Source organism: Chiroxiphia lanceolata, chromosome Z (assembly GCF_009829145.1).
Source record: "Chiroxiphia lanceolata isolate bChiLan1 chromosome Z, bChiLan1.pri, whole genome shotgun sequence".
NCBI lineage: Eukaryota > Metazoa > Chordata > Aves > Passeriformes > Pipridae > Chiroxiphia > Chiroxiphia lanceolata.
This window is the reverse complement of record NC_045671.1, coordinates 47,520,071-47,664,249: the sequence shown is the minus strand read 5'-3', so window position 1 is coordinate 47,664,249 and position 144,179 is coordinate 47,520,071.

Sequence of the window (144,179 nt, the reverse complement as noted above, 5' to 3'; positions counted from 1 at the left end):
TCTTGAATTTTTCTCTTAAAAAAAACCCAAAACCAAACCAAACAACAACAACAAAAAAAACCCAAAAAAAATACTCCCCCCCAAAAAAACCCAGCCAACCATACTGTTATGACCTGTCCCAGGAAAAGGGGAGGGGGATAACTCAGGTTTTTGTCAATAATTCCCTTGGGGTGGATTAAAGTGAAACAACACTAAATAATCGGTGTCTGAAAACAAAGTTTAACAATTTTGTATCAACAGGTATGCTAGCATTTTGGGTGTTGTCATACAACAACGCAACACAGAGATAACCTTTGGGCGAGGGAGAAACTGCTTAGGGGAGAGAAAAAACAGGATGAGAGTAAGGGAAAAGAGAAGTTGAGAGTACAAAAGAAATGGACATAGTCACTGCCCACTGGGTCCAGCGATGCTTGAGAGCGATGGTTACCCACAGGATCCAGCGATGCTTGAGAGCAATGGTCATGATTCGCAGGCGGTGGGGGAGAAGGAGAACTCCCAAATCCCAAAGTCACCAACCAGTTTATATACCCTCAGCATGCTTTTGCACCTCCCTGGGACGAGGAGTTGTTTGCCTTTTTAGGGCTTAGCACTGGAGGGAGGGATGGGCCCAACTGCCCACCTGAGGTATCTTCTTGCCTTTTTAGGGCTTAGCACTGGAGGGATGGGTCCAACTGCCCATCTGAGGTATAATGCAAAAGTCAAAGCCTGCAAACTCCTGGAATGCATAAATCATTAACCATTTCAGTCTCTGACACATACAAAATAAACAAAAAAACACTCCCTTGCAAAACCAACCAACAAAATAAACAAAACGCCCTCCACCTGACACGAGGAAAGAAGTTACTTAACAATATAAAATCAAATATCACAATAAGCCAAACATGTAGCTATACAAGTGTAATCCTTCTGCACTAAGAAGGAAATAATCAATCTGAGGTAGAATGAATCTGTGGTTGTTGTTGTTTGTTGAGGAAGCAGTAGAGTGTGATTGCCTTAAATGCTCTGACAAAACACATAAGCTTGCCAGGTAGGCTGTTGATACTGAATCACTGGTAATAATGTAAATAAAAATTTAATACAAATTTTAAATTATGTCACATAACCAGATGGGCTGGAATTGTATTTTAAAATATATTGTTCCTGCTGTTGGGTTCTGCAAAACCAATATGCCAAAGCGACACACCTTTTGGCACTTTTATACTTTCTTCAAGATTTGAAAAAAAACCCTAAAAAATCTGTGAATGAAAGAGCTTATTAAAAATACAAGTATGTAACATTTTCTCTGAGGTATACTCATTTCAAAGGAAACACCTTTCTATGGGCAGCAATGGAAATAAATATATAGCTAAAGAAAACCTAATGAAAACCTGTTGTAAGCTTGCCCTTATTAAAGATATTATCCAGTGTCATGTTCTTGTTATGTTGTTGTTTTAGAAAATTAGTGTAGCAATAAATAAAATCATATTTATCAATTCATAGACCTTTCAATGTCTCTAACACTTCTGTTTCAGTTTATATTCAATTTCCATTTCTATTCAGCTAGCTAATGATTGTCTTTTGCTAAGCAAGACTGTATTTTCAATCTGCACTCAGACAGACAGACTGTTTTTCATACATTTTAATTTGTCTGTAAAGCCATCTATGACTTCTGAACACACTTCTTGAAAGAAAATGAATGATAAGTACGTGTTGTATTTTTGACAGAAATGTTAGATGGCTGCATAATACTTGCTAGAGGAATTGGTAACAACTTCAGTACTGACCATGGAGTTGTCTGAACACCTAAAGTAATTTGCTTACCCATTACTTTTCCTACAGAATTTAGTTTTCCTGTTCAGAGACTTCATTTGACTATTTTCTGCTCAGGTTGTGGTCAAAAAGCATAAGAAGCAGCCTGTAATTATGCCAACAAGTCCAAGAAAGCCTTTATCACTTTTTCCTTCATCTCAGCTTACTCTTTTCTTTCTCTGTGCTTCCATATCACCTCCTTGAATTACTTGGCAAAACTGACAGCATCCAGAAAAGAACACTCAATCCTTGCACATTTTTCATCCCAACACTTACTTTAAATTATGGGTACAAATATCAGCATATTTAATATAAATAGAAGCTTTAGTGATCTACACATTTAGGTGAGACCCAACAAGACTTTTAGCCTCCAAGTATATCTGCCATTAAATATTTTCTGTACCTGTGTCGTTTTTAGAGTCTCTCTGCATGTATAGGCTGCTTTAACGCCTGATTTCTTGCCATCAAATGCAGTCAATACTGTGATTTTTGATTTGTACTGATGAGATTTCATATAGATTTTGTCTCAATATAATTTGAGTTTGAAAATGCTCTTATAAAAGCTCACTGATGTTATTAGATCTGAGAAGAATAGGACAAATCTACACAGGTGATGAAGTGTGAGTTGAAACAGATATAGGCTTTTTAGAAGATATATTCTTTTAAAGACCCATAATTTTTTTTCCATCTTCTTTTGGGCTTTTTATATTATCCTATATTCTATTCTAATGTTTTCAGACTAGAGGAAAGTTATGTTAATTCTATTCTTTTTTAACTGTATTGTAGGTGTGCAGAATTCAAATATGTTGAGGCATGGCATATCTGCAGCAGAAGTAATGTCTTGAACTCTTTGCTTTTAGAACTCTATTTGCTATATTTTCCTCCCTAAAAAAAATTATTTTCCTAATAGACATTTTTCTTTAACTCATATCTTGGTTAACAACAGGACAAAAAAAGGAGATGGATGGGCAAAAATAAAGGGTCCATTTGTGAGTTCATAGTGTACACCATGTTCCAAGCACCAGGAGCATTTCTACTAGGAGTCATCATCTCTGTGTTGCTTGGTTTAATGGTGTTTTGGGATTGAACATGCTCAGTCAAAACATAAGATACCATGAAAGAAGGTATCTAAAGTTTAATATAAGTAAGATGATTTGGTTGGGTTTTTTTTGTTTACTTGTTGTTTTGTTGGGCTTTTTCTCTGAACCAAGCACATAGAGGTGGACTTATCAAAAGAATAAAGAATTGCACCACTGCACTTTGTTAGTTTCAGATTTTCCTTTGAGATACAGAGCCATGAGTACTTTTAGAAGGTAAGTTCAGCATAACTGTTGATAAGGTAAAACAGTATACGCTGATCAAGCCTTTTTCTTTCATTCACTAAACTTTCTGTTAGAAAATCTCCATCCTTCTTTTGCTTAACAACATTTGAAACAAATGAAGGTGAGTCTCACAATGGAAAGCAGTGGACCTCCAGTTATTTGGAAGTAACACTACTTGTTATGCATAGAATATACTCACACAGCTTTTTTCTAGATTAAAATTTAAATGAAATTATGCGATTGTTTTACTTAGCAATTTAATCTCTAACTATATTTAGACAAGTTGTGAAGAAAAAGACCCTGAAATGATAATCACATCAAACAAATTTTGCTTAACAAAGAAATAAATTCTGCTACTCTTTATATAACCTTTGTTATATGTCAGTCCCAGAGAGCATATCAAGAAACTAAGTAATTGAATAAGTTTTGTTGTCTCTCCCTCTTGCTTAGATGATGGGCCACAGGTCAAGCTATCATACAATTTAAAAGCATCTCCAAAAATTAACCCCATATTCTTGATTACCATAATATCAATTTCTGCTATATGTTTGCTCTAGTGGCGATTAGCAAAATCAATGCCCTAAGAAAAAATTATTATTCCTTCCCACTCCTTTTCATAAATTCATAAACAATTAGATCTATGCCAGAGATTGCTCTCTCTAAGCACACAGTTTTAGTGGTAAATAAACAACTGCTGATGTTGTAGGCAGCATTAAATACAGATGAATTCCTAAAACTAATTTGCAAGCATAGGGTTACCTTTCTCCAAGTACTTACAATTCTGCTGATGCTTCTAGTAATTCATCAGTTAGACTTCAGAAGTGGGCTACTTGTCTGGGGATATTAAAAAGCTTCCTTGTCAGCAAGCATCAAAGCCTCACAGGAGAGAAATAACACAGGAGCTGGGAACAAATAAGCTTAAACTTGTTAAATTGGGACAATACCTTGAGTGGTTTATCTCCATTTTCCTACTCTGACAAATAGGAGGTGCTGTGGAAAAAAAATGGATTTTATTAGACTAGGTTCATGAATAGATTATGATATCTATATCAGGACTTATGCAGACCTGAAACACTTAACCATGGAGAGGGAATAGAGGGAATAGTTTATACATATATCCAGTAGGGATCAGGAAACCATTTCTTAAATTACTCTAATGGAATATAAACTCCTTACTGTATTTTTTAATAATATCATTTGCAATTTACATGAAAACATTCTCCAAGGAGATGGGAACCTTAGCCTAAATTCAACCCTCAGTTTGATCAGGTCAAAATTTCTCAGGAATAACGTTTTATCTATCAGACATCAAGTCAATGCTATCTCATCACATTATCTCCCTCTTTCATTCTCCCTGACTTATGAATGCTGAATTCCTTCCTGACAGCTGGAAATAATTATCCAGCATGATGAAGCACCAAACTGCCCAAGAGGACTGGTGGCTAAATCATTTTGCGGAGTAGACTTTAGACTTCTTAGGTAGAATTAGAACCTGAATTAAAACTTCCTACTATGCAGTCCTCTAACACATTTTATTCTTTAATAAATAAAAAAATAAATAAATAGAATATATAATAATATATAGTCATCAATATATTTCCTAAAGTGTTTTGTCTTACTTAGATATATTAGATTAGCTCTGAGTCAAGTGCAATGCCTAGCTTTTAGTTTCAGCCAGATCTAGCTAAAATAGTTGCTGGATTATTCAGACACACCTACAGCAGCACACACCGAGGCAGAGCTATAACTCCAAGAAATAAGAAAGAAAGAGATAAATGGAGAAAGACAGAAATAAAGGCAAAGAGGACAGAAAAAGAGCAAGAAAGGGCAGGAGGAAGGGGGGAGGGAGGGAAGGAGGAAGGCAGGCAGGCAGGAAGGTAGAGAGGGAGAGAGGGAGGGAGGAAGGAAGGAAGGAAGGAAGGAAGGAAGTACTTTTTATCTAAAGAACATTTCAGTGCTGTAGGTAAAGGGTGTTATAGGAGAACACTGCTCCTCCTCTTTTTATGCCTGAGTTTCTTTCAGTAGTAAGTCCAGAGTTAACCGGAGAATAGTACATCACCATGCACAGTGAATGACATCCTAGTTATCCATTGGATCACTCCCAACCATTAGCATAAACGCAACAGGGATTTTCAGGTTTAAAAATTAGATGTGGGTGCCTTTGAACTCTAAGATCTTATCTGGGTTGGTGTGTAAAATAGAATTGTTACTCAGTAACTATTAACGTCCAATAAAAGATTGACTTTTGAATTTTTAGGAAAGCCAAACCACATACGACACATTCCTTTTCTTTCTAACGCTATTAAATATTACTAAATGTAAAAGTTGTTGGAGGTTGTTGACTAACAAGGATAGTACCCCAAAATTTTAAGTTCAGAAATGATTTTTTGCTAAGTTTTTGAAGAAATTATTTCAGCTTAATAAGGCAAAAAAAAATTAATATTGGTCTCAGTAATGAATTTGCCTTCAAGGACAGATCAGGAAGGAGGGTTAGAGGTCTTGCCCTCTGTTTGAAAAAAGATTTGACTGCACAGAGCTGTCTTTGAAGAAGAGTGATGAATGGGTGGACAGTTTCTGGGTAAAATTTAGGGGCCAAGACAGCAAAGGAAATTTCATGGTTGATTCAGGCTACCTGAATAAGGAAGGCTGTTATTAGGAAGCATCATGATTTCATAGTCTGAGCTTGCTGAAAGTCTTCAATCAGCCTGACATCTGCTGGAAAAGAGGTACAGCAAGCTGTAAGGAGTCCAGGGGAATTCTGGAGTGTGCTGAGGATAATTTCCTAATCCAGATGATAGACCACCTGATCAGAAGAGAAAATTACTACACTTGTTTCTTACCAACACAGATGAACTAAGTAGAGAGGTCAAGACTAGTTGCAACCTTGGCTTAAGTGATCATGACCTAGTGGAATTGACACATTTGAGGTATACAGGCTAGGCCAAAACTGGTCAGGACACTGAATTTTCAAATGGCAAATTATCAGTTGTTTAAGGAATGGGAATCCCTGGGAAATTGCTCTCAAGGAAAGAAGAGCTGAAAAGAGCAAGCAGTTCTTTAAGAACTTTATTCTTAAAGCACAGGGCTCTCGATTCCCACATGTAAGAAATCAAGCAAGGATGGTAGGAGGCCAGCCTGTCCTCAGTAAGGGCCTCCTGGTTAAACTAAAATATAAGAATGTAAGAATAAAACACATAGGCAGAGGCAACAGGGACATGTGTCCTGGGAAGAGTACAGGGACGCTGCCTAAGTCTGTAGGGATGCTGCCTAAGTCTGTAGGGATGCTGCCCAAGTCTGTAGGGATGGGAATAGGAAAGATAAGATACAGCTGAAGTTACAAGCTGGCCAGGAACGCAAAGAATAACAAAGACTTTGGTCAGAAAATGAAGATTAAAGAAAATATAGCTGATGATTGAGATAGGAGAACTCATGACAATTGGCATGGAGAAGGCTGAAATACTCCACAATATTTTTTCCTCAGTTTTTATTGATTATACATCTTCCTGCATTTCAAGTTCCTTAACATCAAGGCAGGGATGGGGCAATGAAGTAAGATCAGATTGAGACCACATAAGTCTCCTGAACATGTGTAAGTCCATCCCAGAGTCTTGAGGAAGTTGTCGGACATAGTTGACAACCACACATTTGAAAAGTCATAACAATAAAGAGAAATCTTTTCTTTCTTGATAATAAGTAAAATGTTTAACCTCTAATACAGCCTCAGTTCTCTGTTAGTAAAATAGCTAGTTTCTCTGTTTCTGTCCTGAGCAGTACGGAAGAGAATAATGAATTTAGAGCCCAGGAAGGAATTTGTACTGTTCAGTGCTGGTTTGTATCCTTCTGAAGAGGCTTGCCTAAAGATTTATTACAATTGATTGGAAAAATAATTATATGCTTTTTAAAAGACACTAAAATCTCTCCATATCAAAATGTAATCTCTTTTAATTAAAAAAGGAAAAAGAAAAAAAGGAAAAAAAGGAGGAAACAGACAAAGTTAGGTACCCACTTCAAGTTGATCTAAATTGGAATATTCCATATATTCAAGTCAAGCTACTATGTTTGCTTTTGGGTTTGTCATACTCCATCTATGTTTCTCTCTGCTGACAAAATGCTTAATGGAACCAGTGTTTTATTTGTGTAACACTTTTCTTCTCTCCTGAGATGTAGTCATCCTGCAGCTGCTGTACAGCTACTGTGATACAGACTTCAGCACCCTGAACTACTGCAGGGTATTAGTGTATCCCAGAATTTATGGGTTGGCTGAAGAGTGTCAGTTATAAAGAAGAATGTGGTTTTGTGCACCCAAATGACAGACAGATCACACTTAACGCTGCAGCTCCACTGAACAGTAAATAAAGCCAGATCATTTTGGGATACAGCATTTTTTGGATACATTGAACAAGCTGAAAGAAAGCATTTTTATTTAAGGACTGTCTGTGTTTCCTCTTAGTGGACATAAATAAAGGTAAAAGCTTTGCACATCTTTGATGCCTTCAAATGTCGCTAGGATTTACACATTTTAGAAAGTATGTGAAAATTAATAATTGATAACTTTTCATTTCATATATGTCTAATTACAAACGTAATAATAAAAAAATATAATATGGTGGACTTTTAAACAAAAAAAAATTGTAGAACAAATAGGGAAAAAAACAGGTGACTAGTTATATTAAAATATGCGCTGTTTTGAATTTTTCCTGGAAAAAATGTATATACTTCAAACCATGTTGAGAAATTAAATTTTTTTAACAGGTCAACATATGCCAATAACAGAAATGATCTACTGAGAATTTTTCATCCATTCAGTCGAAGACAATCTTTTCTATTCTCTCAGTAACTCAGCTGTTGGAATACATGGATAAAATGAAGGCTGTCCTGCTTTAAGAAATAAGTTTCTGCAATGGATATAAGGTTATTGGAAATCATTAAAGTAAATGGGTCTGCTGATATAGTAAAACTTTAATTTTGTTTAGCAACTTCTTAAAATTACTCTCAATTACTTTGGATAGTTAAATAACAGATGTAGAAAACAAATAACAAAAAAGACATATAGGCAAAGAAAAATATGGAGCGAAAGAATTTGGGAGGGGGGATGGATATATATCTGCAGATAAACTACAGTAAATTAATATAAATGAAGGCTGTGAACAGATATAATGACACCTAGAAAGTGAAAACAAATAAACAAACAAAACAAACAAACAAAAACTAAACCAAAACCATAAAGAAGCAATAAAATAGGTGTATTAATTCTTCCCCAGATAACTGTACTTTAAACTGCTGACATAGACTTGATACATCTCTGGATATTCGTTTGGAATTAATAAATTATTTTACTTATTTATTTTAAACTGGGACAGATAATTCTCGGGAAAACAAACTTTTTATGCATACATAGTGTGTTTTCTTATGTTCCTTCAAGATTTTGGGAGGTTTTCTGCAGAAGACACTCCATGACTTATTTAAGACAAGACAACACTGGAAACCAGGGACATTTTCACTTTGATTTGACTGGGTTGGGATAGCTGTAGAAACAGGGTGACAAAACCATAATTTGATTGATGCTACTACAGCGTGCATGAAAATGCTGTAATTATGGCCTGATCAAACAGTAACAAGGGAACCGTTAATGCAAATTCATAAGTCACATCAATTACAGACACAGGAACCCTTAATTTAATACAAAACCCAGGAGTTACACATCCTATCAGTGTAAGTAAACAGACAAGCCATAAGATTCTAGTTTACTGCAGAGCCATCAGCCACAAAGGAGAGATCCAAAAGGTAATGGAATTGTGAAGTCATTTAAGTTGGAAAAGGCCATTAGAATCACAAGTCCAACCATGAACCCAGCAGTGACAGGTGTACCACTAAACCATGTCCTTAAGTGTCACCTGTACAGGTGTAGGGTTGCCCTCTGAATAACAAGATAGAAAGAGTGTGAAGACCTGTCTCTGAAGAAGAGCCATGAGAAGACTGAAAGCAATGGGTTGTCTCAGAGACCGAGGCAAAAAAGGAGCTTCATGGTTGGTGTCTACTACAGACCACCTGACCAAGGGGAGCCTGTTGACAATGCCTTCCTGCTCCAGTTGCAGGAGACATCATGTTCACTGGCTCTTGTCCTGCTGGGGGTCTTCAACCACACCAATATCTGCAGGAAAAGTAGCATAGAGAGCTGCAGGCAATCCAGGATACTCCTGGAATGCAGGGAGAATAAATCCTTAAGCCAGGTAAGAGACAACCTTACCAATCATGGTTCCAAGTTCTTCTCTGTTTTTTTCTTCCATTTTTTATTTCTATTTGGGTTTGGAGCTTCCGATTTTCTTCTCATTGTTTGTTCTCTAGTTGTCCCTGTGTTGGAATCACTATTAAACTTATGAGTAAGAAATAATGAGGTACTCTAGGATGTGTTGAAAAAATTGATTGACTTTAACAATTCCTAATTCTAAAATGTGAAAATTATGGCCAACAAAGAAGAAAAATTTAATGTAATAAATTTTTTAATGCTTTATCCAGTCAAATTTTAGTAATGTCTTACATTCTGCTTGGAAATATATTCAGTGGATTAATATATTCAACTATCAAAGAAGGGTTTCCTAATACTCCACTTAAATATTTTAATTTTCCAATTACTCAAAACTAATAATCTCCCTTTGGTGCTTACAATACACCTTGACTGCTATTAAGATTTGTAACTGTCTCTCCCTTATTCTCATAGCTAATTTATACGTATTTATGTTTCTTTAATTTGTCCTCTATGCTATTTTCTTTCTCCTGATGACAATTTTATACTGTTTGCTAACCTTCTTGGAGTTTAATTATCCCTCTCTTATAAATAGATGTCTAGGGTTGAAGACATTTCTAGTAGTCAAAACAGAGCTGTTGGAAAAAAAATTCTAACTGTATTTTTCTATGTTGTGATGTACTACTTGTGAAAATTACACACCAAAACTATGTAATGATTATATAAGAATCTGTCTAAAACATAAAAATTTTAAAAGCATCCTATCTTGCAAGAAAACCAAGGCAGGGGAAGTTTGAAAGAATCATATTTATTTTGAATAGTAAAGATGTGAAGGTCAAAACTGACTGGTTAATTTCAGCTACTGTTCTGTGTGTCTGCTACAGAGCACTTTCCATGAACTTATATTCACCACCCCAATTAAGGATTTAAGGTAGATAATTAAAGAGAGTGGTGTCTCCTCACCCCACATGTTTTCCTACCTAGAAACCCTAAGTAGCACACATGTGTTTGCACCCTATGACTGGAAGGCACTACTAAAAATAGTACTAACCACTACACAATTTAGTGTCTGGCTCACGGACTTTAGAGAAAGCTGTAAGGCTTATATTAATGACCAAACTAACTCACAAACTGGAATGACTTATGCTCAATTAGCGGGCGAGGGGGTACATTCGAAGCCCGGGTCCCAAATAACTACCCCAGAGAAATATATGAAGTAATTGTAAAGCTTGTATTGCGAACAGTGCAAAAACTCCCATGCACAGACAAAGACCATAACCTATCCTTTTCCAATGTTTTGCAAGGGTCCACTGAACCTTACCCCCAGTTTCCAGATAGACTGCAAGCTTCCTTAGAGAGGCAAATTGATAACGACGAGGCAAGAGAGATGCTCTTCAGGCAGCTCGCCTACAAAAATGCCAACTCTGACTGTCGACGGGCTCTGCAGTCGATCCCCAAGCACGACCCCAAGTGCACTTTAGCTGAAATGGTCCAAGCTTGCCAGGATGTCGGGCCAGTCAATCGCCACACAGACTCACTAGCCACGGTGTTAGCAGTCAAACTGTGGGTACCCGAAGGGGAAAAGGCAGCTGCTTCCAATGCAGAGCAACAGACCACATTAAAAGACACTGCCCTAAAAAAACCCCAGTATACTGCCCCAGATGTGAAAAGGGAGAACACTGGGTTAGCGAATGCAAGTTCCAGGGTGGTGAAAAAGGGGGGACTACACCACAGAGAAACAGGAAATGGGGCACGAAGCCACGCACCCTCACCAACCAAATACGGCTTCAAACAATGCACCAGCAATTTGCTTGCTGTCACCTCAGGCAGCACTGGGCTGGACCTGGCCTCCAGAGAACCAATAGTTTTAACATCTACTGTGGTGATTTTGATACCCACTGGAGTCTGGGGACCTCTGGAGGCGGGAATGCATGCCTTGCTAATTGGGCGCTCATCAGCTACCACGATGGTTATATTCATCTCACCCAGAGTAATTGATTCAGATTCCTATAATGAAATCCAAATCATGGCCTGGACACCTGTGCCACCTTGTTATATTCCAAAGGGGCAGCACTTAGCCCAATTAATTCCTTTCTATAGCACTTCTCCCACACAAAAGGGTAATAAGGGTACTGAGGCATTTGCAAGCACAAATCCCCCACAAATCCTCTGAGCCAGGTCAATCTCCACCTCCCAACCCATGATGACATGTCACATTGACATGCGTAAATTTAAAGGTTTAGTGGATACAGGCGCAGACGTGTCTATAATTAAAGGCACTGACTAGCCATCAGACTGGCCCACAGTGTTCCGCGCCTCGACCGTCTTGGGGGTGGGGGATATACAAAGACCTAGACAAGGCAAGCATCTGCGTACAGTATTGGGGCCTGAGGGACAGTCTTCCAGAATTGCACCCTTCATAGCTCCCATTCTGTGTACGTTTGGGGGGAAGGATGTCCTCAGTCAGTTTGGTACCACTATACAGATAGCAACAACAAATAATCAGGTTTTTCAGTAAGGGTCATTGGTCAGCTGTTCCATGGACTTATCAAACTAAAGTGGAAGACAGATAACCTGATATGGGTGGACCAATGGCCCCTAAAGAGGGAACGACTAGGTCATCTGCGAGACCTGGTACAGGAACAACTGAACGCTAGGCATATAGTATCAACTTCTAGCCCATGGAACACTCCAGTGTTTTGCATACCCAAGAAGAGTGGCAAATGGTGTTTACTACAAGACCCCAGAGCGATTAATACAGCCATTGAGTCAATGGGAATGCTGTAACCAGGACTTCCCTCCCCTGCCATGCTTCCTGCAGGGTGGCCACTAGTAGTAATAGACTTGAAAGACTGGTTTTTTACCACCTTTTTACATCCAGAAGATGCTCCTCGCTTTGCCTTCTCAGTTCCAGCCTACAATCATGTGGAACCCATACAAAGATACCACTGGACAGTACTGCCTCAGAGCATGAAAAAAAGCCCAATGATTTGTCATACAGTGGTAGCCAACATCATACACCCTGTTCAAAAACTCCACCCTTCAGCTATCATCTGTCATTATATACATGACATCCTAATAGCCACAAAACACGAGACTGAACTACAATCCACCTTGACTGCCTTAACTGATACCATCCAAAAAGGAGGTCTGCAGCTTGTCCCAAAAAAATTCAACACACCCAACCATGGACCTACCTCAGATGGAAGATCACTCAACAGGAGATCATGCCACAACCACTGACTTTCAAAGTAGTGGACACTATGACCCAGAATGATTTGCAACGGCTTTTGGGAGCCATTAACTGGCTGAGGCCTGTTTTAGGGATCACAACAGAGGAATTGCATCCCCTCTTCGAGCTACCAAAAGGTGACCCAATTCTCACATCTATTCAATCCCTCACCCCAGAAGCAAAACAGGCTCTGGAAGTATGCTCCCAGGCTGTCAAAAGCAGGCAAAGCAGGCGATGACACCCTGACCTGCACATTCACCTCGCCATAATATCCTGTAAATTCCAACCTTTTGCCATCTTTTTCCAATATCAGACAGAATCCCACCCCTTGAGGATTCTGGAATGGTTATTTCTGCCCCACTCTCCACCTAAGACTGTTTGGACTATTAATGACATGTTTGTTAAGTTTGTCATGAAAGATAGAGGACGTCTGCAGGAGATGGACGGAAGAGACCCTGAGATGATCTACATTCCAGCCACAAAAGGCAACTTAGACTGGCTTCTAGTGGAGGATGCTGGGTTTCAGACTGCATTAGCAGATTTCCACAGTAATATTTCCATTCACTTCCCGAAACACAAACTCTGGGCAGAAATAGGAAATCTACCCCTGATGGCTGTGTGTAGCTGCAAATCACGACCAGTAAATGGAGTTACCGTCTTCACTGATGCATCTGGATGATCGAGAAAAGCTGTCGTGACATGGAGGAACCCTGCCACAGGACAGTGGGACAGTAAGGTACAAATCTTGGACCAAGGTTCTGTTTGGAACTAGCAGCTATCCGCATGGCATTTGAATTGTTCCAGGATCAACCTATGAATGTTGTCACAGATTCACACTATGCAGCAGGGTTGGTCTCATGTCTCAAAGACTCCTTCCTTCAAGATGTCACTAATCCTCATTTATTCACTGAGATTCGTACCATATGGTTTCTTATTAACCACAGAAAATTTGATTTCTGTATAATGCACACTCGGTCACACACAGAACTTCCAGGACCCACAGCGGAGGACAATCAAAGAGCAGATGCAACTGCTATGGTAACTACAGTTCCCAAAATCCTAGAACAGGTTAAACTTTTGCACCAGTTCTTCCACTGAAATGTACATTCATTAAAGAGACAATTCCAAATTACAATAAACCAGGCCAGAGACATAATCATGTCATGCTCTGACTGCCAGCAAGTTGCCCTAGTGCCATTCCGGAGCCATAACAGCCAATGAAATCTGGCAGACAGACATTACACACATAGCTGAATTCAGTAAACTAAAATATGTCGATGTTACAGTAGACACACATTCCAAATATATTAATGCAACAGCACACACAGGAGAAAAAGCCAAAGGTGTTATCAGACACTGGTTTACTTGTTTTGCAATCCTAGGAATTCCAAAAACCATAAAAACCAACCATAGCCCTGAATATTGTTCTGAAAAAATCAAAACATTTCTCACAGATTGGGGCATATTCCATTCCACAGGCATACCGTACTCACCCACAGGACAAGCAATTGTATAAAGAGCACATAGCACACTAAAAGAAATGTTTCAAAGACAAAAAAGAGGAGAGTTGGTATATAGCCCCCAGGAACGCTTATGGAAAGCATCGTATGTTCTAAATTTCTTCAACTGTGATGATATAGACCATAGCAGGTATGAGCACCAACATAAAACTCAAATACTTTCATCTTCCAAACCACCAATTATGATCAAAGATCTAATATCTGGGTAATGGCCAGGACCAGTAGATCTCATAACATGGGGGAGGGGATATGCCTGTGTATCCAAGGGTACCAAATTACAATGGATCCCTTTTAGATGTGTCAGGGCTTATATTAGCCCTCCCCCACAACAGAAACAATCAACAGAAGAAATAAGTGAAGAAATTGAATTTGAAGAAACATGACCAACAATAGTAAAAGGAACACACCACACAGTGAAAAACATGCTATAAAAATACACAGAAAAGGGGGGAAAGAGATATGGATCTGGTCCCTATATGCGTAAATCTACATTAACACTTCTTCAAAACAGGAACAATAACAAAGAAGCAATAAATGATACAACAGAACCAAAAGAAACACACAAACAGTAACCAATACAAAACCAAAACTCCATGGTTTAAATAAAAACACAATAAAAGGTCTAAGTATGCATGTGTGAGGAGAGAATGAAACGGTGGCCACCGGAGTATGAATGAGAAAGTTGAGTGGAGATATGTATGTGTGTGTGAACACAAATACACTTTATGGCAAGACATCTTAAACACTACCTCAAACAACACTACCTCAAACACCACTACCTCAAACACAACATCTACAACTCAACATATTTCCCTTTCAAATAAAGATGATGCCATTACCCAATCACACAAAATCACCCTCAGATAAAAGGTTATACACATCTACAAACCCTGGGTAATTTAAGGTTGTTTGAATATTACACAAACCAATAAAGTTATAAACAGCTCAATAAAGGCCTTGTGATGATAGGCTCTGGTTTTTATAAATGGTTAAGAGAAGATTGATTGTGATAAGAATGTTTAAAAAATGTATTGTTTTACAATTTGCTAATTATATAGAGAGAGGGGAGATGTGGCACGAAGAATGTGACAAGGAATCATGGGAATTGTAGTCTTCCAGATTCTCACGCATTCTCAATCAATGCTTGATTGTCATTGGTTGGAAGATCATGTGACTTGTTTAAACACTGCTGCCTTGTTTATTAAAGTTAATTCTGCTCTGGCACTCATCCGTATCTGAGTGGGGTTCGTGCCTTACTCACCACCTCAAACTTACCTCCCTTCACGTTATAACCACACCTGCCACATAGGGAAGTTTCTGCAAAAGAGCAGAAGTCATTACTTCTATAAAGTTTGTGACTTCATTTTGAGAGTTCAGTTTCCAGATACTTTCTCTCTAAGTCAATACAAGATTGACAAGTAATAAAAATCATCTGATCCTGGAAAAATTATGCAATCATTTATTAAGTTCTAGCTGGAAAAATCATGCTTGTTATATAAATTATGCTGTCACAATCTTTCTCAACCATGGTTTCGCTGTCTCTCTTAATGATATAAATCTGCTTTCAGATGGAAACTAAAAAATGATTAAAAAAATATAAATGATGATGGTTACTAAAATCAAGTATGCCAGGCTCTGTGATTAAAGTCCAACGAAACTAGCTTTTGAATTGGTGATGAAAACATACTTCTGTTTAGATCAGGAGCTATAGCCTCAAACCTTTATTTCCAAATGATACTAAGAAATCTTTTTCTGCTTTTGTCTATGTGGAAATTTAGCTAAACACCTTTCAGAAAAAATATATTTTGGTATGAATATACAAAATATCATCTGTGTATGTAACATTTACCATCTGTGTGGATGAACTCATCTGTTTTTGTTTGCATTGTTACATCTTTACTAGCTCTATAGATTTGGGTAGGAGAAACATATCTACAGAAAGTAGGAAGACAAGTGAAAATAAATAAGAATAGAAAATAAGAATGAAAGTAATCACCACTGTCTGTATCAACCATATCTTTTAAAAATTATATTATTTTAAAATAATCTGAAGTAGGGTGGGGGTTATTTTTCTTATACAACTTTTATTGGAAGGTTCCTCTGAAAGTGTCATCTTTGTGCTGTAGAAAGTTTTATAGAGATATCTATCAAAGCAAACATCTTTCGGCTTTGGAGTTCTTGTTATTCTGCTTTCTCGTTCCTCTTATCTACATGTCATCAGCAAAGCACAGGTATGACCCATTTGTCTGATTTTAGTACAGGCCACAATTCATACGTTAATTTTTGTTTTTAAGAATGATCTTTATTTTCTCAGATCATCCTTGTTTAATTGAGTATATTACAATGCATTTAAAATATCCCAAATAAGCTTTATCAACATCATTCTTTCAGAATTCTTATTCTTAATATTATTATTCTGTTAAAAGAGAACTGATTATCTTGTGGCATTAGTCCTCATCAATAACACCTTTTATTTTTATAAAGTTTAGTTCAAGGTATACCAAATGCATAATTTTTCATTTTAGTGAATTCCATCATTCAGATTTGAATTTTGGGGACAAATCAGAACACAATATTTCTGCATATGAAAATAAAACAAAATTTCAATTAAAGTCTTTCAAGGCAGAAAATTAATTAATGAAATGTGTTACATTTCTTAATCATTAGGGCAAAATATGTTAATTAACCAGAATAACTAAAAAAAAAAAAAATTACATAGTTTTTAAGGTTGAATACTGCTTCATGTGGCCAACGATGCATGTGTGAGTCTTTTATTAGACATTTGATATAGCTGAAGCCTACTGTTCCATCTGATCATCACCACTTAAATAAAGGATGTTAATGTTAAGACATGACTACTTAATTAGCACTATCTGCTTCATGATCAGATGCCATCCTACCAGCAGCAAATGAGTTGTGAAGATGGTATTCAAATAAAACAATTAGGTTGTCTCATAAAGCTTTGAGGCTGGTACTTAGGCAGTTTCTCATGATCATAAAAAGCTCTAAATAGACTTAGGCAGAACACATACAATGTGATCTAGCCATGAGATGTGTACTTGAACCAAAAACTATTTTGGAAAACAAGTTCGGGAATTTTTATGATACACCTCAAGGTGAATTAAACACACATTTATGCTTAAATATAAAAAGAAAAATTTAATTAACATTATGTGGTTTGACATGGAATCTGTAAAGATGTGTCACAAGAAGTTGCCTTATAAACACTTCATAGAAACATAGAATGTCTTGTGTTGGAAGGGACCTTAAATATCATCTTGTTCCAGCCCCTCCGCCATGGACAGGGACATCTTCCACTACACCAGGTACCTGTCCTCGAACACTTCCAGGGCTGGGGCAGTGTGGTGGATTGACCTTGGCTGGCCACCCAGCTGCTCTATCACTCCCTTTCCCAGTCAGACATGTAAGGCAGAGAGAGAGTAAGGTGGAAAAACAACTTATGGGTTGAGATAAGGCAGTTTATTTAAAGTGAAAGCAAAGCAGAAGTTTGCACGTGCAAAAGCAAAGCAAAAGATAACAGGGTTTATTCTCTACTTCCCATCAGCAGCAATGGTCGTCCACGTCCAAGAAGCAGGGCTTCAGCACGTGCAACAGTTCCTCAGCAGGTAGCCATTGGAGACAACGAACATCTACCTTCCTGATCCTTGCCTTGGGTTTTATATCTGAGCTGATGTCATATAGTATGGAATATCCCTTTGGTCAGTTTGGGTCAGCTGGCCTACTTTTGTCCCCACCCAGGATCTTGCCCTCGATTGAGGAAGGAATGTTACAGTGCTGATGCTGTGCTCAGCAGTAGTGTATTAGGGAGGGTTCGGACCATACTGAATCTTGAAAACCATGACACCATTGCAAGCTCAACAAAACTGATATGTATTACCAAGAGGTGGTCAACAAAATGAACAAACCAAAAAGTGAGGAAGGAGGAGAGAAATAAGCCCCCAGCACAACCTCCCCAGTTACCCAGCTGTTGCCCATAAAGTTATCTTACCGACCTAGCATGCCTATAATTACCCATAGCAGAAGCTGCATCCTTGGAGAGTCAGTAAATTCACAAACTGGCAGGCGTCCCCGCCAAAAGGCAACATTGTCCTTGAGGTAAAGCTAGCTCTCTTCCAAGAAAGCACTATCTGCTTTTATACAATTAATTGAGTGACCTCAGCCTCTGCAGGTGTGGCCATCACTGCCCAGCCAGAGGCCCTCAGTCCCACCTCTCAGTTATGTAAGTGCATCGCCTCTGCGCATGTGTGAGAACTTCGGAAATCCCCTAACGCACGCGCAGTATGCTTTGGGGGTCTTTCTTAATTGAGTCAGGGGTCGAGCCTTCCTCCCCTCCTCTTCGATTTCTCCTTCAAATGCCCTTGGCAGACAATGAACCAATAGTAGAACACCAATTAAAATAGTTTATACAGAAGTTCTCCCTCCAAGGATGAATTCACTGTTTTATCAGTGAGTTTTGCAGGGAGAATATAAACTACTGCAGGTGGCTGGGGCCAAACACAGACCAAAAATATCAGCCTAAATTCACCCTGCTACAAGTTGCCAAAACACCAGTGTGTTTTCGACACCCTTCTAGCTATCAATGCAAAGCACAGCACTGTGAGGGCTACTGTGGGGAAATGAACTCCAGCTCAGCTCAGCTTCTCTGGGCAATTTGTTCCGATGCTTCACCAGCTTCATAGTAAAGAATTTCTCCCTAGAATCTAAGTATATCCTCTTTCAGCTTAAAGCCATTGCCTCTTGTCCTATCACTACATGCCCTTGTAAAAAGTCCTTCTTCAGCTCAACCCCCTTTAGATACTGGAAGGTGCTATAAGGACTCACCAGATCCTTCTCTTCCCTGGACTGAACAGACTCTCTCAGGCTGTGTTCATGACAGACATACTCCAGCCCCTCCTGATCGTCTCCCTGGCCCTCCTCCAGACTGGCTCTTCAGGTCTATATTCTTATTATGTTGAGGGCCCCAGAGCTGGGTGCAGCGCTCCAGGTAGGTTTTGACAAGAGCAGACCAGAGGGCAAGAATCACCTCCTTTGACCTGCTGCCCACATTTCTTCTGATGCAGCCCAAGGCATGGCTGGCTTTCTGGGCTGCAAGCTTGCACTGCTGAGTCATTACGAGTTTCTCATCAACCAAAATTCCCAAGTTCTTCTCCACAGGGCTGCTCTCTCAAATAAGTGAACCATCTGTCAAATCCATGTTTCCTCAGTTTTGAGATAAGAATGTCATACAAGCAGCACCAACCTTGAAAGCAGTTTTCTGGGTGACCTCAGCTCAGCTGTGGGTCCATTTCCCAGCCCTGTTTTGCTGCCTAAAAGTGGGCCTTGATCTTGGTTTCCTGAGTGCTCCTATTCCAGAATGACTACAAGACAATGGTGAAGATTTTTCTTATCTCAATACCACAGGAAACCTCTCTCCCTTCCAAGGAATCTGCCCTGTCTGTGACATTTCTGTTTCCAGTCAGTTTAACTCCTTCTTACATTATGGCCTTCTTACTGGCTGGGCCAGTTCATTTGTGTCAGGTCACGAATTCCCACTACTAAGCTGGTACAATTAGAATTTCCCCTTCAAACTTCTCAGACAGTGTGACAAATGTACATTATATTCTTCACAAAAGAAGAGTCTGACAAATCAGGAGCCCAGTATTTGATGATTTTTGAAGAGCTATGTGCATGATTCACAGAAGCTGAAGAATCTCAGGATAAATAGCTCTTAATAAAATGCTTATTTGACTTTGAAAAATACCTCAGTAGCATGAGCAGCTACTAACTTTTGGAAAAGATTTGTTTACCTAAAGCAAGGATGACAGAAAGAATCATCTTACTTTGCTACAGCATCATTCATCACAAATGGCAAAGGAATGTGCAGTGCTCTAGTAAAACTCAATGTAAACGAGGGATACCATGTTTGTGGTAGGACAGTTACCTGGCAGAAGAAATAGAAGCAATTCTGCATCACCAGTTTCTTCTGTATTAGAGATTCAAATTTAAATGATGGAAATTTTTCAAAATTGGAATTTGTCAAAATTAATATTGATGCAACCTATCTTCTTTTATTTCAAACCCTGAACTATTGATTCTTCGTTATAATTAAAAACATTTCAACCAAATAAAAACATAACCTAGGTATCACATTTTTTGAGCTAGTCTGAAGTGACTGTTTGCATTGAAACTTCTCAAGAAGCCGTGATGTCTTACATTGATGCCATGATGTCTTAGATTCCATCTCATATTCCTTTTTCCTCTGCATACCTAACATTAGTGAGAAAAAAATGCTACATTTAATGAAAAAAAGATCATAGATTATATGAAAAACAGTACACTGGCTCCACTGTGAGTGATCTTTCCTTTTTACAGTGCTTCAGTCAACTCCACCCAACCCAACCCCTTTCTATTCAGTGCAATTAAGCATAAAAGTTTGAATTAGAAAGCAGTAAAATATCTCACTCTACAATAAACCTTTGTTAACATTAAAATGCTATCCCAGGATATTTTTCTGACCCCTCAGAATCATTGGCAGCATATTTCAAAGCAATGTAAAAGTATTTTGAGGAAGTTTCCCATATAGGGCAAAATTTCCAAGGTAAGAGTGCAACTACTGGTTATGTGACCATTCCGAGAGAGTAGTAGGACATGAGAAGACTGAGGAATTCTTCTCTAAGTAGCCTTACAATTAGCAGCCCCCTTAATGTCCTTCACTTTAAAAAATTACATTTATGGATAGTATTACTGCTGTAGAATACTCTCTTTCAAAAATAGTCTAGAAGCAACATACAAGTGACATTGAGAAAATATTTAACTGTCTTTTTTTATTCATAATCCCCGCAATATAATTTTATTAGTAAATTTCTTCCATTTTTCATTTAGACATTCTCTAGTATTATGAAGTGTGACAGGTGCATTTGACCCCTTAACCAAACAAGGAGCAGTTTGGTACAGGTTCCAAAGGGGGTGAAGTCCTGAGCCACAGCTGCATGAAATACTTCTCTAGAAAAACCACAAAGTAGCAGAGTGGCACAGTGAGCATCAATGCCCATGAGCTTGAAACACTGTACATGCGATTAACACATGAATAGTTGGTGGCTTTTCCAAGACTCATTTGTCAAGGAACAAAGAAAGTTATGGGCACAAGGAGTCTCATGCATACTTTTCCCACTGTATGCAACTCGATTATGAGCCAACCACTTTATTCCACAAATACTAGAGACTAAGTGAGTCTTCTTGGAGTTCCCCATGTAAGACAGCATGGCTGCATAGCGGTGATCTCCCCTGGAGCTGAAATGCTACTCAAGGTTGCTCTTCAAAGTGGAGAGACTTTCTGACAATGACAGATTTTTGTATGAGTCCACTCTGAGTTCTCTCTAAATTACAACTGTAATACTTGCCAGGTGATTCTCCCCTTGAGCAGTGATGCCTTTCAAGGTAGGAGATTCCTTATTTGAGATTAAGAGATTCCTCCTTAACAAGACAGAGAGAACCCTTACTCACAACAGATCCTTGGCAAGTGACTGACAACATGCTGAATTCATGCTAAGAAGTCCATACTCAATATTAGCTGTTATAAACTTTGTATAGATAACCCATTAGATGTAAACCATTGTCCAAGTCTGAGACTGAGATTTTCTACATCTAAGCTTCATCAAGAATTTAGAAATCAAGGGGGTCCATCCTGAACCTTGTGACTTGATGAGAGAGTTTCCCTTACCCTTTTGTGTCTCTGGTCTCTGTGTAAATAATTCTAGCTAGATTCTAATTTGATTCATTTGTGTGTTTCTTCCACATTGTAAGTAATCAAGTGAACCTTATCGTCAAATTCTGTTAAGTCATAGTTTTACAACATCATATTAAAACCAGTTTTGCAACTACCTTTGAGGGTGAATTTTTTTAATATCTTAAATCACTCATCTGCAACATATATAATATATTCAGTATATAATAGTTGATTTGTTTACCCAAAAAAATGTATATATGACCTAGCACTTTTCTAACTGGCAACATATTAGAGAGTGGCAGGAGCAACGGAGACCACTGAGAATAAACTGAATGTTGTTTTCAGTTCTGGATAAACAAAGCTGTAGCACAATATCAAAAGAAAAACAAACAAAACTGAATAAGGCATAACTGTGTAAGCTAGTATAGTGTTACCTTCCAGTATTTATCTGTCTGATGAGAAAATAATTATGTGAATAGCAGCAGCTGTACTTGATGCTCTGCATGGAAGATAACTTGTTTCATATCCTGTCTCTACTACCAAATAACCTTCAGAGTCAAGAGCTTGGATGCCATTGACAAGACCGTGAATATTTATTTGTGATGAGGTAATGAAACAGCTTCCAAATGTGATACTTCAAAAAGAATTTTTTAGACACTGCATGCAGTACTGTTCTGGATTTCAGACTGTCTGTACTGCAGCGGTATTTTCTGATTCAATGTATTTAATATATTGTTGTATAAATAGATAGATAGATAGATAGATAGATAGATAGATAGATAGATAGACAGACAGACAGACAGACACTTGAGTTGAACATTCATGACCTTTTCAGAAATTTTCCACTTGAAAAAAACAGCATGAACTCTGCTTGAATAATATAATACTAGAGATTTCTGCTCTTTCAGTTTTCTGGCCTTGATTGCATGAATACTATCACATGTGCATTTACTAAGATACTCATCTATACATAAGTCTACACACTGGGGCCTAAAAACACTTTCCCAATTATTATTGTGTAGGTAAAACCTCACTTCAAAATTGTTTTATTGTGTGGTGCTGATTACTTTACATCTCTCCTGTTATAAGTTTCTGCAGACACATCTATTCTTTGTACTCTCTTTCAAAGCATTGGTCACTAAAACTGTATAATTGCAGCTACCCATTTAGGTAAAAATACCTCATGTCATCCAGTTTTCATGAGGATTTAAAAAAAAAAATTCAGTGAGTCTGAATTTTGTGTAGCCATTTACTTGAATAACTTCCACCTAGTTTAACTCCTGGAACTTAATTGATTCATTTATTAAAATTACCCTAGTAGTGGACAGCTTATTTTGCACTAGAGTTCTACAATGAATTCAAAGTAATAATCAGCCCAGATTGCTCCTGAATGCTTTGCTCTGTGACCAGAGATCTGCAAGGTAAACAGTGACTATATGTTAACGTAGGTTTAAGCTGGACATTTGATACCTAGAGAAAAATAAACAGGAAGGTGAATGAAGCAGTGGATACATTTCTGAGGAATGAAGTCAGTAGATTGCAAGTGACAGGTTCAATTACTGGTCTGTGGACCAGTGACATATCTGCCTTAAACTCTGAGAAATGGACAGTAGAAAAGGGATGAATAACTCTTAAGATCTGGAGAAAATATGTAACCATTCAGGCAGAAAATTAGCAATTACATTTTGTGCCATCAGTAATAAGTATTTCAACAAAGATCTTAGGTTAACATCAGATCATGTGACAGTATATCAACCATTACACCTGTGTTCAATCAGCAACCACATCCCTCAATGTGATACTGAGCTGTTTAGTTCAAATGTGGCTTGTTCAGTGATAGATAAGGTGGTTGATATCTGCTACAAAAGTATTCAAAATCAATTTATTTCATAGTCTTGATGTTGCCTGTTGAAAGATTTCAATTTTTTTAAATGTATGCATTGATAATTTATCTCTTCATGTTTTGTTCTGAAACCCCAACCCATTCCTCTCCAAACATATGCCCCTCATAAACAACTACAAATAGATAATCATGGTAGATATGCAAGTAATATGTTTGCCAGTAATAACTATGCAAGTGGTAAATCAGCTTATTGAATTCAGAAAAATGGAACTCCAGGCATTTTCACCTCAACATGGAATCAAAATCACAATATGGAAGCTGAGTTTGTTACCATTACTATTCCATGGAAGAATAAAATTTACTATCAAAAGCCAAACTGATGAATATCTAATCAATATAAAATAACACATTAAAATAGAACAGGTTTATAAATTCTATGCATCTGTTTTCACTTTCTAAGCTGCACATTTTTGAAGGGATTTTAAAAACTACTGTGAGTGTTTTCATCAGTTTTCGTCAGAAATAAGTTTTCACCAGAAAAAAATCCTGCCTATACACCTAAGGACAGAAAAATTGTTTCCATGATGGCTGGTTTTTCAATGTTGTTTGTTTAGATGTTCTTTTTTCAGATTTGTTGTTTGGGTTTTTTTTCCTTAATGTGTGTTTTGGTTCTTTTGTTTTTTGTTTTGTTCTGGTTTTTAATTCCCAGTCTTAACGTCTTTCAGAGTTAAGTTCATATTGCTGGCAGAAGTGAGATTGTAGCTTTTGTCAGCATACCTAGCTACATCTAAAACACACTGTTACTACTCCCACAGCGCAGAAGTGATTCCAAACTGCCTGGTTGTCTGTGGGACTTGGAATAGTATTCAGGTATTCTAAGCTCCTCACCATTACAGTTTCATTGGCAATATCTTGGATTGAGGCATCATTAAAGTATGTGGTGCAGACATGCTCTCAGTACAGTCCTTCCAGAACACATCTCTGTTCAGTATGAACTGGAGATCATGAAAAGAAAAATAAGCAAACAAAAAACTAAAGCAAACACAACAAAATGTAAGCAATGAAATGTATAGGACATAGTTATTACACAACAATATTTATGTTGACACTAGCTAGCTCCACGTTAAGTGCTTTTACACACACACCAGATTCCTTTGACTTTGAGGAAATATAAGAATTCCAAGTATTCTGTTCCTGTTCAAGTATTTTCTAATTTTACCTTATTTATTTTTCAGTTTCAAATACATTTCATAAATATAAAAATCATCTTTTTTCAATACCTCAATTTGTATTATGTAGCAACTGCAAGAGAAATGCTTGTTAGGAAAAATAGGTTGATGTCTACCAGCGCTAGGACATTCTCTGCAAGAGGTGGGAAACAGTGGTCAGACGGGATCCACTGCTGGCTGCCTACTACCCAAACCACTTCTATATTAGCCTTGTGGCTTCTCTACCTGATGACAACTGCCTGTACAACATACAAAAATTGTCTTTGAAGAGCTACGCATTTTTGTCTATTGCCTTGCTGATTTTGCCTTGCCTCTTGCCACATGCCTGAGTGCTGGATAGGTGAGGATGGAGGGACATTTTACCACAATAGATTTATAGGTGTTACACCTCTCCACTAGCAACTGGTAGTTACAAAAGGTTACTTTCTTTTTCTACCATTTCAGTGGTTCAAAAAGAGCGGGACCACAGCTGATGACACCACTCATCTATCCTGGCCCTGAACAATTCCAGGGATAGGGCAGCCACAGCTTCTCTGGGCAACCTATTGCAGTGCCTCACCACTTTAACAATAAAGAATTTCTTCTTAATATCTGATCTCAAACCTACCCTCTTTCAGTTCAAAGCCATTGCCCCTTGTCCTATTACTACATGCCCCTGTAAAAATTCTCTCTCCAGGCCTCTTTTAGGCCCCCTTCAGAGGGGGGCTCTCCACAGAGTCTTCTCCAGGCTGAAAAGTCTGTCTCTCAACCTGTCTTCATAGCAGAAGTGCTCCAACCCCTCCTAATCATCTTCTTGGCCTTCCTCTGTATTAGCTCTGGCAGGTCCATGTCCTACTAGAGGCCCCAGAGCTGCATGCAATAATGTAAAAAGACATATTTCATCTCTGCAATGCAAGTATAAATATAGATGAAATATGGGAGACAACCTGGTGTGGAATACATCTATATATTTTTACTTATGTGTACTTTTCCATAATAACTTCAAGCATCATTCTAAGAAATTCACAGGATTTTGGTATATATCTTGGCAACCATTTGCATGGCATATATTTTCAATTTCTTACAACTTTAGTTTGTAAACATCACTAAGAACCACTTTCTTGATGATGAGCATGTATACAGTTTTGAAAAAGTGTATGTGACATAACTCTCACAAGTAGTTTCATTGACTAAATGAATTCTGTACTTGAATTGCTGGATCTGATGTCACCTGGCATACCAGGATGCTGCTGAAATCCACTATTTGCTTATATAGTGTAGTAAAAAAAAAAAAAATCCAACAGTTCCATAAGAAAGAACTACAAAAGGTCCCTGGAGATATTTTCAACTGAATAAATGGCTTCTTGACACCCTTACAAGAGTAGAAGACAAAAGCAGACAATTAATTGTTGGTTGTGAAATGCTTGCATGCCCACAGAATCAGGCTTTTCCTTCTAGAATTATCTGTTGCATCATCCCGGTCCCAGGAGGATTACAGCAGTTAACTAGTACAAAAGGACTGAAAGTTTATCTCAAATCTCTCCCTATGCTGGAGCACAGATTTTGCTTTCAAAGCAAGAACTGGTATTACCTGTGTGCCTAAATGTCGTCAGGGGACCAAACCTTTGTAAGGATCTTATCTTGGCTTATCCTGGTACCTATATCACTTGTAATTTTTCAGATTCACAGAAATGACAGTCAATTTAGTTTCATTTACGTTTCTCTGGCACATTACCACATCATTCCTGGGCAGTTTTGAGCATTTATTTCAGTACTGATAATTTTTAACTTTATAACCTACTATCTGTAAGCAGGCATTAGAACATTTAGTTTATTAAAAAGGGGAAAAGGATTTTGTCCATCTCAATATTTCCCATTCTTGGATTAAAGCCCTAGTTTTCCATGCTTTTATCATGGTACTTTTTACTCCTTAAGAAATCATGATGTCTCATGAATACATTTGTTACCATCACATCAATCAGCTACTTTCCCCGATTATATAGTCAGTGCTTTCTTTCACACTTTGCATTAAGTAGTTTGTAATTCTCTAATTTTACTCTCTTCTTAATTTTGGCTTTTATCCAGTGTCATGGTTTGAGATCTCCAAAATCTAATTCCCTAGTCCAAGCCCCCCTCCCACATCTCAACCTAGTGTAAGATGTGTTTTCCAGACAATCACACAAGACTCAAAATGGGGGGAAGGGTTATATGACAAGACTGTACACATAAATAAATATTATAATACATTATACACATGATCTCAACTATCTCTACCACGACATAAGTATTTACAATGGATCAAATCTCTTCTCCCCTCCAAATAAAAGTCCAGGAGGGAAGAAGGACAGATCCCTTCTTCAGAGCAGCAATGTCTCTAAGGCAGCAGGTTCTCCTCTTCTACGCAGCAGCTGATGGCTGGATCTCTGCCAGCACTCACGAGGGAGGCCTCCAAGCCCCTCTTGGCCCCTCGATGCAGGCAAAGGGGTCTTCTGTGGGCTACGTTCATGCCAGACAAAGGTCGTTCCACCATGGTCATATCAACGGAGCACAGGAGTCTCCGTGACGGCCTGGTATCTTCAGGGGACTCAAACCCCTTGCAGAGCTTCTGGCTCTGATTCCAAGCTGCTAGCTTCTCTATAGCTGCAGCGAGGGAGGGCCCAAGGTCCACCTCCCACACATTTCATCCTGGCTGAACTCTCAAGATGACTGAGCTTCTTAGCTCTTCTCTGCAGTGCATGTCACACTTCACCCCTCCCTTCTAGGACGTGAGGGGTCTCCAAGGAGTTTGGGGAGTCTGGTTCAGTTCTTACTGCCAAAACTCTGTCTCTCTGCTGCTGTCTCTCTCTCTCTCTCCTTCCAGGAGTTCTCTCCTGCTTGGCTGTAATGCCTCTGCTGCTTTGTCTTATCTCTTCTGGTTCTGTGCCACCGTTTCTCCGGTCAGTGCAGTTCGGCCACTGCTGCTTCTGCTCACAGTGAAGAAACATCTCCAGGTTCAGCTACAGACACTTAGTCCAGCTTAACACTGTTTCAAGTCTCTGTAGCCCCCAAGTGGGGCTGGGGGGGGGTGGGCAGAGGCCCCCCAGAAGGCTCCTGCCCTCTCCTCGTGGCTCCTACAACATGGCTACCACTTCTACCAAACTACAACTACCTTTCTCTTCCGTTTGGTTGTGATATGTTTATATTTTGCAGAAGCACTCATTGGCTAAAACTTCAAAACTTCAAGGCTTACCACCCCCTGGGGGTTACCACTTTCTTAGCTTCAGAGGGAAAACCTGGTTCAAACCACTACATCCAGAAACACACTTAAACGTGGGCTTATTTTCCTGACTTCAGTGAAACTACTTATGCCGTAGTTACGTCCTTGTTGGAACAGGACCTTCTGGTTATAAGCCTTCATTTTTAAGTCTGCTACAATTATGAATAATTTATTTATTTTAATTTATCATTCACTTCTGGGACTGTAAAAATGTAAAATACTTCACAGATTCCTCTCTATTTAAGAATAAACACAGATTGCTTCTCCTTTTTTATAAAGCATGGATTTATTGGCTAGACAAAACAAATACAAAGTGTCATTTTCATTGAATTATTTAATAAAGGCATAAATAAATGAAAGGAAACATTTTGCTTTGATCATCGAGTGGCTGTGCAGCTCAAGACTAGAAACAGCCAAACATAGACTTGAGTATGATACATGATGTACTGACAGCAATTCACTACCATCTCAATAGCATCTTTGTTACCATCTTAACTGCTTGGCACGAGTTTGAAGCAAGTTGAAGGCCTTTACCCAATTTATAGAGGACAAGTCAGCAGCAAAAATCCACCAAGACAACAATTGGTCATTTCACAAGACAGTCCAAGGGTTTAGTGTTTCCCATTTCGATTCACTGTTTCTAATTATCAATACCTGCAAATGGAGTGAAACAGAGAAGGAAGAAAATAGCAGTAGATAAGATTTACTTGTTTAATCCTTAATCAGAAACTCCTTGAGGATATTTCTAAAATTGCTTATCTGAATTTATCTTTGATTGAAAAAAGCAAAAACATTATCTCTTTTTTTTCTCATCAAGAAAAGTGTTATTCCTTATTCTTGGTAGACTGCAAATAATTTCATGGACCATATATAAGCTATATTCTAAAGAAATGTTTTAGACACTCGAATGCGTTAAGTCTCATCCATTTCTTAGACACGAAATGCTACATTTAAATATTTACTTTTATGGATACAAAATAGATAAGAGTCATTAAAGAGTCTCCTTTCTCTTTGGGCTTCAAGGTTGTGCTTAAAGAACATTTTGTGAAAATAACGTACCCAACACAAGTGCTGCTTTCCCAGAGATCATGAAAGGCAACTGCCATTCTAAAAGGTTGAGCATATAATCCATATGACTAACCATACTCTATAAGGGTGGAATGAATTTATTTTATTGAAAACACATCTGAAATATCGATTAGCAGAATTGTCTAGACATGGACATTTTAAATCTAAAATATTTTTAACAGGTCTCTCATAAGATGTTGTCAGCAGGGACTCTGTTATTACTGAATTAGATTTTTCACATTATTTTAGAGCACCCACACCATACATGCTTAATCTCCATTGCACTCATTATGTCAGTAAATCAGCCCTTTAGAGATGGATGTGATGTTTTGATCCCTCAGTGAAGAATTTCAGTCTGGGCTTGGTGTTGGGGCTTTGCTCCAGACCTATGACATCAAAAAAAATTTAATAGGTATAGAATGCATAAGGTGGGATTTATTGCCCCTGAAATTAAATTTGTATAACTCCTGTAAAAGAGAATCCAAGAATTTGGGAAAAATCCTTTCACTGGATAATCTGTGAAGACATAAACTGCGTCTTGGGGAGAAATCAGCTTATTGTGACTTCTATTTCAGTTTACTATAAAATAATTTGTGAATAAAGAGCATTCTGAAGATTAAGAGACTGTATTAAGCTATCAAAAATAGCATGAAAACTCTTCGAAAATTTACTGTCCTTGCTGAGTAATTCTCATAAGAGACAGTGAAATCTTTTGGGAGCTATTTAAGAATCTGCTTGGCTGGGTACTTTTTCTCCTTTCTCAGCAGACTTTGTAAATGAGAATTATCCTTCCATTAGGAAAAAGGCATGTGAAGATTATTGAGTTTTACTATATTTCCTCTCTTTTCCAACACACATTCAGTCTTTTAAAATATTAGGTCTTATTGTAAGCTTTGTCTCAAAGCTAGTATAAAATAATTTGACTGTAGTTTTCAAATTTTATTTAAGGATGAAAGTCTTCCTCCTTGCTTTATACTTGAAAACATTGGAAGTATAAGGTGTTTATTTAGTGTCTGATAATTCAAAAACTTTTCCAAGTCTCATTTGCAGTTATGAATTTTTATAAAATTTAAAATGGAAGGTGAGAAAGTTCTTCAGAGGTTTGATATCTGCTATTGCTGAAAGAAGAGTTTGATTCTGTGCAAGTCTTCAAACCTTGATGTTCAGTCTTAGAAATTTGCAATAGCAAAACCTGAAAATGTTATGTGTAGCAAAGAAAGAAAAAGATGGAAGATGGTCCTTATATAGGTGCCTCCTCATAGCTTTGTGCATGCTAGGTTTTTTTGTCATTTAGGATACAAAGACAAACTGAAACAAGAGCTGTCTAGAGATTTTGCTGAATATGTGCTTAGAAACGACTAGAGCAGATAAGTAGCAGAAATTTGCATAAGACTGGCCAAATATTCTTTTTCAGCAATAGATACTTTGAGAAGTACCCATTTTTAACCTGGATATATTCCACTGATTTCTCAGTAGTGGTAGCAGTGTCCTTCTCCTTCTCAAGGAAGACAGTTAACATATAGACAATCCTCTAGAGACCTCTGAATATAGTCTGTCTCATTAAGTAGTTTGTATCACAGAAGACTTCTCTGGTTGCTCTGCAGAGATGATGTGATACCAAACTTCAGGGAACATGCTTCTGTGACCAAATACATCCACATTTCCACATAGCTTTTTATGTTCCAACTGGAATTTACCTCAGCCTCTTACATATGAAAGTGTCTTCCATGTAAGAGAGATGAAAGAGGCAAGCACCCTCTGACCTCACTCTGTGGGATTTCCTAGATGTAGGTTGTCCTGCTTGCCCTAAGAAAACCAAGTGAACTCTAAGTTGATAGACATATGGTAAGCGTTAGTGAATTCAAGAGTAGCTCTCTAGTACCTCCATTTGCTTTACTTTTGCTGATGTTTTGAACCATGTTTCCTTTATGATTCTGTTTTGCCCGTTTCACTAAGCCTAATGTCTCCACTCATCTGCAGTAACAGTTCAAAGTAATTCTTCATTTGCATAGCTGGCGATTGGTACAGTTACTCTTCTAATCATCAAGTTGGAAATTATTCAGAATTCAAAATCCTGCCTGATTTAATTTGGCAGGGAAAAGTTCAGGAGCTGCAGCTGATTGCACACAACAATGGGAAAGCAGTGCCTATTCTTTGTTCCCCTCTCATATTTGTCTAGTCAATTGGTGCTCACAAGAGGAGGAGAAAGTGACCTTTCTTATGCGAATCACAACTACCACTATAGCTTAAATGAACTGGCAATTTCTGGAGAACATCCCTGTGCTGTGTTGATTTAAACATACTAGTTTGTATAATAATAAACTAATTAAAAACAGCTTCTTTTTTTCTCTCCACCTCACAGATATGAGTAATGTGTTATATCCCAAGTGTGCTACAGGGAAGATATTTTTCTAAGTATGATTTTATCTTCTGCTACACCTAACTTTAAATTTTGCAAAGAGATAAAGTTTCTTCACTTCAACCCTGTGTTTAATGATTAGGAAAAGTATATCTTACAATTTGCTACTGATATAGGGCATAAATTATTCTTTTTCTTAAGATTGTTTCATTTTACTTCATGGCTGATGACCTGCTCAGCATTAAAACCACAAATTAACCTCCATCACAAGTCGGGATTATCTTTAAATCACTATGCTGAGTCAGTAGGAAAAATATAAAATCATACAATGAAAGAAATATGGAATTATATTAAACATAAGTCAAATTTTCCAACTTGATTTCAAAATGAAAAAGCATGGCTGAAAACACTTTTGAGGGTTACTTGAAGTTTGCTGAAATCTATTCAGTTTCACAACTGTCCTCAACTTCCAGCTAAAAAGAAATCAATTAGCATTCTTTTTGAAATCCAATAGAAAGTATACTGTCTTGAAGAAGAGAACATTTCCTTATACCTCTTATCATTAGGGGTTTTATCATTTAGGGGCTTTGTCCATATAGTTTTTGAACAAATGGAGTAAAACCTTTTAATGTTTTGAAGTGACAGATGCTTTCCTTCTTGTAATTCTGTGTACAGTTATATACAAAGGACAACAACTTAATGAATGTTACAACAGGAAAATGTGGACAAAAAAAATACGTGATCAATTTAGGTCTGAACAGACACTTTTTGTTTTAAGCATTATTATACTCAAAAATAGTTTCTGAATCTCATTCCTTTGTTCCGGTTTTAAAGCTGTTCTTTGTTTGATTTGTTTTTCATATGTCTGCTCTTTCGACTAATTTCAGCAAAGGTGCAAAATCACATCATTGTTTTACTCTACACTTTGGCAGTACAGTCAGACTTTTTGCTACCAGTGATTAACTTTTAATTCTGTTATTTAAATAAGATCCAAACAATTAATTTCTGATTCAGTCTTCAGTCTATGTATCTTACATTGCTCATTCTTTTACAGGAAATTTGATTTTGCTTAATACCTATTATTTGTGTTTTCTCTCCTTTTCAAAGTGTCTATACACCTCAGTGTAAACTATGTATAGACTGTGTTCTTTTAATACCAAACATGAAGAAACAGTAATTATTTTTCACCTTTATGCTGTTGTTTCTTGGGGAATAGGCAAATGAAGCTCTGAAGGAACACAGCAAAACACTCTTGAGCATTCAAAATGTTAATGTAAATTTATTTAAGAGTAGTTAACACAAAACCTACAGTTTTATTCTAAAGTTAAATATTTAATTTTAACCACAGAAATAGCCATTTTCACTTCTTCTGCACTGAAAGTTCGGGAGTTTTATTTTACAGTTACTAGGATATCTGAAAAACTGACAGCCTGTAGATTTTCGCAGTGGATATTTGTCTCCACAGAGAACCAAAATGTCAATATTTTATCAGGTTATTTGTATTATATGTATTATGTGCATATATGTGCAAATATACATTACAATATATATGTACATATATGTATTATATGCAAAAATAATATAGTCTTCTTCAATAAAAAAACGGGCTTTTTGTTTTTAGCAGTGTAGTTGTCTAGGTTCTTCATACAGTTACTGTGTACCTAACTGCAATTTATTCTTGATTGCTGAAACCAGGAAAAAAAAATTGAATTCCATACAAGTCCTTTCTAGGAAATCGATAATCATGTCAGCCATTGTGAACATTATTTTGTAAATGACCACAAGCATTCAGTAACAAAAACAAGGAAGAAATTGATAGAGCAATCAACTACAGTAGTTCCAAAACAGATCTAAATAACTATTTTCCTACCTGGTAGAGTTTTGTCACTTTTTTTAATAATTTTGTAAATTAATACTTGTCCATGTTTCATCTTACACCTCTGAATCATCTCTGAAAGACCCATCAAAAAATCCCTACATATACATGAGAAACATGATGGAACTTCATCATGGCTAAATGTGTGCTACTGGAAAACCTGAAACACCCCAAAAGAGAATCATCATGTATATGAAAGTCCAGATGAAGTGATGATCTCTTCTCCCTGGTTTCCAGTAATAGGATGTAGGGGAATAGATGAAGGCAAGGTTCAGGTGAGGTTCAGGGTGAGATTCAGAGACTTGACATTAAGGGTGCTGAAACATTAAGACAAGCTTCCTTCCCTCCCTTTCCCTCTCCTCTTTTTTTTTTTTCCCAGAGAAACTACTATAGTTTAATGTTGAAAAATACTGAATTAAGAAATGGAGAGGTTCTGAAAAGACTACTGACAAAATCCTTACAAAATTCTAAATTATTGACTCTCCTTAGACAAGAAGTTGAAGTGACCCACTTTCTACAGCTCAAAAATAAATAACACTAATTAAAAAAAAAAATCCTGCATATCTAGATATGCAATCTGAGCTTTTAAAAAATGCCATCTTTCTCTACACCTTTTCAGAAGAAATAGTCCTTAAGGTCAAAATATCTGTATTCTTAACTGATCAGCCGGTGATAAATAAAATAGTATTTGATGTGGAGGAACACCAGAGCGAGTGGGAACAATTCCAAGCTTGGAGAGACTTATATGGAGCTTAGAGAAGACAACAAATTATGGACTTTTGTGTTATTCTCCAGTTCATCCCATGTTCTATGTGCCCTAATGTATATGCATCTCTATTAATCCCCCTGGTTTGTATTGTTTAGGGTTTGTCTGGACTAGCCCTCAGGTTTTCCCGCCAAAAGTTGTTTACCACCTTGTTCTCCCCTGCTTTCCTGTTCATCCCACACTGATTGGCCGATGAGTGCCGCAGTGCGGAGTGAGCTCCCATTGGTCCCCGTTGCTTAACTGCTCCCAAGTCCCTCCCACCTTTCTTTCACTCACCAACCCTGTGATACCCTGAGATATTAATCCCATGCTCCGCCCCAGTTATCAGACCTCCCCTCATCTGAACCCTATATAAGTCCTTGTTCCCCTCAATAGAGTGGCCACTGCACCCTGACCTTCCACCTTGTCAGAACCCTCTGCACAGTGTCGCGTCCCTATTCCTCTCTCCACCAGTCCGTGGCAATTTGCCATAATCACAGAGATCTATTAGACTTTAGACAGTCATACAAAAGATAATAAAACTTTTGTATCTGTTCATAAAGAAAATAGAAAGAAAGATTCTCTGTGGAAACAACTAGTATGAATTCAAAATACTAATTTTGTGTTACAATATGAAGAAACAAAATGAGTATGTTAAAATAAAGGTTGTTAATCACAAACTCTGAGGACAACAGAAAGCAGGTTAAAAGAAAAGAGAAATTCAAGAATTGGAAGTACAACCGTACTTGGACAGATGAGAAAAATAAAAAAACTTAATTATTATGAACTATTTTTTTCACATAAATTCAGATTAATAATTAAACTCATATATAGAGATGAGGTTAAATGAAAGACCAGACAACTTGGTTCAAATTGGTAAGTTATAAGAGAATACCAAGTAGCGAGAACAACATGTTGAACAACTGTAGTATTCTGTCAAAAAAAAATCATTATATATCAAATGCCATTCTGGATTGGCAGGGGGTACCTGACAATTTAATGCAAAACTCTCCTTTCTTCCTCTAGAAGGTAGAAAGAATTTAAATAAGGATTTTTTTCCTGATAGATAGCATGAAGTGATTACATTACATTTACTATTCAAAAAGACATTTTGTATTCAAAAAATTTCTCTGTAAAAATCCTGGCCGAATGTGAGTGATTTTTCTGTCTCTATTCAAGTTTCATTTGCTTGCTTTTAGTTCCACTCTCACTCCTGTTTAGGCCAATTAATTCCTTTGAATGAAATTTTTTTCTGACATTCATTATGAAACATTAGTGTGAATCAAGAATAGCATAATGTAGCATGCAACAAGCATTTTTCTGCATCTCTCACAATTTTATGTCCACCTGAACTAAAGTGATTATTTTTCCTTTAAAATTTTTCATGTAAAATGGATAACTCATGTCACCAGCTAATTTTGCTAAGAAGCAGTGGCAAAATATATGCAAACTAATAGATGCCTTGATATAAGGAGTGTTGAATATTCATAAAACCTCTTGATTCCTCCTTTCATGTAACTGGTTAAAACTTCTGGTTCTTTTCTTTACCATGCTTATTATGAGTAGTTACTATTTTCCCTATCAGAATTAGGTACATTGAGAGAGATATTGACAGGAAAGTTTATTTCAAATGTTTAAACTTTATTTAGCCTCTCAAGTTTAAATTACTCAAGCTGGAGAAGTTTAAGACAAAAACATAAAAATAACATCTAGATAAAAGATTTCATTTTCTTGAAAGTTAATTCTGCAATAGAATTTCAGAATTGAAGCAAAGAAGAAAAATTGCCTAATCAACTTGTCTCAAGCTAGACTAGCAAAGAAGAATTTGATATCTTGGACCTATGATTTCATTTTATCTCTCTCAGAAGAGTGTAACTGATGATCAGAGGGAAGTAGTAATTTAAGAGCAAGGAAATGGCAAAGGAGAAGTATGCAAAAATATGAGATACAAAAGATTACATATTCCAATGAAGACCGAAGAGGATGCAGTATCAGTGTTAGAATATTAAAGAAAATATCAGTTTCAGAAGTAATTTGATTAATTCCTCTTGAAATTGAGTATTCTATTAAATATGAAACTGCCTGAAACACAAAACCACTTCTGACCACATGACAAATATATATGTGTGAAGGAATGCCTACTGAACTCTACACAGTGTTATAGAAGTTGTAATACTAATAAGATTGAGCATTATCTTTCTAGTATTCTTGATAGCAATGTTTGCCACTCATACAATTCCTAATAATGCACAAAAGTAATTCTGATACTAATTACAGCCTTAAATAGGAAACTTTAGGCGGTAACCTTAAACAGGAAAATAAAAGCCCATAAATGTATGCTAAAGATTGGTGGTCATCTCTGAGTGATACAAAAGAAAAGGTTATTTGGAATCTGAAGTTCAAAAATAGCTGGGAGAGGAGGAGTCTTGTTTTAGCAGGTTCAACACAATTAGATTTTTTGACTATCTAAATGGTTGATTTGACATGTGCTTTACTATTACTCTAAGTAAGCATAAAAACAGTGGTGGATTTATTTTCCCTCTCCCACAAGTGAACAGAAAGGAAAGGGGCAAGGGAAGCATAGGGCAACAAAAACAGGTTAATCAAAGCATGAGTATTTTTGGTTCAAAAATTCAACAGCTCAATAAAACACACTTTTTGGAAAAGATACATAATTTTCCATGGCAGATTGCAGTCCTCAGGCTTGCACATCTCATCTCTGGAAAAAAATTATTTAAAAAAATCCAGACTTCTTCAGCACCTATTGCACAATATGGTTGCTGTTTAAAATTTGTTCAGCTTAAGGTAAGAGAGCATTCTCAAGACCTTACACATGTTGATTGTTCTCCTGATTCTAGGCCCAGTTATTACAGAAAAAAGGCTCACAGCGAGGAGCACAAAAAAATCACTCTCTTTCTTTCTCCAATAAAAGACTAAAATTAATACAGAATAGTATTTTCCTACTCTTTTCAGTGTCAAAATGTGAGATATCAGAGAGTTATGATTTTTTTGTTTCACTGGGGATTATTTGGCCTAGAGAAAGAAGGGTTTAATATTTTTTTCTTTACAACTCCTATTACGTGTTCTAATGAAACCTTCAGATTAGTCACAGGACTGCCTGAACTAGAAGTACAAAAAGTGAGTTCCCTGCATTTTTCCTACAAGTTTACAAATTATGACATTTCAAAAAATATATTAAAAATGTAACTTACTGAACAGCAGTATTTAAAAAATAATATTGTTTGAAATTAAATGTTTTATAAGCCACTTTTTACAGTGATATTTAAGGGGATTTAATAGCCAAGTATGGTTATTACATTCAACATGGTTTGGGGTGAAAGAAATTTTAAAAAAACCCCAATGACTTGTATTATGTACAAAATTAATTCACGGAATAAACTAGCCACAAATGTCCATTCTTTTAAAATAAATACATAATAGCACTTCCTTTCAGGGACATTGTTTTTAAATAGTGTGACTGAATCAATACAGTCATTTGTCATTCAAGGATTCAAATCTGATCAGACTTTGCTTCAGCAAAATGATAAATGGACATATATTTTTAATATCTCCGTGCAGATGATGGGAAATTCTGTCTACCAATTTCTATATAGGGGTCCAAGTGCATTAAAGGGACTACTGCAGAGTTCATCTCTTAGATCAATTCTGCAGAAATAAGTAGAGAGAAGAGTATTACTTGAGCATAAGGGTTGTGCCGCAGTGCACTAACCAATGGAGCTCCAACATACCTCTGTATTGTATGTATACACTTCTCTAATACAAGTACCTGCCTGACTTAAAAGTCATTTCACATGTAGCTTTGATAGATTGTTATATGTGACTGTAGCATGAGGTCCTTAACACAACTTAACCAGAATCATAACAAGGTTCTGTACTAACAAAGCATAGTACGATAATTAAAAAAGAGAGATGTTAGAAGAAGAGAAACTTTATTTTTGTGATGTCGTTTCTTATTACAATAGCTATAAATATGTTCTTTATTTTAAAGAAAAGAAGAAGTCATGGTACAGGGATTTAAATATACCTTTCATTTAGTCTCTTTTTTTTTCCAAATAATAAGTTACCTTTTTATAGTTGTTTATCTTCAGCACTCCGATCCTAAGACTACAATAGTCTCATAGAAAAAGCTTCAAAATGCCTCGACCAAAATGAATAAAACCAGGTCTCCCGAGTAGTTCATGAGAAGTCAACTCTGAATTTTCACATCACTGTCAGCAGGAAGAACAGAGTTAAAGATTAATTTTTGTTGCTGAGTCCCTTAGCTTTAAATGTTGGTCTGGACCCTTGCTTTCCTAATTGTTCCACCTCTCACTTTAAAATCTTCAACTGGCTCAGAGAAAAAAAATGTTAATTACAATCACTTTTTACTTTCTTGCTTGTTTCTCTGTTTCTTTGTTTGTTTATTTGTTTGTTCTGTATTTAACATATCTATGCAAATGAAAAGCTTTCGTTATAAGTGTAGTTGGAGATCTATTTAAAACCATTGAAAATATACATGCTAACTATGGCAACGTGTTTGAACTGCCTGAGATCTATGGCATGTGAAATACACTCCTATGCAGTCATTGAACTTAAAGAAATATTTTCAATCAGCAGTTATTTTTCTAGGTTCCATCACTTCACGAGATGAACCAGTGCCTTACTTTTCAACACCTTTGTGTTGCCCCAGAAAACTGCATGTGAATTTGGGATCCATAGAAATTAAACTATATAGAGTCAAGTTACTATTTAAATGAGGCGGTTCTTATAAGATTTTCTTAAGGACTGACCCAGTATACTGTAACACTAGAGTGCTGTTATTTTAATCTATTTTCAAAAGGCTGTCCAGGGTTACTAGATGAAAGCTACCTGCACATTTAATTTTATGATTGAAACATTTAATATATGGTACAGAATCACTGAAACTATACCTTATTGAGATCTAAAGTCTACTGAAGTCAGGAAGACCTATTTTTAAAAGTCTGTACCAGGCTTAGTTAGCTTGTATTACACATTTTGTAAATGAACGTTTTGTAAATATCTCCAGATTAAGGGACCATTTTTCTGAAATTATTTATATTTCTAATTTCTGAATTGTGGTAATCATTTTTCAGTCTCAATGTTAAAGTCATCCTTTTGACTTCTCCGCTTTGTGCTAGCAAAATTGTACCATTCTAAAACATTTCCAGTAATATGTACCATCTAGTAAAAGGAAGACTGAATTGACTTGACCCAATTAGCAAAATTTAATATTCTCTCACTCCACTACTTTTCATGAAACTAAATTTCAGTTCATCTACTTAATAAAAATGAAACATTTTTGACTCATTCTTAATGGCTCTAAAATGAAATGATTTATGTAAAAGTGAAGCAATATGAAGACTTGAAATTTGCAAGACTATGTAAAATTCTATAAAATTAGTACATGTCAATGTAGCCGAAAATTAGAGAAAATTCTTTTCATTAGTTATAAGTATCTTAGATCCAAGAAAGTGACATAGTTAATAGTAAGAAAGAGAAAACCAGAGATTATGGGAAACTGTTTTACTTTTTGCTGGAAATGTTTTAAATGTCAATATAATTTCATTAATTGCTAATTTTATGTCATCCCTTGTCGCTAAGTTCTGTATGAGAATAGGAAAGATGTGTTCCAGAATAATTTCAACATCTCGCAATTTTATGGGATTTTCTGAAAGTTTGATTTAAAGGCAGATAAACTGGGATTAGAAGAGGCACTGCAAATTGAAGCAACCATAAAGATTACTCTGAGAATGTTTGGTGGTTTTGTTTTATTGATGGCCCATTACAGCTATGTCACACAGCTCCTGATATGTCACCCATATACACATCTCAATCCCCAGAAAGTCTGCCAGCTGCAGCAAAAAAGCTGAAGCTGAAAGCCGTATTTGTGTTTAGCAAGGAGGGACAGTGTCAGTTCCATGTTTGATGTTGAGTTTGCTATTTCAAACCCTTCAGAACAATGAGAATAGAAGAAAGAGTGTATAATTTTTATTATTTTATTTTCAGAACTTACTAAATGGTGTGATCAAAAACTAGTCAACTTATAATATTTATTTGATATAGATATTCTCAATAGCTACCTAGCCTCAAGTTTAAATATGTTTTTGAAAAAAAAAATTTCACCTTTGGCAGCTCTCAATGCCTTGCAGGTCCTTTCTGTTGATTGACTTATCAGCATTTTTAGCCCACATTCTCCTTGGATCTCCTTTTTTTGAAGGAGTTTTTAGACAAGAAAGAAAGAAAGAAAGACAGAAAGAAAGAAGGAAGGAAGGAAGGGAGGAAAGAAAGAAAAAAAAGAAAGAAAGAAAAGAAAAAAGAAAGAAAGAAAAAGAAAGAAAAAGAAAGAAAGAAAAAATAAAGAAAGAAAGAAAGAAAAAAGAAAGAAAGAAAAAGAAAGACAGAAAGACAGAAAGACAGAAAGAAGAAAGAAAGAAAGAAAGAAAGAAAGAAAGACAAAGAAACAAAGAAACAAAGAAACGAAGAAAGAGAAAGAAAGAAAGAAAGAAAGAAAGAAAAAGAAAGAAAGAGAAAGAAAGAAAGAATAACTCATTCTGCAGTGATCAGGCTATGAAGCACTGAAAAAGTGTGGTGAACAGAGGAAAATGGAGCACGACAGGGCTAATTACGGGCAAAGAGATAGTTCTGGAAAGGTCACAATACCAGCCTGAGTTGGGATGGGCCCTGGAAATGGAAAAGGAAAAAGATCAGTTACAGTAGATTTCCCAAGTGTTCAAGTCAGCAGCAGACAGATGGTCATTGGCTTAGAAGCTTCGCAGTTCTGTGTGCAGCTTTGTTGGCAAATACTATCAGAAAAAGAACAATTCATTGAGGCTTTCTCCTAGTACGTCTGTGAATAAACAATACATCAAACATGCAGAAAAGCCACCTCCAACTAAAATTTAGGGAGGTATTTATTTCATTAATGTGAATATTAATATTTCTCTCATATTTTCAAACTCCTTAAGACATTATGCCAGCCTAGTTTAACCAAAAGACATTATCTCTGTGGTAATTTTCAGATGTTCACTGACACCACAGAGCACACTTTAGATGTGGTCCTTGAAAGCTTGACATTCATTTCTCGTGCACAAGTTATTATCTATTTGTTTCACACGGCCTGGTATTACGCTGGTTTTCCCACCCTGAGCTTGTACTTGCACACAGTTTCTCAGGAAAAGTAAGGTACTTTAAACTGTAACAGGAAACACAGTTTTCTTCTCATAAACTGTGCTTAAGCAATCCTGGAGTTTCTTTCATGTTCCTTAGTTTAGACTAAAATTATTTTTTGAAGAGTTGTAGGACATTTGTTGCAGACTGTGTTTAAATCTATTATAAACAGAATTTTGGGGATGAATTTAGCTGTAATGTTATGTTTTCTCCTACCTGTAACTTCTTAATCAAAAAATACACAGAGGAAAACACAATTTTGAGTGGGAAGAGTGGAATATCTTCTGACGGCTTTTATCTAATAGCATTAGACTCCATAATGGTACTTTTTGTTGGCATATTAAGAACTAGTTGTAGTTAAGGTACCAACATACAATGCTCAGTTGTATAAAATATTTCATCACAATCTTGACTGTAAATAAAATTTGCAACATTCTTGCCTTTATTTAGCTGAACTTTCCATGTTCTAGCCTTTGATGCCTAAGACAAAAACCTCACTTGTGCTCTTATTGTATGCTTCTATTTATATCTCTCAAGCTGCAACAAGCTGTTTTGTGGAAGTGCTGTCACAAATTCCTAGAAACATAAGAATTCTTTGATCATAAGGAACTGGAAACTTGATGTGAAAATATCACTGCTTTAATCAGCATGATATAACACAAATCCGTTGTTCAACTGACTTGAAATTTTCACCATACTTGTGCTATTTTTCTTATTATTATGGGAAATATTTCAATTTTTTTTTAAAACTCAACTTGGTAATAGGATTTTAAGAAAGTCTACTGAAGCGTATGGTTTTTACTGCAGTTTACTCAAGGAAAGAAATCTGTGAAGAGTGAACATTCCTTCAGAAGTCTCAGAGACAGTTTGTCACTGTGGAGGTGTCAGTTCTCTTGGCTTCTCAGTAAGAAAGGCACAGATACTCAAAGTTTTTTAAGTAAAGGATAGAAACTGCAGGAAAGGCAATAGCAATCTCACATGCCTTCTACTGCTGAGAACACTGACTGTTGCAACATCAGGTGATTTCCTCCTCACAGACCCTGATGTGCTACACAGAGTTCCCATTCATGATTAGATTCACCAGCTCCAAGTTTTCTTGTACTTTTATGGGATCTTACTCACAATACAGATGTAATATACAGTCACTGATAGCAGACACATCTGGAATATTGCCTTAGTTTTTAGGGAGACCCTTGGACATTATGTTCCAATACAACAAAGTCACAGTTCTGCAGCAAGTGTATATAACATTTCATGTCAACTACAAAAAACACCATCCTTATGTTTATGGTCAAGTACACAACAAATGAATGTATATTGATCAACTATGCAGTGCTTATACCACTGTGTAGAGCAGTCACATGCTGCCCCTCATATTCATTTACCTGAGTAATTAGAGATACGCTACCCCAGTAGAGAAAATTTTCACAGGATGTTCAAGATGTTCCTGTAAACGTGAGAAGAAACTAAGCATATGGATCACCAGTTCCTCATACATTAGTCTTGTGGTTGCACAACTGTAGACTGAACTGCACACTGATGGAGAGACAGTTAGCCTAAACACTCTCCTTTCTCCCTGTTGACATACCCTAACCACCAGTTCTTCTGCAATTTTACCCCTTTTTAACTAGGGGATCAGCTTTGCTCTAGTGATCCATCCTGACTGTTTTAATAATCATCTCAATAGAATAAAAGGACTAAAAAGCCCCAAGCTGGATTCAATATGCTCAGAAGATGAAAAACATCTTCTTATAGGTGGTTTTGCATACTTTCCAGAGAAGAAACATTCCTTTCTATGTATCATAAGCTTTTGTAATAACCCCCTTAACTTCTTTAATGTCTGAACTACGAACATAGAAAAGTGTAGATCTGTTATATCTTGAAACACCAAGACACCCAGAATACTTTTTGCCTATACAGACTAGGGAAAGAGCATGATGAAATTATGGAATTAATGGACAATGTAGTCAATGAGTAATTTTCAAAGTCTGGGTACAAAGAAGGACTCCCACAGTATGCACTTTGTTTCCATTCAAGAAGTGAATTGAGATCAAAAATGAAGATAATTTAAGGCAAGTGCAAAACCCATCTCAGAAGAGAAATCAAATTCACAAATCAAGAAGTAGAATAGCTAAGTAGCAAAAGCACTAAGGAAGAGGAACAAGAACCATAAAAGATCAAAGTTATGTTGCAGAATAAACAAGTTTCATTAACAGATGTATCATACAAAATGTGATTATTGTCAGGGCAGATACGACAACAAAGAAAACGTATGTTGGGAGGAGTCTAACAGGCAATAACTTAAGGAGGCTGAACTCTGTCTGGACACCAGTTTTATCAGCTCCGCTGACAACAATAATTACAAAAAACACAATATTTACAGAACATTTTATCCTTTTAAAGGGATGTAAGCAAAACCTTGACACTTTTTCTTTCTTTTTTTTTCCACTTCTTTTTTTGTTTATCTTATTCTATATAGAAGGGTAGGAGTTACAGAACTGCATTGGGACACCATATTTTAGTGACACTCAGAAAAGTCTAAAGAAACGAGAGAAGTATAATAAGATTGTAAATTAACTCTGAGGAAACACTGAGCAAGGTGAAAAAAAAAAATCAGAACACAAGAAAGCCTGTAAAGGATGACAGAGTCTTATCTAATATATAGGATTTCTACTTTATAGAAGTTTTTACATAAAGGATGTGAATAGTAATTGCTCCTTCTGTCCACTAAAGGTATATGCACTTATAGTAAATGTTAGACAGTACAGGGAAGAAATGGAATTTTAGCTTCAGTTATGTTGTGCTATACTATGGCATATTATGAAAAGTGCTTCTCTCACCTATGTCAGGGAAGACATCCCATGCTCCTGGTTCTCAAGAAGAAAGTCTTATGCGAGCACAACAGAGAAAAAGAGTACATTGTCCTTCAAAATGTGTTGCTAAGGTGCATGACTGCTGAACAGGGAGCTCTGATTAGATAATTTGTGTCACTTTATATGTCCTTTTCCACTTACTTTCCTCTCTTAGGTTCTTTCTTTTTACTACTTTTATACCACTGTCCCAATATCACTATTATATACAAATTTAGGAATTTACATTATGGTTGTTTTGAAAAGCCACTTTTGGAGGGGTTTTTTGTTTTGTTTTGGTTTGTTTATTTATTTTAATTTCCCTTATCTACAAGGTGTGACCATTCCTCATAGTTTTAAACCAGGGTTAGTCATCTGAATGGGCATTACCCTCTTTTTGAGTTCAGGAAGGATTTGTCTTATTAGCGTAGATATGTAGTCAGGATAGACCTTTGTCCACGTATCAGTCAACTTATCTGATAACAAATATTTTCATTAAGATTCAGATACATCTTTCTGATAAAGAGTTAGACAAAAAAAACAGACTAGAGATAGAGTCCATGGAAATGGTCTAACTTAAAATTCTTCAAGTATTTTAAATGTTTATTCATTCATACTTGTCTTACTTTCAAAAAAAATTAAAATATTTTCAGGCCTCTCATTCCATACTTATAAGTAGAATATCTAATGTTTGACACAGAAAAGTAGCTTTATTCTATTTCATTACCAAGAAATTTTTTCCAAATATTATTTTTCCCTTTAAATTCTTCAAAATGGATCGTATACATTTTTCCTTGCACTGTGAAGACAGATGTAATTGATACCACTTTCACTGAACATTGCTATGTTGACAATAGATGTAAGCAAGGTATTCCATAAAGAGAAAAAGTCCGACTTATTAGGGCACACATTAGAGTGCAATAAAATAATAAGGAAACAAACTGTAAGAAACACAGATGGTATGTCTTGTTCAGATCACCTTGTTTACTGTGTAGGTTGTAATTTAGTTACTGGAACAGATGTGCCCACTGTACATAACCTAACCCCCATTTTCCCTCTTCCATTAATACTGTCAAGTGGTCAGATGAATAACAGACACCTGATTTGCTTTCTGGAACAGATAGAAACTAAGAAAATGTAATCTACTGTGGGTATAATGGAGTCAACTTATGTAAAGTACGGAATTACTTCTAATAATTTCACTGAGTTCTACAGAACATCATACTCTTCAGATTTGTTAGCTGGTCTGTACCAGCTGGTTGAGATAAATTCATTTGAAATTGCCTGTATGCTGTACCAAGCTACCTCGAAATTCTGCTCACTGTGATGATGTAAAACAGATGGCTCAAAAAATTGTTTTGACAGAAAACTGGTTTTCAGCAGAGTAATTCTTGTTTGTTTGAAAAATGTCTGCTTCCTGTGGAAAAATCTCATCATTTTTTCCATAAAAAACAGCCTTCCAAACATGACAATACAGAAATATTTTCCAGTAGAAGTCCTCAAGTCCAAGACCTGGGATTTATTGTGTAAAAACTTTTTATGCTCAAGCTTGTCTTTGGGTCAGATTTCCCAGATGGATTGTCTTCCATGATGCAATAAAATTTCACCAAGTCTTTGCTGGCTTAAAGAGAAAAGTTTGTGGAACGACATAAAACAAAACATTTGGTGATAGACTTCAGCTGATAGTAAATAATGTATGAAAATTTCCCCTGAAATTCTCCCATGCACTATTTTTTTTCCCAAAGCTTTTCTTGTGTGGCTCATTCTTTACAAATATACTTTTGACAGTTGAAGAGAAACATTGTCCCTTTCTTTAGAAGAAGCCTTCTGTCATATCTCTTATGAACATTTCCTTTTCCTTTGATTTAAAATAATACGACTGCTCTTCTTATGTTCTCGCTATTTGTGGGTGGATGAGTAGTAGGATCCATAAAATTATACATATTATTCATCAGCTTTAGTTTCCTGAGTTCATTCCTTCTTCCAAAGACTTTTATCGATGTATATTTTTCCTACTCTTTCTCCTTTCTTTCTCAACAACCTTCTCTTGTTGTAGTGATATAGTCAGCAGGTTTGATATTTGAACCAGAGATAATGGCAAACAATGATTATTTATTATTTACTTTTAATTTTAAAAAACAAATTGCACATTTATTTTCAGCTAGTATACTTTAAAGTAAATTATTTAAGAGACATTGTTAAGAAAAGATGAGAGAAAGCAGAATCTGGTAGCTCATATATATAGCCAAAGAACCTTCCTTTCTTCTCTGATTTATGTGACCTGTTTCACATTTTTCTGATAACACCAAAAGGCCTTTAAGCAGTGACATTTCCCCAGAATGTTTGAGTGACATTCTATCATATGTAAAATAAAGTAAAAGCGCTTTTACATCTATAAATAAACTTGTAAAAATAATTTATTTAGAATTGTATTTCCTCTAGAACTGCATTTCCTAAAGAAAAAGAGAAGTGGAAGTCAACAATCTTCCTAATACATGTTTCTTCATGAGCTTCTAGTAACCTCTGGACATGTAGACATGAAATATCTCAGGAGGTTAGGTTGGTATTAACATTTTTTCATAGGAGATTATATAAGAATGAGAGTTGAGAGTAAATTTAGAAAAGTTAGAACATTTTTAGACTGTTTTCATTTGATTATATGTAAATGGAATAGCAATTTTAAATTTATGTCTTTTTAACTGGTTTGCATGTTTTAGTCAAATATACAAATTTCTTGTGAAATATTTATATTAAAATAGATGTATTTAATAATGAATGATAAGTAGTCACTGAAAGAGGAAGGTGCAGAGTGGGACACCAAAACCAACCAACAAAAAGACCAAAACCCTAATTTTATTACTCCTAGGGTAAATTATTCAAGTCCAGCAGTTACCACCATGGATTTTGAGACAAACTCAAACTGGTATTTTCTTTTTTGTTGTTGGGGTTTTTTTTCTTTTTCTGTTTTTTTTTTTTCCATTATTTATTTCATGAACAAATAGATCTACATGAAATTGGGCTAGTTGTTAAGTATTTAGCAAAGAGAAAGCCAAATTCATTATTTGTTGAATATGATCTATATAGTACTAATCAGTATATAAGTCATGATGCTACAAAGTTATGATAAAGCATGATTGTCTGCCTCTTTTATTCCTTCAGCAAGGTCACTGCACTATCAGTTTTGTGAAATGTCTTGTTATTCTTATGTTAACTGATGATACTTCATTCCCACAAAACAATTATCAGGGCTAACTATGTTGTAGCTGGACTTCCCATAATAAGTGTTATCTACTTGTATTCCTTTATTTTTCCAAGAAAATTGTGGGTTAGATCATATGCATTGCTAGGGGAGAGGGCAAGTACAATGAATAAAACAATTCACTTTTCTTGATTCACTATGACTAAATTATCACCCCCTCAACTATGAAGTCATGATGTGAGAGTTTAGTTTGGAAGGCACCACAAATATAATTTGTGAGCCCTCAGTACACAGTCTGTGCAGCCTTTTGGATCTTTTTACTTTAACACAAAATTCTGAAGATTCAGGGATACAATACAGAGAAAAGTAAGATCACATCTTCCCCATATTAATTATTGCAATGTGCTAGTTACACTAGTATCTTTTGGTTTGTTGTTTTAGTTTTTTCCTTTTTTTTTTTTTGGCAGCTCACAGTTGTAAAACTTTGTAAATTAAGGGAAATATACAGTGCGTGAAGTACAGCTGATATGGCATAGAGTTTATCCCTTCAGAAAGAAAATTGAATTTATCATTATACATTGACTTCTTGATGGATTTCCATATAGTTGTTTTTTTCAAGAGTTCAGTTTCAATCTTCCTGAAAGATGAAATTAGAATAACCTGTAATAATGAAAATATTGGCACAAAAAATTACTTATTCAATCTAACATGCCTTTGGAGATTACCTTACAGCTATATTTGTAAACTATATACACAGCAATCTGTTCTTCTGTCTAATGCAATTTTGGTCAATCTGAGAATAAAACAGAACAGAAAGTGTCTCAGGGATTGATGGGCAGCAAGAGCAACATCCTGAGTGGCAAAAATCTTACCACAAGCTGCACTGCCTATGGGCCTTGGAAGTTTGCCGACAGTCTCTTTTTAGAATTAAAAATAAAATTAGTTAGAACATGTTGTTAGTCTACTGGCAAGTAGATATAGGTCAATATTTCATTCCTGTGCTTGCATTTTTTTTCCAGCTGAAGTTTGCATATCTAATTGATCTCTTTGCCTGTATAATTCATCAAAAGAGAGTGTGATGCAAAAGGAGATGACAGAGAGATATGCAAACTCACATGTTATGAAAGGTGGAAGCTATGACATATTATGGGGTAGTTTTCTTGTTCTATTTTCTTGCTGACTGTATTATACAAAAGTGTATGTCATGTTGTCTCATTTCAGTCCTGCCTTGTGTTAATTGTTGCATAACTTTATCATTCAGTATTCTGTGATAAGCTGTCTCCTTTATTTCATGGGCAGTAACAATACTAGTTGCTCAGCAGCAATAATAAAAACATGTCCTAATTTGCCATTATAGTACCCATCCTCACAGACTTCTACACACTGTGTTTCACATGTGTCTGGAAGAAGAAAGACAATAGTATAATTACTAAATTCCAACAATAACTTCTTCTATCTTATGCAGCAGTTAGAAATGCCCCTTCATGTCTTCAAATCATGCTGTAAATTCAACTCAGTTATTTAAAAGAAAAGACTGCAATTAAAAGTGTTAAATAAAAACTTAATAGTTGTGCCCTGACCTCTGACCAAAACCGCTCAAAGTCCACAGGAGTCAGGAAGGACTTGCCTGGCCTATAGATAATGTTGCTTTCTTTTAACAGAAAAGCTTCTTTAGTTCTACATTTAAAAAAGACTCTACACTAAAGACGAAAAAATAACTATTACAATTAAGAGAATCTAATTATTTACAAAATTATTATGCTTTTTTCCTAAAAGTGTATTTCTGATATTCTGTCCACAAATCATCTCTTCACAATTTGAGACAAGGCCCATTCAAGAAAACAACTAATGGTTTATTCTGTTCTTCTGATAGTGAGTGGTCTTATCACCCTGTGTGGCAGCCAAAATTTCACATATCTTTGCGTTCATTCTCTTTCAAAAATAACAGGAAAAGAGATCTGAGAAGCAATTCTTATGTGAGAAGGATTTATCCCATATTCTGGAAAATAAAGCTCATTTTAAGTTGTTACCTAGCAGTAAGTAATGGGTATATGTTTAATGTAATTATATTACATGTTGATTAATATCAATATTAATATTAATATTGTAAGGGACACTGGAGCAGTGTGAGCAGCATAAGTGGTGTCAGTGACAGAAGGAAGCAGTAAGGGACACGAGGGATACATGAGGACATGGAGAGGTTTCATCTGAGCAGGGATTTTTCCCTGAGCAGCTCAGACCAGACTCATTTATTGTACGAGTCAGCAAGGGACCCAGCCTGCACCCATCAGTGCAGGTGATGTAAACAGGATTAAAAAATCAGCCCAGTCAACTTCAGTAGATGCATATATTGTGTATCTCCCAGTAGGCAGGAATGTGGCAGCATGGTGACCATCAGCAAAAAGTCATATCCTCTGCTTCTCCAGAGTTTCTAGTACCCAACAGAACCAATGCAGACACACAGACAAAGCACCTGTCAGGATATGCAACCACTTAGGTTTCATGCACAGGATATGCCTGAAGATAGAGGATGACATGAAGCACATCTCTGGGATCTAATGTAATCGGGTAAATGAACTGTTCTGCTTGATGATTGAGCTTTGGGAAGAGGAGAGCAGACTGATGAGCCTTTCAGAGTCTGAGAAGGAGGTGAACCAACAGTCTGACATTTCTGTTACACACAAATCAATTCTATATGGGTAGGGTAAGTCCAGTGTCTGTTTTGTGTCAAGATTAAGATGGTATTACAAGGGATAAGGAGGGAAGCAAATTAATATTGGAGCTGTAAGAGGAACATCTGCTTACCCTCTCAGATACCTTTACAGAATAGGTATCAGGTTCTATGAGTGGTAGATGAAGGACATGACAAAATAGAAAAGGAGAAATCTGTGCAAGCATTCTCACTGAGGCCAAATCAACCGATCTCTTGAGTCAGGAGCTGCATTAAGACTAACACTGAGAAGAAATGTCAAGTTATGATCATCGGTGATTCTCTCCTCAGCAGAATGAAGGCATCCACCTGCAGATTGGATCACCTTTCCAGGGAAGTTTGTTGACTCCCTGGGGCCTGAATCAGGGGTGTCACCAGACAACTCATAAACTCCTGCTGTTTCACATGGGTACAGATTATGATGCAATAACAAATCTAAGGTCAATCAAAAGAGATTATTCCAGGGCCTTGGAATAAATCATTAAGGAACACAAGTAGTGTTTTCCTCATTCTTCTCACTAATGGGAGGAGACATTAGAAGGCTGCAAGACTCATTTGTGAATAGAGAAGGATTCCTGGGATATGTGTGGGTAGGTTGGCAGTCTTGACCATGGTGATCAAGAGGTTGAGCTTATTAATTGTTATAGGTTATAAAATCCCATAGGGGAATTTTTCTTCCTCTGCTCCACTGTAAGAAAAAAAAACTAAACAGAGTGAGTGGGGGGAAGGGAGTCAATTAGCTTTACAAAAGATCTGGCTGAATTCCTAGCTAATGGCTAATCAGAGGCTGGGGGCAAAGAGGTGGAGTTTTTGGGGGGGTTGCTGGCACTCCACAGAGGGGAGAGGGGCAGTGTGTGGAGTTGGCTCTGTAGAACGGAGACAGAGTCTATGTGGAGGCATTCTTTGGAGAAAAAGCCTGGAAGTCAGGTTTTTTTGGCTTCTCATCCTGGTGAAGCCGATCACTGGTCTCAGCTGGCTTTACACACTGCTTCGTGATTCCAGGCGGAGCCTACTGTGTTTTCATTGGAGAGCTCTGTGCTCACTGAGGGAGAGAGAAGAGGAGCCTTGAGACACCGTCATCTGGGAACAACAGTCAACAGAGAACTGCAGACTCTGTGCCTCCAGTGATCCAACAGCGCCCCTGCAGGCCACAATTAGGACTGTACTAAAAGGCAGAGAAGTATTCAGACCTTTTTCTTTTGTTTGAAGGGGACTTTTGGGTACAGGACTATTGTCTAGTTTTTTTGTATTCTGTCACTGCTCTTGTCAACATACATATATCTTTTAATAAAGGGTTGTTATTCCTTCTGTTTTTTCCACACTTCCTCAATTAAAGCTCCTTAATTTTGAATTTACAATTGCTGAGAGAGAAAAGTTTGGTCTATATCATAACGCATCCTCTTTAGCAAACATTCCAGTCTCATCAGACTGAGACATTAATTTTTAGAGTAAAGGAAAAAAGATAAGCAGTTGTTACTCTGGATTGCAAAAGAGCAAACATTAAGCTATTCAGAGAGCTACTTAGCAGTGTCCTCTGGGAATCTATTTATGAGGGCCTGTGTGTCCACAAGTACTGAGCAGTTTTTAAGAACCGCCTTTTAAAAGCATAGAAGAAGACAACTCTGTCATGGTGCAAATCAAGCAAGCAGGGCAACAGACCAGATTTGCTGAACAAGGAACTCCTTCTGGAACTCAGGAGGAAAAGGAAATCATATGGTATCTGAAAGAGAGGTCAGGCTTTGCAAGAAGATTACAGAGCCCTGGTTTGCATATCCAGGAAGAAGTCAAAAAATACAAAAGCAATGAAATAACTTTTTTGCTATTCCAGTCAAATATAACAATATGGTATCTCTCTGACTATCTCTTTTAATAGTACCAAATAAGCACTTGAATTAGATTTGTGTTTAAACACATCCATAATACCAATATAGCTCTTTACCTTCCTTTCTTTTTTACAAAAGTTCATAAATGTTAATATTTGTCAACAAAAGAATAAGTGTGACTCTCTAAAACTGTTTTGGATTGTATTTTGCTGTCCTTTCTCTGTATTTCGCTTTTATTAATTTTTCACTCATTTTTTAAAATTATTAGCTTTGATTTCTCTTTGATATTTGGTGAGAAATATTAATAATCCTGATTGTAAATATACCAAAAAGTTACACTGCATTTGCTTAATATGCAAAAGGAGGACATGGAATGGAATTTTACGTGAATTAATGCCTGAATGTAAGAATAACATTAGAACCCAAGATAGATGTTAAAATTGAAAAATACAGTTATAAACACTGATGTTTTGACTCAAAAGTATGAAGGAAATTCTGAATTACAAAATTTAAAGTCAGACTGTATTAGAATTCTTTGCATTGTCAAGGTCAGTATGTAAAACATTTGCCACTTTGGAAAATCTGATCTCCGTCAGATCTTGACCTATCTATTACTATTTCAATGTAAATTCATCCACCCAATAACAAATAGAAAAAAAAATCATTGCCATCATTATTTTTCTTGTGACTACCAAAAACATCTACAATGTATAATGTAGTATGGAATTTGAAAGGAAAATGTGGTTAAAAATAAGATTAATAATCTAAAGTTATGATATGTCACTATTGCTATGACATAATCAACAAAGAGATCTTTATATATAATAAAATATACTCCTATCACTCGAAGTGTCTCAGAATTTACCAATCGCTGTGTCCAAATCCAACTTTTTAAAAAAAATCAAATGAGAAATTGGGTCTAATGTGTTTTTTATAATTAAATACGACATTTTAAAATAATTTATTATATTATTTCTTTTATAGCTTATTCATCTAGGTTTCAATAATAAATTAGTTTTCTGAGAGTTTATCTTCTTTGACATCAGTCAAGAACTAAGGAAGAATACTCAAAACAAGATGATGACTTATTTTTAAAATTTTATTTTAAATTATTCAATTAGTGAAATAATAGAATGTAGTTAGTTAGTGATTAAAATGCTAGTTTATCAAGTGTTACCACAAATTCAATGAAACTGCAAAGTAATTCTAAAGCAAGTTTTGGCCTAACAATAATCTCCTGCATGCAGAAAGGGTATTAGAATTGTTCCCTAAAGAGACAATGGAGAAAAACACTGTAGGCCAGTTTAGTGTATAAGATAAGATAAAAAGTGGCTCCTTTAGTCAGCCTACAGGCCCAGAGAATACACATCACATGCACACACCCAGACAGTGGTTCTATGATCTTATAACGAGGTCCATCCAATCCCAGATCTGTCCACCACCGATTCTGCCCAGTTCTATTCACCGACATGCCCCTTTTGGAATTGGGTATGGGGGTGTGTGAGACCCCTTCTTTCTCATCTTCATTTTCTTCACATCACGTATAGTCCTCAGAGTTCCTCCAAAGTTCTGGGCTTGAAGGTCTGTCATGATTTGACTCGAATAGCCTCCCCTGGGGCTGGAGATAGTTAATCCCAAGTAAGTTTCTGATGCAGGGCCAATGGAGAGCTATGGTTCAACCCTACGAAATTAGCATATTACAACAGACTGGAAGGGAAGCTGTTGGCAGAGAGAATCAGAGCCGTGAGGCAGCTGATGGGAGTGCCCCGGTTTGGGGGTGTCCCTAGGCCCCCCGCAGCCCCGGTGCTATGGCCAGGGCTGTGGCAGTTCCTCACTGTTTCCCCCCTGTGAGCGGGGGAGTCAGGAGCGGTGAGCATGGTGAAGCAGAGCAGAAAGAATTCCAGGCAGAGGAGAGAGAAACTTCAAGCAGTCTCGCTGCCACCTCCCCCACAATGGCGGGAGAAGGAGCAATCCGAGTTGAGACTGGAACAACGGAGAGATGGGTCAAGGGACTTGGAGATGCCCTACGTGGGGTTTGGACAAGAGCAGCCGAAAACCTAAGCACAAGGAATGCGGGGGATGCCCCCCCCTTGCCACGTGGCAAGTTGAGCTGATGCTGCAGCTGAGATAGAGAGATTCCAAACCAAGCAGGCTTTTTCTGGGTAAGGACTTTGATGAAAGCTATTTGGGGTATAAGACTGAGCAAAAACCCGGAAAATCCTGCAAACTGGGGAGAAGAGTGGACTTGAAGTGGAGAAGTTCCTGAATCTTACTCCCTAGGAGGAACTTTCACTAAGCAGGGGGAAAGGACTCAAAAGCTAACTCTCTGTAGCTCGTGATGCAGATCTGGTGAAGCAAGTGTTCCCTTGCAGTCTAGGAGGAGACCTTGGCACAGGTTGATCAGCTGGTGGGGTGTAGAAGACCCCTTCCCCCATACACCAATGAGAGAGAGAGTTTAGCTATTACCCTGAAGGTTTTTCTTCTGAACTGATGTGGGAAGGCACCCGGGGTGGTAGAAATAGTGTTAATACTGTGTATTTATTTGCTTTTTAGTTTCTATAGTTTTTATTCTGTTAGTAATAAATTTTGATATAAGTCCCCCATGTTCAGTTGTGCCCATCTGAAAACTTCTCTTACACTGAAACAAATTGTGAGAGGCCTGGAAATTGGGTTTTTGGGAGCTTTCAAACCACGAAAAGGTCGTTGTGTCTGTGTGATATCTTCTGGTCCAGGCCTTAGGGTGTTTTTCTGCAATTCTACCTTGAAAGGAAGACTAAACACACTAAAGGAATTTAGAGGGATTGATATGGAATGGGGTAATAGAGCTGCGTATGTGTAGCTATTATGCTACAGGATAAGGGATGTAATACAGCTGCATTAAAATCTACATTTACTACACAACTATTTCTAAAACTACAAAAGTTAAAAATCCAAGATCTGAGGCATCAGAATGACAGAACTGCTGCAGACTAGTCTGCCATTCCTGTCTATAGATTTTGCTCCACATCCAAAAGTCTAAAGCCTTACATACTGGATACTGCCTCCAGAAGTGTTTTAAAAAGACAAAAAAAAAAGGAAGTAAATAGCTAAATAAAATAAAAGAACTCTTAAAATGGATCTTACTTTGCAGAGGGAGTTTGGTCTAGCTCATTTTTATATATTATGTTATATGATGAATACATTTGCAAATATCTCTCTGTGATCAAGTCAGAAGTTGTATTCTAGTATTCTCCTCTGTAAAGTGATCTCAGTAGGGAAAAATTACACATAGTTTTGTCATGGAATTGCCAGAGATAGCAAAAGGGTTATACAGTCCAAGTAAAACTGATTGTATAGCCCAGCCTCTCTCAAGTTCTATGATGATGTTTTAGCCTCAGGCCTACATTGTCCATCATTCATTTTCCCCATCACAACAACTCAGGTCAGAATTATATCACATCTTCTGAAAAAAAAAAAACAAAACAAAAAAACCCACTGTTGCAAATGGAATTTAATCTATTTTCAAGTGTTTATAGAAATATGTATATGGGTCTTCTTAAACCATCTTGTCCGGGAACTGCTTTATGCTGATGACTCTGCCCTTATCGCTCACACAGAAGCAGCTCTGCAGCGTTTAACATCCTGCTTTGCAGACGCTGCCAAACTTTTTGGGCTGGAAGTCAGCTTAAAGAAGACGGAAGTTCTCTATCAACCGGCACCTCAGGAAGTCTTCCATCACCCTCATATCACCATTGGCCAATCAGAGCTGAAATCAGTCCAGCAGTTTAATTACCTAGGCAGCCTCATCTCCTCGGATGGTAAGATTGATGGGGAGGTAGACAACAGGTTAGTAAAGGCATACAGTGCTTTCGGAAGGCTTTATAAAGGAGTTTGGCATAATAAACACTTGAAGAATAGTACAAAGATCAGTGTTTACAGAGCCATAGTGCTGTCTACTCTCTTATATGGATCCAAATCATGGGTCCTTTACCGCCACCACCTGTGACTCCTAGAACACTTCCATCAACACTGTCTCTGTACAATCCTAAACATCCACTGGTCAGATTACGTGACTAATACATCTGTTCTAGAACAAGCAGCAATCACAAGTATTGAGGCCACGTTGCTGAGAACACAGCTGCGCTGGGCAGGGCACGTCTCCAGGATGAAGGACCACCACCTCCCTAAGATCTTGCTTTATGGTGAACTTGCCACTGGCTGCCGCAAGAGAGGAGCCCTGAAGAAGAGATACAAGGACTCCCTGAAACAACATCTCAGCCTTGGCCATATTGATCGTCATAACTGGTCTACTCTGACCTCCAATTGGGAGGCCTGGAGACACACTATCTATAACTCTGCGGATGCCTTTGAGAAAGCACACAGGTTCACTCTTGAGGAGAAATAACAATGCAGAATTGTGTCTTGCAGAATATACCACCTAAGGAGTCTTTCTGCTGTGCCTTTTACAACCGGTCGTGCCTATCTCGTATTGGCCTTTTTAGACACCAGTGCGCTTGTAACAAACGTGGGTAGAGCCCTTCCCAAATCTTCATTCGCGAAGCCTAGCCATGAGATGAGGTATAGGTCCTAAAAAGTTTTAAACTGTTTTTATCACAACCCATGATTTTCTGATGGGTTCCCTCTTTTACCCTTCCATTTCTCTCCTCATCCCACAAAGGCAGGAGAAATGAGTGAGTGTCTGTGTGATATTTAGTTGCGTGGAGTTAAATCAAAACATACAATGAGGGAAAGATACAGTCACCATTTCTGTGGATATCGAAATCCCTTGTGGAAGAGCAGCATTTGTTTTTTTCATAGCACATGGCACTGCATGTTCCAGATTTCAACTATTTGCCTCATCTGTCTGTCCCATTAATAAAAAAGCCCTATCTGTATCACTGTAAAATGTGTTCTTTTGTTTCCTGCATTTCTTCCCTACATTTTCAGTTCAAAAAGCATTTTCACACTACTTCTTGTTTCTTTCTACCTTATGTTTGGCATTTTGATAGTAGTAGAATTCCCACATACATCTGCAGCAGCAAACTCGATTACTGTAGGAAGAGAAGGTGAGAAGTATGTTACCCAATATTCTTTCAGGAGAAAAAGTGGGAAGAGACTGGGAAAAAGATCAGTGAACTCAATAAAGATGAATTAGTCAAGTTATGAAAAGAAAGGAACCAAAACACCAAAATGGTACTACCTGCTTTGTCAGCTATGGTCAGACAAATTAACACTGCCTAGACCAAGAGGGGATTCCTGGATTTTTTTAACCATTTTAAACACTGCTTGAAATGCATTTTTATAGCTAACTTAAGTACATTTCTCTCGATTTCTTTTCTATTTCTGGTAATGACATGTTGCTTTGTTTTCTGTCATTTAGACCACTCTATGTTTGCCTTGTGGGCTGAATAGTTACTACCAACTCTATAAGGTGAATCACTCCATTTTACAGAGAACTAGCTGTTCCTTGGGATAGAAGGAAAAGCTAGAGAAACAAACAGTGTTAAGAATGAAGATGTGACTGATTTTCATATTTTCAGGATGATACAGGGGAAAGATGTGCCTTTCCCTTGGTACCAGCTAAAGCCTTACTCTCTGGACAGGAAGGGATTTTGCACAGCAGAGGAGCATCAGACCATTTTTCTTCTGTGGCTTTCACTCTGTGTTTAACAGAAACTAGGATACTAGGAAAGTCTGTGCCTTCCAAGGTTTCACAAAAAACCCAAGGATCCTTGACTTGTGACTATATATCCTTCCTAAATATAATTTATATAGCTATATGTCTGAATATATGTATGCCTATGTATATGTGCATGCATATAAAAAGTGGACGATTTCTCTTCACAAGTTTTAGTAACCTGTTGACCTCTGAATGATTCTTATTTAGATAACAAAAGCATAGTAAGCTTAGATAAATAACATAAGAAATCTATCCTTTGCTTTTCCATAATGTATCAGTGACATTACTCAAAAGCATAATACATGTACAATACTCCCGTGTCTGTCTAGGAGGCCACATAAATGTTAAATGCAGTGGAGATGAAGACTGAAATGAAAAGTGAAAAATATACATTGGCAATAGCTTATGGAATGGGATTAACAAGAAAGAAATGAAAGGAATTCTTAACATGTGTCTAAGGTCTGCTCAACTTATAATCATCAGACTCTATTTTTCACCTTAGAAAATACTGAAAGCAAAAATCATTAGCTGAAGCAAATCTTGGGAAAGGAGAACAGATCTTAATTTTTATTAATATTACTGCAGTAATATACTGAAATTGAGATATGCAGCTGTTTTAGTTCAGTTTACAACTGACATCAACAGCAGAGTAATTTTGAAAGGAAAAGATGTGCATTTCCCATATGAATGACTTAAGAGTGTAATTGTTAGTAGACTTATGAAAGAAGCTATTCAGTACAATGACAATATTCTAGACATGTACCAAAGTCTGTAATCAAGTCTTTTCTTTTAAGGGGATTTTTGTTTGGTTGTTTTTTTGTTGTTTGGCTTTTTTGGCTATGTTCTCACAGAAAGCAAATGTGATCTTTGTGACTTTAATGCATATGGATTTTCTATACAGTTTTAAAAAACCTACTGTTCTCCTGAACTCAATATATTTCCAACAGCTACTTGAAGGAAGGTGCAATGAATTTATCTGAGGTTCTTTCTGGTAAAACTAACTGCTCTCTGTACTGAGCACTTCCACCTCTGAAGTTTCATGAAGCCAGAAGGAAACCAAGCTAAAACGTCAAGCCTTTGCGTCCACTGGGACAGTTGTCCACAAATAAAAGTTGCTATTATTTAGTGTTCTTTTTGTATTTTCCTCCCTAGTTTAATAAACTGTTCAGAAGCAATCTTTGTTTTTCCAGATAAAAGTAAATTAAAGTTATCAGGAGTCACCAGCCTGAAAAATGGAGGATGATAGATTATGGCCACACAAAGCATATATTTCTGAACAGTAATTTGGTGGATAGCAATTTATTTGTTTTTAATATTAATAGTTTATTTTATTATACTATACTTTTAATTGCTTTTTAGTATGAAACACTAAATGTCTGAGTCCTGAATACTTAATTCCTGCCAAAGGAAGTATAGTTCTCTGTGTCAAAATTTAACTTGCTGCTCACAGATGTGGTCCACTTTTTATTCCTGTTTCATGAATGTTCTCATGAAGGAGCAAACTGAGACTTTATGAGATCTCCTACTAAAGCAGTGCTTCACAAGCTCCCCAGGAAAACTCAGGTGTCAAATGCTCATCATTGTCTGCCATCAGTCAGAGAATGAGTGTCATGGCGGTTAGCAGCAGTCGTCAGAAGCTCTTCCAGATGAAGACTGTGTTCCTGTCTTCCAAACCACACAGTAGCTGCAGGTATATTCTACTGCCCTTAAGCTTACCTGAGACAATATTTTGGAGCTCTATGATGTCCCGGCATGTTCCTGTATTCCAGCTTTCTGTCAAAGGATATCTAAAAGAGATATATTGCTTTAATATTAACCAATTACTTTATAATTACTTGTAAGAAGACAGGTTAAGGTAAAAACAAATTAAAACTACTTGCCATATCCAGTTACAAAGATTTTTAAATATACAGATGACATAAAAGAGGAGAAAATAATTTTCTCTGTTTACCCCAATGACAAATACGAAACAACCTCTCTCCTCTTGTTTTATCCAGATGAGGATCTGTAGATAAATAATTGGAGTAAGTTTTTTGTACCTCTTCAATACCAACTCTGTTATCACTAAAAAGAGCATCTGGCTGGGAAAGAATGCAATTCTTTATACTCACAGCCTTGTTTGTGATTTATTCCAGGTTTCATTTAGATTCTAATCTTCCCAGCCTCATTTTGTTTCTGAGATTATTGATATTTAGTTTATTTCAGTTTCAGGCCTGTCATCTTGGATTATGTATAGACAGTTTATCTGCTCATATCTGTCATCTTAACAAATCTTTTACTCTAGAACTGGGTGCAACTCTTCTTCTCCTGCTATGGTAATCGTGAGCAAAACCTTTCCATAGACCACTTTACATAAATATGCAAATCAACAACAGTACTTTCCCTGATAATTACTTATTAAGACCAGACAGAAGAGTTATTCACCACTCTGGAGCAATAACCTCTTTGAAATCTTTAACTAATTATGTTTTTAAAGACAAATGAAGTACAAAAAGCACATTTAATTCAGATCACCCACTGAAATAATGTTTGAATTCTCCAAGCCCAGAGGGTGAAACTGCAGAAGTCTTGTAGACTATTTAAGACTTCTCTTTTACCAGAGTTTTTCACACATATTTCTATATCAACTGTAAAATCAAATGAAGGTTTCCGAAGATTATGCAGACTCAATGAGTGCAAAAAACACTATTGTCTTATACACTGTAATAATATGTTTCCACGTGATGGATAATATCCTTATTCATAACACAAAAAAGACAGAGATGAGGCAGACTAAGAAAGGAAACTGAATGTGGGTTCCTTCAGTTTTGACTCTTCCCATCTCTCTCTCCCTTCACTTACTATGAGACAAGGAAGGTCAGTACAATGACGGAAGGCAATAAACATTGTGATGTAGTCATTGAGATAAATTCTGTAATACCCCAAAAATATACACCATGTACCATTTTCTGGAAATGTTTTTCACCCTCTACCTACTCTCTAAGAACAACATTCCATTCTTCTCTTGGATATTTTGCTCAAAACCAGACAAGAGTTGGATTTGGTCTTCTTCAGTAGATGTTGTGTGACAGAAGGAAATATTGCTGTTTGCCCAAAGCGTGCATTCTCATGTTAAGCCTAATATCAAACCTCTGATGTTTACATATATTTTTACACCATACTGGCAGAAATAAAACATTCTATACCAGCTATCAAATGAAATTTTACTTTCAGGATTTTTGAAAAAATAACAGAACTGGTGAAATTTCAATGAAAAATGGGCTTAGAAATATATTGACACGATGAAAATTCCAACTTCCTTACACAAATTTTAGCTGAGCTAATAATTGCTTAGTGCATATGTAATGCATGATCAATTGCAGTTTTCTTGTATAAAATGCATTATAATATACAGAAAAACTAAATAACTTGACAGCTCCAAGATTATGCTTACTTTAATGCACACTTCATCTTACATTTTAAATGACTCAATAATAGGGTCCATAAGTTCTTTTTAAGCCTACTTTATTGATGTGATATAGATTTAAATGAGTGACACGTCTTAAAAAGGAATATGGTCATGTCACAGTGTAAAACTTGTTCACCAGTCTTCGAGAAAAAATCATGCAACTTAAAATTGATACAGTGCATTCCAATAATTTCACTTTGGGTAATAAAATTTTAACCAATACAGTATACACTTCAGCCAAGCTAGGTCTTGCTGCCAGTCAATGGTCAAGATAAATTCATCCAGTGGGAGCACCAGAGGCTACAATGTGTGCATGCCTCTCCAAATGAGCTTGAATTCAACAGTTTGTTTTACAAAAAAAGCTGCAGGATTTCTTTTAACTTGTCTCACTTCTCATAAAAAGGACATTTTTCTATGCAAAAGTATAATTTTCTGTCTCTGCCTTATTGGAAAAATAAAATTCCAAGTCAGTTCAGTGAAAGCTGCTTTGATTATTTTACACTGAAACAGCGTAATAACCAACACCTAAAGATAATCGATACTCAGTAAAAAATACTGCTCAGTAGGATTGAGTTGTTCTTTGTGCTTTTACTTTTTACTTTCATTTTTCAAGCCATCTGATGAAGACTGGAAATTCAGTGACATTGCAAGAAGAGGTCATTTTCTGCCTGGAGAAATTTCTCATTAAGTTTCAATTATTTTGCCAGTTTGTACAACAGCCTTTCAGTCTTCCTTACATTCCTAGTACATGTAGGTGGCTAATGTTTCTTCACATATGTTTCACAGCAGGTTCTGAACTATTAGAGCACTTAACAACTAAAAGTTCTGTTCCAGTAGAGCATGTAAATGTGACCCCTGTTGGTTGATGTGCCTACAGTACCTGATAAGAATCACTTAATCGAGTCCTGCACTGAAAGTGAACAGTGGAGGAAACTGCGCTTATCAAATCACATCACAAACTATAATAACAAAGTAAAATTAAACCACACTTTGGGTGCATTTAAATGAAGCTGTCTGTTTGTTAGGACTAACCAGAATACCTACTTCTTTGGTCTTTTATTTTTCCTTTTTTTTTTTTTTTTTTTTTTCTTGTGATAGTGTTGTGATTTTACACTTTGGTTTGGTTTGTTTTTTTTAAATAGGGTAGAAAAACAAAACCAACTCCATTATTTTAGTTTGTTTGCAAGCTGTGTGCAGTGGAGTAATGAATGTGGCAGGATGATGTGCCTCCTCCCTAGCTGGAACTCCCTTCTTGCTCATGACGCATTCAATGCTTTGCCTGAGACAGTGCAGTGACTAGTTTTTCCATATCTCAAATAATTAGGATAGACATCAGTCTGAGGAGTCCTGTAGACTCTTTCCTTGTGACTTTGATCTAAAAGATAAGTCTATTCATGTCAGACACCATCATAACAATTGTTTTTCAAAAATATGCAGGTGAAAAGTTCCTTACGAATTCAACTACTTGTGCTAAAATTGAATCTCAGTGTTTGCTAGAGTTTTGATATATGTGTGAAATCTTTACCTGCATATATGTCCATCCACTTTTTTGAAAATTTGCATATTTTCTGACAAAAAAAAATCACCATCACATTGCTTCACATTTTACAGTTCTGATCTTCTGTCCTTTGTAAAACATTCATCTTCTGATTGCAAAAAGGCATATTTACCATGGGGTTTTGTGAGCTTTGAGAGATTCACGTTAACTTTTTCTAGTGTCATATGCTTAGGGCATACATTAAAATCATCCCCAAAGTAAGAAAGAAAAGAAAAAGAAGGAATCCAGGTAAGGTCTTAAAACCACTACTTAAGAGACATCATAAATAAAAGAAAATACAATATAGTGAGGTCAGGAAAAATTATATGGAGATCCCTATTAAAACAAACCAACCAACCAAAACACCAATAAAAGTAAACAAACAAACAAAAAACCTAAAAACATTTTCCTGTAAAATTCAGGGCAACAGGGATGTGCTCTTCAAATAGATGTAACAATCCTAAGTGTCAGAAGAGCACTACAGTACGCTGAGAATGTTGCACAGTTCTTTGATTATTCTCTATCACATAATGACTTAGAGATGTAAAAGGCTTGCCTCTTTTAGTTCCCCAAAAACTTTTATATCTCGTTAAGCCTTACAAAAGACCCATCAGGTAAGTCCTGGAAAACAGAAAAATCAAGCACTATGTTTCTTCTTTGCATTATATATAAAACTGAAGAACATAAAAAACTCCTTCATGTCTTCACTCAGACAGAGTTTTCATCAGCAAACAGGTAAGTTCATACTAAAATATTTATGTATCCTTCTTCTTTTTATTAATTTTCAATTAAAATGTTAAATTAAACATTACATTTTGAATAGAGTTAAATTTTAAACTAAAAAAAGAAAAAGCCCCTGTATTTTTTGTACATAAACATTTTTAATTATCTCATATAAATGCAAAATATATTTTCTTAGATACACTAATAGTAGAATAACATTTGAAATTATTTGCACATTTTAACCTGAATTTAGAATAAAGAGAATCTCACGCTGTGTTAACATTTATAAAACTCTTAACACTATGCTAAACAGCACATTCCTCTCAGAAAGATGCTGATGCCTGAGCACTATTATCTGCTAGAAAGGGGGGAGGAGTGGGGATGTTGATGTAAGCACATAGCAGTAAATTTATATTACAAATATGGGATTTGTATCTGAACACGTTGTTATTTCTACATTTGTTCCTCAAAAAAAGCTAGGAAAGCAGGTTTCATCTAGGTTATTAAAATAAGAGAACAGAGAAATCCTGAAAAGGCTGAAAAACCAAATTGAAGCAATCAGGCAAAACAACAATTTTGAAGCTAAGGTTCTTTTACGCTGTCACTGAAGACAGTTTCCAACGCTCTACGATATGAAAAACCGCAGGAAAAAACTGAATTTTTGAGGTTGTTACCACCAGTATTTCACCCCAAAGTTATGGTGCCCTAAAAGTTACTCATGAAATAAATTAGCGATTCTTCTTTACTTACTTTATAATCCATTCATCTGGCTCAGTAAGTGGCATTATTTTGCTGTTAATCTTGGTAAAGGGCAAATAATGGGGCAGAAGAGAAAAACACAGAAATGAAAAAAAAACCATAAAATTATAAAATAAAATAATGAAAAATCTTTCTCATTCTGGAATCTGATTATTTTTGTCAGATTACTCTGCTTCCTATCACTTCTAATCCTATTCACTCTGCACATATTATCCTGGAAAACAATTTTGATCTTGAAATTTCACATTATCAGTGTCTTTGCCTTCTGTAGAACTCTGAAATTGAACAAAAGCAGAGCTCATCTACAAATCTTTCTTTTCCTTTCTGAAATTACTTATTTCTAAAATACTAAACAATTAAGGATTATTTATTTCTAATATTGAGCAAAGTATCATTCATATTAAAATCAATTTTGATCTATGAAGAATTTTTTCCTAGAAATTCTTAATTCTTCTTGATTTTGACTTAGAGAGCCAGTAGAAACCAAAGGCTTTTTTAGTAATTCAGATATAGATCAAAGAAATATTTCCTCAACTAGTTTCAAACACTGTATTTCTTCTTCCCCCCCCCCCCCCGCCCCCATTTGGTTCAACATTGTCTATGTCCAGCATTGAAAATATAAACTATTAATAGTGAGGTTACAGATGAGGAAACTTACGTCCTATTCTTCTTAGTGACAGTGTCTCTATCACTGGTCTTGAATCTCAGGAGTGATTTTGATATAGCTAAAGATACACTGTCTATTGCTGATTTAGGGTTTGTCTGTTTTGTTTGTTCATTTTGCCTTTTTCAAGCTTATCTTTATCCAGAGTAGATACATTGATCCTTGAAGGACCACAGGGTATAGCTTCTATTACTCAATAATACTTCTCATTCCTTTTTGATAGGCTGCCTTGAAGCTATAATTAATTTCACTAGTCAGTTTTAGTTTCAACTTTTATCATTCACATACAGTTTATAAAAATGATGAAAATCTATTCTTATCTACCAGTATTTGATTCTTCACTATGCTTCAAATTTTCATTCAGAAAATTCAATTTGATTGCAGTTGGTGTTATTTTTTCAGAATAACGTAAATTGAGTATACACTAACAGGAATAATATTGAAACCATTTAGAACACTTTAACACAAGTTAAGATGAATATACTTTTTATCTAGGATGTTTGCATCACTCATTGTGGTAAGCAGGTGAAAATAAGAGTGGTATAAGAGCTGCTATGAATAGTCAATAAGAGTTCTATTTAGAGTACTGTTAGTTCTTACTTTTTTTCTGTGCCTATTTTATTAGGAATTTTCTGTCACCTTAATAATTTTTCTTAAATTTTTTTCCTTTGGTTTAGGAGATACCAATGAAAGTTTGTTTCCCTGTTACATTTGTTACTTAAAATAAAGGCATTTTTTTGGCCTTTTTCCCCGTGATTTGAATTATTGTCATTCACCAGTCAAATGAATAATATGATAACAGCATCAGAATGGGACACTGCTGTTTTAAACATGTATTGAAGTGATAGATAAGCAGCTTGAAGGAATTGGATGCTCTTACTTCTTACTGATATCTTAATGTCATTTTGGTGAATTGACTCCTTCTTCTGTAGTTATTTGGGACTATTAATTGTGGTTTAAAGGACACCAGCATTGAGAGCAATCCTTACAAATCTAATCATTAATTGTATTCCTTTTAATATAGAAAAATATAAAATAAACCCTAGCCACCATGATTCTTATAATTACTTCATTTCCAATTTATTCTACACGTCTTTCAGTGGAAAGCTCACTAGCTCTTATACTAAACATATTTCTTGAAGCATCAGAAATTCTTATTTTATTGTTGAGCTTATTTCTCAAATTAAATTATTTTTTGATTATTTAAAGATCATTTTGTAATCTTTTGTTTACAGTGTAAGTGGCAATTATGACTAAGCTCAACAAAAGCCTTTTAGCCTAGTGTGTTTTCACTTGTTAGGCAGGAAAAGCCACTCTAAAATTGCTGAGGGACTGGAGATCAGAAATATAATTAATATTAAGAACTTTATATACGATGAAGTTTGATAGTTTTTGTCTGCTAACCAAGGTACTACTTGCCCATTTCTTTTTATATACAGCTAAATATTTCAGTTTTAGAAAGATAGGTTTAAATCAAAATAATATTTCTATATTCAAGGGGGACAAGGGGAGGAAGGAAACTAAAAGAAAGACGAATTAAAAAATCATTCCCTGTTTTACAGACTATCTTAAACAAAAGACTGAACAAACTGTACTGAACTGGGAGATTGTTTCTCCCTGATGCTGTCACACACTTCTGTTTAGTGTTCTGTTTTTAGTTATTTGTTTGCTTACAGAGATGAACAGAATAATTCGTGGGAAATGCTATCAAACTGAGGGATGGAAGCAACATGTTACATTGTTCAGGTAGTTCTTTGTTACTCAGTTCAGATAATTGTTCTTTTTTTTATTATTATCTTTCTTGAAGAAAAGCTTGTCAAAATTAAAAAAAACCCAAACAAACAACAAAAAAAACGAACCAAAACAAAACAAAATAAAAAAGCAAACCAAATGCCGCACTTAGTATATTTTTTTCCCTGTCTGGTCATCTCAATGACCTGCTCTTTTGATAATATTTCAGCTAATGGTCTTTTAATATTTCTGGTATTCCTCTGGTAATATTTTAGCTCATGAATGCACAGTCTCATAAGAAATGCAGGACAGAGAACAGTCATTTTTGTATTCATTTTAACAATTGCACAGATTAGATTGTTAGCTAGTTTAAATGCTTAGGAAAGATTCCAATGTTATAATATTAATTCTTTGCCCTTTAGAAACCATTTTCTGATCTATCTTCTGCTTTCTATCACAATTCAACAGATATAAAACTCAATTTCTAAAAATCTAAAAAATACAGCTCCAACAGATTTGCAATGTTTAATTTCATAAGTTATCAAACCAAGGAGTTATTCAAATTTCTTTGTATTACATTTTTTGTAGGAATTGTATTTTGTCTCATTTTCCTTCCATTGGCTGGGATATTTAAGAACTGCAGCTCCCAAAACCCTCAGCATTAAAAGAGACATACAGAACAAGAATAATCCCATAAAAAGGACGTCCTTTCCCGTTAAGTGAATAAGTCAACTCCTAATTATGGAAAAATGTTGATTGAATATTGTACGGGTTTTAAATTAAGTATTTCAGAATAGATCATTAAGCCAAGAGGAATATTTTAAATATTTTTCCTGTCAAATGTTAAAATATTAGTATATCGAGAGAGGCTGAAATTCTAAAATTTTTATATCTCCACTCACCTTAGAAACTTTTGGGGTGTACAGTCTTATCCAGTAGCAAAAGACACAAATGAACTTGACTACATTCTGTTGAAAGTGTCAGTTAAACAGTGCTGGATGTGATGGGTTTACTCTGGCTGTATTTTCAAACTTCCACAAAATTGCTACAAGTTGAGAGATGTTTTGCAACAGGAAGACAGACTCGACATGCGGAATAATATTAAAATTTATTGCTAACAAAATAGAAACTAAAAAGTAATAAAATACACAGTATTAAACACACTTTTACCACCCCTCAGCCCCCTGGCCAATGCAACAGGAGAAACTCTCAGGGCAATAGCTAAAGACTCCCTTCCAATCCGGATGAGAGGGGGTATCTGCACCCCCTGAGGTCCTTTCATGGGCTGCGAGGGGACAACTCGCTATGCCATGACCTTCACCACGGGTTACAGGGAGTTAAACCTCCGAGTCTTTTCCCTGTTCCTTGGTGTCCCTCCCAGGGGAGCAAGCTCTGAAGGGACCACTCCAAGTCGGGTCTACCCCTCCCCCTGGATGCAGGTTCTGGTGTTCAGGTCAGTCTCTTTATACCCTGATAATTTTCACCAGAATCAACCTGCTTCAGTGTGGCTTCTCTCTCTCTCTGTTGCAAATTTGAGAGGCAGTGGTAGCTGTCCTGGCTGTGCTTCTCTTCTTCACTCTGCTCTGCTCCCAGCACGCTTCATGCCGTCTGCTGCTGCCACTCCGGGCCTGCTCCGGGCCCACTCCACTCCGGGTCGTGCGTTGCTGCCACTCCAGCCTGCTACCACCCCTCTCCTGCAGTGGGGGGAGGCAACGAGGCCGGCTGGAGAACTCCCGGGCAGTTTATCTCTCACTGTCTGGAATTTCTTCTGAGCTCTGCTGCACGCCTCATCCAGGGGCCTGGCTCAGCTGGGCCAGGGCGGGGATGGGGGGGTGGGCCTGGCCCACGCGGGGCCTGGTGGCCCCTCTGACACCTTCATATCTGTAATTTCTTCTGCATCACAAGCCTTCTCTTCCGACTACTTAAATATGTCATTTGTAGAGGCGTTACTACAGCTTCTCACTGGCTCAGCACCGGGAAACCCACCTAGGACCAACCATCTTCAGTTCTAGGGAAGGGCTAGTAAACCCATGACACTGGAATATATTTTTCTCCAAAATAGAGAATGTTTGCTTTGTGAAAAAATTTCATTTGCAGTTTCCTCTGTTACTTTTCACAAGTTCTTGTGAATTGAAAGTCCTCAAGAAATGGTTTAAGATTTTTCCTATTTTTCTCTCTATGCAAAGGGATGCTAAGCCTGCTGGCAGTTAATTACTTTTAGTTTTCACTCTTTTTAAGTATGTTATTACTAAACATTCTTGTCCTAGATTATAATTTTACATGACATTGGAGTACTGTTTATTCACAACTGCCTGTAGGATTAGGTGTTTATAATAAAAGCAATAACCTTGTTTATTTGTATTTCAGATGCTGCAACTGAGACGAAGTAAATATACTTTCTAACTGTTTCATAAGTGCTGCACAGAGACATTTATGCAGCTGGTTTATAAAGTGGTGTTGCTGTGTTTTAAAGTTGCTGTTCTTAATAGTTTGTCATTTAAACTTTTCTATGGAGATACATGTGTGGTTCAGACCCCAGGCATAAGTATCCCAAGAGAACATCAAATCTATTTCCCACTCTTTGCTGACTTGCAGCAATATGGTTTGGTGCTTTTGGTTGACCTTTGCTGGCCAAGAGACTTGAACCAAGATAGTCTGTCACTCCCCCTTCTCAGCAAGACAGGAGGAAAAAATATGGTAGAAAGATCATGGGTAAGATAAGGATAGGAAAATGACTGGCCAGTTACCAACATGAGCAAAAAAAACCAACTCGCACTGGGAAAGTTTAATTGAATTTATTGCCAATTAATAATAGAGTAGGATAGAAAGAGGAGTGTAGTAGGAAATTAAAACAAAACTGAAAACTTCTTTACTTCAACATTTCTTCCTCCCATGCTCAACTTCATTCTTGACACTTCTACGTCCTCCACACCCTGAGAAGTGGAGGAGGATGGGGAATAAGAGCTGTGGTCAGTCCATAGCAGGTCCTCTCTGCCACTTCTTGCTCTGCACATGCTCCAGAATGCTCCAGTGTGAGGTCCCTCCATGGGGCAAAATCCCTCAAGAACTGCTCTAGTGTGGGTCCTTTCCATGGTCTACAGTCCTTTAGAAAAAGAATTCTCCACTGTGGGACTCCCATCAGCTACAATTCTTGCCAGGAGCCTGCTCTGGGATTAACTCTCCATGAACTGCACTGAGAATATCTGCTTCAACATGGTCCTCCATGAACTGTAGGGAAATTTATGCTCTGGAGACTGGAGAAACTCCACCCCCCCCCCATTATTCACCAAACTTAATGTTGTTTCCTTCAGATTTTCTTCATCCTTCTCTCTGCTGGTGCACACTCTTTTTTTATCCTTTATTAAATACATCATTCCAGAGATGACACCAGCATGGCTCACTGGCTCAGCTTGGGTCAGTGGCAGGTGCATTTTGGAGCTCACTGAAACTGGCTCTGTCTGACATGAAAACGGTTCCTGAAGTTTTCTCACAGAAGGCATTCCTGCAGATCCCACACTACATAAAGTTTGCCATGTAAGCCAAGACATATTATTAACTCAAAGTCTGTGCTTTCACTTTGAGGTGCTTGTTTTTCCTTCCTTTTTTTTTATAAAGGCAACCGGAACAAAGTTTAAATGAAAACTCCATTCTTAGGTACAAAAAAAATACCATTATTCTAAGGGTCAAATTCATCCTTGCAAGAAAAATGTTTATATTAACATTTTTTTACCAAAGTAAGTTTACAACTGAATTGTAGTAAACAAGAGATCAACGTGTTCAATTAATATGCAAATCTGCAAACTTAAGTTATAAACAAGTTTTAAAATAGTATTTTAACTCTGAAAGATTTCTTATGCAAAATGAAAAATTTTAATTAGGGAAATTTTAAATGAAATTTTAAATATTTCTGTATTTCTTACAGACTTTATAAATGATTTTTCTTCATAGGAAAAAAAGAAAAAATAAAGAAAAGGTGAAATACTTTGTACCTTTTGAGACAATCAGATGAAGAAATTTTTTTCATGTCTCCTAATTCTGAAACCAGTCCAAAGAAAAAATTAATGACAGGGGATAGAGTAGGAAAACAATTAAGAATATGGTCTATATATTAATTTCTAAGGTACCAGTTCAATTATCTGAAGTACTCTGCAGATTTACAATAAACTCTTGGAATCACCTTAGCATATAAAAATTATGATTATATGAAATAAAGGATAAACAAGAGTTTCTGAAGTATTTGGTGGTAGAATGGGACTTCACAACATTAATGACAAAGACTGAAATATTCTGACACGATTCTATTTTGATAAATAAATAGCCTCACATGCTTTCAATTTAAGCTAGTCTGGGATTCATATTATTATTAACTCAAAGAAAATTTTATGTTGATAGACTCTACTATGTTACGTCAAAAAAAAAATGATGAAAAATAACCACTTACATCATTCTCTTCAGCACTAAAACAATTGAATATGTTGCCTGCATTTTTAACTTTCATAGCAATATTTTTACATTGGAGGTCATCTCAGTTCTTCAGAACCTGTCTTTGCTCTTTAAACCATGTAACTAGGAAACCTCACAGCTCTTACTTCACAACATTCTCAATTTAATTTAGAGATATAAAATAAATATACAGATGTAGAATTCCTGAAGTTGCAATATGATGTACTACAACTCTTGATTTACGTAGGGTCTGAAGTTTTATTACCTTCCCTCCTTGTCCTGAAATTCTTATGGCAAATTGCCTGCTGCTAAAGAATTGGGTATGTTTCTCTGGCTTACAAATTAAATGTTCTCTCTGATCTTTGACACAACAGATACCTCTGACACCTTTATTCATTATCTGTTGAGAATGCTTTTTAATCAGCATTCTTATTTTAAATGGAGACAAAATTTCTGTGGCTCTGGTTTCCTAGCAACACAGTTTATTGTCACAGACTTTTGTAATTTCTAAAGATCTCTGTTCAGAATGCTTTTCATGGCTGTTAATGCTCTGTACAGATTCATGGACATAATACTTTGATACCCCATATCAGAGCTGGTTTATTTTACTGTAACAAACAACGTATCAAGCATCAAAATAACTTAAAATGACCACCACCAAGACTCATAGCAAACCAAATTCTAAGAAGAGAAGAAGTAGTTTATAAAGACTACACTTAAAGTATGTGTTTTGAACACTGATCCATTTGTGCTCTAAAATTTATCCTATTGGATAAATAGCATCGGAAACTAATGTGAAAGGTCAAATGTGGTCTGCTGTCCTCTATTTTCAGAAAAAAATTATCTCAAAATATTTTGCAGTTTACAAGTTTTTAGTAAAAACCGCCCTTTTTTGGATTTGTTCTTGCATAAAAAATAGCTGCACCTTTTATTAGTTAGAAATGGGATTAGAATAAGAGATTGTCTGTAGTGATTTGGTAGAGAATTTCCCCTGCAACTGAAACTATAAGTTTGTATAATTGCTGTAACCATCAAAGATGGATTTAACACAGGTTAAATGCTGAATCTTGTTGGAATCTGAGTCTTGACCTCCAGTGTATATATTTCTCAACAATTTTTTAGAAGTATGGATTAAAAAAATACTCAAGAGAAAAAACCTGCTGTATTAATTTTATCTTATTAATGAATTACTTCAATTATTTTGTAAGTGCAGCATCATTCTCTTAAGAGGCACAGCATAAGTAATAGAATTTTCTAGCATTCCACAACTTATCTGAACTAAATGAACTATGCATTCCTTTAAATGAAGGAAATACATAGGAATAAAGTGAAAAATACTACTGTTAATGTGAATAAACAAATAGAACCATCTATAAGGACAGCATAAACAAATTACTTTTTAAGGTAATTTGGACAGTAACCCATAATCTTTCTAGTAACGATGTTATCCTTCAGATATAGGTATAAATCATGTTTCTTTTTCATTCTAAATTATATCATAAAAGACATGCAGGAGGCTTTGGAGCCAATGTAGATAAAAGTCATTTAAATGGAGAATCTATGAAACATCTGATTTCAACTATCCCAAAAATAGAACATACATTTTTCATATCAAAGCCAAGTCAGTACACTAATGTTAGGATACCAGACCAGTCAGGTGACGACAGTCTAGAAGGATGTTGCAAAGTGAGAGTTAGTCTATACAGTAAAAAGAGAGAAAATTAATGAGAATAGTGAGATATGAAGAAATCCAATTCAGAAGATATTCACATGGCAAGCAAGAAAAAGATCAGCTGAAGTACACTCTAAAGTCCTTGATTACATGGAAGGAAAGAAATTGAGCTGAAATTACCTAAAAGAGCAGAATAATAACTGGGTAGGTGGGGTGGAGGAAAAACAAAACAAACCAAAAAACAGCCAACCAAAAAAACCCAAGACAACTCGGATGAATGACCCCGCCTGTCTGAAGACATATCCCACATCATATGGCATCAGGATCAGTTATAAAAGCTGAGGTAAAGAGTGAGGAACATGAAAATTCACAGTTATGCTGGTTGTCCTAAAATAAGTAGAAATGAGATGAGAAAGGCCAAGACCCACCTGGAATTAAATCTGATCAAGGACGTGAAGGATAAGAAGAAGGCCTTCTTTAAATACATCAGTCATGAAAAGAAAACAAAGGACAATGTGGGCCTATTACTAAATGGAGGGGGGACCTTGGTAACAGAGGATGCAGAGACCATCAATTTACTGAATGCCTTCTTTGCATTGCTCTTCATTGACAAGACCAGTCCTCAGGAATCTCTGACCAGGGAAAAGGAATCGTGGAAGGAAGATTTTCCCTTGGTCCAGAAGAACTGGGTTCCACACCTAAGCGAACTTGACATTCACAACTCCATGGGCCCTGACTCTCAGCACCTAAAAGTGCTGAATGAGTTGGTGGTACCAACTGCTGCCCACGATGGTCTTTGAAAGGCCATGGCCATCAGGAGAGGTGCCTGAGGATGGGAAGAAAGCAACTATCACCCTTTTCTTCAAAAAGGGCAAGAAGGAAGACCAGCCAGTCAACCTCATCTCAACTCCTGGAAAAGTGATGGAGCACCTCATTCTGCAGGCCATCTCCATCCGTGTGGATGACAAGAAGGTGATCAGAAGTAGTCGGCATGGATTCACTAAAAGTAAATCATGCTTGACCAACCTGATTACTTTATACTATGAGACAACCTGGATGGATGAAGGAAGAGCAGTGGATATTGTCTGCTTCGACTGCAGCATAGCTTTCAACACTGTCACAACATCTGTAGGCTGGACCGACCACAGTAGCCACCTGGATGATAAAAGAAGAAGAAGAAAATACTAAAGCAAAAATGCTGTGGTCGTGGGTGATCCAGAGCTATGATTAGTGTGTGTGTGTGAAAAGAATCACAAGGTCAAGTTGGAAAACCTCTTGAAGTGTGGTTGTTCTCTGTGACTGGAAGCAGACATAGGGGTGTGTATCATATGTGGGGAGATAAAGAAACATCTGCCTGGCTGGAGAGCTCAGACCCAGGGTCGGTAGAGAGTCTGTATAAAGATATGGAGCAATAAAGTTAAAAGAGAGTTCTTCCTGGACAAAAGTCTGTCCTGCTTGAATTCATTCACCGCAAACGGTGCAGAGTGAGGAATTTTTCGCTGCAAACATCCTCATAGGCAAGCTCAGGAAGTGTGAACTGGGAAAGTGGACAGTGAAGCGGATTGAGAACTGGCTGAGTGGTAGATCCCAGAGAGTTGTAATAAGAGGCACAAGGTCTAGTTGCAAGCCTGTTACTAGTGATGTCCCCCAATGGTCAATAGTGGGCCCAGTATTGTTTAACTTATTGATGAATAACTTGGATTCCAAGGGACAGATGTCTCCTCAGCAGGTTTGCTGATGACATAAAGCTGGGAGGAGTGGCCAATACCCCAGAATGCTGTGCAGTCCTTCAGAAGGACCTTGACAAGTTGGAGAGACAGGCAAAGAACTCTTTGAACTTCAACATAAGCAAGTGCAGGGTCCTGCACCTGGGAAGGAATAACCCTGGGCACCAGAACAGGCTGAGGGCCAACCTGCTGGAAAGCAGCTCTGTGGAGGAGGACCTGGGGGACCTGCTGGACACTGCCCCTGAGCCAGCAGTACCCTTCTGGCCATGAAGATGATTAAGGGACTAGAGCATCTCTCTTGTGAGGAAAGCCTGAGGGAGCTGGGCCTGTTAAGTCTCAAGAAGAGATGACTGAGAAGGGATCTCATAAATATATGTGAGTATATGAAGGGACAGTGTCAAGAGAATGGACCAGGCGCTGCTTGGTGGTGCCAAGTAATAGGACAAGAGGCAATGGCAGAAACAGATTCACGGGAAGTCTCACCTGAATAGGAGGATGAACTTCACTGTGCAGCTGACTCTGCACTGGAGCAGATTGCCCAGAGAGGATGTGTAGTCTCCCTCAGTGGAGTGTCTCACTATTCAAGAATCGTATGGATGCAATCCTGTGCCATATGCTCTAGCATGACCTTGCTTAAGCAGGGAGGCTGGATCAGATGACCCCACTGTGGTTCCTTCCAACTTTACCCAATATGTGATTCCCTGATTTGTCATGGAGCCCTGCTTTTATGGAGATGATTGAACACCTACCCGCTGATCAGAGGAGTGAAAAAACTTCTTGTTTTGTTTGTTTGTACACACAGCTTTTGGTTTACTTATTAAATTTTTATCTTAACCCACAAATTTTCTCACTTATAAGCTTCTGGGCCTCTCACCCATTCCTCTTGGAGAAAGCAAGCAAGTGGCTTTGTGGGCCTTAGCTGCCTACCAGGGTTAAACTACAACAGTTGGTGTTCCATCCACATCTGATTAATTGATTTTTACCCTCTTTAAGTCTACTGAAAATCGTTCTGTGCTATGGAATTGGTCCTGAATGAAGAGGCAACCCATTTAAGCCTAGAAGTTAGGTTGAATTGAGTTTACTGAAAACACCAAAGGATTTTACCATTGATTTTGAGGGGGAGATGGAATGTCATTCTTTTTAATTAACAGCTTATCACTGACTTTTCCTTCTAATGACTCAGTTAAAGAGTAAAAAATCTGTTTAGATAATATTCTCCTTGTCTCAGTTTGAAGAGACTGTAATGCCCCTACAGTGGGGGGCAGGGGGAAGAAAAAATTCCCCCACTCGGATTTCTAACCTATAACTCCATTTTCTATGGTGTAAATTCTTTCTTTTTTTTTTTTTTTTAATAAACCGTAAGCAAGATTTGTTGATGCTGATGCCAAGCTGTAAAACATATCTTTCTAAGAGTCAATTGATTTCTTTATGTGTGGTTCCCTTCTGGTTTTAGGCTGTTTGTTTTTTTTTTCCTTTTCAGTGCAACTGTGCAGTGTAGTTATTCCCCCTATATTTGAAATATAAAATGTAACTAGATATTGTTTTACAAAATAATCAGCAATATATTTGGCATGTATAAAATATTATTTGTAACTATTTTTTTTCTGAAATTATTTGTGACAGTTCAGAACAGAAGATGTAGGAACTCAGGGTAAAAAAAAATGCAGAATTTAAGAGGCCTAGGGATTATTCAAAGCTTGAGATTTTCCCCCCTTTAACATACATTAATTTAACTCAGAAGCCAAATAAATGTTGGTCTAATTTTTGTATTTAAACTGTATAGAATCTGTAGCTTACTTTTATGTCACAGAGCACTACATACTTTTTTCAGAAAAGTATTCACACAAACTGCATCACTTTTCCATAAACCTGTTCTCATGTACCAGCCATGATGTAAACCTGTGAACAACTCCACTAAAAATCGTGGCATTACTCATCCACTTAAAATAAAGCAATTACTTTTGTTTCTTCCTGAATTGGAAAATTAATCTTCAAAGAGCTGATTAACTGTGTCAGGGTTAATAGTTCATGTTATTTAAACGTATGCAAGAAATTCAGTATAGGACATATGGTTAGATTGTGAAGTTCTATTTAAACACATTGTGATAAAACACAATTGCTTTGCCCACAAAATGTTTTCTGTTTCTTACTTTGCTTTTCTTCACTAGCTATTATACAGCAATGGGTCTCACCCGCCATGCTATTATTATATGCTAATTGCAATCAAGTTTCTTGGAGCTATGTGAAGATGTCAATGTATTTGCATTAAAAAAAAGATTTTGTGATAAATTTCTTTTGAATATTGTACATTACTATATGACAGATCCTCTAACTACCTGTTAAATCAACAATATGAACACTTCCTATTTACATTGATGAAAAAATTAAACAGCATAACAATTTAATGCGAAATACCTTGGAAGATATTTTTAATCACACTTTTAAAATTGCATCACTAGCATGCAAATAAGCAGATGATGAAGAAGTAAAAGTAGCATAATAAGACTTTTTTTTCATCAATGTATTTGGCATTTTCTGCTCGGTGACCCTTAAATGGAATGATGCATTGTTAAATGCATTTGTAAGTTAAGGATTACGTTCTGTCACCTTTATAACTCTGTTATTAAAAAAAGAAAGTTTGGTAAGGATACATTAAAAAGATATCTCAGAAACTGAAGAAAAGTAATTTGCATGCAAACGCTTCTAAGAGAAAGTGGTGAGAGTCAGGGTGCTGAGGCAATTTCCAGGGTAACAAAGAATGGAAAATATGTTTATCTTAAATGTTTGTTGTTAGCTGTGGAATTCTTTTTGTCTAAAATTCATTTCAAATACTAAGCATTCTAAAATGTCATTTGCTTTAGTACATGAGAAGCTGTGAAAGAACAATAATATTAGCTTTCACAATCACAGCCGGGGGCATTACATCTAACTAATTTTTATACTTTCAAAATGTACATGTAAATAAACAAAGTGAAAGTTATTGGAAGCAGCACTTTCAGTAGGAGCCATAACAACTGGAAAAGTGGAGGGCAGTGAGGTTTTCTCCTCGTGATGGTTTCTGAGATTAACTCATCAGAATCATTGCAGAAATCAGTTCTTTCCTTTTGACTGTTTGTGTTTGCTTGTTTGTTTCCTGTCATTTCTGCCTGATTACTGCCAAAAACACATATGCTTCTTAATCAGGTGGGGTCAAAGAGATGTTTTTTTCTGTCAAATTCCCTTGATGTTATCTACATTATCCAACTGGTGTGACTTATAGAAAAAGAGGTTAGTTTACCTTGGCTAGTTGGACAAGCAAATAAACCCAATTTCCTCTTAGAGCAGGGAACATAAGCAAAATCCCTGACTGTTCTTAAGATCTGTTGGCAAGGCTCATTTAATCAAGGCACAGCTCTTACACTGATGTGGGGAGAAAAAAAAGAGGAGTTTTGTTCCCGTCATACTTGAAGAAAGACCTGGAAATCATAAACCTTAAGAAAGGACTGGGAATACATAGTTATTATACACAGGCGGCTAATTTAAAACCTGAATTTTTAAACTTTTTTTCCTATTGTGATTGAGCTTTGGCTATTTGGCTAGGTGGACATTCAACCATTGTTATTGTAAGACAGCTCTCTTTAGTCCAGTTTCCTATCTCCTACAGCTATCACAGGGAAAACTGCTTAGTACATGTAGTTTGAACCAGGTAAGGATCAGATTTGTTTATTGATTCATTAACCGCATGCAATTAAGTGGCAATCACTAAACTGTGCATTCAGGATCGCTATCAATAGTACAGCAGGTATTCTACAATACTAGACTGTGACAAAAGGTAAAAATTTCTGCACATCTTTTGTAACTAATTCTAAAACAGTCTAATTGCACGTATGTGTTCACATGTTAATTGATCAAGGGGACTCTCTCCCTGCCCAAATCCACCCCTCCCTACCACAACTATCCCATCCACCCTGGAAGCATTACACCAAGTGTAGCTACAAGAATTTTGCCTCTGTTGGAACAAGTTTTCCTGTTCTTTCATACTTTGCAAGCTAAATCCTCTTTGTTAATCCTCACTTACTGTTTACTCTGGCCGATGGTCATCTTACTCTTTTATATGTTCGGTTTGGGAAAAACCTTCTGTCAGGCAATTCTGAGCCTTTCATCCATGTTTATTTTATGCACTTACAGTTCTTCTGCAAGAAGCATACTACATGAGAATACTAAAAACAAGGACTAAACACTGCTCAGATTATAAAGCGTTTAATGACAAACAGAATAATAATTTTAAAAAGTATTTTTAAATTATTTGGTATTAATATTTTAAAAAGATAGAAGATCTATCTTTGGAGAAAATGGCCTTTTATGGATATGAAGTAGTGAGAAGAAGAATGACTTTATGTCTGGTCCACTTTAGCAGAACAATTGCATAAATTTACATGGGGCTTGAAATTTCATGTGAATACTTATAACAATAACAGGTATCTTCACTTTTTAACATAGACCCTTCTGTACTCCCCAGCTGCCCAAGCCTAAAAAGACCTGGACCTTTCCAGATATACAGTTCACTAGAGTCACTTAGACCAAAGCTGAGGATTCCAATTCTACCTTAATTGGTTTTATTTTTATTTTTTTTAAAATAGATATACAGTAATCCCTGTAATTGCTTTTTCTTGGCCGCAAAGGGCTATAAGAGGAACATCAGCTCCTCACCAGTATGACCTGGCTTCTGTGTTTCAGATTCATTTTACCCAGCAAGCCAGCTGTAAACTGTTAGGTCAATTGAGTTCAAGCCCCTATAATTACATGTGTTCATGCATTCATCCAGAAAGTGCTACTCCATCTTTGTGGAAGAGCTCTGAGTACTTTCCATCATATAACTTTTACATAAGAAATGCGTAAAGCAGTAAATCAATTTTAAAAGGTACATCATCACTTTGCTTAACTTTTGTACATTACAGATTTGCTCATCATAGTCCATTCCAAGTTTGCTCATCAGATACAAATCAGACTGCTTGTCATAAACAATTTAGATTCCAAACATTACAGATTCTAAAGATCAGGAAATATATTTTTGACTTGTCCATAAAATTGTTAGCACAATTTTGGTAGTGTACTTCTGTGCTTAAATGTGAAATATAATTTTTTAAAAGTATATTTGATATAGAAATCTAAATTTAATAAAATCAATCTGATGGCATATATTCTTGTAGGTGTGTGCATTTTTTAGTCTAGATTCTATCTCCCAGTTAATATATCAAAAATATTTTTCAGAATTAGCAGGTATTAGACATCAACAATAATTAGCATTAAAAGATACAGTTATCTTTCAATAAAACCCCTATACTTTTATTTTAGCTTCTTGACAGTCAGTGTTGTACTGTGGTGTTTGGTCTCTGTGCTTTAATTTTTCATTCTTTATTCTCATCTTGATCCAAGTGAAAATGGTTAAATCAGATATGCAAGATATTCATACTGAATCTCTGAATGCCAAACACAATAAATTAAGATTTAGACATTTTCATAGCTTTCAACTTCATGAATAAGAAAGACAGTAAAGAGAAATGACAGAGCTGGCAACTCTCAAACTTGATAGTCATAATGGAAATATTTGTGGTTGTTCCTGAATCAAAGATTGCACCTTCAGAAATAGACTTTTTCTAACTATAACTCACTCATAGAGATCTGTCTGTATGGACATTTTCATCATTAAGGCATTTTAAATTCCTATTTTACTGCCCAGTGTTGCCTCTTGGACATGCCTTCTGGTCTTTTTTTTTGCAAGTTCTTTTCTTTGAGGCAATGAGGTGTTCAGACTCCAAGTTGCCATGTATAAGAACCTCCTCCAACTTTCTCCAGAACTGTAAATTCTAAATTTAGGTTCTCCTCTTGTTGTGTGCCTAAAGTACCCTCAAGATGATATTAATACACCCCCTGAAAATCTTTAAGAAATCACACTGACCATCTCGTATGAATAGGTGTCTTCTTGGTTTATCTGTTTAAAATAAATCAGGAGTATAAATTTCTAGAAGAATGCTAACACAACCCTTTCAAATTTAGAAATATGATGAAAATATAGAGGACAGTTAATTGAGGTACGTTTTTTTTCTTTCTTAATTTTATTCCAATAAATCTATTACTCTGAAGTTATAACTTGTTAGACTCAGATTTTCAAGGAGCTTTGTCACGTCAGCTGCCTGGGATCACAATCTAATATTTTTCCAAACTCTACTGGAAGTCCAGCAATAGGTCTGCTTCTATCCACAGCAAGTGATGAATCACCCTGGCCTCCAGATGATGACATGGAAACAGAGCGCAGCTTCACAGCAGCAAGATTTCAAGCAGTTGATAAGGCTGCTGCCATTGGAGGGCAAAAAGCTGCAAAGAGTGTTATTCTCAGAAAAATTTTTGATTGCTGAGGTCTCACAGGAGAATGTGTCTAATCAGTTTCCCCTTCAGTGCTGCCATACAGTGTTAAGATTTAAGCAAATTAAGCAGCAGTTCTCAATGAATATGTGCTCTCTATTCATGTTACTTTCCTTTCTGTCTTAGAAACTTTTCGTCACTTAAGAACATTGTATTTTTTGTAAGTTTCTTCACTGGTTTTTGAACTAAACTCATTAAAATGGAGGTCCTTCATTAAAATCCATGTCCAAGGCTGACTAGAAACTGAAAAAAGTCCATGGACTATAATGAAGGTGTATTATTCTTTACAATAAAATAGGCAGTTATTTTTTGAAAATCAGAACTAAGTCTATTAAAGAAGTTTTTCCACATCTAAATTATTAGTCTTTATGCTTCTTTGGAAATGTACTGCTTTGTTCTGTTCTGAAATTAAGAATGTTACCAATATTCTTCAGAAACAGAACAATGGAAGATGGGAATTTGTGGCATTTGGCAATGAATCATAAAGCCAGTACGTTCTTCTTTCTGGGAATACAAAACAAACTCCATCATTCATTTAGAGCACAGCAAGGAACACAATTAGAAAAGAAAAAAGAAAAGGGCCAGCAATAGCAGTATTGGTCTGGACGTTTCTTTTTGCAACAAAAATAGCAATAATTTATAAGAGCAGGCTGTATATGAACATAAGAAATGCCATATTGGAGCAAATAGATGTTCTGTCTTGTCCAATAATGTTCTCTCAATGACAGCAGATGCCAGATGTTTCAGAAAAAGGCACAAAGCCGCTACAAGGCGACTAATTCTGAAAAATGATTTTGTGATTTATATAGCCTGAAAATGTATATTGCTTCCAGTGCACTCCATCTTAAATTGTGTTGCTGTGCTGAGACAGCAGCCATACTGTTCTGAATATTGCTGCAGTTTGTTAGAAAATATTCATATTTTGATCCTGCTATGTCTTGTTGTTTTCTTAACATGATAGCAATTTTTTTAATTTCAAAACATATCTTTTGATATTTGTGTATGAAACATAGCATAAACATAGAAATGTCTGCCAAATTCTTGAAGACAATGTGATATTAGAAACAGCAGTGATTGATATAATCTGAAAAAAACTGGAATATTTGCCATTTTCGTTCCTCAGAATTACTAACTGCTTTCAGGAGAAAAAAAAGTCATACAGTAATAGCACAAAATGAAGAAGGTCTACCTTGATGGGAGACAGAATTCTGTGTTTTGTAAATAAAGATGTATACCGATGAATTTGAAGCCAAAAATACAAACATCTTTAGTGTAAAATGCATATGGATAAATACAAGATAAAGTGTCATCTTTTCTTAAACATGACATATTAAAACTCAACAAATTGATCACTAATACATCTATAAATTTTAGTGGATATACAGATTTTTGAATTTATTTTTAAATATGTAAGAGGCATACTATATTTTTCACACAGCTCAAGTTTCTGTATCTCAAATCCTGATATAGATAGTTTTCTTCTCATAAGAAAGAGCTTTGTTCCATTCGTATATAAGGAAGTTTTCTTAAATTGCCTGCAGGATTTTATGAGTATCAATCCTATTGAGAGTTCAAAATAATGTTCTGATATACTTTTCTGTTTCTTGTACCACATTCCTTGGGCAGTTTCTTGGGAATTTCTTCAAGCTCAGTGCAGTTGGAAAGTATAACAGACTGGATTTAACTGAAAGATACATATAAATTAGCCAAACAGGAACTGGTAATTTTTTTGTATCTTGATAGCTCATATACACAGACAGATTATATGAATTCATACATGCACAAATACGTCTTTTGTACTGTTTTGGTTGGTTTGTTTGTTTATAAAGCAATCTCTTGCAAAAGCCAACCAAGACAAGACTTACTAGCAGAAAAATGAACTAAACATCCTGCTCTTTCCTGAACTACAAATTTAGACTTTCTAAAAGTCCGTAAGTCTAAAAAGGCCATTTTTCCACTTTATTTCAGTTAGCCACTCTTTTTCTGTCAGAAAAACAGGTCTCCCTATAAGAATTCCAAAATATTTGAATTATCTTTGAAAGCTGCTTGTTTTCAAACCATTGGTTGAAGTCACATCGCTCGACCTGATCATAAAGGGGTACCAGAGGCAGCAGTAGAATAGGGGTTATTTGGCACATCCCAGTACACTTCTGAGTATGGAAGCTTTTCTTTTTGTGGGATGATTATAATGAAAAATCCCTTGGCCATGTTTAATACTGATTATTAAGGCAGCACACCACATATGATTCACTTGTTATGCCATACAAAACCCATTTTCCTGACCTGAATTTTATTGTGATTTGGTATTTTTTGTCCTCAGTAGGAAATACACTGAGTTGAATTGAAATAACAATCTTCAAGCCGGTTGTCAGTGAGGTACGCCTAGTGAGGCAGAAGTACTTTTTTTTCCTCCATGTCCACTGTGTATGAGATAACAATAATGGCCTTAAATTGCAGAAAAGGAGATTTTAGGCCAGACATAACAAAAAAATTTCTAATGACTGGAAAGGTAAACACTGGATTAGGTTTCCTGGGAAGACTATGAACTACCTATCATTGGAAGCTTTTAAGGTTTGAGGTAAACTTCTCACAGGAATTTTGTTAGTCTGTTCACAGCCCAAGGTCACTAGTCTGTTCAATTATCCTCTGATATCACCACCCAAACTATTTTTCCATTGGTCTTTTTTAACAAATATGACAAACACTTATTTTAAGGTCTGCAATAAATGTGGCGTAATAAAAAATATAAATTGTTAGGTTTTTTAGGTTTTGTTTTCTTGTTTGTTTGCTTGTTTAGGGGATTTTGTTTGGTTGGTATTTTTAGTTGGGCTTGATGATCTCAGAGGTCCTTTCCAACCCAGATGATTCTATGATTCTATGATGTAGATATCAAATTTAAAAAGAAGAATAGAGGGCATTCGATTTTCTTGCAAGTAATTTTTTCAGTAAACACAGCATGTAACCTTGAATAATATTAGCAATTACAGCCATTTTGACAAGAACCAATATTTATATATAGCTACATTAAGAGGCTTATATTAATTGTGAGATTATTAAAGATTATTTGGTCACAATTTTGAATTACATGTTTTGCAGAATTATGTTTAAAAAACACTTGTATAAATATTATACAGACTTAAAAAACATCCTCAGGATTGGAATTACATCAAAAGTTTAGTAAAACTGAAGTTTCTTCTCAAGAAAAAAATTAATCACGACTGATTCATTTTTGTAGAAAACAATGGTTGTTAATGACTAAGAAAAAAAACAAACAGGCTAACAAAAACAGAGATTATTATATAGAGTATAATTTATGTAAAAGACAGAAAAGAAAATATTAATGTCAAGTAGGTAAGCATTATATGTTGCTACAAGATAACACTCTTCCCATATTTTTAAACTGGTTTCCAGATCTTGAGGTCCTGAGTTTATCCTTTAGAACACTTGAGAAAATAGCATCGAAGTATTTGTAATATATTTGATGAGATTTCAAATTATTGTTTTCATTTCTCATGGCAGAAATAATGCATTACTTTTCTAAGTTACCAGTTAGATGGGCACAGTGAAGAAACCTTAGGAATACTTTATAGGTATATAGAATTTTGAAACTGACATTGTTGTTAGCTATGCCAGATATGTATTATACCATAGTTTATTTTTGTCTCTTAAAAAAAAACCAAAACCAACAGCTTAAGAGTAGAGTAGAAAGTACAGAAAAGGGAAAAAAAAAAGGAAAAAAAAACCAAATAATTTTAAGTTAAGCAAAAAAAAAAAAGGTTATACATTGTTTTGTTACAAATTATTGTTAAAACATAGATATAGACATACTGTATCTCCAGTTCTATATGTACTTCTCTCTTGCTGGTCAGATGGTGTTTGAATCAAGTACTTCTCTCACAAGAAAATTAAATTAGCACATTTTTAATTTTAACTTTACAACCCTTAAAAGTTCGAAGAACAAAAAAGACACTATCAATTTAAATTCAACTTTGAACCCACTGTTTTGTTTACTGCAGCTGGTTTTCAGGGGGCAGAGCAGGAATTGTGTGGGGGGCTGCTATTATTATTTATTTAATCTTTCTTCTGGTATTACTATTCTATCTGACCTGTTAAAATCAAACAAACTAAAAACCACCTCCACCCCTACAATAAGGAAATGTAACAGTTATTTGTGGAAAACACATAGGTATACAAATACACACATGTGTGCAAAATATGTGTATATAAATATTTATGCCTCTGTCTCCCTAAATAATTTGGGAGAGCAAAGAATAAAATACATTTTCCCAGTGGAGTTTGAGGAATTAAATTCTCTTAGATACATCCAGGCTTCAAACTACTCATGATCATGTAACAAATTGTGCAGTTTGATGTATATAACTTTTGCCTCACAGCTATGCCTTAGATGATACGATCTTATGAAATGTTTTTTTAAAGTAAAAATAATGAGAAACTTTTTCTGTAATAGCCATAGATTTCACACTGGTATTGTAACATATTTGTGACTTTCTTAGTCCCCTGATGTAACAATCCATCTGCCTAGCTCGCACTCTGCTGCCATCCAGACAGGTTAATCTTAACAAGCTTGTCTATTGATCTCTTGAATGCAGAAGCACTACTGATAATATTGCTAAGATTCCCACATACAACATTCTAACTAATTCTAATGTTGAAATTCTGAGCCTAAGTCTATAATATATCTAATATGATTTTCATTGATTATTTTCCAAGAACAGACAAAAAGAGTTTAGCTCTGAACCACCAGAAAACAGCGTGGGGATGTAATTACTTGCTATAAATAAAACTAGGGGATAAAAACTGGGAAAAGACAAGAACTAATTAAGCCAAAGGACAATGCTGGTGCAAGAGCACGCAGGTATAAAACTGTCATGAATGAATTTAGAATTTAAATTAGATTAAAGTTTCCAATCATTAAAAGACTAAGGTTAAGAACCAGCCTTTCAATTAAAGTAATAGAGGAAAAGAAGTCTAGCTGGTTTTAAAATTATGCCAATGGAGAGAAACACTGTCTAGTTGCCTGTAATAGCAGGAATCTAAATCCAATGTCCAAGTAACTTTCTCCCAGTTCTACTGTCTGTAAATTCTCTGATTTTATACACCGATACTCATTTAGTTCATCATTTGGTGACAGTTTCAAAGGATATATCCACTTAAAGTTAGGCAGTCAACTAAATGCTGGCTCTTAGAAAAGGAATTTCATGTGGATTCCACAGAAGGTGGAAAATCAATTCTGTTTTTCTTGAAATTGTAAACAAATTGGCAACTGAATTCAGTACTGCAGGGCTAAGTGTGAAATGTTGATTTTCACTGTATATACACAATCTTACATGGTTTGTAAAAAGATGATTTCCATGGGATGCCAAGAAAGTTGAAAAAAAGTTCGTTTCACTTCCCGTATTAATGCTGATCAACACTCTACAATATAACTGTTATTGTATATTAAAATAATTAGGAAACTTTAATGTTTTGGTTTAGTTTTAAGTTGATGGAGGCATCCTTCCAGTGCTAATGAGTATCTGAAATTTAATCTAGACACAATTGATTATGTGTTTGGCATGCAACTCTCAGAAAGGAGGGTAACTATATTTGTTGCAAGCGTGCGTTGCAGAACTTCCAGAGATTAACAGCAAGAAAAATGGGTGGAAAGAAAAAAAATCAAAAATATTTGGGCACTTGTAAGCAACTTTTTTACCATTCTTGTTATTGAAAAGCTGTATTTGTTTCTGCTGAAGTCAGACTTAGATTAGTAAAGCCAGTATTTGACTGTACTGATTGAAACTGTCAGAACTCTGGTACATGGACTAGTTCATACTTTTATTTAGCTTCCATTATGTACATTTATACCACTTTTTATCCTGCTTCCTATGACCATTTTCATTATAAAGTTCTATTAATAAATATATTTACTATGATTGGTATACATATCTTCTCTAAATTCAGTGCAGTTTCTGGAAAAAATCTCAATGTTTTGCTTTGCAAGACCAGAGTTTTCAAAATTCATGGAAGTGAAATCTTCAACAAGTTATGTGCAAGTGTGCACATCATAACCACGTACACAAGTCACTTCAATCAATCAACAAAAACAGTAGTAAGTATTCTATTTAATCAACCATAATTAAATAGGGCGATTAGCATTTAAACTGAAGAATTGAAATCATGAGCCATAGACAGCACATTTTCAAGGAGTGTCTGCCAAGTTATATTCCTTGTAAAAATAAAAGCCCTGTACTGTCTCATGGACACCTTTCCGTCAAGCTATAAAGATTTATATGTCTCTTTTTAGAGCAGAATGTGCATATACTGATAGAAAGAGTACAAAACTCTGAACATGCAGCCCTTTATTGAGTAATGCTCACCAAAAGCGGTATTTATCAGATTCCATCAAAGCAGTTGGTATACACTCAAGATTACGCCATAAGAGACTCACACCACAACAATAACATTAAATTATAACACCACAAAAAAGTGTGACTAAGACAGAAGTCAAAACCTAAGAGACTTATGATTCTTTAGAACTATATTTATTCTTTAGATCCATCAACACTTGAAGTAACTTTTTTATCTACCATGAAATGACAGGTGGAGTAGCTTTCTCTAGCTTTCAGGTCTTCTGTAAGCTATAGGCATTGACCTTCTCTTCAAATCCCATTTAGAAGTCCCTTTTCTGTAGGGTAAAGGGTCACAGAGTAAGACCAGTTTTTGTAAGTGCTGTTTTTCTTTATAACTCCAAACAGAAAATTATCAATGAAGTCATCATTAATACATGGGGAAAGAAGATGCGAAACAGGGAGACAAAACAATTTGAACTACATTTCCAAACAGATTAGTGTGTCACAGAGACCAAGAAAAATGAAACAAGCTCTCAACTGGGAAACCTCGTAATTGCAACCAGACAGAATATTGAAACTCAGATAGCAAAACCACTAAGGGGAAAAAAAAAATTAAGAGACAAATAAAGGAAGTATTCGCATATGTACAACATGAGCTCCAGTAAATATAGTAGTGATTTGAACCAGGTTTTCCCCCTGAAGCTAAGAAAGTGGTAACCCCCAGGGGGTGGTGACACTTGAAATTTGAACCAATCTGCGCTCCTGTGAGATATAAACATACCACAAGTAGACCAGAAGAGAAAGTTGTAGTTTGGGGTGTAGAAGTGGTAGCCATGTTGTAGGAGCCACGAGGAGAAGCAGCAGCAGCAGCCCACTGGGGGCTGGGGCCCCCCCAGCCCCAGTGGGGGGCTGTGGGGACCCGGAACAGCATAAAGCTGGGCTAGGTGCCTGCAGCTGGGAGCTAAATAAGTTTTCTCCACTGTGAGTGAGCAGAGACAGAGCAGCGGCAAAAGCAGCATCCAGACATTGTGGCTAAGAGCCAAGAGATAAGAACTCAACTGTAGAAGCAGCAGACACAGCATGCAGCTGAGAGACAGAGTTTTGGGGGTAAGAACTAAACTCCCTCCCAAACTCCTTGGAAACCCCTCACGTCCTAGAAGGGAGGGGTGAAATGCGACATGCACTGCAGAGAAGAGCTAAGAAGCTCAGTTGTCCTGAGAGTTCAGCCAGGATGGAATGCGTGGGAGGTGGACCTTGGGCCCTCCCTTGCTGCAGCTATAGAGAAGCTAGCAGCTTGGACTACAAGGAGCTTGAATCTCCTGAAGATATCAGACCGTCACGGAGACTCCTGTGCTTTGTTGATATGACCGTGGTGGAGCAACCTTTGTCTGGGGTGACCGCAGCCCACGGAAGACGCCTCGCTCGGAGACAACGGGGCCGAGGGGCTTGGATATCCCCTCGTGTGTGCTGGCAGAGATCCAGCAACATCTGCATGCATGAGAGAGAGATAGACTGCTACTCTGAAGAAGCTGCTGCCCTGCTGAGAGTTGGAAGGGATCTTTCCTTCTTCCCTTCTGGACTTTTATTTGGAGGGGAGAAGAGATTTGATCCATTGTAAATACTTATGTCATAGTAGAGATAGCTAAGATTGTATATAATGTATTGCAGTATTTATTTGTACAGTCATTGTAATATATTCCCTTTCCTCCATTCTGAGTCTCGTGTGATTGTCTGGAAAACACATCTCACACTGGGTTGAGATGTGGGAGGGGGGATGGAGCTCGGGAATTAGATTTTGGAGTTCTCAAACCATGACAGACAACAATGTTAATCAGTAGCACAATGTTAAACTGGCACTAAGAAAACATAAAAGTGATTATTACAATGTGAAGTAAAGTAGATACCATGCTTAAAAAAATAAAAAGGAAAAGAAGGGAAAAAAAGGAAATAAAAGAAAACAAAAGAAAGAAAAAGAGAAAAAAAAAGAAAATAAGGAAAGACACTAGCAAAAATTAGGAATGAAAATGAAAATCAACAAACAAAAATGCCCAAAGCAACCTGTTACTAAGCTTTCACCCTCGGCAAATGCAATCAGGGCTAATGGTAACAACACAACAGAATAATTCATATTGCTCCAGGGATTCCATCAATATGCCTATCTATACCCTCAGCATGCGTGACATTAGGATAACATAATTTAAAAAAATAATACCCATTAAAGGAGAATAAAAAGGCTATCCATTTTAAATATTCTAGAGATGCTATTTTTATGGTAGTGTTATGGTGTATATATATGTTATATTTGACTAATAAAATAAGGAACATCCTTGGAGGCTCTATTCAGTGCCAGCTGTAGGGAAAGTCTGTGGTACCAGTGATGCAAGATTACATGTTAGTGATAATTTAAATATGGAGGTTCTCATGTTTCCTTCCATGACATGGCTGGCACTAGACTCAAATCTAATTGAATCAAAGTACATAGTGCCATTTACCCATTCATAATTGTATTTAAGGTAGGTAAACATTCCTGCCTTTTCACTCCATTAAAAACACATTAGGTTTTGTAACACTAGATACTGATGCTACGTCTCTCCAAGAAGGTTGTCAGGGGTGAAGAGGAGACAGAATTTGAATGGTGGAAGAAAGAACAAGAGAGGTATCTGGAAATGAGCGACGTCCCTGACATGGATGACAACTACATCACCCCAATTTGAGAACTTTGTACTCATGTGTTATGGACCTTTAGTTAACTGCATGTTAATTACTTGTTTGAACCCTTAAATCAGTTTTATGAAAGTTTCCCTGTTGTGTATACCCCTGTTTTTCCCTTTTCTGATTGGTTCAAATTCTCTGCATTGCTGCAAGTCCTTATAACATTATGACCTTCCCAGTATAGCAATGTTCCAACCCCTTTATTCCTTTTATGTACCTCATTTGCATGCTCCTCCCTAGTTCCTCCCCTTTTTCCAGATCCTTCTATTCCAACCTTATATAAGCCATTCTTAATATAGTGACCATTTTCCCTCAACCTCCAGAGAGTGGCTCGTCCTTTCGTCTCCTTAGGACCCTGACACAGAAGGTCATTATGTGAATTTTCAAGCTATATGAATACAGTCCCAATAAAACAAAAACGACATTTTATGCAGATATTTGCATTTTGTTTTCCCTATGTGTATGTGGTTATGTATACATACTTGTGTAAATGATTCAGCAGATGCAGAAAGAATTATTTTTTTTTAATGGCAACAGACAAGGAATCAGTTGTGCTGCAATATGTGCTGCCTTTAGCTATTTACAAGAAAACCTACCAGCCCTCAATAATGTGAAAATCTTGAGAAGAGCGGTGCCATAGCAGTCACTGAACCAGAGAAATTCAATTTGCCTACTGTAAAGTCTGTTTTGTCTGTCACAGAAACTAATTCAATCCAAAATTACTTACTAGATTCAGCCACACTAGTCAGGGAAGGTGTCCAGTACCTGTCAACAGAGTGGGGATCGTAGGTAGGAACTGCCAAAAGCACTCTGTGTTGTTACTCTATCCAAGGCCTAGAGCTGGTCTTTTCCTCACATTTGGAGTTCAAGACTCTCAGTTCTAGCAGTTTTTCCCCTCACACTTGGAGGTTGCCTGAGTGCTGTCAAAACAGCATACCCTCTAAGTCATTTTTTGTGCTAAAACTGATTTTCTGTTAATATAAAAGAAGGGAGAGGGTAAATGGAGAAGAAAAATTAGAAATAATAATGTGTAGGTGTGGAGTGAGACATTTTTTCCATTTGGCAGAGCTAAGTTTGCAGACCAAAATAAACAAGTGAACTATAATATGTACAAATGTTTTGAATAGTTTTCCTGGAGTAGTCTGGCAGATATATAATGATAATAAACATCACCTTTGGACTTTTTTTTTCCCTTCACAGTACGGAGGTAAAAAAATCAGTTCCTAATTTTTGAGCAGACTCTTCATTTAAACAGTTGAGAATATAGACCCCTGTTATTCTTCAAGGGTGTCTGCATCAGGACAAAATAAATACTGACATGAGTTTTTTCTAAAACTTAGATTCTATTCAAGTGGTTGTAACTTACTCCCCCAGCTCAACATAACAAGGGGAAGAAAATAAGATGGAAAAGCTTGTGGGCTGAAAGAAGAACAGGTAGAGATAAGTCACCAATCACTGTCACAGACAAAACAGTCTTGACTTTGGGAAAGTAAATAATATATTGGCAATTATAGTACAGCAGGATTATGAGAAAAAAGACCTTGCCCCTATCACATCCAGCTTTGCTCCATTCCCAAGTCCACTGCCTACTACCCCTCACAGGAGCAGTGCAGAGGGATGGGAAATACAGGGTGTGGTCAGTCCATAACAACTCCTCTCTGCTGCTCCTTCATCATCACACTATCCTCCTGCTTCTCCAGGGGTCCTTCCCACACACTGTAGTCTTTCAGGATAAACCTGTCCCAGCATGAGCTTTCCATGGGCTACAGTTCCTTCAGGAAATATTCATACATTGAGTCCTGCATGGCTTCAATGTGGAAGTCTGCCCTATTATGGTCTGCTCCATCAACATCATGGCTGGGCTTCACGAACGAAGATTTGAGGAGGGCTCTACCCACATTTGTTACAAGCATGCTGGTGGCCAAAATGGTCAATACGAGATAGGCATGTCCGATTGCAAAAGGCACAGTGGAAAGACTCCTTAGGTGGTACATTCTGCAGGGCACGAATCTTTCTGCATTGTCTTTTCTCCTCAAGAGTGATCCTGCGTGCTTTCTCAAAAGCATCAGCAGTGTTATAGATAGTGTGTCTCCAGGCCTCCTGAGTGGAGGCCAGAGTAGACCAGTTATGTTGATCAGTATGGCCAAGGCTGAGATGTTGTTTCAGGGAGTCCTTGTATCTTCTCGTCGGGGCTTCTGTCTTGCGGCAGCCGGTGGCAAGTTCACCATAAAGCAGGATCTTAGGGAGGCGGTGGTCCTTCATCCTTGAGATGTGCCCTGCCCAACACAGCTGTGTTCTCAGCAACATGGCCTCAATACTTGTGACTGCTGCTTGTTCTAGAACAGATGTATTAGTCACATAATCCAACCAGTGGATGTTTTGTATGGAGGCAGCATTGATGGAAGCGTTCTAGGAGTCGCAGGTGGTGGCGGTAGATGACCCATGATTCAGATCCATATAAGAGAGTAGACAGGACTGCTCCATAGGCAGCAGAGAAACAGCTCTTGATGTCTCTCCCCTGGGCTGCTTGGAAATCTCTGTTATGGTACTTGGAGCACCCACTTCCCTCTTTTACCCTCTTTTACCTTGGGTTTCACAAGTTGTTTTCCACACATTTTCCCTTACTCCACATTGGTTGTGCAACATTTTTCCCTCTCTTAAATCCGCTTTCACAGAGGCAGCACCTCTGTGCTTGACCGATGGGCTCATCTATGTCCTGTGGTGGGTCTACAGGAGCTGGCTGTGTTCTCACAGGACAGTCTTGAATCCCTCACTGCTACCAGCAACTTGCACTGACACCCAATGCAGCTATTAATACTCCAGAGTTTGGATGCAAAAAAAACCCCGTAACTGAACTTGTGTTCATTGGAAGTTAAGGCTCTGCTGTATTTGACAAGTTCACAGATGAGAAAGAAGCTTCCAGAAAAGCCTATCTGAGTTTGGTGTTCATTAAAAAAAAAAAAAAGAGACAAACCCAAAAACTAAAACCTACCAAAATTAAACCAGGCAGATTTCAGAGAAAAGATGAAATCACAGGGAAAAGCCATTACAGAATATTTTCAACCTTGGTACAATTAGAAGGTCTTCTGAGAAAGAATGCTCCCATGTGATTGCTGCCAGACTTCTGTGTCAGAGTAGCTGGGCTCAGTTTCTGCAAGTCTGATCTTGACCTCAGTGAACAGCTCCCACACTCAGCTGGGATGTCACTCACATGGGACATTACTTTTTGGCTCTGAAGCTGCAGTGATTCACAATCATGGGAGTTTAATTTGCTGTTTAAATCACCGGGTACTGGGTTTTTTTCCATCCTATGTGGATGACAGATGTAACAACTCAGCCTTACCTGTCAGTCTTCAATTTAACACCAAATATATGTTTCAGGTTGCTATTTTAATGATGAAAAGTTAATTTAACATATAGATAGAAATCATTTTCCCTAGTGTAATGAATGACTGGAATAATATTGAATTGCAGAGTTAGTTTAAAATTTGTGATCTTTGTATGTTTTGAAAATGCAGTTTTTTGTTTGTGTGGTTTTAATGCGTTTGCTACACAGGATTTCACCAATTAGCCTTTTCCATTCGTTATCAAAATGGCTTTGAAGTTTCAGGGCGTCCTAGACCCCACACTAAACTTGCACAATTAAATACATAAAACACTTCTTGCTGCAATCTTGCTGGTCATTGCCCTCTTCCACTTAACCTTAAAATGTGCTCACAGTGAGTCTTTTGAAAAACATCTTGATATCATTTTATGCACTAAAGCATTTTATGCTTTACCATTTCAGAAAGGTCAACTGAGATGAGGGGTACAGACCTATTTTTCTTTATTTTTCCTTCTGGCATTTTACATTATTTATTTTATTGTTCCTTTGTGGTTCTATTTATTTTATTTGGGCACTTTTTTTTTCTAGTAAACATTACTGCACTACAGAGGAATTAGGTCGACTTTACTCTATGCTAGAAACTATCTTCAAAACATTGTATTTTCTTTCAGAAATTAATATAATTGGTTAATTCTATGGTGAATACTTTTACTGTTCTTAGCCATGAATGTCATAATGTTGTCACAACAAATATACTTATCAGAGACATCAGTCTTTGCATACCTTTCTCTTTGGATTATGCAAAAAATGCGTATTTCCCAAGAACATCTTCCAATGACTTTTTTTCTGTGAACACTCTTAACTGTGGAAGGAAAATAATTATTTTCTAAAACGCTTCTAATTCTTGATACTGTACATTCCCATTTGGTTTAATATACATGTTTAATGCCAGAGAATGTGATTTACAGCCTTGGGTAACAATGACTTTCAGCCTGAAATACTAATATTTCTTTTGAACTTATAAAATATAACTTTTGATAACAGGAAAGACTGGCAAGTGAGATGAATTTGTAGGAATGAATACTATCAAAGAGAAGACAGTTTGTGACACTAGGATTTTAATTGCTAAGATCTCTGCGTGCACGTATCATGCTATTAGACTTTATAACAAACAAGAGAGAACATTGAAACCTTTCTTTAAATTAGAACTTAAAAGATAACTCTTCACATCTGTTTGTCAAATACACTATTGAAATGGATTAAAAACAGAAAAAAAAGAAAAAAAATTGGTGGCAAATCCTAGAGCTGGTGTCAGTTGAGGCATTGACAACCCAGTTGAAAAAGGACATCCTTAGAAAGCAATGAAGACAGGAAAACATCCCTATTTTCTGAAGTGGTCATGTTGCCTTATATGGGACCTTACCTCAGGTCTCCTGTTTCTCTTGAGATCTCATCTCAGATGAGGCTTGAACTAAGCAGTGAATGAACTTTCAGACAGTAAAAGGAAGATATGAAGCCTTCTTCTAAAGGAGTCTAGGAAAACATTTCTCTGAGGCTGAAAAGAGTTTAAAGAAATCAAAAAGAACAGACACAAGCACTTCATTGCATGAAAAATAAAGACCATTTTTGTGGTAGTAGAAAAACTGCTTCAGCCATCAGTAAATGTAAACTAAAATAATTAAAGACAATTCAATTAAGTTTTGGGAACTTGGTCAAATACGTTCAGTGAAGAAACAGAAAAAAGCACTGGGAAAAATAGGGTAAACATTTTAAAAATTTGAATATTAAGTACATTAATATAAAATATAATGTTCAGTTTCTATCCATTTATGTGTATATATAAACTGAACATTATAAGGAGACTTAAAAGGAGAAGAAACATATACCAAGGGCACCAGTGGCAAGACAAGGGACAATGGTTTTGAGCTGAATCAAGGTATATTCAGATTGGACAACAGGGAACTTTTAAGATAAGAATAGTGAGACACTGGAACAGACTACCCAGAGAAGCTGTAGGTGCTCCATTACCGGAAATGTTGAAGGTCGTGTCGGATGGGGCTTTGAGCAACCTGGAATCATCGAATCTTTGAATTTGACAATTTCTAAATAAAAAAATAATCTTTCTCAGTTTCAAAATGTTTGGGGTTTTGCTCTTTGGCTGATTTTTTTTCCATTTAAGCAGTGATCAAAATACTGTTTGGAAATTCAAGTAATATTAAAATTTAATAATTGAGCTAAAATTTTCAGATGAAAAGCATTTAAGAGAGGGGAGTAACAGGGGCAATTATGTAAGATAAAGAAAGGAAACATTTCACTTCAATTTAACCCGAGTTTAAGTCGTGAAACAGGATTTTGTTATTCACTTACAATTATATTAAAGACAAAGTTCTGGTAATATCATCAGCACATTGCAGAAATACTTATGTCCCCAAAGCAGGGCTAACATGCCTGTAATAAGTTCTATTCTGAGAAGGCTAAACTGAGAGCTTTGTTCTTTGGTATGAGTTCAGGACTGTCTGTATTAAAACACTAAAAGTCACAAACTGCTGATATCACAGTGATTTCATGATATCATGATTTCTGAGTATAGTTGTCAGATCTAAAATGAGTCATCTTTTTTTTTTTTTATTTCATTTTATCTGGCATTAGCTGAAATTCATTTAAAATTTTTAAGGAATATTAAAGGAATATATTCTTGTCCATTTTTTTTTTTAAAAATGTATCTCTTCTTGAACACAAGTGTTATTTTGTCTAGTTCACTCCTAGATTCTCATTTAAGTATTGTTTCAGGGTGATTAAAAAGCAGGATACTGTAAAGACACAACTGAGCCATTTTAATATTACATTCATTGCATCATGTGCCAAAGTAATTCAGGTCACTTTTAGCTGAAAAGGAAACAAATTGAAAGTATTAAGGAATAGAATTTATTGTTCTAAACATGTAAAAAACTTAGAAAGAGTTGAACTTTTCACATTGGTTGTTTTTATTTGGACTCATTTCTTAGCAAATCAAGGAAGAAAAGAACAAACAAAATTCCCTGACATTTCATTCATGAGCCAATTTCCAGAGGGAAAAGATGCTTGTTCCATCATATATTCTGTTTCTCTGACCTGAGGCTATACTGAAGCCAGGCTTTTTCCAGTTGTGTGCAAATTCTTCCCATAAAAAGTGAGGTTATAAATGTGGATGTCACCATCTGATTGTCTAATAGGGTTTCAGCACAGCAATATGGGTTTTTTTCTTCCCTTCCTGAATTTATTTCACATGTAACATTATTTTTTACAATCTCTTATATAGTGTGTATTAGAAAACCTTGATCAGAAATTCACATTTTAAAAAGTAGTAAATTTTTCTGTAACCTAAGGGTGGCAGCAGCCTAAAAATTTACTCTTATTCTTCTTTGCTGTAATCATAATTTATGTCCTACCTAAATTATTGGTGGGTTTTTTATCACATAGTGATAAAAGAATGTGCTCTCATCTCATCCTCTTCCTTGTCTTTTTGGAATGTAATCTCTGGTAACCAGCATCCTTCATTAATGTCAGAATCGAGTATTTAAGTTGCTTTCTCTCCCAGGTGACACCTTCATTGATAGAAAGAGGGAAAGATATAAGTAGTGTAGCAGGTTCTCCTAGTAGCAGTTAGGAATGTAGTCTGACTTTACATTTGATGGATGGTGATTTGCTTCCCTTGTGGACTAGGGGCTGTCACCCATTTAAAGCGTTTCTAACTAGATAGAGTACATTAAGGAGAGTGTAGAGAAACTATTTCTTTTTCTTCGCCTTCCCCCAGACCTAACAAACGATGACTTCAGTTCTTCAGCCTATTAAGAGGAAGAAAGAAAAAGAATGGCTTATTCCCTGAGGTAAGTCCTCTGTTTCTGTCTGTTTGAAGTTCGTCCACAGAATCTGAGCACAAGAACTTGACAGTAAACTTTACCCCAAGGATTACTTCAAGGCCAGCCTAGTTATGGGAAGTAATCTTCTTCCCATAAACAAATAAAACAGGAAAACTAAAGGTAAAGGAATGGGATGGGGTGTGAAAGGAAGGTGTAAGTTATCAGTTTCTTGTGTTTCAAAAGGGCACACTGAATTTGTTGCTTCAGGAAGGAAAGATTCTCACTTCCATCCAACACACCCATACTGTTTAATCCTGCTAAGTGTATTAAAATATGTTATTCTGGATGATTTCAGAACTGAAGTCCCAGCTAATATACTTTTTTGATTATATGGGCTAGTTATAAATGTTTGATGATGTCACATGACTTGACTTTTTTGTGTTTCCCTTAGTATCTTGTGGCAGATATTTCATAAATGCATCCCTACTTGAAGTGTGCTACAATAAAAGATACACCAAAAAGAAAAATAGTCAGAAAAAAAGCCATATATTGACTTTCTATTCTATTCTATTCTATTCTATTCTATTCTATTCTATTCTATTCTATTCTATTCTGTTCAGGATCACATATTTATATAATTTTGTTGTTCTCTTGTAATAGATAGTGATAATAGAAATAGTTATGCCTTGCACATCGTTAATATTTCCAAATAATACAGAGTTGGAACTTAACCCAGAGAAAGTCATTCCCAAAAAGTCCTGACAGGTGGGCTGGAGATTCTGGTATTCATTTCACCATGGACACTGCAGGATTTAGGCAGTGCAGTAAAGACTAGGTGGTTGTGTTAGTCTTTTCTTTATAAACTTCATTAATTACCTGATTGCCTGATTACTTAATTCATTGATTACCACATAGTCCAAGCACATTGTCCAAGCTGTAACACAGATGTACCACTCCATTGTATTAATTCAGACAAGTGCAATCCTTTTTTACCAAGGTAATCTCGAAATTGTCATGACATGAATTTTTCTTTCTCAGGTGATGCACTTTTCATAGAGAAGAAACATCTGATGATAGCTACATTGACATAGAATTGTGTAGGACTATCTGCCAGAGAAAGCTTCTCCATATGTAATAATTCACAGCAATAATTTCTGAACTATTTTTATATTTGTTTGGACATTTTAAGAGTCAAAGTATTATTCATTCTGTCTCTCTCTTTACTGTCTCACCGTCTGGTGCAAACTTCTAAGTAATCAATATCATTCATTCTTAAAACTCCAATATTGCTTGACCCTCTCAAAGCCAAGGTACACCATTTGGTGGCAACAAATCCCTCCACTCTTCCACTATCAAGCAAGCATGCAAAGTATTCCACAATCAAAAGCAAGCAAGAATCACAATGACTTAGAGCTAGTTAAATCTTGAGTAGGAGCTTCAATATCTTCCATAATCCCCATATTCTCTCTGACTTTAACAACTAATAACTAATCCAATAAGATAGTTTTTAATTACACATCATTGTAATTCTTAACATATATTTTTCCAGTTGGTTGTGTGTATTGTGAATGTTGTATTTGATTTTAGTCCACTTTCATGTTTCAATTCCAGCCCTCAGAACTTTGGGCAAGATTGACTTCCGGTCCAATTGAGGCATTCATTTTTATTTTCAGAAAACAGTAATGTATGGAGGAAATTATTTAAACTGTGTCTTCTAATTTGCCCTTCATAATGAGTCTTACGTATGAATAAGGAGGGAACTGACTGTGAGACACCTACCTCAAAATTAACCCCATAATTATGGAACTGATATTTTTAAGCTTTGCTTTGTTTTACATCTATATACTCACACGGAATGCAGGAATGAACAGCTGGTCAGTGATCTTGTGCCTTCCTGCCCCAGCAGCTAGCTTTACCTCTTAAGAAGGGTGGTGTTTTGATGTCTTGCCTTGTCTCCCAGCAGATCACCTGAGTAAGAACAACTTACGTTGACTGAGGTGCTCACTTTCTCTCTTAAGAGTCTGAAAAGAAGAGACAGTCACTCACAGTATTCATCAGAAGTGTTCAATATACAGCACACTGTAAAAACTGGACACATATTCTACCTATTTTAGAAAGATCTATTTCATATCTAAAAATTAGACAGATAGACTGAAGTTGGTTGTAGGCCATAAAAAAAAAATTAATTTAAACCTTCAATAAAACTGTACTCTTTTGTTGCAGGGAAAGACCTGCTTTTCTCGTAAGAGTTAAAACAGTCTGATATTCAAGTCCTGGAGTAAATCTATCCAAAACATCAAACTCCAGTTCAGGCCACCATGGACAGAGGGCAGCATTGATACTAATAGACCAACTGAACCTTGATTTTTCCACAGGGATTTTCTGCAGTACTTTTCAGCTTAATTTTTTTGTTTATTTAATCAGTGTTTCATTTTTCCCTGTCTTAACATCTTGAGATGCCCTAAGAGAGATAAAAAGAGTGAAGTATTTAAATAATAAACTTGAATTTTGAGGCAGATACCATTAAGTTTTTCAACAGCATATACTGTAAAGATGAGAACCTTTCTTAAGAATATGACTCACAGCTTAGGCTTGATCAACAAATTCAACAGCACTGTAAAAGTGCAATTTGCAGCAAAAAGACCTTAGGATGGAAAATATTACCCAAAGTAAAATGAAGAGAATAGTGCTGCTAATATTTTAAAACTACTTCACCTATTGTGAAACTTCTCACTGATTTTACAAAATAATTCTAATCTGTAAGGATGGATCCACATCATAAAAATTGAAACCAAGCATACTACAGCTTGAAAAATGAGGATTTCTATACATTGCCAAAACAAATTATTTTGACTTGCTTTAAAAATATATGGAGGCTCCTTCAAGCATTATCATGGATAAGTCATTATAAGACTTGCAGGTTCATACATCACTGCTCTTTGCTGTCAGTATGAAAAATAGGACTTTTTGTTTACTTAAAAAATTGAAATGCCATGATTCTGCTGTTGAAAAATGAGGCGGGAAAAACAGTGTCCTCTCATTTTTGAAAAATGTATTTTTTACTGAAGCAAAAGTGATGGGAGGGGAAAGACATTATGTGCATTCAGGGAAGCAGACTGGTCTCAATTGACAAAGGATAAAGGTTAATAATAATAGCTGGGTCATTGAAGACAAAGTGACCAGAACCAAGTATAGATCTGACGACAATATGAGTCAAAAATTAAGGTCTCAGCCTACAGCAGACCCATCTTTGAATCCCAATAGATACATAATTAATAAAGGCATGATGAAATAAGATTCATGTTTCATGATAGAGTGAGACTCTTCAGCCAGAATGCATCTGTTAATAATATAAAAATCCCCTCTGGAATGGGAGTTTAATAATTCTCATTCATGTTTTAAATAGTAGATCACAGGAATAAATCAGCATTATGATTTTAGGGGTGCAACTTATGAAATGTTGTTTCTGGCATTTCATTTACTACAAAATAATTTTTAAAATATTCTGTAATATTCATTCTCAGAGGCAGATTGATCAAATAATCATGCAAATACTAAAGTACAGCCTACATTAATCTTAATTTTTTTTAATTTTTAAAAGCTTATGAAAAGTAATTTAGCTGTTGTGATGGAAGGAGAGATTATTCTGGTGGATTCTTAAAATCTGTGGATTAATAAGGGATGAGCATGTGCTTGCATTCATTACATATACTTACAGGCCCCATCCTACAAGGGCAAATTTTTTGTAGTTTCTATTTCCAGACCTATATGACTAGGTCCACTTCAATGGTACTCATAAATGTTTTATTGCAGAATAAGTTTGTTGCATTGTGTAGTGGTAAGCTTTGAATTTGAATGCTTCCCTTTCTTTGTTTGTTATCAATTTCCTATAGAAAATATTACCAGATACTGGGTAGAATACAAATCTTGAGATAACTTCATTTGTTTCTGAGGTAAAACTGCCAATAATACTTAAAAAAAATAAAAGAGCTACAGTATTGCTGACTTTTCCAAGCAAAAAGGTCTTTCTTAGGCAGCCTCAAGTGCAGACAGAAATGAGAAAAGTCTCTACCAGATGGCAGGACTCCCAATAAAAGAAGCCCATGATGAAACTGTATTTCCCAACTCATGAAGAAAGATAAATTCTCTACAAGAATCTCCTCCAATAATGAATAACTGTAATTTAATATCTACTAAACTCACATCTGTATCAGTAATCCAAGAATAAATCAATTCATCAAGATGAGCAATTAATGGTTCCTCCAGCCTTGTGATGGAAAGCAAACAAACCAACCAAAATGACAATCGAGAAAAAAGGAGAAGGAAAATTCCAGAAAAATTCAAATCCTTCCTCTGATATGGGTCAAGAACAAATTTTTTCTTCCACTCGCCTTCTTCTATGGAGTTATTTAAAAACTAAAATTGACATTTGTAAAGAAAAATTTTTGGTCTAAACATTTAAAGAAAAAATGTAACATTTCCATAATGCTGATTGTCTTTGTAATCAGTGATAAATATTGTTTTAACCTGCCCCAAATTATACAGATTTTTCTAAAATTAATTATTTTTTCTCCACAGTTGTCTTTGTTTATAGTAATTAAGTTGATTATGAGGTTAAAGAAACATATTTTTACTATTGTTGATCTGTTACTCAATACACATTAAGTTCAAAGGTGTGCATTAATAAAGACTTAATTACAAAATCCAAGGCAGGTGAAAATTGTTTCCCATGCTTTTCTCCCATCACACCATTTTGAGGCATTAATAGGTGAAAACCTTTGTCCAAAGACCTTGTAAGAAAATATACTTCTGACAAAACTGACCCCAAGTTAAATACACAGAGGTATCTCAGTTTTTGACTGAAGATTAAGTATCTAACCATTCTTAGGAGGTTAGCTGATCGCTAAGGGGATAAAATTGGGGGAGGGAGGGGTTGAATTATGTTCAGAAGAAGGTCCTCCTTGAAATTCTGAAACCTATCCCAAATATATTTTGTGGTACTAGAAAATGGGATAAATTACTTAAACCTGGAAAGGTGGTAAAAAGTGAAAGGACAGCAAAACAGCTGCTTGGCAAGCACTCCACAATACTGAGACCAGGTTTGTTTGTAACAGTATAAGAATTCAGGTAGCAATCTGTTCTGCTTACTCTACCAGACAGTCATGGTGAGTTCACAGAGCACGCACATTGTTCTGTTTAAATGTTCAGGTATGGAAAAAAAAAGTTTGATAAAATTAAACTGCATACTACCGAACGGACCAGTATCACTCAGCACCATGCCATAAACTTTTTACTACTCAGAGCTTGTGGAAACAAAGTGAGAAGGAATGAGCATCAATTGTGTTTGTGTATCAGGGCTGAGAACAGGTCTTTTATGGCCCAGGAGAAGGGGGCCTTTGCTCTGGAAGACAATTAGGCGACAGGTGTTGGGATTCAAGTCAGAGGATAGACTTGGTAGATTCAAAATTCTCATAGGCCAGAAGAAAGTGAGCAATTGGTTTAAATTTTCTTTTAGATGGATAGTCTGAAAGAAGGAGAGGTGCAGAAAATACCTGACAATAGCAAAAGTTGGAGGAAGTTGCTGTCCTCTTTGAAGTATTTGTGTTGATTTAAGTGAAACTGTCTTCTTGTGGAGAACTGCCAGTGAAAAGTTGTAAAGAAATGCTGTGTGGGTACAGTTGTGGTTCCAAATGCTGTAGCTCAAACATGACCAAACACCTCAATATGCTGTCATATTAAACAGAAAACTATGGTTTAGTTAAATTCCTCTTCAGCTTTTCTTAAAGTTCCAGGGATCTTCACAGGTCCAGAAAGCCTTTAATAAATTTTAGAATGAAAATTTAACAGCACTACAAAATGCTAATGCTGTCAATAAATATTTGGCATGTCTGTGCATATTCCTTAAAAACTATGTCAGCTTCCTTCAGGTAATTTCATTAACAAGTTTGGTTGATTAGCATTGTCTTGGGTCAGACAGAAAGAGAGGAAAAAGAAATCAGACAGCATCAAAACTTCAAAATAGACATCTTGTAGTACCAAATTTCCTTTTCTTGGCAAACTGAGGCCTGTATAATTATTGAAGGAACTATTATACTTGGACATTCTTCCCTAATCATGAAACAATCATATGGCAAGTGCAAGTGTGATAGAAAGAACTTCAAGAAAGACAGTATTACCAGAGCAAGACCAGAGCTATGCTGTTGGAATTCAGAATAATAATGGTGATCACAAGACAGTGATCAAACTTTTATCATTTGTGACCACACACCTTCTTAAGTGATAACTTACTTACCAAGAGGGTATTAGACCCAATAAAACTACCCAACAAGAACAGCAAGAAGTTTTCGATTTATCTGGATCACCCTTAACAAACTGGTTTTGTGATTAAAAAATGCATAAGGCAAGTTCAGTTTGCTCTGTGCTTTTAACCAGCAAAAACAAGAGAAGCAGAAGGAACTCAAAAAGTAAGAACACTTTCAAGATACCATATTTATGAAACAACCTTTTTTTTTTTTTTTTTTAAGGGCTAGAAACAAATTCCAGGCAAATTTCCAGGTATTGTCCTACTTAATAAGTCTCTCTCATTCACAATGTGGAAGTTAATATTCTTTTAATACTGACAGGCTCTATGTGGAATTACTTGAGACTGGCCACAAAGACACATATACATTGCAAACATGCATATTGTGTATCTTCCTTACCAGCTCTTTTGTTAAAAAAATACCAAAGAAACACAACAAAATCAAAGCTGGAAAATACTTCAACAGACACCCATATGAAAGGTATATAATGCTTAGAACTATGACTGTATTGTCAATACTTGTATCAGGCAGCCAACCTACAAACAATTTAATTTGGATAAAGGAAAAAAAATAGCACCGTCACCACTAAAAAAACCCCAAACAGCAATAACAACAAAACACAAAACCAACCAATCAACCAAAAAATGTTAAATATAAAATTAATTTACATATACATATTTTCAACCTTTTTTTCCACTCTAGTTAAGTTCTTTGCCCCTTCAATCTCTTTTTTTCCCTTATTTTTGAGAAATAAAACTTTTCTGTCTTTTGTATCAATAATTTTTCTTTTTAGGCAGTAAAAATACTGTGGCAATGTTGTACTATCTGAGAGCAGTCCTATGGATTAACTCATCCAGCAAGTGTTCATAGCTTCTGTCTCTGAAATTCAGTGGACTTTCATTGATTTCCACCACTATGAACCAAAACATTTTTGCTATCACAGAGTTAGCCACCACTAATAGCTTTGAGTAAACAACACAAAAATACTTAGTTTGATATTTAATATGTTTTTGATTTCCCGTGTAGCTCTCTATCACTTTCAGTTGCTGCTAAGCACGTGCTATACTATATCTACTAGCAGAAAAATTGTGTTACAAGTTTCATGCTTCATATATAAATACATAAATTGCTCTCAGTGTTCTGTATCAAATACTGATTCGAAAGGTATTTGAAATTATCTGGGCACAGTGTAGTGATGCTGTCAGGAAGACCAACGACCATCAAAGAATTAATGGTCCCCATAACAGCTCACCTGGGACAGCCCACGCCTGTGCTGCACTGAGATGTGTGTACATCTTGGCCTTTAGGTCTGTGTTTGCTGTGCAAATCCCTTGGCAGGAGGATAAACTCAGCCAGCTCATTGCAAAGGAGGAGGCTGCACCCTCTGGGTGCCACTGGTGACCTTGCTTTCATCTGCAAGGATTCAGAGGATTGTCTATGTGAACAGCTGGTTTTGGCTGTAGAACTGACAAATATAATGGTTTCCTCACAAGATAGTGCTGTAATAACTCAACTGACTGACCAGAGAGAAAGACCTGCTATGGATGAGTGCCAGATGCTGTGCATGGGTTGGGGTCCTGTTTGATGCTACTTCATCCAGAGCTCCTGGCATCCAAAGGGACATGGGTTTACCTATGCTATTCTTGTATCTTAATGTTAGCTCAGTAAACAGTATTTTCCATAGTAAAACCAGTTAAATACTAATTTAAATTCCACCTTACGGTGTCTAACTGTTTTTCTTACTGGGCTCGTGATGGATTAGAAACTCCTGGTGTGAAACATATACTGGGTAAAACTGAGAGGTGGAAGATGCTAGCTTCAGTCAGCTGATACAGCTGACACAGCTGACAGTTCTTAAGTTAAAGTAGAGGATCAGGCCATTGGTACTCCAACCTTCCTTGGAAAAAAAAGAAATTATACACTCACCTATTGCAAATGAACTTACAGTCTGTAGAATTGGATTTTTTTCATGTCACTCGAAACGGACCTAGGACTAATGTGGTAGAGAAACAAAACCTCTGAAAGTAAATACAACTTGCAGTAAAAAGACATTTTAGGAGAAGCAATGCTTATTTTAATGTCTATACTTAATCTTCGTCATCCTTATTTTCAAAAATATTTATCACCAGCAGCTCCAGGAAAAGTCCAAAGGAAATGTAGTTATTCAATACTTTTGAATTAAAGTTCTTTCTCTTGACTCTGTTACTTGCACTGTGAAAATCTATATTCATTCATGAGAGGCTCTTTTAATTTTATATTATCAGAAAATCTTTTATAAGCAAGTATAATGTGTTGTATCCAAATCCTTTGCAGTGGAAATGGTAAGTAACAAATATTATTGAGATATTGGTAGAAAGAGTTAATAAAAATGGTAAATTTAATATATCTGTTTTCACCTTCAGGCTAAGACTTATTACTGTATATAAATCTCTTCCAAGACTGGATATTGTAACAGAGATGAACAAAAGTTGTTTGTATAGAAGTTTTAAGCAACAAACATAATTTGTAAAATTCATCTTATATTCACACATTACTGTTGATGAAGGTCACTTTGCTCTCATTGCCAGAGCAGATTAGAATAATTGCTAAGTACATTTTTCAGCACTTGTAAACAAGTAGAAAAGCTGTATCTGTGTATTCTTTGTGCACTATTGCTTATTCTTTTTGGAATGTTCAACTCTGCAATAAACCCTTTAATTAATCAGACCTAGTCCTTAACTGTGTGTGAGGAGTAATGTTTTATATCATGGTATATAGCAGAACAGAGCAATTATAAAGATGCAGTGTATTCTCCATTTAAGGCCGAGGAAGGGCATCATGTTTAGGAAATAAACAGATCCACCTTGAATGTCCGGGACTGAATGTCACTGGATATAATATTAAGTTGATGAGACTCAATTCAAAACTAATGAAAAATGCAATAATGGAAGAGGAAATCATTAAAAATCATTGCCCTGTGGTTATATTGCTCATGTGAGAAATTACACAGGTTTTACCTAGTCCTTTATTGATTTTTTTTTTTTGTTAAATACATGAAAGATGAAATTGTTGGATTAATCCACAGTGTAGCACAGAAATAATCAGTATATCAGGTACTCTGCAATTCTGTCAGAGCAATATAAACTGACTAAAATATGTAAGTTACTGTTGTTTCTGAGAGATTTAAGACATGATTTGCAGCACAGTATTCCTGTATTATTTTGCTGTGGCTTTCTACTCATTAAAATAGTGTAGTCTGTAGCATGTCTTTCTTAACCTGTTTTGTTTCGTAAACACGACCACAGTTGCCAGAGGGCGTGATTCTGACAGGATTCTGACAGCTTCTAGAAGGATGATTTCTTATGATTCATTTCATTCCATGTATTTGAGTATCCTGTAATTTAAACACAGAGACATCCCCTTTCTTGTGCCATTTTGATGCCTGTGGGGTTTAAAGAGTATTATCAAAGATATTCAATTTATCATCAAAGGAAGAACTGTTTTCTTAAGTTGATCAGGCTGTACTTGAGGAAAACTTCACTTAGCAGATGTTTCATCTGCAATGTGGACCCTTTTGCAATTCTGAGCAGCAGCAATGCCAAATGGGATAGGTCATCATGTTTATTCTCAGTAATGTCAACAAGTGTTGTCTTTGTCTCTAACCTACAGAGAAAAAAGAATTTGGGGGATGACTTATTAAACAAAAGACATCTGTTTTTTATAGAATTTCTGAGCTTTTCTCTTCAAAATGTTACTTCAAGTTAATTGAGGAAGCAGGAGATATAATTATTTAGATAAATTTCCTTTAAATGGTCATTGACCTTTTTTAAAGCTTAATTTCTGGTCTCTGAGTGTTTAAAAATACAAAAATTATGGCTTCATTGATAATGCTCTTCACATTCTAGTGTTTTCTTTCTTTGGTATTTAAAGAATGAGACACCGAAAGGTGACTTGTCTGCCTCCATTATTGCTTGCATCTCCCCAGGTGCCCTTAGAGAACAGATATGAGGCCTTGGACTCAGAGAATCAGGCAGAGGACAGACAAGAGGAAGATCTGTCTGGAAGGTCTCCTGTTTGCACCTCGTCTGCCAGACAGGTAACAACTACAGCTACAAAGAAAAAAAGGAGGGTAGTTGTAGTTGGTGACTCCCTTCTGAGGGGAACTGAGGGCCCAAAATGTTGACTGGACCCATCCCACAGGGAGGTCTGCTGCCTTCCTGGGGCCCGAATGAGGGATATTAGTAGGAGACTCCCTCAGCTAATTTGGCCCTCAGATTATTATTCACTGTTGGTAGTCCAGGCTGGCAGTGATGACATCAATGGAAGAAGTACCAAGGCAATTAAAAAGGACTTCAAGGCACTGGGTCAATAAGTTCATGAGACAGGAGCACAGGTGGTGTTCACCTCAGTTCCTGCAGTAGCAGAGATGAATGAGGAGAGGAGTAGGAAAACCCATCTTGTCAACAGGTGGCTAAGGGATTGGTGCTACCAGCGGAACTTTGGGTTTATTGACCAGGGCCAAATTCCATCATGCCTAGTCTCTTCAAACCAGATGGGCTTCATCTATCTAGCAAGGACAAAAGGACTCTAGCTCATAAGTTGGCAGGGCTGATAAGGAGGGCTTTAAACTAGGTTTGAAGGGGGAAGGGTTGAAACCGGGCTCTCCAGAAAGGAGGCCAAGGGTGGACAGCCCAAGTTAAGAGCCAAATCAGCAGCCCAGCTGAAGTGCATGTACACCAATGCACGCAGTGTGGGCAACAAACAAGAGGAGCTGGAAGCCATCGTGCAGCAGGAAAGCTATGATATAGTCGCTATCACGGAAACGTGGTGGGATGAGTCGCATGACTGGAGTGCTGCCGTGGGTGGCTACAAGCTCTTCAGAAAGGACAGGCAGGGTAGGAGAGGTGGAGGGGTAGCTCTATATGTTAGAGAGTCTCTTGACTCTGTAGAAGTTGAAGTCAGTAACAATAAGGTTGAGTGCCTGTGGATCAAAATCAGGGGGAAGGCCAACAAGGCTGATATCCTGGTGGGAGTTTGTTACAGACCACCCAGTGAGGATGATGAGGGTGATGAATTATTCTACAAGCAGCTGGCAGATGTCTCAAAATCGTCAGCACTTGTTCTTGTGGGTGACTTTAACCTGCCGGATATCTGCTGGGGACTCCACACAGCGGAGAAGAGGCAGTCTAGGAGATTCCTAGAGTGTATAGAGGATAATTTCCTGCTCCAGCTGGTAAATGAGCCTACCAGGGAGGGAGCCCCACTAGACCTGCTGTTCACAAACAGAGAGGGGCTGGTGGGAGGTGTGGTGGTCGGTGGACGTCTGGGGCACAGTGACCATGAAATAATAGTTTTCAATACTCAGGAATGCAAGAGGGCCGTCAATAAAAACTCTATGTTGGACTTCTGGAGGGCAGATTTCAGCCTATTCAGAAGACTAGTCCAGAGTGTACCCTGGGAAACAGCCCTTGAAAACAAAGGGGGCCAGGAGGGATAGACATACTTCAAGAAGCAAGTTTTGAAAGCACAGGAACAGGCTGTCCCAGTGTGCCGAAAGGCGAGCTGGTGGGGAAGACAACTGCTCTGGCTGAACAGGGAGATTTTGAAAGAAATAAGGGTAAAGAGAGCTTACCGATTATGGAAAAAAGGACTGACATCTCAGGAAGAATTTAGGAATATAGTTAGGTCATGTAGAAAGAAAATTAGACAGACGAAGGTACAACTTGAACTGAATCTCACCACCTCTGTGAAGGATAACAAAAAGTCCTTCTACAGATACATCAATAGCAAAAGGAGGGGGAAGAAAATCCTCCATTCTTTACTGGACACGGGTGGGAAATAGTTATCAAAGATGAGGAAAAGGCTGAGGTATTTAACACCTTCTTTGTCTCAGTCTTCAACAGTAAGACAGGTTGTCCTGAGGACAGCTGGCTTCTGGAGCTTGTAGAAAGAGACAAGAATCTGAACAACCACCCTGTAAACCAGAAGGAAACAGTTAGTGACCTACTGAGCTGCTTGGATCCCCACAAGTCTGTGGGACCAGATGGGATCCATCCTACGGTGATGAGGGAGCTGGCGGAAGAGCTCGCCAAGCCTCTCTCCATCATCTACCAACAGTCCTGGCTCACTGGGGAGGTCCCAGATGATTGGAAGTTGGTGAATGTCACACCCGTCCACAAAAAGGGCTACAAGGAGGACCTGGGAAACTACAGACCTGTCAGCCTGACCTCAGTGCCTGGCAAGGTGATCATGGAGCAGATAATCCTAAATGCAATCCCACAGCACCTACAGGATGGACAAGGGATCAGACCCAGCCAGCACGGGTTTAGGAAGGACAGGTCCTGTCTGACCAACTTGATCTCCTTTTATGATCAGGTGAGCCACCTGGTGGATGAGGGGAAGGCTGTGGATGTGTCTACCTGGACTTCAGCAAAGCCTTTGACACGATCTCCCACAGCATTCTTCTGAAAAAGCTGGCAGCTCATGGCTTGGACAGGGGCACCCTGTACTGGGTCAGGAACTGGTTGGAGGGCCAGGCCCAAAGAGTGTTGGTGAACGGGGCTGCATCCAGTTGGCAGCCAGTCACTAGTGGTGTCCCCCAGGGATCAGTGTTGGGCCCAGTTCTGCTTAATATCTTTATTGATGATCTGGATGAGGGGATTGAGTCCATCATCAGCAAATTTGCAGATGACTGAGGGGGAGTGTCGATCAACTGGAAGGCAGGAGGGCTCTGCAGAGCGACCTGGATAGGTTGGAGAGTTGGACTGATTCCAGCGGGATGAGGTTCAACAAGGCCAAGTGCCGGGCCCTCCACTTTGGCCACAACAACCCCATGAAGTGCTACAGGCTGGGCACAGAGTGGCTGGAGAGCAGCCAGGCAGAGAGGGACCTGGGAGTTTGGATTGACAGGAAGCTGAACACGAACCAGCAGTGTGCCCAGGTGGCCAAGAAGGCCAAGGGCATCCTGGCCTGGATCAGGAACAGTATGGCCAGCAGGTCCAAGGAAGTGATTCTTCCCCTGTACTCAGCCCTGGTGAGGCCACACCTGGAGTACTGTGTCCAGCTCTGGGCTCCTCAGTTCAGGAAGGATATTGAGGTCCTGGAGTAGGTCCAGAGGAGGGCAACTAGGCTGGTGAAGGGACTGGAGCACAAGTCTTATGAGGAGAGGCTGAGGGAGCTGGGGCTGTTCAGCCTGGAAAAGAGGAGGCTCAGGGGAGACCTCATCACTCTCTACAACTCCCTGAAAGGAAATTGTAGCCAGGTGGGGGTTGGTCTCTTCTCTCAGGCAACCATCAGCAAGACAAGAGGGCACGGTCTTACACTGTGCCAGGGGAGCTTTAGGTTAGATATTAGAAAGAATTTCTTTACAGAGAGGGTAATCAGACATTGTAATGGGCTGCCCAGGGAAGTGGTGGATTCTCCATCCCTGGAGGTTTTTAAGATGAGACTGGATGTGGCACTTAGTGCCATGGTCTAGTAACCACAATCGTAGTGGATCAAGGGTTGGACTTGATGATCTTGGAGATCCCTTCCAACCCAGCTGATTCTATGATCTCCTATCTTGCACAAAGTGGCAAAGGAGAGCTAAAACCCACCATCTTATTTTTTAATGGTATTTTAAATTTAAACACACATTTTCAAAAAATGGGATCCTACTGTGCATGTAAATCTGTTTCTTACACGTGCATTAGACTATGTATATACCCACCTAGCATTTTGCATACATGTACCTGAACTGCTTGCACGGCCATGGTAGAGTTGTCACTGAGATATTTATTTTTTACTAAATTTTCTCATATGGGTATTTTGAAATACCAAATTAAATAGAAATTCTTGGGCTTTGTAGTAATTGGCAAATGACTGAGGATTTTTGAATATAGCAATGATCCTGTGTAACTACCTTCAGTGAGATGTACCTGAATCTGTCAAGCAATGCTATAGTCTTTTATTTCTCTCTCTGGAGATTACAAGTAAAAATACAGAATTGCAACAGAAAGCTTTGATAAAGAAAGATAAACAATTTTTGCTTTTTCTCCTAGCAAATTACTGACCATTTGGTGTTATAGTATTCTGACATGAAATCTATAAAAGATTTGGTCTTTATGGGTCCAAGTTAGGGAGAAATTGTATTTTAGATTCAGTGGATCCAAACAAGATTCATTCAGTAGTATATACCTTTGCTTTACAACTCTGAAATACGTGATCACTTTAAGGAAAGAGGTCTCCATGGAAGTTTTAGGCTTGAGCAATTATCAAGTTAATGGGTTGTTTTAACTTCACCATGAAAGTTTTCTTTTTTATTCAAATTTGCCCCATCTTTAGGTTGTTTTGCAAATTTTAGAAATATATTAATGTTGATTTCTGAACATCATACTGACTTTCAATTTCATGAGTTCATATCTAAATTAAAAAGTCAATTAGAAAATGTTCTATAAGTGGATTTTAATTTTATATTAATGTTTAATTAATATTTAATCTTATAATCTCAGAAAACAAGAGAAATCTGACAAAATCAGAAGACAGGATGAGATTTCAAAAGTGTTAACTCTTTGAAATATATAGGTTACTTAGTCATGTGCAGTATTCCTTAGCTATTCTGTTTTTCTTCACCTATTGATGCTTTCTGGTTGTTTTGTGGGGAAGGGAATTTGGTTTTTTGCTTGGTTGGTTGTTTTTTCCTGATGAGGCTTAATGGTGAGTACTGGCAAGTTCAGACTAAATTTTTTAAAAAATAAAAATAAAACTGGAGAAAACAGAGAATATTGGTTTAAATGTTTAACAAGACAAAGGACAGAACTGTAATACTTCTACTATCTGCAGCTAAATACTCAATGTAAGTTGAATCTTCACATATATTCTTTATACCTGCTGTGTACATGCTGAGAAGCAGAAGATATTGCTATTCTTGCTATTTTTTCACATACTGGTGCAGCCTGTTAGCCCCTATATTTGATATATTCACTGTATATTCGTTTGTTCTTTTCATATTAAAGAATGGAAATCTGTCAATGCTTCCCTTACTTAGCAGAAATTAAACAGGTATATTTTTTTAAATTTTATTTTAACACCTTCACTACCACATTTAACAAAATTATACTATCATCTCAGATTTTTTAAGGTCACTGGATATCTAACCTAAGTAACTAGAATCTGCTCCGGGTCTATACACAGGCTTGAAATAAGTGGAAGACATTGGAGATACACAAGAGCTGAGAGAGCAGAAGTTTTAATTAGCAGAAACCTGTCAGCCTTCATAATCTTGATAGCTCAAATTTAAATTTCATTCTTGCATCATGTTCTTTCGTATACATACTGAAGTTGAATGCTTTCAGGTAAATGGTAGTTTAAGATCAAAAAGGTTACCTCATGGGAATGCTTAGGCCTTACTTCTGTGCAGTGTTGGAGAAACATCAGTGTGAGTTACAAGTATTCACCTATATACTTTATGAAACCTTTTCCTGAGCACTGTGTGGCAATGTCATCACTCACACTTGACGTAAGATATACTGTGCACTACATAGTATATGCTTACACTGCAACTTGAACAAAGTTCTGGTATGGAAGGAGCAACACTGTTTACTCATAAATATTCTACAAATACAAGTCTACATGTTGAGGTAAGGGAAGAAAACTGACTTTTTGTTAGCTTTATTAATTGGTTATAAAATAACAAGGGAGAATAATAGCTTTCAGATTTTTTTTTTTTTTTTGTATCTCTATGTCCTTAGTTAGGTAGATAGAAATACAACAACCCAGCATTAGTGTCTTGACTCTCAAAGTAACCCCAGTAAGGTAAATATTTTGTCTTTCTACCTTCTACCCATCTTCTGTGCCATCAGACATTTAATGTGAGTTTTTGACAAATCCTGGTCTTTTTATTGCCTTTGGTTTTAGTTGTCATTTTTTTTATTGTTTGATTGTTTTTTCTTCTTGAGTAGATATATTCTGTAAATAACCAAAATATAAACACTTCCTGTTTGAACATGTATTGTCGTATGGTACAAATAAGGAAAATTAACTTTTCCTGACTAGATTTAAAAAATTTTTTAAAAAAAAGCAAAGGTTAACTTCTTTCCCTACTTAACATTTGCAATATGAGTTACTAGATACTTGAAGGAAATGGACAGAAACATTTGGAACAAATTTTATAAACAGATAGTCCTATATAACAGAGCTGTTGAGGAGTTTGTAGAGCTTGAATTCATACATGTTCTTGGCATTTGAATATATAATAACATTGAATCATTAAAACTGCTGACATTTAAGAAAATAAACTTAAGCAAAATATTGTCTGCCAAAATTGGTAAATTTTCCCATAAATCACTTTTAAATAAAATATTCAGCATATGTTGAGCTTAACAGGTTGGCAACTGCTCAGAAAAAGACTATGCCAAAATTTTTATTTTATTTGCTTTAAATAGGAAGGCAATTTGGATTCAATATTTGTAAACTAACACAAAAACAACTGTGAAATTTTTTATTGGAAAGTCAATTTTCTGCTGTCTCTGTGGGAGTCTTGAAATGTAATATCAAGGTAGAGAGATTAAATAGCACCATTGCAATATCATTATTTCCAATTGGAGGGCTTAAATATGTCCTATATGTACTGATAAAATAGACTGATCAATAGAAAGTTGCCATTAAATTCTCAGTTCAGAAACAATAAATTAATTTTGCCTTTGAATTATATGCAACTGAATTATACAAATTAGTCTTAACAACATTCTCTTTTTTTTCTTCAATTACTGTTTTGTCAGGTCATCATTCTTAATTTCTCCCTGTACTAATGTACTAATACACTCTTTGGTTTGTATTTACTTAAATCCACATTTTCTTCTTTTTAAAAAATTCTTATTTGGTTGATTAAGATAAGTACAAATTATATGATTGTCAGACTTTTTTTTTCATGCATTTTAATAATCAGAAATTGGAAAACAGTACAATATAACAAAGTACTGCAAGATATTGATATAATTTAACTAAGTACTCCAGATGACAGCACAGCCATAAAGGATTACACAGATGATGCTGTATGATAAAATATTTGGGTGGTAAATGTCTACTCTATGAAGCATATTCTTCCATTAAAAATATATAGAAGCAGATGATTATTTTGACCTTTTATGAGCAAACTGCGTACGTAGTATTTTTATCCACTGTAAAGATGGCTTGACCATCACAGGGATTTTATTTGAGCCTTCTTGTACTTCTTAGAAAGAGTAAGTTATATCATGGTTGAGTGAACACAAGATACAACTCTCACAACATACAACTGAACTATTAACTCAGGAGCTTAGGTAGACCAGAATTAACTAAATCACGTCCATATAAAATTGATAGTAAAGTCAGAAAATAACATAGACGCTACAAAGCTGTCATGCAACTGTCTTAAAGCCTCTTAGCATGTGTTATAACCCCATATTAATATATCTACCAGGAAGTAATTGCATATAAGTATTTGCTACTGTATCTTAAGAATTCTATTTTCAGTGATATAGCTAGTATGATTTTCTTATGGACTTCAGGAATGGTTATATGGCCTTAATATAAAAAAGAACCTCCTATTTATTTAGATACAAGTTCATTTATGCTTTCTCTTCATACTAAGAGTTAGAAGTTCAACCTGAGTATTCAAAGGGGTAAAGTTTAACATATGAGCAAGGTTCACAAACTGAACCCCAAAGAAAGACAATATGTTACATTATTAAATTGAGACACTATATACTTCTATTTTATTAACCCTGCTAATGCTTGAATAAACCAAGACACTATTTTTTTGTAAACCAAACTATTTGTCATAAAGTTAAAGCTGAGAATGATGAAAGATGTGGAAACTTTATAGGGTTACCATTATAAATAAACCTCACACCAACAACTGGCTACATTTCACTGCAAGACTGTGGAAAATCTATTTTTGAAACTGAATAAACATTATATGGCCTTAAAGTAAAGAGGCATATTATTACTTAAAATATTTGCGCTAATGGAATACCCCATATCAGCATTCTAAGGTGAATTAATTTAGTTTAGTGATGCAGCATGGAGAATAATGTATCAAACATTAAATTCTCAAGATTTTGTTTCAAAGACTTCTAGTTAATAAGTCTCTGCTTTCTACTAAAGTTCATGGCATAATTCAGTACAGATATTTTTCTTACCTCTTTCTTCACAATAAAAGCTTTTTAATGGAAAATTCAAACTGTTAACAACCAGAATGACTAATTTAGGTTATGCCATAGCATGCAAATAATTTAAAATGTATTAACATAGATTTTTAAAATGTCTATGGAATAAAACCAAGTAGATCTGTCATTTTACACCTGCAGTACTTCTTTCAAAGTCAACAAAACCAAGCTGAAGAACAGAATACGTAGAAAAAACATTATAATAAAAGACAGACACAGAGAGACAAAAAAATCTTGCAGAAGTACATCCATATGTTTATCTCATAAGACAATGTGGACCTACAGTAACATGGGAATTTTTGCCTTTTTCAGCAAAAGGGAACAAAATTATTTACAAATTCTATAATTTTTCTTTTCATCTGTAAATTACATCTGTAATAAATGTTTCTTAAATATTTTCAAAGTAGCCAAACATTTTGGGCATGGGGTGGGAGAAAGTTCTATTTTCTATTATGTACCGTAAGTTACAGTCATATCATTCTGCAATCAATGAAAGAATTCTTGGGTTTTCTCTTTTTTTTTTTTTTATAATTTTGATCATGAATTTCCCTCATCTCTTATTTGCTTATGCACTAGAAAAACAATTTTGGATCTTGTCATATCCATTTTTCTGTGTCTTAACATTCCTACTGTAATTGCAAATTGTACTGTAATTTGCACTGATCTCTAACCAAGAGGGGCCCATTGCTAAAGGCCACATGAAAGATGTCAATATTCCCACACCTTCTTTGTAAGGAAATTGAAGAATTGAAGAATTTAGGCCCAGAAAAACACCAAGTACATGTTAATAGCAACTCTGTAAATGAAGATTGTGTACCACAGTTCTTCAGAAGACTAGTTTAAGATGCAAAATTATTATCTAGAAATATACCTTATCCTTGTATAAAACAGTTGGAAAATATTTTGGAAAAAATGTACAGACGCTGCAAACCCCGAAGTTCATCCTTAGTATTAGGAGGCAGGATTCAATATTGAATCTGTTCCAAGAGCATTAAACTGCCTGATTTTCAAAAGAAATAAAGACCATAGCGACCATTAAGGTTGAATTCAAAATACTTTAAGATGTTGATATGAAAAAAAGGTTCTTTGTGATGTGGGGGATCTATGCTCCTAAGTATCATTCATTTATTCTGTGTTTGAAAATGAGTTTCTTTGTTTGAAGAAAAAATATAATGTAGTAAAGTTCTAATCAGCTTATAACTTGGGTACTAATTTTTGAATCAACAGTAGAGTTACTTGAATTAAAATAAGTCATTGGAATTAATTTCATAAATTCTGAGCTTAATCTGACAGTAGTTTCATATTTTTAAAACTCTTTTTTTCATCTCTGTTACCACTTGAATTTAAATATTTTATCCATTGGAATTTTATTTGCTTCTGAATGCACAGAGGAAAACATTGAAGGCATTGTACTTGTTAAAAGAAACTTAATTGGTTTTGCCCATTTTACACATGAAAGCTCTTAAAAACTTAATTTTGGTTCACTGTAACAAGTTTAGCATTACAGTGTCCAGCTTTTATACATTTTGTTCTTATGACTAATTGTATTTATATTTTAAGAAAAATATAGAAATTTGGCCACATTAAGGAGATCTCTGGTATAGCACTCAAACATAATTATGTAGAATTAGACAAGAACTAAGATAAGAACTTTTTCCTTTTGATTATTTAAAAAAATGATTAACACTTTTTTTAGTGTCTGAAGATGAAGTGGAAATCCTCAACTATTTAAATTATTCTCAACTCAGACCAGCTTAATAAACTACTTTAAAAATACCCTCCCTCACCATGAACATTGGTCTGGCTTCCATAATGAGTTTTTTTGCAATCCAAGGATTTGTATTCATGTAAAAGGAATGTTTTAAGACAGGATATACAGAAAGTATCACTATCACAGTTGTGCTGAGCGTGGAAGATCAAGTTGCAATCCAAGTTTTGTTCTGTCACCATCTGAATTACAACTGCAAATGGCTGAATGGTTCTAAATGAAGTAACCAAAATGGAAATATTATCTTAGAAGTTTTGACCACCCAGCTGGAAACACAAATCAAGCAAAATCCTGATAAGTAAAATAAAAGCAGTAATAATATGAAGGAAAAGGAAGAGAGCATTTGAGTGCTTCAATAGTTCGTTCCTTAAATATCTTCTGTGAAAGCGAGAAAGATAATCGGGGGTTACCTATTCCCAAAATAAAAAATTACATCTGTTTGGGTTCTGAGAAGCCAGACTCCCTGTAAAATCTTACATTTGTCTTCTTTTCTGATAAAAGTCAGGTAACAATTCCAATGTGACAGTGTGAGCTGAGTGGTCATTTCGTTATTGAAAAAAAAGGACTGGACTGCTCTCAGGGAATGGCAGCCCCACACACAATATGATTCCCTGCAACATGGTGTTGGTGCACACTGCCTAACAGTGATCTGGTTCAGGTCTCTGAGCCAAAAAAAACCTCCAAACTCTCTCCAATTTCTTCAGTGCCCAGCTTACTTATAGCAAACAAATCAGTACCAGTTAAGAAAAAGTAAAAGAGAAACAGGACTGTTGTGTCAGCTGGCAGTCAGCTCCTGGATCAGCTTACATGAGAATTCTTTCCACTGAAACAGGTTGAATTCAATATTCAAATACTGTGCGTATTACTTTAACTTCTTTCTATTCATTTACCAACAAAACAACAAAAAAAAGATCAACATCGTTGTTTGCCAAAGGAAGAGCCGTATGTTACAAATTCAATCTGCATAGTAGATGAGTCATTGACAAAGGCTGTTAATCTTTTTAAAAAAAAAAATTCTGAAAGTTCATCCCAAACATGGCATATTGGTTGTAAATAATTCCAGTACACATGTACAAAAAGAGTTGAACAGGATTATGTTCACATCCATGACAGTACAAAAAAGAATAGATTTATTAAGTCCAAAATTCCATTCAAGTATGCAGAGCTACTAATAACAGAAATAGCATGGAATTTCAGTGGATTTGGTATGAAAGTAGACATATAGAACTAGTGTATATATAACTTACAAAGGATAATTAGATTGTTCTTATATATTGTAAGCATGTGGTAGATTTTTGCTGTTATAAAGATACATTCATGAATACAGAGTTTCATCTATATATGTGTGTATATATATGTATGTAAGAAAACTTGTTGGCACATGCAACTCTGGAGAAATCAGATCACTTTCCAATTAACAGAAGAATTTCCATTTGGTTTGAGCCTCCATATTTTTTTTTATTCTGTCCTATGCTCACCTTTGCGTCCTAGACGTCTCCTTAATCTTTGACTATTCAAGCAAGTATGAGTTGCCTTCATACAATGTAGTCTGCGAATGGACAGTAGCAGAATGCAACAATGTTCCTTCAGATCTTTTGTCATCCATTGTCTGCTTCCTCAGTATTGTAGACCTTAAAGTTTTAAAATGCAAGTGCACTCATGGGGACACATTTACAGTACCATTTTTCAGCACATCTACCAAACTACTGTCATCTCAAAAACATTATTAAAATAATAGAATCAACTGAGTTGGAAAAGACCTCCAAAATCATGAAGTCCAACCCTTGATCCAACAGCACCGTGGTTACTAGACCATGGCACTACAGTGAATCTACCACCTCCCTGGGCAGCCCATTCCAATGTCTGATTACTCTCTCCATAAAAAATTTCTTCCCAATATCCAACCTTAACTTCCCCTGGTAGAGCTTAAGACCATGCCCACTTGTTCTACTGCTAGTTGCCTGGGAGAAGACACTGATGCCCACCCGGCTACAACCTCCGTAGAGAGTGATGAGGTCTCCCCTGAGCCTCCTCTTCTCCAGACTAAACAAACGCAGCTCCCTCAGCTTCTCCTCATAGGACTTGTGCTCGAGTCCCTTCACTAGCCTTGTCCCTTCACCAGGGCTGAGTACAGGGGAAGAATCACTTCCCTGGTCCTGCTGGCCACACTGTTCCTGATCCAGACCAGGATGCCATTGGCCTTCTGGGCCACCTGGGCACACTGCTGGTTCATGTTCAGCTTCCTGTCAATCCAAACTTCCAGATCCCTTTCTGCCTGACTGCTCTCCAGCCTCTCTGTCCCCAGCCTATAGCACTACATGGGGTTGCTGTGGCCAAAGTGGAGGACCCGGCACTTGGCCTTGTTGAATCTCATCCCGTCAGAATCAGCCCAATTCTCCAGCCTGTTCAGGTCCCTCTGCAGAGCCCTCCTGCCTTCCAGCAGATCAGCACTCCTCCCCAAATTGGTGTCTGTGAGATCCTGGATCCAAATCTCACAGAATTATTGATATGGGTCAGAACCAATTCACTGTGAGTATCTGTGAATGTGGGGAAAGGCTGGGCCCAGACCTGTAGGTCCACGGTAAGGTCTGCACATCAGGCCTGTGCTGAGGGCACAGGGCAGAGCTGGAGGGCAAGGCCCGCTGCCCACGCAGAGCACACGGCAGAGCTGCGGGCCCTGCAGCCGGGCTGTCAGTCAAGGCAGAGCAGCCTGGTAGCCCGCCCACACCACACCCCTGCAGCAAAACTCAGTCGGGCCTGGAAGGTTCTGACAGGATATCCTGCCGGGGAGGGAAAACTATGAATAGATGACACTCCATGCAGTCTCCCTCTTGTCCTCTTCTCTCTTCTCCCTCTCCAGCTGGCACCACGTGAATCATTGAATCTTGTCGGTAACTATTTTGTCTCTCTCCTTTCTCTCTCTCTCTTGTCTCTTTCTTTATCCCTTTTAAGCTGTTTTCTTCTGTTACTCTTTTCCTTCTCTTGTGGGTAACTTAAAACCAATAAACTGTGTTTTACTAAAGCTTGTATATGGATGGTTTTAGTGTGTGTTTTCTGTGGAATGGGTCTTTGTGCTGAATGTTTTAGTGAAATGCTTTTCTTCTTGGTTGTATTTTATTCCTGTAAAAACCTTTTACCAAAATATCTTACTTTTCTCACTAAATTAAAAAGAATTTCTCTTCAAGAAGAGTCTGTATGTCTTTCTCCAGATGCTAATTAGAGGTTATAATAAACTAAAAGGCTTTTAGAAAGTCTTAAATAAAAAATGTGACCACTCTGGGCAGTTTATAGCTTAATCCAGAATGCAACAGGGTCATCTGCAAATTTGTTAATGGTGCACTCAGTCCCCTCATCCAGATCATCAGTAAAGCTATTAAACAGAACTGGGCCCAACACTGATCTCTGGGGGACACCACTAGTGACCGGCCACCACCTGGATGCAGCACCATTCACCACCACTCTCTGGGCTCAGCCCTCCAGCCAGTTCCTAACCCAGCACAGAGTGTCCCTGTCCAAGCCATGAGCTGCCAGCTTTTTCAGTGCTATGGGAGATGTGTCAAAGGCTTTGCTGAAGTCCAGGTAGACACATCCACAGCCTTCCCCTCATCCACCAGGTGGCTCACCGGACCCTAAAAGGAGATCAAGTTGGTCAGACAGGACCTACCCTTCCTAAACCCGTGCTGGCTGGGTCTGATCCCTTGTCCATCCTGTAGGTGCTGTGGGATTGCATTTAGGATTATCTGCTCCATGATCACCTTGCCAGGACAGAGGTCAGGCTGACAGGCCTATGGTTTCCCGGGTCCTCCTTGCTGCCCCTTTTGTGGATGGATGTGACATTCGCCAACTTCCAATCATCTGGGACCTCCCCAGTGAGCCAGGACTGTTGGTAGATGATGGAGAGAGGCTTGGCGAGGTCTTCTGCCAGCTCCCTCACATAAAGCTATTCAAGGTAGGCAGCCATATATGTCGTATTCTATGCTATGATGAAAAACTAATGGCTATCAAGTTCCTCATGTCTCTTTTCTTTCCCAAAATGTAAATAAAATGGCAGTTAAAGACAAAGATTAATTTTTTGAAAGTCTCTGTAGTAAGACACATCTTTTCTGTCTCAGTTACTGCCCTGTACAAGCAAATACAATTATGCACAGGAAGTATCCTAGGACAGTATTAGATGTTCAAAATAGATCTGCAGTACTGGTGTTAGTCTCTGCAAGTTGTTTATACAAAAACTTCAACATGAAAGTATTAATTTTCATACACTTTTTTTTGACAGCCAGAAGAATCAGCATTCAAGCACAGAGTATCAGTGCTTGAAATTAACAATTTCTGTTTCTAGAAGGATGTACAAACTAGTAGAATTGATCTTGTGTTTGTGGAATTAACTATGTAGTATAGAGTTCTTTTTGAATTCCATTTTTGCTCCACAGAAAGGCTCCATGTTTATATAATTTTGCATACAGGTTAGTGATTTACCTGGTTCTTGAGGAAAATGAGGGAAATCATAGGATGGAAACAACATCCACCATTGGTTTTTAGTTATATTTAAATCCTAAAATAGATGATATCTCTGACATTACAAAACAGTAGAGTTTATTTTTTAGACTTTATTTTAGCAATGCAATATTCCAAGTACAAAAAAAAATCAGTTATCTTCTATGATGGCTCACCTATTTTAATGTCAAAACTACTAGACATTGAATCACTTTTGTGTTCCCTTTCTCAGAGTTGGGAACATAGCAAGTATGGCATCCAGTTTTCTAAAAGTATAATAAGAAATAGATACAAGTCTAGTTTTTCAATGAACTGGAAAGCTATTTTATAAAAAGACATACCTTTCCGCTATATAAACTGAAATGAATTTTATTTTCGAGATGTACATATGCTCTTATGTGAAAAAATGTGAAATTAAAAATATTGTCAGAAAATTAATTCCAGATAGCTCCTAATTATTTTTAAAATAAAAAGAAAATCTGAACATTTTTTTATTTACATATACCTTATATGAACTCCATTTTAGGGTTAACAGCTGAAATTAACCCATGGGATAGCTTCCTATTGGAAAACATTTCTAAAATAAAAACACATTTGAAGTGATAGAGTATTTCTAAAGGGCACATTATAAACAAGTGTTCCTTGTATGGTACAAGATGTTTCTACACTTTACCAGAATCTTCTAAAAATTGTAGTTGTGCATATATGTTACACAGAAGGTCTGAGGAATGGTAGAATGCTGGTAGTACAGGAAATGAAACTGTTTGAAACAGATATGCATTCAAGCCAACAGCAATTTGGTATTCTGTTAACTCTGTCCTTATCAAGCTCTTGTGATCATGCTGTAGCAGGGACAGCTAACACTGTCCATCTTCCAGTTCTCCATACTCATTATCTGGGGGTCTCACAGAGGTAATAGGCTGTCTTCTTGCAATTGCCTGGAGCAAAAGTTCAGTGCACAGAAATGTACACATCACCCAAGGAAGTTACACACTTCTTGACACTTCAAGGCTGCAACTCCACCAAAATATGCAGGAGTTGCTGTGAGTCTTTTACAGCTAAGTGCAATGAGTATATTGGTTCACTTACCACCCCTAGGACGTGATTCTCTTCACCGGGAATTGCTACCTTAGCAGAGTCCTAAATCTGCAGCAAGATTTGAATGCAATTTCTATGGATTAGTATCACAAAATTAGAAGTTGGGTTTTTTTCAGATGACCTTGTGTACTTATCCCTGGAATCAAGATTTTTTAGGCATCAGGATTTCTTTTTCCCTGCCTAGTAAATTTCATTCCAAAATATACCGGATATGTCTTTCCTTCTAGTACCTTGTCCATTTCTCCTGTATGTCTTAAAAGTGTAGAGACAAAGAAAGAATAAAAACATGGAAAATCAGAAGAATTAGAGCATTTTAGTTTAGGTTCTGTCTAAATTTCGGGACAGATATTGGTAGACTCCCATTCAGCAGCAACTAAAATCATGTCCCAAAAAAATGAGATTAAGAAATTAAAATCTATGGTACTTTTTTGATAGCACAATTCTGAGGAAAATGTAAGGGTATTGAGAGTATATTCCAAGAAACCAAACATAGACACACACACACACCAAAAAAAAATTACAAAAAAGTGCCACTGATGTTATCATCTGGAAAAACAGATCTATAAAAATGAGGTTTTCTAAACAAGCCTGCAGGTGAAGCAATTTATGTCAGAATTTATTACTTTTGTAAAGATTCCTGCTGCTGTATTGATTTAGGTCAAAAACAAATCTTAGTCATGGGGTTTAACAGAAGTCTAGTGATATTTCATAAGGCTGAGGAAATTATGCAAATCCTGTAGTTACAGCAAGCAAAGTCATTAGCTCTACAAATGCAACAGAATCCAGTACAAATCACTACGGACATGATTTTAAAGGAATGTTGTGAGAACTAAAGTTCAAAACAGTTAGAAAGTTGATTGCAAGAAAGGACATAATAATACTGCAGTAGTCACCCTATGTAGAATAGAAATTTAACCTTTTTTTTCTTAAAAACTAATAAAAAAGAAATAAATTATATTGAATCTCTATCTGCACACAAAGACACATATAAAACGCCAACCTTCCTGATTAAATGCATATATTTCCTGATGAAATGTATATATTGCTATTTTAATGTTCTATTTTTTAACAGTACATTGATTTTGATTTATTGATTACACAGAAATTTAAGCAAAAAAATTAAAAAAAAAAATGAGTTGACCTGTGGTAACTTATAAAACCCAGCAAAGTAAGTGTCTGTATTAACAAGGACTAATTATAGATTCATCAAGTCACGCATGTCAGACCATTCTGTGTTTTCACTGTCATTTCAAAGGATATGAACTGTTAATTTGACCATATTTAGTCAAGCTTATTACCTGAAGTGAAATTTCACATATGCTAAGTCATGATCACAGTTGGCACTACAGAAAAGTAACAGTTAAAAATGGAGCAAAAAAATCATTGCTGAAAGATAAGAAGCTAAAAAAAAAAACAAAAAAAACCCAAAAAAACCCAAACCCCAAAAACCTAACAGTTCCGGTGCGGAAACTGAGAAGCTAAAAACAATGTGCTGGCAAAAAAGAAATAATATGATATAAGCCAACATATGGTGGAAATCAGCAAAACCTCTGCCAGATAGGAAAACATGTTTAAGCCACAGGTTATCAAATAAATGCAGATACAGCAAAATGAAACACCAGAGGAAAACAAAAGTGTGACCAAGGTAAAGGAACTTTAACCTGTATACACAGAGAGATAAGAGCTATGGAACAAAATAAAATTAAATTAAATGATCCTCCTCGTGCTCAGACTTGCGTGTTCTGTGCCTTGAAGGTACATATCAAAAGACCATACAGTCAAGAATGAAACCACATGTAGCCACACAGAGATAATTTTATTTATTTATTTTTGTTTCGATTTCCCAAAAAAGAGGAAAGGGGAAGGAAAAACTCAGGTCCCACATTGTAAGTTGCCTCAGGCAGTTTTTGAAATGTGGTATATGTTACATGAAAGAAAATTATAAATTTGAAGCAAACATGACAAAACTTAAACCTTTGACAAAATGTTATGAACAATTAATTTCCCTTCCCTTCTCTCAGCTTCACCTCCCCACCATCTCTACACTAAAAATAAACAAATTCATGTTATTTTTGTATCATGAAAACGATATTGAGTCCTGTTTCCAGAGGAAGAGAAAGTCAGCAAATTCTCTACAGTCCTTTAAATATGAAGTAGCTTTGACTATCTTTGTAGGAAAGAGTAGTGGTCGTTCAAATAGCCGTCTCTCAAACTATTTAGCTTTCCTTTCTTCTGAACAACACCTTATGTTCTAGCTGGCAGACAAGAGACAGCATGAAAATCATTCACATCATGTATTCATGTCAAGAAACTGCACTTAGCAAGTTGGCCACTACATTTACATTTAGGCTCAGCTTTCAGAGGTACCTGAGACAATGTGCCACACACACTCCAGGCGCTCCCAGCATTATTCTCCACAGAGATTTGCCTTCTGCAGTCAGTAGTCTCCAGTTCCAGGACCAAACATTTTTGTAGGACAGAGCCTTCCTTACATGTGTCCTCCTATTGTGTCTTAGCAGACAGAGCAAGAAACACCAATATGGAAAGATGGAAGTGTATATAATCAACACTTGTATTCAAGACTCTCCTTGAATGCTCCTGGAAGTATTATCCACTATAAAAGCTGGGAGATTTGTTGCTAAAAATTTGGAAATGCTACACCTAGGATGTATTCTCAATCTGTATTATAATGTACAAGATAATGAATTTCCACATCTTAAGGGATGCCACATCTTTGTCTCTGTGACATATTTTTCACTGTTCGTTCAAACTGAACAAACATAAAAGACATAATGCAAAAGTTCCTAAACATAAAAGGGTTTTATTTCTTATTGTGAAATGCAAACTATTTCTGTTCTCAAAATTACAAGAAAGTAAAGTAAAGAAAATAAAACTGACAGAAACACATGTCTCTCAAGAAATGTTAAGCTCTCTTTTCCAGATTTCATTGGGCAGCAACTTTTCATAAGAATGAGTTGTAAAAGGTGTATTATCCTTATGGCTTTGGGGGGACATTTGATGGATAATCAAACCCCTTTAAACACATCTCCTTCAAGCTGATGAGTGAACTAATGTTTGCCTGTTGGGGATATTTGATAAATGTAAGTGAAAATTGCCACACTGAGCCACCAACCCTCCAGAGGAAATGGTGTTTGAGCATTAGAGAAATGGAATACATATTAAGGGTGACAGAGAATAAGCTTAGTCCCAAATGGTAACTTTGATTTTAAAAGTGTGTGATTGTGAAAGTCACTATCGCCTTTAATTACTCAATTAATTAAGCACACAATCAAAAGTTATAAAGTGGTTGATAATTTTCTAAAGGGAATTTACTCAATAGGCCATATCCCAATGCTTACTCTTCTTGCAAATACAACCAGTCCATTGTGAAATCTATCACTTCTACAATCTACTAATGTTATTTTTAAACAGTTTTCTGCTTAGGGATTTTCTGTATATATATGTGAACATAAGTACCTACCCATATCAATACAAATTTCTAAATCCAAATGTATAAATTTTGTATAGATTACTAATGCCATATCTAGAGTTAAATGTCTGAAGGCTAATACTTTGTTGAATCATACTGGAACTATTCCTAAAATACTTGAAAGAATGGTTGAATGTCTCAAGCTCTATATTTTCTGAGGAATTTCCAGCACACATGTCATCCTTCCCTGTTAATAAGAAGATATAATCAATGTATTACAAGCTGATTCTTTGTATTTTGAAGACAAGTTTATGAAAAATAAGGGCTTTAAATTCTGAAATTAAAACACTAAACTGCACTGTTAAAATCTATGCTTGAAAGATTTTGAGTATTTTAAAAAAATTTAGTGAAGTATGCATTGGCGAAGAATATATTGTGACAAATACAATATTTTTGTGTCTAGCTTTAAAAAAAATATATATAATTTGCCATTAGAATTTACTTCACCACAGTAATTTTCATCAAAACTATGGCTACGACTACAGTTACAGAATTGCATCTACAACTATAGGAGCAGGAGAAAAAGTAGTATCTAACTTTTCCAATCCCTCTAAAGTAGTGTTCGTTCTTTTTTGTCTTGGTCTCATTTCACCAGTGTGTACGTATTTAATTCCTTCTCAAGTTCAAACGCCTTCTATTTTTGTGCCTATAAGTTCTAAGCAGAGTTAACCATCATCTTTTCTCTTTGAATTATAGTTCTTGACTGTATTTTCAGCTTGAACAGATATGTAAAACTCTAGCTTATACATAGGCCTAGTAAATACAGTGGAAACTTGTATCAATTAATATGAAGAAAGAAAACAGCCATTCTTATTTATATGAACAGTTCTATTCAACTGTAACTTTGGTTTTGAAATGGAATGCACAACATTTTCATTCATCTTTCTTGTATTTGAAACAGTATTTCGCAATATGAGATAAATTAACGGAGAACCAAATGCTATTTGAGGGTTCTATCTGCAAATTATACTTAAATGAAGAACTTTCTAAAGTTTGGATCAAATTTCATTCTCAAAGAAAAATCATAAATACCCAGAAAAAGTTACATGAGACACTTCAGTTGGTTTTGAAACAGTTTATCCTATTTTAATTGAGAAGTCTATATAGATATTAATTATTAATAAATATGTGAGAAGTATTAGATATTTTCAGACTCTTCTTTTTGTGTGTGTTGTCTGCTTGTTCTTGTACAAATAAACCAGGTGGATTATAACTTGAAAGTCTCTTTCTTCACGATACTTATGGTTTTATATCATTCAAGAGTTATTTCTAATGATTTATTGGGAGAGATCATATAGCAATTCTAAAAAACTAGGCAAAGATTCATGGTGACAAGAAGTTGGTAGAGAAAAGATATCAAGGTAAGAACAGAGAAATTATACTCACAGTACCATAAGAGGAGACAAGATAAGCGTGACTGTAGTTTTCTTACAGGTACAGAAGTTTGGTATCTGATCTTACACAATGGTGGTACCTCTCACCTATTATCTTCATGTACTCATTCTGTCCTTCATTCTTCTTCTTTACTTCTTACCCTTTTGCTTCATCTTGAAATAAAATATATTTGATTCTTTTCTGCTAAAAAAATATTCATCTTGGGTTTTGTAAGTCCATTCCACTTAAATTTAACCTCTTTTTTGGAGCTTACCAATGATGTAATTTTAGGTAAATCTGTGTGATAGGTCTGGCTGAGCCAGCATTTATTTCCCCATAGTAGCCCTCACAGTGCCGTGCTCTGCATTGGTAGCTAGAGGAGTGCTGATAACACACCCATGTTTTGGCTACTGTTGAGCACAGCACCAACACTGTAACATTCCTTCTTCAATCAAGGTCGAGATCCTGGGAGGGGACACGAGTAGGCCAGCTGACCCACACTGACCAAGGGGATATTCCAGACCATATGACATCAACCCAGATATAAAAGCTGAGGCAAGGAGCAGGACCAGAGGCATTAATTGTCTCTGACGTCTGCCTGCTGACAACTGTTACATGTGCTGGAGCCCTGCTGCTCAGAGAAGTGGCCGACCATCGCTGCTTATGGGAAGTAGAGATTAACTGCTGGCTTCTGCTTTGTGTGCATGCACGCGGCTTTTGCTTTATTTTTTGCAAAAATATAAACTGCCTTATCTCAGCCCATGATTTGTGTTGTTTTCTTTTCTCACCTTGCTCTCTCCCCTGTCCTGTAGGGAAGCGGAGGGATAGAACACCTGGCATTCAGTCAAGGTGACCCCACCACAATCTGCAAACCAGCACCTTATCATCTATGTCATAACTACCTGTATAAGTGTTCACTGAGGAGTTTGTTCCTTTTTGTAGAAGGTAGAGCTTTCCACATTTGAGGGAAAAGTAGTTCAGTCATGTTTCCTCTGCCTCGCAACTTCCCAGTTTCACTCTTCCAAAGGGCTTATCAGCAGTTCTGTTTAAGTATAGGAAAACAGAATGAAACGTAAAGAAGAGCTGGACAGAGTATCTTTCAGGTATCTATAATTTATGCCTGAGTCACTCAGATACCTTTGGCCAGAGACACTCACAGATATGTTACATTTATGAATCTTCAAACAAATTATAAGAGGACAGAAAAGGTAACAGGCCAATGCTTATGAAATACTCCCTAAGTTTGAAGTAAAATTCAGCCACTGAAGTGTGTTTGAAACACAGAGAAATGCTGTGATATTCACTTTACTATAGTTTCTAAAATAAATTGAAATTAAAGTCCCATTAAATGAAACTTTATTTAAAGAAGATTGACAGACTAAAGAAAAACTCCTTTGAAATCATATTTGTCATAAAGTTTGTTCACAGCTGGTAAAGTCTATCTTCTTACACATCTGTATTCTTAGAGATGAAATAATTGATGTTATGGATCATTATTAATTTATTTTTTTAGGTTTTGAGTTCAAAGAAAGGAATGAAATAAGGCAGGCAACATACATATATGAGCTTTTCATTATTGGCACTGCAGTCAATTCATTTTCTTAGAAAACTCTCAGTTAGTATCTAATTGCAAGAGTGAGTTTTCTAGCTTAACCACCCTCCTCTGGAAAACTGAAACCAATTTTCTTTCCTCATGAAGTTGGCTTACACAGTTTAGTAGGGAATGAAATTTTGATACTTCAAATACACATTTTGTCAAGTAAATATTTTTAAGTTTCTGAATTGAATTACTTATACTAAAATATATCTAAAAGTAGTTTAATGATTTCAACAAGTTTCGGGAACGTTTCTCTTTTAATGCTGGAATATATTATAGACTTTTCTGGAAACTTCAAAATTTTAAAGCTTGTATCTGAAAAAGTGTAATTCTAAAACTGAGATACCATAAACATAAAATAGTTCCCATGGAGGAATTACCAACTCAGATAGAAACATTTCTTCCATATGAACACAGAATGGAGAGCATTCAGACACTTTCCAGTGAATCGGAATGAGGGAAACATTTTCTTTGTGAGCAAAAATAGAGATTTTTATCATTCTATTTCTTTTGCTGGTGTGCTCTCTCTTAAAAAAAAAAACAAGGCATGCTTCTTCAAAGCTGTAGTTTGTTTTATTCTGCCTGTTTTGTCTTTTGAAGACACTGACTGCTCTGGTGCTTCCTTACCAAGTGTAATTTATTCAGCTCTCAAGTTTACAAAGTTCCTGTTGCAGTACATAGAGCACTATGGTCCCCCCAGGCACTGTCTCACCCTCATAACCAAACACCTTCTGGAGCATTGCCTCGGAGTCTGAAGAGATGGTGGAGTCAAGTCCTGGGGAAGCACTGACTCCTTACAAGCCAGTCTGCTTTCAGTCAGGTAGGCAACAATTCTGTTTGCGTTTCAACTTTCCCAAGTACCTTGCTGTGGGATTCAGCTGCCCAGGACTTTACTCAGATCATATGAATCACTGCTAAAGGCTTTCCTAGCTGCCTCTGCTAAGAAAGGTGAGCTGGCAGCTTTATTTTGACCAGGATGCCCTGACAGATAGCTTTGACATCTTCCTGCAAAGGAAAATTATCTTGGGCTGGATTTTAGTGGCTGCTCCTGCGAATAGACTGGGTCAAGGAGATCCAGTCTGAGACTAGCAGAAGTATCACATAAATGGCAAAAGGAAATTAATAGCAGACTAAGGCAAATTATTGGGTACCTAATAAATCTGAATCCTAAAATTCATCATATTTAAAAGCACAAAGAGAAATTAAGGAAAAGGAGAGCGCATGTGAGGTATATAAATCAAGAAGATTGCTACTAAAGCCAATAGATTAACCTCAAGTTGCAAATGATAGAAAAATTGGTAAGTATATTGAAAATGAAGGGAAGATTGTGTGAGACAAGAGGACGTATAATGAAGGATTTTACAGGCTCATCAGAAATATAAATTGGTGAAGACTGTAAGCCCATTAAGGAAGGAAAAGACCTTTGCAACAAAGAATGTGTGCATTCCTTTAGAAAAAGTGATTTATTTGTTTCAGGGATATGAAATTATGAAGTCAAAAGTTTCATTTCTTGGATTATGAAGACAGTGAGGAAAGGTATTTTAAAGTTATTGCTCTTATTATTATAATTGCTATTAATTAGGAAAGATCTTGCAATCTTCAGTGCGTTAACAGTAATTTTCTGTTAGAACTACAGTGAAAGTAAAAGCATTTTGCATAGTGTCCAATTGTGTTCATCCTAAATATCTGGCTGGAGGAACAGCTGAAGGAATAATTTCCAAAAACGTCTGCAGTATTGCAGCAGCTGCGTGATCTGGGCCTATCTCTTATGCAGCTGCAGTGATGATAGATAAATATCCAGTAGTTGAAATCATGCTGATATAACTATTCTTTTATTAGCCTCCAAGATAGTTATACTAAAAATTCAATTATATATATTGTATCACACGTTCTCTGGCACTATAGTTTTACCAGTGGGAAACAATTTATAATTCTTATGTAGTAATTTTGACTTCAGCAGATTTAATCTCAGGTTCCAAAGGACCTTTAAGTTTGATGGAAGGAATCTTGTACAACTTACCTTGCAAATGGAAAAGGTACATTTGAAGCAAAATAATTTTCTGAGTGTTCTTGATTATAGTCAGCAATGATGTATAGCCTACATGAATGATTCTCTTGCACAGATTATAATAATTTATATAATTTAATAAATTTTATAAACTTACCATCCTAATTGTTCTGATAATAAGGCAAATTTGTGGACTATTACTGCATTTCAAAAAGGGTGAAGTAGTAGCTCACAATTCATTATTTTTAGAATTCATACTGGAGTAAAAGTCAGTCAATATCTGAAATGAACCACAAAGCTTGGCCCAGTATGAAGGAAAACATCTTTATAAAACATATATTGTGACAATAAGAATTTGCTGTAGAACTGAGGTCGTGGCTAAAGAAAGAAGTACTAACATATGCACAGGTACTACTTCCAGATAAAGTAAACACTGGCAAGAGAAAAAAAGTTCTAAGAAAATTGCAGAATAAGGATTAAGATCTGAATAGTAAATTGAAGTCAAATGACAAGCTGAACACAGTGAACTTGGTCTTTTAAGGTGAACCTTGTTTTTTAAATTAAGTAAATTTTTAAAAACCGTTTCTTCGTTTTAAGATTTACTGTAGGTCAGCGTGTTCTAGTTGAAAATCTAGCACACAAATGACAAAAGTAAACAAATAGACTTAACAAGTAATTGACTGAAGATCTAGATTGAATCACAGTGGTGAGAGCAGGATTCAAAATCAATATGAAAAAAGAAATCACTAATGTAGAGTCATTTTTATATATATATATAAAGTGCAATAAAAATAAGGTATTGAGATGGGATTAAAATTTCTCCACCCTGATGAATACACAAGGACTAGCTGGTAAAGATGTAGTCATACATTTTTTAAATTAGAGGCTGAGTTTTTATTCCTATAGTCAGAAACTCAAAATATAGGCTTAGGAAACCGCTTAGCTTTATTTGATCACTGTTTTGTCTTTTGCCTTACAAAATAATGCTGTGTCAAAGGACAGTAAAACTTTTGATAGCTTAAGGTGTATACTGAATAGAAGCACTGCATACTGTTCACCACTTGTGTGAGTCTATATTACACAAGCACAAAGAAAGTGCTTTTAGTAAGAATATTGCCTTACCTGTGCTGTATGATGTTCTAAATTATGCAAATTTAAAACTAGTGTACTGTTTTCCTATAATACAACAAGTATCAAAACATTGGGCAACAAAGATCTGCATTTAAACCGAAATTCTGCTAGCATCATGAAGCACTCAAACTGCACTCCATGGCTGATCATGACTCTGTCAGAAGTTACAGAAATGCACTTTGTGTACAGTCTTATAGTTCACAACTCTTTTTTGTTTATATTCCATTAAACATTCTGGGCTGTTTAATGTACTTTACATAAAAAATGAATAAAATTGGAGATCTAAAGTAAGTAATGTCTCAACACTGTATCCATGAAATAATACAGTTGTTGCCAAGATGTATATGGTTTCTCTGTGTCGTTCACCTTGCAGCAACTAACTACACTGTAAAACAACCCTTTCATTAATGCTGGCCAGGAGACAGGCTTACCTCATTGGTTCAGATTTGTTAACCTATTTGTCATAACACTTCAACACTGAAACTGGACTCCAGCCATCATTCTGTTCCTCACATTCACATTCTCAAGGTACAGATATTCTGTGTTTTTATATTTCACACTGTTGGTATAGGAAAACAGTGTCATCACTTCAGTGTGTTACAATCTGTTGTGGAATACAATGTGATAATGAGGAACAGTGAATAAGAAAATTATTAACTCCTTGTTAATCACTTTATAGCGTGAGGTTGACCCAGTTTATGATTTCTCTCCAGAGACACTGAGATTTCATAAATATACACAGCCAATCCTGTTCTGGGAATTGGAAACTAAAACGGGAACAAGAAACCTTAACTTGCACCAACCCCAGAGAAAACTGCATAATCTTGGTTACCTGCTCCATTATGTCTTTGCAATGCTATGTCTACATCTTTTAGAAGAATAAACGGCAAAGAAACTCTACATTTTAGTACGGTGCTGTATTACTGCTTAAAACATATCTGAGTATCACAATTTAGCAGACTATACATTCTGACTTATCTGTACTCTTCCTGTTGTGAACTGTCCTCCCATTTATCACGCGGAGGACAGCAGTAAGCATTGTTCCTGCTTTTCTCCAATATATTTTAGGATCTATTCATAGTATCACACTTAAAAGTGTATTAATAGTTCAGTGTTCTCCTGTATCTCATTTATTATTCAGTTACAAACTTCAGGGCAGTATTAACATTAGGCTGATGTTTTCTGGAATTACTTGTGTATCTTCTTTTTTTCTCTACTGTAAAAAAGATTTCCCACAGTAGCAACCCATGATACTTTTACTAACAAAATGTCTTAGTATGAAGATGACTAATCACACTGTGAAGTCTCAGACTATGCTGGCTTTAAAGAATTTAGCTGGAAAATTCCAGATTACTGAGGTGAACTTGTCTGCCTGAGGGTAATGCCAGTATTGTTTCACCAGGGTTATATTGCCACAGCTAAGGCTACATTTATTTGTAATGCTTTCTCCTCAACAAATTTGAAATAACTTTCCAAGTGAATACTTTTTACAGGTTTCCAGTTTCTGAATTATGTGATTATCTTAACCTTTTTATTAGCTATTGGGTGTAAAGTAAGTATTTAGGGGACTCAATTACCTAACATGATTACACATGTGAAAAGAACAAAATTAATTATTAGTATACTAATGCATAGTAAAGGGTTAAATAGCACTGTAAAATGTTGAAGTTGATTGCATATGTGTCTGCATAGGTGTTTTTACTGTGTTATTGTGTGAGACAAGATTGCCATGCATTCTTTGGTAATGTGAGATAAAAAAATTGACTGCAGACTTTGAGGGGCTTTATTTGTGCATTCAAAACAAAAGGAGAAATCTTGGTATACAAGCATCACAACTCACTAATATAAAGATAGTATGCATAAATATAGATAAATATATAAAGATAGATGCATAGTATGCATCAGAAATAAACGCTTCTTATTTAGAAATGTGCATCAGAACACTGAATGTGGTACTAAGATAAACAACTATGGCAGTAACTAGTGAGAACTTCAGAGGCTGCCTACTGAGATCCTCTACCAGCATTCACAAACCCTGGGTTAGGAATATTGGAGGGATATCCTCTGATTCTGTAAGCATTAGACATGTCCTTGCCTAAGCTTTTTATGGACCTACTGGCATGAATTTTTCTGATTTCTAAATCAGAACCTGCCACTTCCAAACCTACCAACTTATTTGTCTAAAAGAACAGCTTTCCAAAGTTTGTATAGGAATTTATTAGTAGATTTTGAAAATTCTCTAAATCTCCATTTTGATAGAGAATGACTAGAATTTTTTTTCTGCTGAAAGCTTTCTATACTTTTCCCACCTAACCTGTACCCAGAAGATCATTGAGGCTGGTAGACCATTTGAGGCCTTTTCATAGGCAACATCTTCCCCTATCAATCTTCTGATGATACTTCCCTATTCTATTGTTTACTCTTTTTCAGATATCATCTGATTTGGTAAAGACTGTGTTTGTGCTACGGTTTTGCAAATAAGAATAATTCATTATTTACCTGGAACACTTCTGAGTCACAGTATATAAAGGCATAGAGGAAAAGTGCATTTTCAATTTCTCATCAAATTAACCTGATTAAGTTTCTACATATTTGATAGTTTTATCCTTTTGGTTTTACATCTGTTTTGGTTCAAGACAATCTATTCTCATTGTGAAATTACATATATATGTTTCCTAACATAGATCATTCCATCTTAATTCCTGACATTAAGAAGGGTAGGGTAGGGTAGGGGAAGGACAGACTTGAAACATTATCTTTTGCACTAAAGATATTCTGTGCTATTCATACCTGCAGTGTGTCACTGGGTAAGGGTCAGATGATGAATAGAGTCAAGACCTTGAATTTTAGGTAAATGAACTTTAAGTAGGAAATTAGTGGATAAGACACTCTGAGATATTGCCCTTAGGGAATAAAGGAAATAAACAGAGCTGGTAGCTCTTCAAGAGCATTTGTCTTACAGCACAAGTGCGTAAGAGCTCCTGATTCACACATGTAAGAAATCATGCAAGAAAGGTATATGAAAACCTCCTAAAGTGTGTGAACGATATGCCCAGGCAATGGAATTAGGGACACGTATACTGAGAAGGATATAGGGATGCTACCTGAAAATGTAGGTGTGGGATCAGGAAAGCTAGGGCAGACGTGGACCTGAATTTGGCAAGGAATATGAAAAATAATAATAAGAGTTTGTACAGGTACACTGGTCAGAAAATAAATTAAAAAAAATGTGCCCCCATCATAATTGAGCAAGGAGAATGAGAGAAAACCAACACGGAGAAGGCTGAGGTACTCAAAAATATCTTTTGCCTCAGTTTTCACTAGCAATCAATCTCCCCACATCTCTCAAGTTCTTGAATTGTAAAGCAAGGAGTGGGGAACAGTGTCCCTCCTACTGTAAGAAAAGATCAGGTCTGACACCAACTGACTCATAGAGAATTTGTTGTGCGCCAGGATCCCGAAGTTCTTCTCCTCAGGGGTGCTTTCCCGCAGGTCAGTTGCCAGCCTGTACTGGTGTACAGGGTTGTTCCTCCATAGGTGCAGGGTCCTGCACTTGCCTTTGTTGAATTCAGAAGCTTCAGCTTTGCCCACCCCTCCAGCTTGTTGAGATCCTTCTGAAGGGCTGCACAGCACTTTCGGGTATTGACCATTCCTTTCATTTTTTTATCATCAGTGAATTTGCTGAGGAGGTACTATATTCTTTCATCCAAATCAGTGATGAATAGGATAAACAATACAAAACCTCCATCTTCCCATGCTCTAATTAATTTAAAATTGTGTGTATTAATTTTCCATCTTAAATTGTGCATTAGGGACATTTATGAAATATCCATTCAGGTGTCTAATATCATCAGACCATTAGATAGCCATCTAAATGGCTGATGAACTAGAAGCAACAGTCAATCGCCACATTCCTGTAAGTAGGAACATGGATGTTTGGCATTTGGGCCAAAATGAGAAAATTGTATTCTTTTTGACAAGACCCTAAGTGTTGTCCAAGCAAAAATCTCAATAACAAGACAATAAGTTTTAAGATATACCTCAAAAAAAAAAAAAAAGCAAAACAAAACCCCCCAAAACAAACCAAACAAAAAAACCCATCCCAAAAACAACACAAAAAACCAAACAACAAAACCAGCCAAATATTTTATAGTTACTCATTTTTCAAAGCTTAACTCACTTTTTTAAAGGGGAGTTTATCATCATTCACACCTTTCAAAAATGTGAACAATGTTTCAGTTCAGTAAAATAAAGCAAAAATATATAGACAAGTAAATAATACTTTGTTTCATGAACTTTATATGCTCATGTATATATTGTGGTGATGATTTCCCCTGTCTTCAGCTGCTTTAATTATATTTTTGATCAGTTAATGGAATTCTTGGAGGACAGGATAATAGAGATAGCATTATGAAAATACAAATAGACATGCAGCAACTTACAGTTATGACCTTAGTAAAATGCCACTGAGACAGCGAGTATGTAAAATTAAAATTATGTCTACAAATACAAAGTTATTGCTCAGTTCTTAATTCCAATCCAATTAATTTTGACAATATATTTTTCTTGTGCAAAAATATTCATCTTGTATTACTGATGAAGTGAAACAGAATTGCTGTGGTAGAGCAGTACCTAGACAATACTCGAGTAGAAACTATGGACATGTTTGTAGTATAAGACAATATTAAGATAAGAAATAACTACCTTAGCTTTTAAAGGATATGTCATATATCTTGTTTAAAACATGATTTTATAGTCTGGATTCCTTTGGGTACCAGATAGTGATCTATTCTTTTAACCCTTTTAATCATGAAAATGAATTTTTGGTCCTATTAAATTGAAGGACATCTATTTAAAGGTTTTTAACTAGATTAATGTTTCATCTTTTTTTCTTTTTTGACATAAGACAAACTTTGCTCAAAAATTTTACATTGCTATGTTTCTTTTCCAAACAGGTTTGTTTTATACATCAATATGTAAGAAAAAGTAAACAAATTCTTCTTCAAGTATTTCTGGAAAAGAACATCTCTTCTTTAAAAGTCTGGAGTCTGTACTTGCATGTTATGATCTTCTGAGAAATATTAGACTTCTGGGATGCATGAATAGTACATCTTAAGGTTTTCATGTTCTCAGGACTTTACTTTGTATCAAATAAAAGGTACATTGCCTGTTATCTGAGTGTGGAGTACATTTCTAAGGTTTCTTAATATTCCTACAGTATTATGGTTCATTTACTACAGTAAAATACTATGATACATTATAGTGGGCTGTAACTTCATAAATAATAAAAATAATCAATCCTGTATGCTCTTTGTCCAATATGAGCAGATTAAAGTCTAGATCTTTTTAACCTTTTACTCAAATATCATTATTAGATAGGAGACAATAAATAGTACAAATTATTTCATACAGCAAGCTTAGAGCTCTCTATCTGTTTTGATCTATTCTTATAACACCAAAATTATTATTATTTCATCCTGCTGTGGCCTCACTAGGAAAGAACCTTACTAAAAGTGGATATTTGATGTGAATGCTAAAAGCTAGAGCTCACATGTTGAAACCTTTGTAATTGCTACTGCATTTGTCACTATGCCATAGGTAGTAGGTTTTTGGTGGTGCTACAGGAAACGATGAGGAAGATAGAATCATAGAATAGACTCATAGAATCAGCTGGGTTGGAAGGGATCTCCGAGATCATCAAGTCCAACCCTTGATCCATTACTGCTGCAGTTACTAGACCATGGCACTAAGTGCCACATCCAGTCTCTTTTTAAAAATCTCCAAGGATGGAGAATCCACTACTTCCCTGGGCAGCCCATTACAATGTCTGATTACCCTCTCTGTAAAGAAATTCTTTCTAATGTCTAACCTAAAGCTCCCCTGGCACAGTGTAAGACCATGCCCTCTTGTCTTGCTGATGGTTGCCTGGGAAAAGAGATCAACCCCCACCTGGCTACAACCTCCTTTCAGGGAGTTGTAGAGAGTGATGAGGTCTCCCCTGAGCCTCCTCTTTTCCAGGCTGAACAGCCCCAGCTCCCTCAGCCTCTCCTCATAGGACTTGTGCTTGAGTCCCTTCACCAGCCTAGTTGCCCTCCTCTGGACCTGCTTCAGCACCTCAATATCCTTCCTGAACTGAGGGGCCCAGAACTGGACACAGTACTCCAGGTGTGGCCTCACCAGGGCTGAGTACAGGGGAAGAATCACTTCCTTGGACCTGCTGGCCATACTGTTCCTGATCCAGGCCAGGATGCCATTGGCCTTCTTGGCCACCTGGGCACACTGCTGGTTCATGTTCAACTTCTTGTCAATCCAAACTCCCAGGTCCCTCTCTGCCTGGCTGCTCTCCAGCCACTCTGTGCCCAGCCTGTAGTGCTGCATGGGGTTGTTGTGGCCAAAGTGGAGGACCCGGCACTTGGCCTTGTTGAACCTTATCCCACTGGAATCAGTCCAACTCTCCAACCTATCCAGGTCGCTCTGCAGAGCCCTCCTGCCTTCCAGTTGATCGACACTCCCCCTCAGTCATCTGCAAATTTGCTGATGATGGACTCAATCCCCTCATCCAGATCATCAATAAAGATATTAAGCAGAACTGGGCCCAACACTGATCCCTGGGGGACACCACTAGTGACCAGCATCAACTGGATGCAGCCCCGTTCACCAACACTCTTTGGGCCCAGCCCTCCAGCCCGTTCCTAACCCAGCACAGAGTGCCCCTGTCCAAGCCATGAGCTGCCAGCTTTTTCAGAAGAATGCTGTGGGAGATCGTGTCAAAGGCCTTGCTGAAGTCCAGGTAGACACATCCACAGCCTTCCCCTCATCCACCAGGTGGCTCACCTGATCATAAAAGGAGATCAAGTTGGTCAGACAGGACCTGTCCTTCCTAAACCCGTGCTGGCTGGGTCTGATCCCTTGTCCATCCTGTAGGTGCTGTGGGATTGCATTTAGGATTATCTGCTCCATGATCACCTTGCCAGGCACTGAGGTCAGGCTGACAGGTCTGTAGTTTCCTGGGTCCTCCTTGTAGCCCTTTTTGTGGATGGGTGTGACATTCACCAACTTCCAATCATCTGGGACCTCCCCAGTGAGCCAGGACTGTTGGTAGATGATGGAGAGAGGCTTGGCGAGCTCTTCCGCCAGCTTCCTCATCACCGTAGGATGGATCCCATCTGGTCCCACAGACTTGTGGGGATCCAAGCAGCTCAGTAGGTCACTAACTGTTTCCTTCTGGATTACAGGGGGGCTGTTCAGATTCTTGTCTCTTTCTACAAGCTTCAGAAGCCAGCTGTCCTCAGGACAACCTGTCTTACTGTTGAAGACTGAGACAAAGAAGGTGTTAAATACCTCAGCCTTTTCCTCATCTTTGATAACTATATTCCTGCCCATATCCAGTAAAGAATGGAGGTTTTCCTTACCCCTCCTTTTGCTATTGATGTATCTGTAGAAGGACTTTTTGTTATCCTTCATAGAGGTGGCGAGATTCAGTTCAAGTTGTGCTTTCATCCCTCTAATTTTCTTTCTACATGACCTAACTATATTCCTAAACTCTTCCTGAGTAGCCAACCCTTTTTTCCATAATCAGTAGGCTCTCTTCTTTACCCTTATTTCTTTCAAAATCTCCCTGTTCAGCCAGACCATTCGTCTTCCCCACCGGCTCGCCTTTCGGCACACTGGGACAGCCTGTTCCTGTGCTTTTAAAACTTGCTTCTTGAAGTACGTCCATCCCTCCTGGACCCCTTTGTTTTCAAGGGCTGTTTCCCAGGGTATACTCTGGACTGGTCTTCTGAATAGGCTGAAATCTGCCCTCCAGAAGTCCAATGTAGAGGTTTTATTGACGGCCCTCCTTGCATTCCTGAGTATTGAAAACTCTATTATTTCATGGTCACTGTGCCCCAAACGTCCACCAACCACCACACCTCCCACCAGCCCCTCTCTGTTTGTGAACAGGAGGTCTAGTGGGGCTCCCTCCCTGGTAGGCTCATTTACCAGCTGGAGCAGGAAATTATCCTCTATACACTCTAGGAATCTCCTAGACTGCCTCTTCTCTGCTATGTGGAGTCCCCAGCAGATATCCGGCAGGTTAAAGTCACCCACAAGAACAAGTGCTGACGATTTTGAGACATCTGCCAGCTGCTTGTAGAATAATTCATCACCCTCATCATCCCCATTGGGTGGTCTGTAACAGACTCCCACCAGGATATCAGCCTTGTTGGCCTTCCCCCTGATTTTGATCCACAGGCACTCAACCTTATTGTTACTGACTTCAACTTCTACAGAGTCAAGAGACTCTCTAACATATAGAGCTACCCCTCCACCTCTCCCACCCTGCCTGTCCTTTCTGAAGAGCTTGTAGCCACCCACGGCAGCACTCCTGTCATGCGACTCATCCCACCACGTTTCCGTGATAGCGACTATATCATAGCTTTCCTGCTGCACGATGGCTTCCAGCTCCTCTTGTTTGTTACCCACACTGCGTGCATTGGTGTACATGCACTTCAGCTGGGCTGCTGATTTGGCTCTTAACTTGGGCTGTCCACCCTTGACTTCGTTTCTGGAGAGCCCAGTTTCAACCCTTCCCCCTTCAAACCTAGTTTAAAGCCCTCCTTATCAGCCCTGCCAACTTATGAGCTAGAGTCCTTTTGTCCTTGCTAGATAGATGAAGCCCATCTGGATTGAGGAGACTAGCCATGATGGAATTTGGCCCATGGTCAAAAAAACCAAAGTTCCACCAGTGGCACCAATCCCTTAGCCACCTGTTGACAAGATGGGTTTTCCTACTCCTCTCCTCATTCATCTCTGCTACTGCAGGAACTGAGGCGAACACCACCTGTGCTCCTGTCTCATGAACTTATTGACCCAGTGCCTTGAAGTCCTTTTTAATTGCCTTGGTACTTCTTCCATTGATGTCATCACTGCCAGCCTGGACTACCAACAGTGAATAATAATCTGAGGGCCAAATTAGCTGAGGGAGTCTCCTACTAATATCCCTCATTCGGGCCCCAGGAAGGCAGCAGACCTCCCTGTGGGATGGGTCCAGTCAACATTTTGGGCCCTCAGTTCCCCTCAGAAGGGAGTCACCAACTACAACTACCCTCCTTTTTTTCTTTGTAGCTGTAGTTGTAACCTGTCTGGCAGACGAGGTGCAAACAGGAGACCTTCCAGACAGATCTTCCTCTTGTCTGTCCTCTGCCTGATTCTCTGAGTACAGGGCCTCATATCTGTTCTCTAAGGGCACCCGGGGAGATGGTGGGGGTGGGGAGGGGATTCTTTTACCTCTCCAGTGAGGGGCCTGTTTCCATTCCCCCCCATGCACCTGGTTTGCTCCAACTGCCTGATGGCAGGAGGGGCAGGGCTTCACCGTCTCCTTCTGGACTTCTTTTGGGGTCAAAAGGGTGTGACTCCACCAGTCAATTTCCTTTTCACTGTCCTTAATACTTCTTAGTCTCCCTACGTCTTCCTTTAGCTCTGCCACCAGGGTCATTCACCTGCTCGCATCGCACACAGACTCCACTCACACTGTCCTCTGGCAGCAACACCAGGCTCAAACACTCTGCACAGCCATCTTGAACATCTGAACATCTGCATCCATCTTGGTGTCCCTCTTATGGGGTTCGGTCTGTGTGGAAACACCCTTTGTCTTAACAGCAACAGCTTTTGCTTTTTTGGAAACCATTGCTGGCTTAAGCTGAGTTATGACATAAAAAAAAAAAAGGTTCCTTTAAGAGAGCTGGGAGGTGGCTGTGCCTCTCCTGCTTGCCCTGCCTGCCCGAACTGCCTCGCTAACTGCCGTGCCACATTCCTGTTAGCCATGCTCCAGGTCGCTGGCACTCCTGGCAGCGGTTTAAATCCCTCTTGGCAGTGCTGAGGGATTATCAGTTGATTGGCCTCACCTGAGACCTCCAGCAAAAAGATACTACAAAATCTTTGTTCATGCTGTGAAAGTGACTGTGTTATGATATTTTTTTTTTATTTTGCTGGTTTGCAGCTGGACCAGGTACTGATAATGGCTTTATTAGCCTGTTAGAAACATTAGTGTCTTGGGCCACTGGGATATTTTGCTTTTATAATTTTATAGGCTGAATAATGATCATATTGTAAATATGATCAATAATTGAACTGACTGGCGCAAGTGTAGAAACAGAATATAATTTAATGGAAGGGAATGCTTCAGTTTCAGTAAGTACTGCCTTAAACACACAGCCTGTTAATTTAGACTGTAAGAACACAGACCACTATAGAATCCTAGCAAACAAATTTACTACTAAGCTACTAAAATATAAACATCAATAGGATGGAGTTGAAATGTTAGAAATGTTAACAAGCATGTGAGTAAAAATCATGTTGAGCCTAAACTAGATGTTCTTTTATTGTTTGATAGCTTACGTACAGAAACACTCTTAAACATAAGCAATGCAATTATGTTTGCAGGTGTGAGTACAGAGTTCTGTAATCTTTCTTCAGATGTGCCAATAAGTCATTTCAGACCTATAACTAAACTATAACTAAAACTTGAATATACAAGGACACATGCATTTTTCAAAATGATTCATATCTTTTACAAAGAAGAAAAGTATCATATTGATTACTTTGTCCTAGAAAAAATTCATATATTCCTAATAATGCTTCTTAATGCCAATATTGTTAAGACGCAGAAAATAATCGTTTCAAGAATGAAATATTGCATGGAAAACACAGTTCTTGAATGGGAGACAAACCCTTATGTTATAGGATTGTCATGGTTTGAGAACCTCAGAATCCAATTCCTTAGTCTAAGCCCCCTCCCACATCTCAACTCAATGTGAGATGGTTTTTTCCAGATATCACACGAGACTCAAAATGGGGAAAAGGGAATATATATTACAACGACTGTACAAATAAATACTACAATACATTAGATACAGTCTTAGCTATCTCTTCCATGACATAAGTATTTACAGTGGATCAAATCTCTTCTCCCCTCCAAATGAAAGTCCAGGAGGGAAGAAGGAAGATCTTTTCTACTTTCAGAGCAGCAATGTCTCTAAGGCAGCAGGCATCTATCTTCTTCTCATGCAGCAGTAGCTGGATCTCTGCCAGTACTCACGAGGGGTATCCAAGCCCCCTTGGCCACTCGTTTCCAAGCAAGGGTCTTTTTCCGTAGGCTGTGTTCACCAGGACAAGAGTCACTTCACTACATCATATCGTGAAGCTCAGGGGTCTTCGTGACGGTCCTTATCTTCAGGGGATTCAAGTTCCCTACAGAGCTCTGTGCTCTGTCTCAAGCAGCGGAGGGGCCAAGGTCACCCCCTCTGCATTCCATCTGGTTGTCCTGGTTCAGTTTTTCAGGACTCCTGAGCTTCTCAGCTCCTCTCTTTGGTGCATGCTGCACTCTACGACTCCTCTTAAGCCAGAGTCCACCTCCTTCCTCCTAGGAGGGGTCTCAAAGGGATTTTGGGGGGGTTTTTGGTTTCAGTTCTTACCCCAAAAACTCTGTCTGTAGAGCTAGTTCTGCTCTCTCTGCTGGCTCTCTTTCTCTTTCTCTCTCTCCTTCCAGGAGTTCTCTCTGTGTTGCTGCCTGCCTGTTGTTGCTGCTTGGTCTTATCTGTTGGCTCTCTGCCATAGCCTCCGTCCACCGCTGTTCTGCTACCACTTCTCAGTATCTTTTACTGCGGCTCATAGTGGAGAAACATCTCCCGGCTCAGCTACAGACACTTAGCCTAGTCTAACACTGTTCCAAGTCTCTGCAGCCCCCCGCAGTGGGGCTGCTGCTGTTTCTCCTCGTGGCTCTTACAACATGGCTACTTCTTCAACCACACCCAACTACAACTACCTT